The following is a 140,832-nucleotide window of genomic DNA, read 5'->3' on the forward strand; positions in this document are numbered from 1 at the left end:
AACTCAACCACTTGAAACTAATTCCGAGTCGGACGAGTCATCACGAACCTTCCCTAGATGAGGGAGTGCCTCTTCACCAACAGACTTCGAGGCCTCACCATGTAGACCCCCATCAAACACAACCACCTGCAACTCCTCCTCCACCAAACCACCTTGTCAGAGACCAATGAAACTTACTCAAAGCGAACCCCACATCTAACCCTAAAATGCCAGAATCATTTTTTTAAGGGACGTCACTCAGTTCTCCTCCATTTTCCACGACTAAAACATATGTCCCCTGTGTCTCCCCCTGCACCGCATGCACCTGTTCTTGATCTGCCTCATGATTCTTTTCCTTCTCACCCGTATCACCAGAGGATGATGGGATCGATATAGACTCTTTGACAACCTTTTTTTCACCATCAACCATCCCTTCCTCACTAAATTTTGGGACACAAACACGATTCAATTTTGGTATATTCTTCTTTTTCTCATCCTGTACTCCCTTCTTAGAGGCCTTGCAAGTAGATGAATTATGACCTTGCACCTTACAAATAGAACAAAAGGCCAGCAGGGTTTCATAGATCACCTCCTGATGAATACTTGAAGGATTTTTTGAAGTGTCAATCCAAAAATGTTGAACAGGAGACTGAGAAATATTCATCAAAACACACCCAAGCCCCATCAGTTCTTGTAGCACAATGGGTTGCATTGTTTCTTCTCAAATATACCCCAATAGGGGCCGTAACACTCTTATGAAAGACTTCATGATAAAAATTCGATGGCAAACTAGGTAACACTAACCAAACAGGTACCAAAACAGGTTCCTCTTCCTCATTAAAATATGTTGTCCACTGGAATATTCGATATCCAACCCCCTCCACATCACAATTTTCTCGTGCCAAAACTTTAAGAAAATCTTCCTCATTTGAAAGTCTAACAAACACGTTCTGAGGTCGTCTCATGCCAGATACAATAGGTTGCACGTTCCATCCCCAATGTCCATGAATAAAACACCGGATCTTCTCAAGCGAGGGATGTTGTCTCAAAAACTTCTATACTATAGCAAATCTGAATGGTTCTGCTGATTTATCCAATTCCTCCTTAGAGAATTCGACGTAAACTTCTCCATCTATTATTTTAGGCTGTCAAAACTTGACCGAAACCTCTGGTATAGGCTGTGGAGATTGCAAGACCAATTCCACAAATGTTCCATGCCTCACAACCGACGTCAAAGGGCCAGGTGCACCCCCGACGACAGCCATGCATAAAAACTCTCCTTTCTCAAAGGCCTAGCAGAGCAAAAATTCTCCATGCTATGTCACCACGGTCTGACCCAATAGGTATGATCTCCACTTCCCCTCCTCGTTAATGACTTTTATTATAGAATCTTTCAACCATTGCACACTAGCATTTTTCCTTAGTAGTAAAGACGCTACTCTCTTGAATTCTCATGCATCTTTGGACAGAGTTTTCTACCGAAATGACTATTGGTCTAGATAGGCAGCCAGAACCACTTCTAGCTATCAACCATTTATTTTAGAATAATATTTTTAGAATGGAAAATTTTGCATATTTCTATCAAATATATTTATTATTAAATACGATTGGAGAAATGATATAGGAAAATGACTTGATTATCCATTTTTGTTCATATCTCTTCTCTGAGAATCACGTTGGAGACTTTACTGCCAGATTCTTATCAGGAGCTTAGAGGCGAGGTCTATCTTTCTCTCAAGTAAGAAGAGTGAAAGTAGGCATGAAGCAGATCTATAAACAAAGGATTTTAAATTTTAAAGATCCAACTCTAAATGTTTCTCTCAAATCCATTAACCCAAATACATTATTTAAGTGTGCTTGAAATGAGTTCTTTCATCTAGATAGTCACTTAAAGCTATTGTTTTGTTTAGTACTTTCATGCCCCCGCATGATTCGATGATCTGCTCGTTTAAGAGATGATAAATTAGGGGCAAAAAGAATATAAGCCATCACATAATGCAGAATATAAGCTAGTACGTACGATATAATAAAGTGGAAGCCATTCTTTAATCAACAAAATGATCAGAAGCTCAAGGAAGTTTTGTTTGTAGACTTACTATAAACATATATTGAGAGAGATAGATCAGATACCATATGAGTACATATAATAGATCGATCCACCATGAAGGACACAAGCTGGTACCTCTACTCAAACTAAGAGGACCAAAAACAAATAAACCAACCATACAAGAAAGCTAGGGTACCTTTTTACGTACTTTCTTTTTTAGAAAATAAAGGTATTTATTTATATATATGCTATAATATGTGATGTTTTTGTTCACAGTACTTGCTCTTGATCATAAGATTATCATCTATCTCTTTGGTAAGATCAGCTGCAAATTGAAGAATTTGTTTTGGATCAGACAGATTTATCTTTTTTCTTCAAGATCATGAATTTGATAATCGCCAATAATATTGACCCTTGGTAGCATAAGACCGAGGTCGGCATGGATCTAGCAAAATTTATGATACAGGTCGCTCGTGGCATCCAATCGACCTCTTTGGGTATATATTTGAGAGGATCCGATTAGAGGCTCAGTACATTACGACAGATATACTATCATTCGGGATCCTGATCACTCGATTTTTGCTACATTTCAGGGTCATGCCAGAAGTTGATATTCAGACAGATGCACAGCTAGGAGATCCTAGAGTATCGGCTGGTGAGGCATCTACACAGGCCGAGGCATCATGTGCATCTACTCACGAGGAGATGGCCGACATACTGCGTGCTCGACATACACACATCAGCGGTGATCGATGCAATGCATACTGCCATGTCTAAGTTGCTTATATAGATTACTATTAGCATCTCTGAGTTACGTACAGAGATTCATACTAGTAATGCAACTCAGGTTATGCTCAGTACTCGACTGACACAAGTAGAGAGACGATTAGCTGCAGTCGAGGACGTGTGCATAGATCTCGCATCACAATAGTTTTTATTTTTTATTTATATTTTTTTGTTTTAGTTATGGACAATATATATGGTGTTTTGATAATTTGCTTTAGTTATAAATTAAATATTTTGTTTTTTCTAGAGTAATTATATATTTATATTATGTGATGTATGACTAATAATATTTATTTAACTAAAAATCTTATTTAATATAAAAGAAATTAAAATATTTTTAAATTAATTACATAAAATTAATTTATGAATTCGTATATATGATATATATATATTTATCAAACCTTGAGTTACGTACCGAGATTAATATTATACATTCGAATGTATAAATGTAGTGTTTGAATATGTTTGAACTAAATATGTTCCGTTCAAACGATCTAGAAACCTTTCCACCAGGTTTTGCTCCCAAATCTTTTCCATTCAAAAGGTTTTGAACTTTCACCGACATAATAAATTACTTTCCCACCAAGATTTTACTGTTTTTATCCGTTCGAATGGACAAAACTTTTTGAGACGATTTAATTCATCATAGAAAATATTATTCGAATGGATATTTATTTGGTCGAACGGTTTTGTAAAGTCATCAATTTTTTAGGACGAAATTTAAATTTCGTCTAAAAAAATTACTTTTAGGGACGAAATTTAGTTCATCCCTCAAAGTCAAATTTGTTGTATGATAGCGTATATCAGTTTATCTATTTTTTATCTATATCATTTAAATATTCTTATTTATTTATTTATTTAAACATTTTCACTAACTAATTTACACTATTCTCATATCTCTTAATATTTACAATATCTCCCCATCTTCAATATCTCATCAGCCGAAAAGTGATATCAAACATAATATCATCAATGGTAATGGACTCTGAAAATAGTCTTTGTAAAAAGAACACTTGTCGTCTTTTTTGTTTTTTTTTTTCCTCCACCTAAGTGAAATTTTCCAAGACTTTCTCAGCAACCGAACAAAGCCTAAGTAAGACTAGCAAAGCAAATATATACCAAGTTATTCTAATCACAGAACCCAGAAAAAAAAAATAGAGAGAAAGAATACTAAAGCAGACATATTTGACACCCAAAAAGAACAAACTTATTAGATTTTATTTCTCCATGAAATCCCAAGGCCCTGACGCCCTAAACTTTTCTCAATGTTTCAAGGCTTCTGGCCAAGAAAGAATGCCAAATAGAAACCATAAAGAGAGGGCTTTTTGTCTGAACTGAAGCAGCCTGAATTGAGGACCAACAAAGATTGGTAATGATCTTTACTCTACAGGCACAACGGCAACACAAAGGAAAAGATTGTACCAAACAGACAACAGGGGGTAAATGAAATTATACTAAAGTTCAGCAGCAGGGAAAAAAACATTCACAAAAGAGGGAAATGAATTAAAAATAGTTTACATGCGTGAACACTGTCCTCTAGATGTAGCGGAATCACTGTAGCAAAATGGAAAATGAAGATAAAGTACAACATGCATTGTAGTTCATTTTTTAATAAGTTTCTTCATATTTTACAAATAACTGTATTTTACACCATCCATTGGAAATGGTCTTAGAGCACTCCCAATGGCTCTTGTAAAATAGAGTTTTCTTCAAAATATAAAGAAATGTTGTTAAAAGAGGACTCCATCAGATTTTGTATTTTACAAATATTTTACATTTTGATACAGTGATCCCTCTGCATCTACAGAATCCTGTTCATGCATGTAAACTTTTTTAACTAATTTCTCTTCCCTCCTCGTCCTTGTTTCCACATTCCTCCATATTTCTTTTATTCTCTTTTCATACCCTCTATCTCTTTCGCACGCTTTCTCCATTGCTTGGAGCCAAAGACAGAAGCAGAGCCTTCTTCCTTGACTACGCTCGCTGCTTCCATCACCGATCATCCAGCTTGCTTTCATTGTTGAGGTAAATATTGGAATATCTCTCTGTCTCTCACTCTCTCTAAAATGCATGAAAGCTTGAATTTTTTCTTCTTAGAATATGGTTGTAGGAGTTTGCATGGGTATTATACCGATTCACAGAATATATGGGTGAAATCTGTTTGCTTTCTTGGAATCTCTCTCTCTCTCTCATCTCCAAAACGCAAGAAAGCAGAAATTTTTTCGGAGCAGTTTGTTCTCTCAACGATTTGGTTTCATTGCCTTTTCTTAAGGTATGACTCTTGCTATACAAGTTCGAGTACCACAAAAAAACTTCTTCAGATGAAAAAAAATTGTTTCTTTCCCTTGCTATTAATATCATTGGTTGTATTCTCAACATTTGATTGACTTTCTGCAATCTCATAGCCCACTACCACCTCAAGAAATGAAAAAGAACAACTAGCTCTGCTTTTATGTATAAAAAAAAGATTTCATCTTGATCCCTAATGTTCCAAACAGTTACTGACTTACACGATTGAAATAGAAAAAATCTAATGATCTAAAAAGATACAAAATATTAAATTAAAAGTAAATATGTGATGTGGTTTTGAAAATTTTGTTTTACATGGAGAAAGGGGGCACCATTCTCCATGTAAATATGAACGACATAGAATATATGACAAAGGGGGCACCATTCCTATACAATATGATCATGACTAAGTCAATCAATTCTCTATATCGGTCATACGTGCTTCAGAGAAACAACGAAAAGAGTGTTCTAAGAGATTCTAAGACTTAGCTTTTCTTCTCTCTAATTATTTACATTGACCTGGTATTTACAGCTTGATCATGTAATAAACCTCTGATCATTCTAACTCATTAAGAAATATTTGGAAAATAATTTCTCAATTATTTTAAAGGAAATTAAAAGGAGAATTTAATAAAGTTCTAGAGTACTTTTGTATTGTTGTTCATGAGATAGATCGAGAAGCAGTACAAGAAACAAGAATTTGCAGAGCTTAACTCGATCTTTATAATGTTTTAATTCCATCATGTGCATTACACTATCTGCAGTATTTGGTACAAATAGAATAGTTTGCTGTTCCCCTCCTATCTTTTATGCTATTTTATTGATAGAAAATGTCTTCTGGTCATTGATGGTCAGAGTATACCCCATTGCCATTTCGCTAATGTTCTAAACAGCTACTGACTTGCACAATTGGAATAAACAAAATCAAATGATCTTAAAACATACAAAATATTAAATCAAAAGTAAATATGTCAATTGATGTGGTTTTGAAATGGTTGTTTTATGATATGTCTATGATATATTACGTGTCATGTATGAATGTTGTGGAATGTGCATTTCTGATTTTTTTTGCACTCACTCTAGAATTTCTGTGATCATGTTTGTGTGACCCTCAAGAAGTGGCCAGCTCTATACAAAATTTCTACAGATTCTCCCAACCCCATCTATATCATGTATATATATACATACATACATATAGATATATATAAATATATATATTTATATATATATATAGATAGATAGATAGAGGAAATCAAAGATAGATCAAGTTGAATATTTCATTTGGGATTGATGAGGACCATAAATTGCTGCTATTTATGGATTATTTTCTGAAAATTTTTTCTGCTGTTTAGCATGTTCATCTACTCTGTTCTTTGTTAGTTTAGCCTACTATATGTTTTAGTTTAGTATGTTCATCTATTCTGAAATTTGTTTGAGTTTTTATCAAAACAAGTGGTACTTATCAAAATTTAGAATTTCACAAAGATGAATATTGAGTTTGATTGAGTTCCGTGATCCTATTTTTTTTGTTTTTCTTTTTTCCTTTGAATGATGGATTCTCAACTCCATGGAGTTCATTCCTTCACTACCCTCTTACAAGAGGGGGAAGAAAGCTACAATGACTACCTCCTCACATCTTTGAATGACTTAGAATCCCAAGTTACTCCACCCAACCCCAAACTCTGGTGGCATCTTCTACTATGCAAGCTGAATTTGTGGCGTGTTATGGAGCTACCGTCCAAGCTGTTTGGTTAAGAAACTTTATTTCTGAATTGAAAGTTGTTGATTCCATCTCAAGGCCAATTACTATTTATTGTGATAATAGTGCAGCGGTATTCTTTTCAAAGAATAATAAAAGTTCTAGTGGATCCAAGCACATTGACATCAAGTATTTGGTGGTCAGAGATAGAGTTAAAGAAGGGCAGACAAAGATAGAGCATGTTAATACAGAGGCGATGATTGCAGATTCTTTGACTAAGGGACTCGCTCCTAAAGTTTTTAAAACACATGTTACTAATATGGGTATTGTGGAAACTTTTGATGTTTTTGGTTAGTGGGAGTTACTTATGTAAAAAGAACTACGTTTTGGCTTGATCCCTTTACAGGGTACGTAGGTAACCCATTTGTTTTAGGGTGCAGCCCCTTTCCAATAATAATAAATCTCCCCTATTCATACACTAAGTTTTTGAGCATGCATTTGGCTTATGTCTTTTATTATAATATCATTATGATCTCGAGATATATGGGCAAAAGACATAAGATGAGTCTCTTTTAGAGACATGGCTTCATTTTGAAGCATTATGAGGACTGATATGAATTAGCACAGCTTTTGATCACATTGATGCTAAGTTCATACTACATACTACCACATTGGTCGGAGGATGGGGATCCATGTCGATAAGGATATTAGCATTTGTAGCTGTGGAGTAGTCTTACATCGTTTAAGTGGTGTAACGATTTCCATGTTCGATGTTGATATTCTTATTGGACCGGATCGTGTTTTCTAAGGTGCTATCATTTGAGCTATGTATTTGTGTGGCCACCTTTGTAGTCTAACCCGAGAGTCATTTTTATTTTTATTTTTTATTTTTTTTTTAAAAACAAGTTTTATTTTATAGCAATCAATGTTTGCCCAAGTGGGAGAATGTTAGAATATTTTAAATATGGACTTCATTTGATTGCACATTTTATAAAACGGGTTAGACATATATATATAGCTCACAATGATATTTTGTTTTAACCCACTAAGTTGAGTGATCATTTGGGGTTTGTTGCACCTTAGTAATATAGGATTATATCCTATTTATATTGTGGTATAATTACGTATGTAGGCCTGGAAAACCAAGGGTCTTGATTATGGAATTTGTATAGACCCATATTAATTTGAGTCCTTAATGGGTGGACTCCATTAGTTTTCTTTTATAAGAGGCTAGGTCCCTCCTCCTCTCCATATGTCTATTGGCTTGCCCCATTGATAGCTGATATTTTGTGAGGAGCAAGGAGGAGAAGATCTGTCTATATGCATTCTGGAAAGATGGCTTCCGCAGGTATATTTTCACCATTTTCGTTTTCAATATTGCTATTTTAGATTCTGATTTCTAGCATGTATTTTCGTGTATTTTTACACAAATACCTCGGGTCAGCCGTGGAATTTGCTGCTCCAATTTGATGAATGGCTTTGACGGCTACTCCCATTCTACGTCAAATTTGCTGCTCCAATTTGACAATTTCCCATCATGGTGTGATGTACTTGCTGGAAACTGGATAGGAAGGGCCAAGACGACAAGTGACTGGCGCTCCATCAAACGGGTTTGAGCCATTATTTAGGGCTCGTTTGACAGTTAGATTACACTTATCGCGTTGAGTTCAGTTTAAATTTAGACTTTTTTTAATATCTAAATACTTAATTTTTAAATTATTAAATTCATTTCAAGTCAAAATCTTTTTACACGTGAAATTCACAACCTTTTTCAATTTTTTATAAATATATTTAAAATCATCTTAACATCCAAACACATTTAAGCTCATTTTAGGTGGCCCCATAAAACTCACTTCACCATCTCAACTCATTACTACTCATATAAAACTAAACATCTAAACGCTACCTTAGACTCCAAATCCAATTGAGAATTCACCAAATCTTTTGACAATTAATGCTATTAATTTAAAGTGAGTATATTCGGATTTGTATTTAGGGTCTAGAATATGCAAAACCATTTGAGATTAACCCAAATAGCATTTAGCCTTATCCACAGTTAGTGGTGTCTTCTTATGATTTATTGATACAATTAATCTTGTGATCCTAATATTTTTACTCTAAACCAAGTCATTAGGACTTGATGTTTTCCAACAAAGCATTATGTTATTAGATACGTACCTATGATTCATTCACACATCATGAATGATCTTGATTTGTTAGAAACTGTTAAAAATAGAAAGTGAAGATGAGAAGAAACTGAGTTAAGAAGAAATTGATTCTCATTGATTTCTTTTGATTACACGTGAGTCATATATATACATTACAAAAGAAAGCAGAAAAGTAAAAAGAAGGTACCGAAAAGTAACTTTGATTATGTACACAACATCAATTCATAATTCTCTATGGACAGTATGGTAGATGCAGCTTTATGCATCGTGTCCCTCATGCTTCTCTGAATGCAACCCTGCATTTCCTCAGCTGTGGTTCACCTTTTCTGTGCCATCACCTTTGCTGTTGCTGCTACCTTTTTCTTTCCATGTACTGCAACATACTTTATCAACTTTATGCATGTCTTGAATGTTACAATGTATCTCAGCCATACTTTGGTTGTTGTCCTTGTGTAGAACCAGATTACATTGTGTTCTATAAGACTCCCCCTCAAGATGGGCATAGATGTTAACAATTCCCATCTTGGATAGTAGGAACTGAAATGTAGAGGTTGGTAAGGCCTTAGTGAAAATATCTGTCAACTGAAATTTTGAGGACACATGTATAGGTGTGATAATTCCAATGAATATCATAACTTGTAGATGCTAGTGCCCTATATTCTGCCTCAGCTGAAGATCTAGAAATTGTTGCTTGCTTCTTAGATTTCCAGCTTATTAGTGAATCCCCAATGAATATACAGAACCCTGTGACAGATCTTCTTGTCTCGGGGCAGGCAGCCCAATCTGAATCACTATAGGCCCTTAGATGTAAAGCTAATTTGGATGACAAGAAAATGCCTTGACCTATGGATCCCTTAAGGTACTTGAGAATCCTATAGGCTGAGTGCATATGAGATTGTAAGGGTCTGTCCATGAACTGGCTTAGAACACTTACAACATAGGTTATGTCGGGTCTAGTGATGGTTAAGTAAATTAACCTTCCAATGAGTCTTCTATAAGTTGTGGGATCTTGGAAGATTTCTTCTGTGGTGTGACTCAATTTATGGTTCAGTTCAATAGGTGTGGAAACTGTCTTTGTGCCTAGTAGACCTGAATCTTCTAATATCTCGAGGGTGTACTTCCTTTGACAAAAGTTAATTCCAAGTGAGGACCTAGCAACTTCCAATCCTAGGAAATACTTGAGGGGTCCAAGGTCCTTAATTTTGAACTTGCTTTGAAGGTAAGATTTGAGGGAATCAATTTCTCTTTGAGAGTCACTTCCAACTATGATGTCATCCACATAGACTAAGAGAGGTATAAATCCATTGGGACTGACCTTAGTGAACAAAGAATAGTCAAATTTTGATTGGTGAAAACCAATGGCAGTGAGTGAATTTGAAAACTTTGAGAACCATTGCCTAGATGCTTGCTTAAGTCCATAGAGAGACTTATTTAATTTGCATACCAAGTTCTCCCCCTTAATCTGCTCACTCTTGATGTGATAGCCTGGAGGCAATTGCATATAGATGTCTTCATCGAGGTCTCCATGAAGAAAGGCATTGTGAACATCCATTTGAGTGAGGGACCAGTTTTTAATGGCTGCTATGGCAAGGAAAACCCGAACTGTGGTGAGCTTGGCAACTGGACTAAAGGTCTCTTGGAAGTCAAAACCTTCTTTTTGGGTGTAACCTTTGGCCACAAGTCTGGCTTTGTGCCTTTCAAGAGAGCCATCTGATTTTAGCTTGGTCTTATAAACATATATACAACCAATTGCAGTTTTGTTAGGGGGTAAGGTGGTGACAGTCCATGTGTGGTTTTCTTCTAGAGCATGAAGTTCAGCTTTCATGGTATCTTGCCAATGCTTAAACCTGATAGCTTCATTATAGGATTGAGGTTCATGAAGTAATGAAAGGGAAACAGAAAATGACTGATGAGAGGGAGAGAGATTTTTGTAAGTTATGTAATCATGAAGGGGTGATTTGTGGAGGAAGAAAGGAAGGGTTGAGATGCTGCAAGTTGGCAATGATATTGATGAAGATAAGCAGGTTGATTCCTATTTCTAGTGGACCTTCGAAGAGGAAAGGGTCATGATGAGGTGAGGAGGCAGGTGCAGGAAGTGTGGGAGCAATAGGGGAGGGAAGAGTGGAGGTGTCAGCTGGTGAAGAAGGTTCTTCATTAGCTGGTGCAGAAAGTTCTGATGAAGAAGGTTCTTCATCATGGTGTGATTGAGTGAGAGTTTGATAAGTTTGGGGAAAGGAGAAGATGTCATCTGGTGGAGCAGGAGGAAGGACAAGATTATTGGGGAAGGAAGACAGCTCATTGTTTGAAAAAGAATCAGATTTGAAAGGGAAAGTGGATTCATAAAAAATGACATTTCGAGAGATAAAGGTAGAGTGAGATTCAATGTCATACAGCTTATAACCTTTGACATTAGCAAGGTATCCTTAGAAAATGCAAGGTTTAGCTCTATGTTCAAATTTGGTTCTGTTTTGTTTGGGAGTGCTAGCATAAGAGAGACAGCCAAAGACCCTAAGGTGAGAATATGAAGGTGATGATGAGAAAAGCATCTCATATGGGGATTTGCTTGGAGAGGAGAGGTGTGGGGATTCTGTTAATGATATAGGCTGCTGTTAAGATAGCATCTCTCCAAAATTGGATTGGCAATGATGCTTGAAAGAGAAGGGCTCGGGCAACATTCAAGGGATGTTCGTGTTTTCTCTCAACAATACCATTTTGTTGAGGAGTATACACACATGATGTTTGATGAATGATGCCATATTTTTTGTAAAAATCAGTCATAGCAAATTCAAATCCATTGTCAGTTTTGATTTGCTTAATGTTTTTGTTGAATTGGGTTTGTATGAAATGGAAGAAAGATTGCAGGAGAGATCTTGTGTCTGATTTTAGTCTCATTAGGAAAACCCAAGTAACTCTAGAATAATCATCCACAATTGTTAACAAATAATGAAATCCTTGAAGAGAAGCATGGGAGTAGGGGCCCCATATATCACAATGGATTAAATCAAAAGGAAATGAACTACTTGAAACACTTGAAGGGAATGAAAGTTGTTTCTGTTTAGCCAAATGACAAACTGTACAATGAGACTTTTCTTTGGACTTTACATTAGGTACATCAGAATGAATTGAGTTCATTCTTTGAGAGGATAAATGTCCTAATCTGCAGTGCCATAAGTCAAAATCTTGATGTACAGCAGCTTGGTTGGCTGGAGCTAGACTAGATGGGCTTGAAGGTGGAATATTGGTGCTGTCTGGTGGTGAAGACTTTAGCAAGTCCAATCGTTATCCAAGAAGAGAGGACATGAATGAAACAAAGATTATTTAAGAAAAACAGACAAGTGTCTGGCCTTTGAGTAAGTTTACTGACTGAGATGAGATTGAAAGCAAATGAGGGAACACATAGGACATCAGTGAGAAGGAGAGAGTCTGAGACTTTAACAGTGCCTATGTGTGTGACTTGAGCTTTTGTACCATTTGGAAGTTGTACAAAAGCTTGAATGCAGCAAGAAGAATTAGTAAAAAATGAGGTGGAGCACACATTGTGATCAGTGGCTCCTGTGTCCATGATCCATGGTGTGTGATGAAATGTATCATGCTGATCTTGTGAAAGAGCAGTGAATTTATCATGACTTGTGACATTGAAAAGAGAAGGGTTATGAGAGATACTAGGACTGGAAAAACAATGATGATTACCTGCCAGATTGGAGTGAGATGTTGTTGAAGAGGCAGGTTCTGAAACAATTGGTGAGGGATGCACAGGTGGTGGCATGAGAGGTTTATTGTGTCCTGAGGTCAGCTGAGAGAATTGGGCATTGACAAGAGCCACGAGGTGTTGTGCTTGTGCTTGAGAGAGGTTTAAGTGAGAGGTACTTGGTGCAGGAGATGCATGGCTTGCAACAACAGCTTGATCCAGAGTGGAACCATCAAGAGCAACCTGGTTGGTAGAGTGAGCTGCAGGTTTGCGTCTATCTCATCCGAGAACTCATGCGGCAACCAAGTTTCCCCTACCTCCACCCGATCCTCCAGAGTTTTTATGTGGGCTCCAATCCAACCGAACACTTCCTTGTTCTAGCTACGAAGAACCACTTCAAGTCTTTTTAATTTCTCAGCAAGCTTCCATAACCCCGAACCTTTTGTACTACCCTGCCATGATGTTGTAACACAGCTCATAAAATCCTCATGCATGGTCCACAGTTGTTGAAATTTGAACAAGGTCGGACCAAACTTTAAAACTGGGCTCAACAATCCCAGAATCATGGAAGCATGATCTGAGGTATGCCGAGGTAAATACTTCAATGATGCAGATGGAAAGACCTCCAAACATTTAACGTTACATAAGGCTCTATCCAATCTTGCCCAACTTTGCGCCATACCTCCCTGACCATTACACCAAAAAATATGTTTCCACTAAAAGGAACCTCTTCCAATCCCACATTATCAATGAAAGAACAAAAATCCTCCAAAGCGCAAGGAAGTCTCAGAAGCCCACCCCGTCTTTCTCCATCTTCACAAATAACATTAAAATCACCAATAATCACATATGGCAGATTATTCGAAGGACTGTCCTCAATTAAATTCAACCATAACTCCCGTCTCACCAAATACCGACATTTTGCATAAATAGCCGATACCATCACTGAGGAATTAATAGACAAAGTAATATGCTGGCTGGATGTCCCCATGATACTAACATGATACTCCGCAACCCAAAAAACCCAAATTTTACCAGACTAATCAACATTTGAGAAGCATGAATCCAAATGTAATAAAGTCTTCCAACGATCCAATTGACTATCCTCTCGAAAAGGCTTCACTACAATGAGAATCTTTGGCTTGTGAATCTTTAGCAACGACCGAAGTCATTTTTTCGAGGTGCCAAGCCCTCGAACATTCCAAAACATAATTGTACTAATCATAAATTCAGACTCAAGGGCCTACTAGGAGCCCTTAAAGAACTACGAAGAACTCAACCACTTGAAACTAATTCCGAGTCGGACGAGTTATCACAAACCTTCCCTAGATGAGGGAGTGCCTCTTCACCATCAGACTTCGAGGCCTCACCATGTAGACCCCCATCAAACACAACCACCTGCAACTCCTCTTCCACCAAACCACCTTGTCAGAGACCAATGAAACTTACTCAAAGCGAACCCCACATCTGACCCTAAAACGCCAGAATCATTTTTTTAAGGGACGTCACTCAGTTCTCCTCCATTTTCCACGACTAAAACATATGTCCCCTGTGTCTCCCCCTGCACCGCATGCACCTGTTCTTGATCTGCCTAATGATTCTTTTCCTTCTCACTCGTATCACCAGAGGATGATGGGATCGATATAGACTCTTTGACAACCTTTTTTTCACCATGAACCATCCCCTCCTCACTAAATTTTGGGACACAAACACGATTCGATTTTGGTATATTCTTCTTTTTCTCATCCTGTACTCCCTTCTTAGAGGCCTTGCAAGTAGATGAATTATGACCTTGCACCTTGCAAATAGAACAAAAGGCCAACAGGGTTTCATAGATCACTTCCTGATGAATACTTGAAGGATTTTTTGGAGTCCCAATCCAAAAATGTTGAACAGGAGACTGAGAAATATTCATCAAAACACACCCAAGCCCCATCAGTTCTTGTAGCACAATGGGTTGCATTGTTTCTTCTCAAATATACCCCAATAGGGGCCATAACACTCTTAAGAAAGACTTCATGATAAAAATTCGATGGCAAACTAGGTAACACTAACCAAACAAGTACCAAAACAGGTTCCTCTTCCTCATTAAAATTTGTTGTCCACTGGAATATTCGATATCCTACCCCCTCCATATCACAATTTTCTCGTGCCAAAACTTTAAGAAAATCTTCCTCATTTGAAAGTCTAACAAACACGTTCTGAGGTCGTCTCATGCCAGATACAATAGGTTGCACGTTCCATCCCCAATGTCTATGAATAAAACACCGGATCTTCTCAAGCAAGGGACGTTGTCTCAAAAACTTCAATACTATAGCAAATCTGAATGGTTCTGCTGATTTATCCAATTCCTCCTTAGAGAATTGGACGTAAACTTCTCCATCTATTATTTTAGGCTGTCAAAACTTGATCGAAACCTCTGGTATTGGCTGTGGAGATCGCAAGACCAATTCCACAAATGTTCCATGCCTCACAACCGACATCAAAGGGCCAGGTGCACCCCCGACGGCAGCCATGCATAAAAAGTCTCCTTTATCAAAACCCTAGCAGAGCAAAAATTCTCCGTGCTATGTCACCACTGTCTGACCCAATAGGTATGATCTCCACTTCCCCTCCTCGTTTATGACTTCTATTATAGAATCTTTCAACCATTGCACACTAGCATTTTTCCTTAGTAGTAAAGACGCTGCTCTCTTGAATTCTCAAGCATCTATGGACAGAGTTTTCTACCGAAATGACGATTGGTCTAGGTAGGCAGCCAGAACCACTCCTAGCTATCAACCATTTATTTTAGAATAATATTTTTACAATGGAAAATTTTGCGTATTTCTATCAAATATATTTATTATTAAATACGATTGGAGAAATGATATAGGAAAATGACTTGATTATCCATTTTTGTTCATATCTCTTCTCTGAGAATCACGTTGGAGACTTTACTGCCAGATTCTTATCAGGAGCTTAGAGGCGAGGTCCATCTTTCTCTCAAGTAAGAAGAGTCAAAGTAGGCATGAAGCAGATCTATAAACAAAGGATTTTAAATTTTAAAGATCCAACTCTAAACCTTTCTCTCAATTCCATTAACCCAAATACATTATTTGAGTGTGCTTGAAATGAGTTCTTTCATCTAGATAGTCACTTAAAGCTATTGTTTTGTTTAGTACTTTCATGCCCCCGCATGATTCGATGATCTGCTCGTTTAAGAGGTGATAAATTAAGGGCTAAAAGAATATAAGCCATCACATAATGCAGAATGTAAGCTAGTACGTACGATATAATAAAGTGGAAGCCATTATTTAATCAACAAAATGATGGGAAGCACAAGGAAGTTTTGTTTGTAGACTTATTATAAACATATATTGAGAGAGATAGATTAGATACCATATGAGTACATATAATACCGATCCACCATGAAGACACAAGTTGGTACCTCTGCTCAAACTAAGAGGACCGAAAACAAATAAACCAACCAAACAAGAAAGCTAGGGTACCTTTTTACGTACTTTCTTTTTCAGAAAATAAAGGTATTTACTTATATATATGCTATAATATGTGATGTTTTTGTTCACAGTACTTGCTCTTGATCATAAAATTATCATCTATCTCTTTGGCAAGATCAGCTGCAAATTGAAGAATTTGTTTTGGATCAGACATATTTATCTTTTTTCTTCAAGATCTTGAATTTGATGATCGCCAATAATATTGACCCTTGGTAGCATAAGACCGAGGTTGGCATGGATCTAGCGAAATTTATGATACAAGTCGCTCGTGGCATACGATCGACCTCGTTGGGTATATATTTGAGAGGATCCGATTAGAGGCTCAGTACATTACGACAGATACACTATCATTCGGGATCCTGATCACTCGATTTTTGCTACATTTCGGGATCGTGGCAGAAGTTGATATTCAGACAGATGCACAGCTAGGAGATCCTAGAGTATCGGCTGGTGAGGCATCTACATAGGCCGAGGCATCATGTACATCTACTCACGAGGAGATGGCCGACATACTGAGTGCTCAGCATACACACATCAGCGGTGATCGATGCAATGCATACTGCCATGTCTAAGTTGCTTATAGAGATTACTATTAGCATCTTTGAGACGATTAGCTGCAGTCGAGGATGTGTGCAGAGACCTCGCATCACAATAGTTTTTATTTTTTATTTATATTTTTTTGTTTTAGTTATGGACAATATATATGGTGTTTTGATAATTTGTTTTAGTTATAAATTAAATATTTTGTTTTTTCTAGAGTAATTATATATTTATATTATGTGATGTATGACTAATAATATTTATTTAACTAAAAATCTTATTTAATATAAAAGAAATCCTTAAAATATTTTTAAATTAATTGCATAAAATTAATTTATTAATTTGTATATATGATATATATATATATTTATCAAACCTTGAGTTACGTACCGAGATTAATATTATACATTCGAATGTATAAATTTAGTGTTTGAATATGTTCAAACTAAATATGTTCCGTTCAAACGATCTAGAAACCTTTCCACCAGGTTTTGCGCCGAAATCTTTTCCGCTCAAAAGGTTTTGAACTTTCACCAACATAATAAATTACTTTCCCACCAAGATTTTATTGTTTTTATCCGTTCGAACGGACAAAACTTTTTGAGACGATTTAATTCATCACAGAAAATATTATTTGAATGGATATTTATTTGGTCGAACGGTTTTGTAAAGTCATCAATTTTTTAGGACGAAATTTAAATTTCGCCTCAAAAAATTACTTTTAAGGACGAAATTGAGTTCATCCCTCAAAGTCAAATTTGTTGTATGATAGCATATATCAGTTTATCTATTTTTTATCTATATCATTTAAATATTCTTATTTATTTATTTATTTATTGAAATATTTTCACTAACTAATTTACACTATTCTCATATCTCTTAATATTTACAATATCTCCCCATCTTCAATATCTCATCAGCTGAAAAGTGATATCAAACAAAATATCATCAATGGTAATGGACTCTGAAAATAGTCTTTGTAAAAAGAACACTTGTCGTCTTTTTTGTTTTTTTTTTTCTCCACCTAAGTGAAATTTTCCAAGACTTTCTCAGCAACCGAACAAAGCCTAAGTAGCAAAGCAAATATATACCAAGTTATTCTAATCACATAACCTAGAAAAAAAAAATTAGAGAGAAAGAATACTAAAGCAGACATATTTGACACCCAAAAAGAACAAACTTATTAGATTTTATTTCTCCATGAAATCCCAAGGCCCTGATGCCCTAAACTTTTCTCAATGTTTCAAGGCTTCTGGCCAAGAAAGAATGCCAAATAGAAACCATAAAGAGAGGGCTTTTTGTCTGAACTGAAGCAGCCCGAATTGAGGACCAACAAAGATCGGTAATGATCTTTACTCTATAGGCACAACGGCAACACAAAGGAAAAGATTGTACCAAACAGACAACAGGGGCTAAATGAAATTATACTAAAGTTCAGCAGCAGGGAAAAAAACATTCACAAAAAAGGGAAATGAATTAAAAATATTTTACATGCGTGAACACTATCCTCTAGATGGAGTGGAATCACTGTAGCAAAATGGAAAATGAAGATAAAGTACAACATGCATTGTAGTTCATTTTTTAATAAGTTTCTTCATATTTTACAAATAACTGTATTTTACACCATCCATTGGAAATGTTCTAGAGCACTCCCAATGGCTCTTGTAAAATAGAGTTTTCTTCAAAATATAAAGAAATGTTGTTAAAAGAGGACTCCATCAGATTTTGTAGTTTACAAATATTTTACATTTTGATACAGTGATCCCTCTACATCTACAGAATCCTGTTCATGCATGTAAACTTTTTTAATTAATGCCTCTTCCCTCCTCGTCCTTGTTTCCACATTACTCCATGTTTCTTTTATTCTCTTTACATACCCTCTCTCTCTTTCGCACGCTTTCTCCATTGCTTGGAGCCAAAGGCAGAAGCAGAGCCTTCTTCCTCGACTACGCTCGCTGCTTCCATCACCGATCATCCAGGTTGCTTTCATTGTTGAGGTATATATTGGAATCTCTCTCTGTCTCTCACTCTCTCCAAAATGCATGAAAGCTTGAATTCTTTCTTCTTAGAATATGGTTGTAGGAGTTTGCGTGGGTATTATACCGATTCACAGAATATATGGGTGAAATCTGTTTGATTTCTTGGAATCTCTCTCTCTCATCTCCAAAATGCAAGAAAGCAGAAATTTTTTCGGAGCAGTTTTTTTCTCTCAACGATTTGGTTTCATTGCCTTTTCTCAAGGTATGACTCTTGCTATACGAGTTCGAGTACCACAAAAAAACTTCTTCAGATGAAAAAAAATTGTTTCTTTAGCTTGCTATTAATATCATTGATTGTATCCTCAACATTTGATTGACTTTCTGCAATCTCATAGCCCACTACCACCTCAAGAAATGAAAAAGAACAACTAGCTCTGCTTTTATGTATAAAAAAAAAGATTTCATCTTGATCCCTAATGTTCCAAACAGTTACTGACTTACACGATTGAAATAGAAAAAATCTAATGATCTAAAAAGATACAAAATATTAAATTAAAAGTAAATATGTGATGTGGTTTTGAAAATTTTGTTTTACATGGAGAAAGGGGGCACCATTCTTCATGTAAATATGAACGACATAGAATATATGACAAAGGAGGCACCATTCCTATACAATATGATCATGATTGAGTCAATCAATTCTCTATATCGGTCATACGTGCTTTAGAAAAACAACGAAAAGAGTGTTTTAAGAGATTCTAAGACTTAGCTTTTCTTCTCTCTAATTATTTACATTGACCTGGTATTTACAGCTTGATCATGTAATAAACCTCTGATCGTTCTAACTCTCATTAAGAAATATTTGGAAAATAATTTCTCAATTATTTTAAAGGAAATTAAAAGGAGAATTTAATAAAGTTCTAGAGTACTTTTGTATTGTTGTTCATGAGATAGATCGAGAAGTAGTACAAGAAACAATAATTTGCAGAGCTTAACTCGATCTTTATAATGTTTTAATTCCATCATGTGCATTACACTATCTGCAGTATTTGGTACAAATAGAATAGTTTGCTCTTCCTCTCCTATCTGTTGTGTTATTTTATTGATAGAAAATGTCTTCTGGTCATTGATGGTCAGAGTATACCCCATTGCCATTTCCCTAATGTTCTAAACAGCTATTGACTTGCACAACTGGAATAAACAAAATCAAATGATCTAAAAAGATACAAAATATTAAATCAAAAGTAAATATGTCAATTGATGTGATTTTGAAAAGGTTGTTTTATGATATATCTATGATATATTAAGTGTCATGTATGAATGTTGTGGAATGTGCATTTCTGATTTTTTCTGCACTCACTCTAGAATTTCTGTGATCATGTTTGTGTGGCCCTCAGGAAGTGGCCAGCTCTGTACAAAATTTCTACAGATTCTCCCAACCCCATCTATATCGTGTATATATATACATACATACATATATATGTATATATATATATATAGATAGATAGATAGATAGAGGAAATCAAAGATAGATCAAGTTGAATATTTCATTTGGGATTGATGAGGACCATAAATTGCAGCCCCCTTTTGGGTTTGTTGAGGACCATAAATTGCTGCTATTTATGGATTATTTTCTGAAAAAATTTTCTGCTGTTTAGCATGTTCATCTACTCTGTTCTTTGTTAGTTTAGCCTACTATATGTTTTAGTTTAGTATGTTCATCTATTCTGAAATTTGTTTGAGTTTTTATCAAAACAAGTGGTACTTATCAAAATTTAGAATTTCACAAAGATGAATATTGAGTTTGATTGAGTTCCATGATCCCATTTTTTTTCTTTTTCTTTTTTCCTTTGAATGATGGATTCACAACTCCATGGACTTCATTCCTTCACTACCCTCTTACAAGTGGGGGAAGAAAGCTACAATGGCTACCTCCTCACATCTTTGAATGACTTAGAATCCCAAGTTACTCCACCCAACCCCAAACAAGGGATTGCTAGAAAAACTAAATCTAGACAAGGAAACTTTAGTCCAGAAGATGACAACTTACTAGTGTCAGCTTGGCTTAATACTAGTTTGGACCCAATCAATGGGGTTGATCAATCTAAACATTCATTTTGGGCTAGAATTCATGAATATTATGAGAAAAACAAAAAACCCACATCTTGTGAACGTAGTTCCAGCTCTCTCACAAATAGATGGTCTACCATCCAACATGCTACAAATAAGTTTTGTGGGGCCTTGGCTCAAATTGAAGGAAGGTCTCCAAGTGGGGTTACTGAGCAAGATAAGGTGCACAAACAATATCATTTTATTTCATTGTTTATAGAATATTGTATTAGATATATTTCACATCTCATTTACTGATCTTTCAGATTGAGCAAGCAAAGGAGCTCTATCAAAGTAACCAGTCAGCAACATTCAACTTCCTTCATTGTTGGACTATTTTAAGGCACCATCCAAAATGGAAACAAACTGTGGCTGAGGGTAACAGTGTGAAAACTAAGAGAAGATCATTAACCCCAGATGGTCATGTGCCTGAGTTTACATTCCTAGATGAAGACACCATATCTCCATCTATAGATGTAAATCTAGAGAGACCTATTGGAAAAAGGCTGAAAAGAAGCGAAAGAGGCATAATACCTCTTCCAATCTTGCTAATTTGGTAACCGAAATGAGAGTGGAGAATAAGAGAGCAAATGCTGAGAAGGGAGAAGATAGGAAAGAGCTTATCCGCCTTACAAAAGAGAGGCTTGATTTGGATCAACTGAGAGAAGAGAATTAACTTATGAGGATGGACACCTCAAGTTTACCTCCAATGCAGCAAGAGTATTTCCGTAGCCTCCAATTGGAAATACTTGAGAAGCAAAGGCCTAGAAAGCCATGATTGGGTGGTGTATGGGGCCGCTATTTTGGGTTTTTTGAAAGGTAACAATGCAGCAACTTTTGGGAATGCTCCTTTGTTAATTTTTTGTATAGAACATTGCACAAACCTCAAGCCACAAATTTAGCCACATTTGAAAGTTCTAATTTGATAGCTTTTTGTATAGAACTATGCACAAAACTGAAGCCACAATGCAGCCAGTGGATAGTCCAGATTTTATTTTGTATAGAACACAACACAATTTCTACACTAAACTATCTTATTAGTCTAATGTGTTATATTTTGGGGGAATTACGATGGTGGCACACTAAAGTGTTGTTGTGAATGGTTTGAGAGTATTATGTGAATGAATGAGCATGAATGAGTATTATGTGAATGAATATATTTGCTACAGAGTTTATTATATGAATGAGCATGAATGAGTATTGATGGTGGCACACTTTATTATATATTTGAATGAGTATTATGTGAATGAATATAGTAGTGACGTGCTTGGCCCTTGCTTTCTGACTTTATCTATTTCCATCGTGGTTTAAATACCTTTTTTTCCTAATAAATGAAATATCAATAAAAAGGATGCCAGAAAAGGGGCATCTTCCAGGTGCAAGAGGTACACCAAAAGGATGCCATCACTATGCTTTAGTTAAAAGACTTTGCTTAACCTGGCCTTTTTATTTTTATTTTTTATATATTGGTACTATGGCCTCTTTTTTGTGATTTTGTAGTTAGAAATTCACTCAAAAATGTGTTATTTGCTTGTTCATGAAGGACCCATATGACAAAAGGAGAATAACATGTGATGAGAAGCTAAAAGAACTCTTTAACGTTGACTCCTTTACTGGTTTCACAGTATCAAAACTCATGGTTTCTCATTTCATCGAGACAGAACACTTTATTAGTACATATTAGATTCAGGTGGGGGCTGGATTAATGTTTATCGGATGTTCCACTAGGATTAATGTTTGTCGGATGTTCTATATATATTTATAATTATATATATAATTTTTTAATTGGCTTTGACTACGAAACAAGACTAGAGACCCAAAAGTTCGACTTACAAAACAAGACAAGAATATAACATTCGACTCAACATAGTGAAATTAAGGAAATTAAAGTTACATCTTGTACAAAACAAGAATATAACATTAGGCTAAACATAGTGAAATTAAGGAAATTAAGGTTACATCTTGTACAAAACAAGAATATAACATTAGACTAAACATAGTGAAATATAAAATACAAGTACTTAAGATTGACTATATATTTCCCATAAATGTTCGATAAGATCCGATTGGAGTTGAGAATGAAGTCCTCGATCTCGAATGTGATGATGACGTTGAATGAAGTTTACAAATTCATTTGTATGCTCATGGGACACTGGCTCTTGGGATATTTCATCGTTTTGTTCATAAACAAAGTCTTCTATTCGAAGATAAGTATGCCGCTCATCTTCTACGATCATATTATGCAAAATTATGCATGCCATCATAATCTCCTTTAGTGTTTGTCGATCATAAAATCGTGCAGGTCCACGTACAATTACAAATCAAGCTCGAAGCACACCAAAAGCCTGTTCTACATCTTTTCTTGCTGATTCTTGAGTTGTAGCAAAATGTTTTTTTTATGGCCATGTGGAGCATGAATTGTTTTGACAAACGTCGACCACGAAGGATATATACCATCAGCAAGATAATATCCCATTAAGTAGTCATTTCCATTTATTGAATAGTTGACCTTCGGAGCACGTCCTTCAGCGAGCTCTCTAAAAATAGAAGAGTGTTCTAGGACATTAATATCATTATGAGAGCCTGGTAATCCAAAAAGTGCATGCCATATCCAGAGGTCGTATGAAGCTACGGCTTCTAAAATTATCGTTGGTTCATGAATGTGACCACAATACATTCCTTTCCATGCACTTGGACAATTTTTCCATTTCCAATACATGCAATCAATACTTCCTAACATCCTAGGAAACCCACGACTTTCTCCAACTGCAAGCAATCTAGCAATATCGTTGTCGTTTGGTGATCTTAAGTATTCGTTGGAGAATATGGAAATGACAGCCTCAACAAATTTCTTCAAACACTCGGTTGCTGTGTTTTCTGAATCCTTAAGTATTCGTCCACAAAATCACCAGATACTCCATAAGCTAATATTCCCATCGCAGCAGTTATTTTTTGAAGGGAGGAATGCCCAAGTCTTCTAGCAGCATCTCTTCTTTGGACGAAGTATGGATCGTATTCTTCGACTTCAACTTGAATATTCAAAAAAAGATGGCGTTGCATTTGGAACCTCATACGGAATAGATTCGGAGGATATATGGGTGATTCAGCAAAATAATCTTGGAAAAGACGTTGGTGGCCTTCAAACGAATTTCTTCGAATGAATATACGGTGCATAATAGAATTACGACGAGATGTCGAGCCTCTTTCATTATCCAAACGTTCTGCTTCCATAGTAAGAGTTAAATTTAATTCGAACTCCTCGTCCGATGACGAAGAGTCAAATACCTCATAGACGGGATCCATAAGAACTATATAGAAAGAATTAGAACAAGAAGAATTTTGTAAAGAAATGGAAATAAAGATGTTGGTGAAACTTTATGAAGAAATGGTGTTATTTATAGTTGAAGTTTTGAGAAAACCAAAGAAATATTCTTAGTATATACTAGAGAATATACTAAGAATATTCTTTCACAATTATCGAAAATGAATATTCACAAAATATATCGAAGAATATCTTAGGAATATTCTTTCACAATTATCGAAAATTAATATTCATGGAATATACCGAAAAATATCTTAAGAATATTTTTTTACAATTATCGAGAATAGATATTCTCATAATATACTTTGAGAATTATATAATCTCTTACTTTTATTTTTTGAATTAATTTATATTTTGATTTAGCTTATAAATTTGGATTAATTTAAAATAGAACATAATTATATTGCATTGTATATGGGGAGATATTGCAAATATCAAAAGACATGAGGGCATAATTGATAGTTAGAGAAAATATTTGAAATGAATAAAAAATATAATAATTAATTGATATGAATAAAAAATAGATAAGTTGATATATGGTATATTGTAAAAGTAGTATGTAAAATAGAAAAAATGAGTTTTGATAATGTATTTTAAAAGATAAGATGAAGAAGTCATTGGAAGTGCACTTAGATCTTAAAGTTTGAATAATCGACATGTGTGGGAAACTCGTACTAGTCCTGGATACATTTCAAATAACCACGTGCATTCATGACATGATGTCTTGTACCAGCTGGTTTGAACAAGTTTGTTAAATCCTTTGACAATTTGTTTGACAATCCCTTTGAATGATTGTAGCGCAAGAGTACTAGTTTTTACTCTTTTAAATAATAAGTGCTACTAAAAATTATTTCTTATAAGACGTTTTCTTTAAGCAAAGTACTTTGATTTATGACTTCTATTATAGTAGTTTGGTTTTGATGCAAATCAAATTAATCTAGTTGCTGGCTTTTCAACCTTTGCGCGCTTGCGTTTTTTCTTAGTACGTAGTAAAGACGCTGCTCTCTTGAATTATCAAGCATCATCTTTGGACAGCGTTTTCTACGTACCGATATGACGATTGATCTAGGTAGGCAGCCAGAACCTCTCCTAGCTATCAACCATTTATTTTAGAATAATACTTTTAGAATGGACAATTTTGCATATTTCTATCAAATATATTTATTATTAAATAGGACTGGAGAAATGATATAGGAAAATGACTTGATTATCCACTTTTGTTCATATCTCTTCTCTGAGAATGACGTTAGAGACTTTACTGTCAGATTCTGATCAGGAGCTTAGAGGTGAGGTCCATCTTTCTGTCAAGTAAGAAGAGTCAAAGTAGGCATGAAGCAGATCTATAAACAAAGGATTTTAAATTTTAAAGATCCAAATCTAAATCTTTAACCCAAATACATTATATTAAAGTGTGCTTGAAATGAGTTCTTTCAGCTAGATAGTCACTTAAAGCTATTGTTTTGTTTAGTACTTTCATCCTCCCGCATGATTTGATGATCTGCTAGTTTAAGAGATGATAAATTAAGGGCAAAAGGAATATAAGCCATCACATAGTGCAGAATATAAGCTAGTACGTACGATATAATTGATCAGAAGCATAAGGAAGTTTCGTTTGCAGTTTTATTATAAGCAAAAGCATACAGAGAGGGATAGAGAGATAGATCAAATACCATATGAGTACATATAATGGATCGATCCACCATGAAACACACGAGGTACCTTCTCAAACTAAGAGGACCAAAAACAAATAAACAAGCAATACAAGAAAGGGTACCTTTTTAACTTCCTTTTTCAGAAAATAAAGGTATTTATTAATATTATATATACTACAATATGTGATATTTTTGTTCACATCTACTCCTTGCTCTTGATCATAAGATTATCATCTATCTCTTTGATAAGATCAGCTGCAAACTGAAGCATTTGTTTTGGATCTGGAATCTCCGCGTTAAGTTTCTCATATTCAACAGTCCAACGGGCTAAGCATCCCTGTTTCTTTGGAATGACCTGAAAAACGAACTTGAAACTTTTGTATGCCTCTACGAGTAATCCTCCTATCACCTTGAAAGTGACTGACAGTTTTTCGTCATCTATGCTCTCGTATATCTCCTGGGAAATTACAGTTTTCCCCTCTACACAGCCAGACCCAAAAAAGAAGAGAATCGATGAAATATATAAATATTAAACCATGCAACAAACTTGTGATCAACAACAAACTTTTGTGCCCTTACCGTATAAGAGATGCCAGTTAAAGACAGCACCCACTTCTTCCCAATTACCTTCTACTAAATCAACCTTCTGTATATAGGTAGGGCAAAGTTTTGGTGTCTCGTACAATCGTTTCGCGTTAGCCTCATATAAAGCAGGAGCAGATGACTTGGCCTCTACTTCAATACTTAACTTACCAGACAGAGAAGATGACATTTTTCCTTTCAGTTATAAGAAGTTTTCAATATTATAATGCTCTTACCAAATACTGTGTGTCCAGGCCACTAATGCTCTTCGGCTTTTATAGGAAAAAAGGGGCTTAATTGGTTTAGTCGCCAATCTTCTTCTCAGTCAAAATCAAGAAACAGCTAGCCAGCCGACGTTGATCTTTGACTGTTATTTTGATAATTAAGCTTGAACAATCAAAGCCAGGGCACTAGTTGTTTATTCCCTTTCACAATTTCTTTTTCTTTGTAGAAACACAATCCTCCATGCCATTCTGAGTGATCTATTCAATTTCTTTCTTTCTTTTTTTTTTTTGTGGAATATTCTTCATGTAATACCCCGTATTTTAACGTATTTATTTATTTTATGTGGAAGATTATTTTTTTTAATTAATTTAAATATTATTGTTCTTGTTTTAAAATTTATCGAATTTTCTCATTGGATTTATTTTATAATTATTAAGTTGTGAAATTTACTTTGATGTGCTTTGGTGATATTAATTAGTGTTTATTTTTAAATTTTCTTTTTACTTTAATGAATAATTTTATTGTTGGACTTTAATTATTATTGTTTTATTTATTTATTTTTTTCCCACGCACAGCACTACCCCATGCACGTCTATCTCTTTTCTTTCTCTAGGGTTTTTTCTTAGCACCTATATAAATATACACTTTCATCCTAGACCTTCGAAAGCTACCCTATTTCATCGCTGCAACCAGCCTCCAGAACCACCCGGACCCTCCTAGTTCGACGCCAACCTCCACGCACGTAAAACCGACACCCTTACGCTCCACCATTAACGTCCTTCACCACGGCTCAACGCCTCACTGTGCACAATCACCTCCGTCTTGGCCTCAGCTGCAGCAGCATGCCATTACCGTGAGAACGTCCCGCTCATACGTGGAGGTCAGCAACCGCGGGCAATCATTGCACCACGTGAGACGCTGAGCACGCGGATCGCACGGCAAGAGACTCGCCCGCGCAAGGCCAAAGGCCAACCTGCATCTTCACGGTTTTACCCAACCGTCTCATGGAAAACGCAGCCTCCCAAGGATGTCAAGTCGCCACATGCTCCCCCTCAACACTGCCATACGCCACCACCATGACCCAGTCGTGAACCCACCAGTGTAGCCTTCGATAGCCATCCCGCAAGCCTCTGTTTTTCACTCCCGAAACAGAGGATGTTTTTCCTCCTACCTTAAGCCATTACAACCACTAACCACCGAGAGCTCCTTCATGTTGCGGATCCAGAAACCGCCGGTGAGGTTTTCCGTTACCCCAGGTCCACCTCTTGCCACCCCCGCTGCACGGTAATCTCCCTCTCTGTTTTCTCTCTCTCACGTTCGGCTTGCTCTCCTATAAGCTCTCTCTCTCCGCTATCTCTCTCACCGTGCATCTCTCCCTCTCTTTCTCGTCCAGTGCATAGCCACCGAGTGCACCACCTCCCGTCGCACATTGCGCCGTCGCACTTTACCATCTCGGTGAGTCCCTGCCGCCGCTGCAAATTGTTCTATTTTCTTGTGTATGTTATCGTTTGTTTTATGTATAAGGTGTATTTATATATATATATATATATATGTAGGTATATTTATAAGTAAAGTTTTAACTTGGGCACTTACTAGTTTTAACCGAATATATATATATATTTTTTATATATATGTATATATATTAGGAAAGTTCACGGTTTTAGTTTTCGGCTGAGAAGTATTTTTTCCTGTTGAGTTTATATTTAAATAGGATTTTGTTTTAAGTTTCAATAAATATTATATTGTATTTTGATAATATTGTTAGTTAAAGGAAGTAAATCTATTTTTCATAAGAGGTGAGTTTTTCATGAAGTATTTTTAGGAAAAGTTTAGTAACCAATGTATTCTTTTTATTTATAAAATATTGTTGGTATTTTAGATATTTTGAATATTAATTTTTATTGAGTTCTATAATTATCATAATACTCATTCGATAAATTTTCTTCTTCAGTACGAATTCGATTAAGTGGATATTGATGGTCTTAGAAAATGTTAGTATTTTAGGTATTATGAGAATTTTAGGTTTTGAGGTTCTTAAAATAGGTTCTTTTAGCATTTTTAAGTTTTAATATCGAAATACGTGGTTGGTTGGAAATTTATGGAAATTACGCGATTATTTTATAGGTAACGATTAATATTTGTTCGGCATTTTTTAGGAAAATTCTAAAAAGCTAAGAAGTCCAGGAAAGCGGGATTCCTATGCTAGATTTTGCATTAAAATAAAATGAACTGAGGTCCTTTTTGAAAAATGTGCATGTTTTGTTATGAAAAGAAATCTGAAAACAACCTCAGATATTTGTTCTACATTACTCATGAGATTCTGTTTAAGAAAAAAATATTTTCCTGTCATGACTAGTGTAGACATGAGCTTATTTTTGACATTCTGTTTCTAAAGTTTAAAAAAGAGAGCGAATATAAAATTTTGTGTATAAAGTATGCTTTGTGATCTGATTCTATTCTGTTCTGAAGATGATATGTACTCTGTTATGATGTGGCATCTGAAAAACCTTTGGCATGACTTTCTAATTCTGTTCTGACTCTGATTCTGACTCTGATATGGTGATTCTGATTCTATTTTGCTCTGATATGTGGCCCTGTCACGGGATACAATAGTGACCTCTGGCTCTGTCACGCGATACAATAGTGACCTATGGCCCTGTCACGGGAGATAATAGTGACCTCTGGCCCGCCACGGGATATAAAAGTGATTTTTTGTTCTGAGTGCAATCGTTTTGGTAACACGATGATTTATGTTCTGCTTGGCTTTCCGCAGGATGCACAACTCTACCACGGGGGTTAAACATAGTCTTTGTTCTGATATGATATTATGATATGTTATGTTAAGACGAAGATGTTCAGTCATGTTGTGCCAAATGAGTCTTTGAATATGAAAAGTTGGTTTCTGAATATGGAATGTTTGAAAAGTCGCTCTGATTTTCTGATAATATGTATTTTTTTGGATTTGCATATTGATACTGAAATGTTTTGTTTCTGCATTCTGAACTCTGTGAAAATGCTCATATTTACACACTAGTATATGTCCTCTGCTTATTGAGTTGTTGATAACTCACCCCTTATCTCCAATTATTTTTTAGATGATTTTTGAATAGACCAGCTAAGGATCAAGATTATAGAGCATTGGTGAGATGATTATTTAAGTATAGTGGATTACTCATAGAAGATTTATGAGAAGTGACGGATTTTATAATTAAGAAACTTTGTAGTATTTTGATGACGTTATATTTTGGAGTCTATAAATATATTGATGAATTGTGAGTTTTAAGTTATAGGAAGTAACTCTTCGATCCCTACGGGACCGGGGCGTTACACTTCAAGACATTTTTCACGAAGACGGCCCTCCAAGACAATCCAGGTATTTTAAAGAAATATCTAAATTAACCCCATGCCAAACTTTTGAGATACGAAATCTCAGCAAAACAGTATATAAATTAAGACATAACAACGTTATATTAATAATAATGGGACGTTGGGAATGGTAGACGTTGGGAAAAAACTATGGGCTGTAGCAAAATGGAAAATGAAGATGAAATACAACATCCATTAATTGTAGCTCATTTTTAAACCTCGTGCATTCATGACATGATGATGTCTTGTACCAGCTGGTTTGAACAAGTTTGTTAATCCCTTTGACAATTTGATTTTCTTCTGACGCAGGCGAGCATACAATCCTCCATTCAAGAATTTTATAGTTTTTTTCTTTTGAATATTCTTCCAGATCACATTCTCAATAATGTGGGCCGGCCGCTGAGGCAATCCAAATATTCTAAAGAGATGTCTCTATGAATCTCTTTATATGGAAGTTTGTTGGAGGATTAATCTAAATTAATCCTTTGTCAAACTTTAGAGAGAGACTGAATTTTCAGCAAAACCAATAATTAAATATATAAACCACATTAATGAGGGGACAGACGTTGGGAGTGTTAGACGTTGTGTATTTAGAGAAGTCGTCCCACTTCGGTCTTTACTAGTCTCTATTTTTATATAGATCTAGAGTTGGGTTATTCTGCTGTCCAGAGTAGTCCTGTCAACTCAGAGTAATCCATTTAAGTTAACCGCATGTTGTTTTTTATTTTTTTAATTTTTCTTTTTACATTTTTTTAATATATTTAGATATTTTAAAAAAATACTCCAATACACTTAAAATTACTTTTTTAATCACTAAGTATAATAAAACAAAAAATTGTCAAACGGTCAACATGAGCAGTAAATATGGGAGGCAAAGTAGTTTTATTCTTTTATATATATATATATATGTGTGTGTGTGTGTGTGTGTGTGAGCGGTGCTACTCTACAGCTCATAGTGCACCGCCCAACCTTATCGCTACTTCAAAATATTTTTATTTTTTATTTTATTTTTATTTTTTAGTTTTTAATCATTTTTAAATATTTTTAAAAAATATAAAAATATATCAATATATTAATAGTCATTTTCTTAACTATTAAGTAAAAAAAATAAAAATATATAAAATATCAAAATAAAGAGACAAATAAAATGAGTAAAGTAGCATTTTTCTATCACTACAAGAATACTGTTTATTTGCAGTCAATTAAGTCTAGTGAAATGACTATTTATAGCTAAAATGAGTCTGTTTTGATTACAAATAATCTTTTTGTCGCAAACAAATGATCATAAATATCTATTTTTCTTGTAATATATATATTTATATATATATATTTATATACCTGCGGTAATCGGACATCTTATTACATCTTAAATTATTCAGATAATCAGAGATGGCAAGAGAATGTTTTGTTTGAAACCAAAAAGATTATTGAATAAAATAACTTTGTCAACCAGACTCTCCATAAAATAGGTCAACAACTTGATCGTATAGAAGATAAAGTTGAAAAACCTGCTTTCAAAAATCGTGCCTCCTGCACCAGCAACTATTTCAACCATGGCTTCCTCCCCACTGGAGATAGCCAATAGATTTGAACATACCTTCAGCAAGAACTGCTTCCAATATTCCTTGTTTCACCTTACAAACTTGTTTTCTTTTGAATTCTTAAGCTTGTAAGTTTTATCTGTAATTTTGCTTACTTTCATATTTGAAAGTACGACTACATATTTATAAAGACAACTTATACACAATAGTAATTAATGACAAGACAAGTAATTTATGACACATTTATGTAACGACACAGTGGGAAACAGAAATTTTTGTGGTCAATTTTTCTAGTTTATGACCCATTTATTGTAAAATAATAAATAAGAAAACCAAAAAATATTAAAACGTAACTATATATAAAATGTCAAATTTCAATAATTTGCTATATACATGCAAAATAAAATTCTAAAATTATAACTTGACATCTATATATTTCAAATTTGTTACGAAAATATTTTATAGATATATATTCATCCATTATTACTTTTGCAATAGAATATTTAAAATTTATTTTCTTAATAAAAACTATGAAATGATATTTTAGAAATTACTTATCTTTCATTTTAGTATTTAAACAGTTTATAAAGTTTAATGTAAAATCTAGATATTAATTTTGTGTCACATTAAGCATATAATTAATAGTATAATACTACAATTAAGATCTTAAATAAATATTTTTTTGTTCAATAAAGTCTAGGGGATAAAAACTTTTCAATTATTTCTCGTATAGATCATCAAATTTAAAAAACTTCTTGAATTTATTTCAATTCGGGTTCCATATTAAGAAGCATATATAAACCTAACTTTAATTTAATTTTGCAGGGTCATAGAAAATAGATAATATATAAAAATTGTACAAAATGGTGGGACAATAGGAAAAAAATTGTAAAGAGATTTATATGTATGTAGAAATTTTAGAAGATCTTGGAGAGCATATGAATGATGAAAAAGATTTAGTAGGAACCATCAACGTGCGTGGTTCCGCCACTGCAGCCAACCACGGTCCACATTTCGTCACTCCACCCACTCCCATTCTGCGTGCAACTTCGGTGACTGTTTTCCACGTCCAAATATGATCTTGGGTTAGACATGGAATTTACTGCTCCAATTTGGTGCATGGATTCCCATCATGGTGTGATGTATAACTATGGTAACACTCTACCTGCTAGAAATTGGATAGAAGGGGCCGAGACGGCGCAAAGTCATAGGTGTTCCATCAAATCGGTTTGAGCCATAACTTATACCCCAATCCCACTAGAGAATTCACCAGATCCTTTGACAATTAATGCTACTAATTTAAAGTGAGTATATTCAGATTTGTATTGATGGTTTTTGAAGGGTCATCGTTTTAGGACCCTCCTTTTGTTATATGAATGATTTAATTACTTAGTTTTCTAAATGGATTATGTGGTTTTGGCTTATGTTAATATCAATGGGAAAGTTTTCATGTTTTGGGATTAGTATTCTGGTACTTTGTGTACTGCTCAAAAAGAAAAAAAAAAATATCCGTTGCGTTTGTTGCATACTGTTAGATGTATGTTAGGTGCATTACATCATTAACTATCATGAACGGGATATGTGACCTTGCGTTACTTGTCCCGACACTTCAACCTCCGTAAAATCCCAAACAGAGTTTGGGGCATCACTGAACCAATCAACTATCGCTATGTCCCTTTAAATTTTCTCATTCTTTTGCAATTTGGTTTCTTATTGTTTTCATTCCCTCTCAAACTATGATTGCTCTATGTCGTCATGTACTCTCCCTTCAAACCATAATTCTTTATCCTTCGATTCCTTTTCACAATCTCTAATTCGTTTATCCCTGATGGCTCCGTGCAATGTTTCCCATTTTGGTGCCCATGGTTCCCATTGACTTTAAGGGGCATCTCTCAAGCCGACCTAGACTTAGTGAGTATCCGTTATGGGGTTCCAGATTTGGTCATTTTAGACTTACCCGGGACCTACCATGGAGTTGTTGACTCGGAGGTGTTTACCGAAAGAGTTGCTCTATATACGAGCATGTTTTTTTATGCGACTTCGTCCCCCTCTATGACCATGTTTGCTAAGTTTTTTTATTATATTGGAGTGGATGCGTTCGACCAACCTCTCCCACCCTTGACCTTTTGAAGGAGATTATGAACCACGCAGAGGCTAACCTTGTGCTAGTTTTGGATGTTGAGTTCCCCGGGCTAGCCGACTGAGGACAGGCTCATTAGCCCTCGCCTACTCATGGTTGTTCTAATGAGGCTCTTGGCCAAGAAGAGGCGGACATCAACGTGGTTTTGCATTTTGCGTTCTTGTTGTTTACTTTTGAGGTTCCTATGGACACCAATATGCCTTTTGACAACATTGGGGAAATATCCTTCCTGCCGAGTGGTCACGTCGAGGTGCCTAGGGAGGGCAAACACATGTTGCCCTGATTGGGTCTTGAACCCCTTTGCCGTCTATGCCTTCCCCAATCTCTAGTGAGGAAACTTCCAATCTTTTGTTTACTCCTTAGGGATTATCTTCTAATGATCGCTTGGATGCAAATTTTAGAGGAGGACAGTTTCTATCATTTCCTCGCCTTTCAGTACCTCACCTCTTAGGGCTGGATTTTCTTTGCCCTCTTATCTGGATGAGACTTCAGCCAAGGACAATCCTTTGGATCATGTCAAACAACCTATGGGTGGGAGCTTTGTGGCCCAAACTTCCTCCCCATCATAGTTCCCTAAAGCTTCGCTGCCTCGTGGCTTTAGGTAGGTGAGTGCTTTTAGACATTCTTTTACTTGGGGGAGCTTAACGTTTCAGGATTCCTTGGCCCCTTAGGATCCCATTCCTTTGGGCCTACCCAACAGGCCAACAACCACAAGGATGAGTCTATTTGTGATACCACACGTAAAGTTAGGAGTTTTCTATCCTCGATTAGTTCCTTTTATTTCTTCATTCCCATTTCATAATCTTCATTGGTCCTATGCCTCATGGATTCAACCAATTTGCTGCCTTGATTGTTGATGACAGGCCTGCTTGGAAGAAGAGAATTGATCTCTACGTTCCTTCACTGAAAAGTCTTATTCCCACACATTTGAAGATGGTGTTGCCGTCCTTAAGGATGATGTGGCCAATCTTCGATGTGACTTGGAGAAGTCTAGCGGGGAAGAGACATCATGCTACTTTGAGGCTAAAGTCTTGGAGTGTAACACCCCATCAAATCATGCAAAATGACCAAGAAGACATTGGGGCTTGGCAATAGTGGCTATATGGAGAAATATTTTTTTAAGTATTTGGAGTTAGGATTTAGTCAAACTTAGTTATATGATAGATCAAACTTTTGAAGAAACAAACCAAAGAGGGGCACGGGGTGGAGAACCTGTGCTCGAGACCCATTTCGGGTTGCTCGTGTGTGCCTGAGGGAGAAGCTGTCAAGGAACTTCGACGGTGGTGTTTGGTCATCGGCGTGAGGGGAAGCCGGTGAGGAGGTCAGTTATGCCGCAGGGTGGCGCACGGTAGCATTGGGCTGCTTGAGGGAGGAGATCGAGTGAGAGAGAGAGAATACGTGAGGCTTAAGGGGAAGGAGAGAGAGGGAGAAAGGAAAAGTGAGGAGAAAATGCTAGGTCTGGAGTTTTAAATCTCAACCCTTCATCTTGAATCTCCGTATTTAATCTGATGGTGGAGGTTTAAACATTGATTTAAACTAACTTAAAATAGATAATTAAAATATAAATATTATATAATATACATAAAATCAATTTTAATTTATAAAATACTAATCTTTCATCATTAAATAAATGATGAAGTTTTACTAAACAATTTTAAGAGAATAAAACCATCTAATTAATTAGAATTTTCAACATAATTAAATCCCATACTGAATGATGAACATGAATGAACATTAATTTTGTTTGACACTTCATTCTTCCACTTATGTCCCTCTGTACACATAATTAAATGATGAAGTTTTGCTAAATATTTTTAAGAAAGTAAAACCATATAAATAATCAGAGTTTTTAACATAATTTAAATCTCATAATATTCTTAATTAACTAAAATAAAAGGGAGAGCAGGAATAGGAACGGTGGATTTGCTTCATACAAACTCACTACATCTTCTGCATGGTTGGGTAACATGACATGCATGCATTGATCTCTATTATCAAATATGATTAATTTGTAGAGCTAAAAATTCCATGCAGAGGTTTAACACGTGATCGTGATTGATTTTTCACGTACAAATAATCAATCCAAATAAAATGTTTGGAGATACTGTGATTTGAACAAACTCTTTTTATTAAAATAGAGAAATATGAAAATTTATAAATACTTGCTTATATAATTTTATGCTTTTATATATTAGACTATTTTTAATATTTAAAATTACACTTTATTTTTTCTTTTGACTAGTCAAATTTGACAAGCGTGCTTTGGCTAGAGTGTATATATATATATATATATATATATATTGCTATTACATTTTCTTCGTACTTATACACATTCACAATTCTTCTGCACGTCACAAGTACGACTATATATATGGATGACAAGACAAGTCAGAATTACAGCCAAACCACGGTCCACATTTCGTCACTCCACCTACTCCCATGCATTCTGCGTGTAACTTTGGTGACAATTTTCCACGTCCAAATATCTCGGGTTAGCCGTGGAATTTGCTGCTCCAATTTGATGCATGGTTTTGACGGCTACTCCCATTCTACGTCAAATTTGCTGGCTCCAATTTGACAATTTCCCATCATGGTGTGATGTACCTGCTGGAAACTGGATAGGAAGGGCCAAGACGGCAGGTCACTGGCGCTCCATCAAACGAGTTTGAGCCATTATTTAGGGCTCGTTCGACAGTTAGATTACACTTATCTCGTTGAGTTCAGTTTAAATTTAGACATTTTTTAATATCTAAATATTTAATTATTAAATTATTAAATTCATTTCAATTCAAAATCTTTTTATACGGAAAATTTACAACCTTTTTCAATTTTTTATAAATATATTTAAAGTCATATTAACATCCAAACACATTTAAGCTCATCTTAGATGACCCCATAAAACTTACTTCACCATCTCAACTCATTACTATTTATATAAAACTCAACATCTAAACGCTACCTTAGACTCCAAATCGAATTGAGAATTCACCAAATCTTTTGACAATTAATGCTATTAATTTAAAGTGAGTATTTCGGATTTGTATTTAGGGTCTAGAATATGCTAAACCATTTGGGATTAACCCAAATAGCATTTAGCCTGATCCACAGTTAGTGGTGTCTTCTTATGATTTATTGATACAATTAATCTTGTGATCCTAATATTTTTACTCTAAACGAAGTCATTAGGACTTGATGTTTTCCAACAAAGCATTATGTTATTAGATACGTACCTATGATTCATTCACACAGCATGAATGATCTTTTTTTTTTTTTTTATAAAGAGCCGAGAATCACCTGTCCACGAGTGATCCCGTCCCGATTATATTAATAAACCCCTCACTTATGGCGAAGGAAAACCGTGGTTACATACCAATACCTGGTGTTACAATATAAAAAATTCCGAAACCAGATATTTAAAAAACCTAGCATTTCTAGAAAAATAAAACAAAACAAATCCTCACCTGCAAAAAAAACCATTAGCACAACAAAGATATACAATAAGATCTAACCAAACCAACACAACAACCAAATAGAACAAGATTCTTAATTCTGACAACACCTCAAAGAAGGAAACCCAAGTTTATCCAACTGAAGTAAACCTCGAGGATCCTAGGCAATTCTCCAACTCTATTCCATTCCATATTAAGACCAGCTGCCCCACTCCGAGCCAACCAGTCAGCAACTTTATTACCTTCCCTATAAACATGCCTAACTGTGCAAACCATTGAATCCATAAGAACAAGAGTATCCTCCCATAAATCTTCCAAATACCATATGCCACATCTTCGCCTATTCCACCAAGAGATTACCACTTGAGAGTCTAATTCTATTTCCACAAAGATAATCCCTAGATTTTTACAAGTTTTAAGACCCTGCAGCAGTGCTAACAATTCAGCTCTATTATTGGAACCAAAACCAATATAAGAATTAAAAGCATGAACCAAGTGATCCTGATCATTTCTAATAATACCACCCACCCCCGAAGATCCTGGATTTCCTAGGCTACTACCATCCATATTCAATTTAAACCACCCTGGAGCAGGTTTTTGCCAAGCCATAATTTTTATAAACTGCCTCACGGGGCCTTTTGAAATAATTTGCAAAGCATGTAAAATCTGTAGATCATACATAGAACATTTTTTTACCTTTTTCATCTCTTGGCTGCAAGAGCTCATCCAATTTTTGATCATATGCCAAACCACACTAACAGATTGAATCCGCCCCTCCATACGGGTAGTGCATCTTCTACGCCAAAGATGCCAACTAATAATCGACGGAAGTAACCCCACAAGAATCCCCACTTGAGAATCAGTTGACGCACGTCTTAACCAAGCCGTCACTGTCTCCATCCAAGTATGACCAAGAGGTAAACCAAAAATATTAGCACAATAACACCATATATTAAACGCAAACTCTCCTCCAAACAAAACATGATTTTGATCCTCATACTTACCTTCTTGACAGCAATCACACAAAGATACAATTGGGACCCCAATCCTTCTAAGACTATCATCAACACTCAAAGCTATATTCCATGCTCTCCACATAAAAACCAAAATTTTAAGAGGCAACAACCTATGCCATATCCAAATTAGAATCTCTAATTCTAATACAATCTCATGCTGATTTAGTAGAAAAATTTCCACTCTCGTGTTTAGTCCAAATTAGCACGTCCAACCCCTCCTTACAACTAGCCAAAGCTTCAACAATATCATCAACATTATCCTGACCAACTAAAGAAATCAAAAGGTCAATATCCCAACTATTATTCAGCCTACACTCCTTTACTGTAATCCACGGATTCCCCACCATCTGGAATTCCTCCAATAAAGAACCCCTATCTCTCCATTTATCATACCAGAAAAAAATATTCCCCTCCCTCACTTTCCATCTTGAATTATTAAGCACATCGGGAATACTTTTCATAATCATTTTCTAAAATCTCGAACCTTTTTTTGTATCAATGAGAGACCAAGGAGAAGATCCCACATATTTTCCTTTAAAAAAAATTTGCCCATAAGGATTTACCTTGAATTAAATTCCATGCAAGCCGCATATGCAATGCGTTTTGCATGTCCTCTAATTTACGCAAGCCTAGGCCCCCTTCCTTTTCTGGCTTACAAATTTTATCCCACGACACCCACTTTTTTTTACTTTTACCATTAACCTCCCCCCAAAAAGATGTACTCATCATACGATTTAAAACTTTAATAATTGATTGACGAACCTGCAAAACAGCAAATAAATGTAAAGCCATACTAGAAAGTATGTGTTGAAGAAGTATTAGACGGCCACCCGATGAGAGTAGCTTCATTTTCCAACCACTATATTTTTTCCAAACCTTGTTAACCATTTCTTCCAAATGCACATGCTTTAGATGCCCCAATACAATCGGAACCCCTAGATATTTAAAGGGAAAGGAACCTTCGGAGAACCCTGTCAGTCTTTTAAGGGCTCTCTTACGAACAACAGAAATTTTTGAAGAAAAATATATGGCTGTTTTCTCTTTATTAATCATCTGACCCGACCCTGCTTCATACTTTTCAAATACCAATAAAAGTTCCCTAACAGATTTTTTACCCCCATTCAAAAAAATCACAATGTCATCTGCGTACATAAGGTGAGAGATCTGAGGAGTACCTCTAGGTTGGGAGAAATTTCCAATCTTGTGTGATGACACACTCTGCTTCAAAAGACGAGAAAGAACTTCCTTAATAATAATAAAAAGATAAGGCAATAATCGGTCCCCCTGACGTAACCCACGACCACCTTGGAAAAAGCCTCTCATTGTTCCATTAAGCAAAACAGAATACCAAATATTCGAAATACAAGCACGAATTAAATCACAAAAAGAAGGAGAAAATCGAAAACGACGAAGAACCTCCAACAAAAAATTCCAATCTACTCGATCGTATGCTTTGGCCATATCAACTTTTAATCATAATATTTCCTCCATGAGTGTCCTTATTCAGGGAATGAACCATTTCTTGAGTAATACTAATATTCTCAAAAATATTCCTCCCAGGTATAAAAGCTCCTTGCTCAAGGGATATTAATTTAGGAAGAAAATTTGCCAAACGATTTACAATAATTTTTGAACAAATTTTATAAAATACCGAACACAGACTTATAGGCCTAAATTTATCAAAACCAGTAGGCACATCTGTCTTCGGAATTAGCACAATAAAAGAAGCCAAAAAGAACCTCAGAAGCTTTTTGAAAATAAAAAATTCAGAAACGGCTGCGAAGACATCCATCTTAATCACCTCCTAACAAGTTTTAAAAAAACCTGCTCCAAAGCCATCTGTCCCAAGAAAACTATTTTTTGGAATCGAAGAAAGAGCCTACTATACTTCATCCAATGAAGGGATACGACAAAGACATGTACAATCCTCAACATCAATAACTGGCGAAATCAAATCTGATAAATCCGGAAGTTCTCATGACTGATTAGTATTTTTAAGAAAGTCCGTAAAATACTCAACAGCTCCATTATGAATTTCTTCTGGCGAATTAAACTCAACCACATCTGGAGTTCTCATCCCTTTGATTCTTTTACGTCGTTTATTAGCTAACCATAGATGAAAAAATTTTGAATTACGGTCACCATCCATATTCCATTTTATTTTAGCCATTTGAGCTAATCTGATATCTTCCCTACGTCTCCAAGAATACAATTCATCCGAAGCCACCACAAGCTCCCTCTCGGCATTAATATCCCACTCTCTTTGCAAACACCCTTCCAGACCCTCAACCTCGCTTCCAAAGATTCAATATGTGCATTGGTCCTCCCAAACACTCGCTTATTCCATTCACGAAGAGCCACTTTCACATTTTTAAGCTTACAAGCAAGAATGAAAAGCCCTGTTCCAACCACCGGCACAGACCACACCTGCTTTACGAAATCAATAAATTATGGATGTTCAACCCACATTTGCTGAAATCTAAATGGAGGAGGACCATAGGAATAAGGATCCTTAAGAAATTCAACCAGCATAGGGCAATGATCCGAAGTCGTCCTTGGTAAATACGAACAAGAGGTCGTAGGAAACAAAGACAGTAAATTTGCATCTAAATAAACACGATCCAGCTTAGCCCAAGCTCTAGCTAAACCACTCTGTCCATTACACCAAGAAAAATTACTACCTTGTGCACTTAAGTCAATTAAACCACCCTCATGGATCCATTGGTTAAAATCATCCATAGCCGCTATTGGCCTAGGACGACCACCCCGTCTTTCCAAATTCATACAAATAATATTAAAATCGCTAGCAAACAAACAAGGATCCTTATTCATACTATTCCACCTCAATTCCTCCCATAGAACCCGCCTATCCATCATATTACACTTTGCATAAATAAAATTATCCAAAAATTGAAATTGACCCTCAACTATCCTTAAAGACAAAAACTGTGAGGACATCCGCATAATCTGTACATTTAAATCATTCATCCACAAGACCCATATTTTCCCACCAACTTCTTCATTAGAAATTACATTATCAAAATGAAGAGTCCGCATGTAGGATTGAGCTTTAACAAAATTCTGGAAAGGCTCCATTAAGACAATCATCTTACAATTCAACTTTCTTTGCAGTATTTTTAACCGACCCATTGAGGACCCTAGTCCCCTAATATTCCACACCAAAATAGAACCCATCATAGGGACAATTTTGTGGCTCGAGTAATCACTCGATTAGAACTCCTAATTTTCTGAAATTTTTTTTCCTATATTTCCTCTTCCCAGTTTCTTCCTCTATGTCCAAGTGATACTCCTTATCCTGGGAAAAAACTTCCGCATGAATATCAGGTTCCGGATCCGATAATGACCCTTCTTCCAAACAAAAAGCATCATCAGTCCGCTGGGCCTCTTCCGTAAACACTAAATCCACCTCCACCAAATGCTCTATTTTCGTGACCTGCTCTGTTTCTCACCTCACTACATCCGATTGCAAACTAGCATCATTTTGCCTCACCTCAGCAAGACTCTCCCTATTAACAGCCTCTCCAATTTCTGTGTCCAATACTAACTCCTCAATCATCAATGTAGAAACAGAGGCCCCTATAACCACATTAACATCCGCGTACTCTCTTTCCACTCCTTGTTCTGCATTAATTCTTGGAAAATCTAAAACCGTAGACCTAAGAACCAACTTGGATTGGTCTTCCTCCTCCATAACTGGTTCTTTAGGCTCTTCCAATTCTAGTTCTCTAGGCTCTTCCATTTCTGGTTCCTTATCACCATCTTTTGGTTGTTGTCAGACCCAAATTTTCTTTTCTGGTTTTTTTTTTCCAGCCCGACATGTATGCACATTGTGCCCCTGGATTTTGCATATAGAACAGAAAGCTGGCAGTGTTTCATACATAATCTCCTGCTTTCGACTGGAACCCAACCCCGGTATTCCAATCCAAAAATGAGTCATAGGCTCAATGGCCACATCCATCTCCACACAGAGACGCGCACCATCAGTGCGAGTCGCACAACGTGTGGGATTATCACGCCTAATAAATCTACCGATTGGTGCTGTCAAGATTTTAAACAAAGATTCATGATAAAAGTTAGGAGGCAAACCTGGTAAAACAATCCAAACCAGCACAATTGATGGTTCTTCCTCCTCCATAAATTATGGCGTCCAGTGGAAAGCACGATAAGGAATACCGTCCATATCGCACACCTCCCTTGATAAAGCTTTCATGCAGTCCTCCTCAGAAACCATACGAACAAAAACATTTCTTGGATTCCTCATGGTTGAAACGACTGGAGTACCTTCCAGGCCCCATCGATTCCGAATGAAACTTGGGATAGCTTCCAAAGATGGCTGGTTGTGGAGGAACTTCAGAACAATTGAGAACCTGAATGGTTTTGCTGAACGGAATATCTCCTCCTTGGAGAACTGAAAGAAAAGTTCTCCATCCTTGGTTTTTGGCGCACGGTGAGACACAACCAACTCAGGAAGAGGCTGAGGGACCACCGAGACTAAATCTACAAAATGTCTACCAACTTCGTCTTGATTTGATATGTGAATCTGGGAACAAAACAATGCAGAAAATGAAAACTCAAGAATAGTTTTCAAGAAAGCCGCATGAATGATCTTGATTTGTTAGAAACTGTTAAAAACAGAAAGTGAAGATGCGAAGAAACTGAGTTAAAAAGAAACTGATTCTCATTTATTTCTTTTGATTACACGTGAGTCATATATATACATTACAAAGGAAAGCAAAAAAGTAAAAAGAAGGTACTGAAAAGTAAGTTTGATTATGTACACAACATCAATTCAGAATTCTCTATGGACAGTATGGCAGATGCAGCTTTATGCATCGTGTCCCTCCTGCTTCTTTGAATGCAACCCTGCATTTCCTCAGCTGTGGTTCACCTTTTCTGTGCCATCACCTTTGTTGTTGCTGCTACCTTTTTCTTTCCATGTACTGCAACATACTTTATCAACTTTATGCATGTCTTGAGTGTTGCAATGTATCTCAGCCATACTTTGGTTGCTGTCCTTGTGTAGAACCAGATTACATTGTGTTCTGTAAGATGATTTGATACAGAAAATCTATTATCCATCTAGGACTAGACAACCTCATAGACTTCCATTATACAGTATTATATGTGACTTTAATCCTACTTTTAGTCAATTGAAAAACAATCGTATATAAGAGGCTAAACTTAAACACGAAAATAAACCGAGAAAGAGTTGAACTCAAATAGCTCTCTCACTCATGCATTCCTTTACTAAATTTAAATTTTTCCTCCAAGAAGACCAACTCAGTGTGATCAAGATTCAAAGCATAGCCCACTAGAGCTCAAAATTAATGATAACCTAAAACTAATTTCTTGTGGTCAGAAACAATAAGGGCTGGTTTGGATAGTGAGATGCATGAGATAATATGAGATGAGATGGTTTTAGATGAGTTGAATAAAATATTGTTAGAATATTATTTTTAATATTATTATTATTTTAGATGTGCACTAAATTTGTCTTGTTTGTACTATACAGCTAGTAAGGGCACAGATTAAAAAATATGACAAAGAAACTGATCTTACAGAAAATATGCATAAGAAATAGGCAACATAAGAATTGTATTTTTAAATTCTTCAAACCATACTATTTTGAAAACAATTAAACAGTAACATTAAGTTGGTAATAAAAACCTTTTGTTACATAAAGAGCTCTCGTTTCTGTCCTTTTTTCTCACAAATAATACACATAAAAGTTGTCAGATGTATGAAATGCAAATAAATTTTAATCATATTCCAATTGGAAAGCATCCCCACAAAAATAAATTAGTGAGATTTAACAAACATCTAGATCTATTTAATTTTTTTAACCCAAAAAAAAAAGATGCGGAAATTTAAATTTTAATTAAAGCTTAAATTAACAATACAAATATTAATACTAAAATTTCATTAAAAAGTATAAAACGGTGGAATTTATTTAAAATTGAACTTTAACATTACAAAGTAGAAAACGGTGAAATTTATTTCATTAGTGTTTTAAAACTTTTCAGAAAAGGAAAAGATCAAATTTGTTCTGGTATATATTAATTTGTTATAGACCATGGTATTTAGTACTACAAACAATGATTTCATCATTGCACCTCTCCAAAAGATGTTTAACTCTTTAGTTTAAGAATCAAAACCATATCATTTTAATTTACATCCAAATTTTTCATAACCTTAGTTTCAAACATTATTAAAAACACTTTTTAAATTTGTAACTATTCATATGTAAAATAATCAAAAGAAAAAGCTATATAATGTCTAATAGAACGAAAAAAGTGTTTATTAATTTATTCCTTTTCTCAAAGACACTATAAGAAATAAAAAAAAAAATGCAAAACATTGATTTTACATTCTCACACTTCTCAAAGTAAAATATTAATAATGACATATTATATATTTAAATTATAAACAACTTAATAATAATTTATTTCCTTTTGAAAATTTATAATATTATACTACTTCACCAATTAATCTTACTCTTAACAGTTAGAATTGAATGCGTATGTCATATAGTAGTTATTTCTAGAATAAACATGTAACGTGTCAATTTTAATAATCTAAACTATAGTACTAAGTGTTAAATAATTTGACCATATAATTATAATTTAAAGTCTCATCCTTTACAATAAGAAAAAAAATAAAGAAATTGTAATACAATTCAATGTGAATTAGCTTCAAGTTTCCAAATTAATTTGAGGTTAATAAATAAATTTTCACAAAATTCAAATTTAAAGAAAATAAAATGCTGCCCAACATTAAAATTCAATTTTTCAAGAGTTACTCTTTTTTCATAAAACTTTTATGAAGAGTTTGTGTAAATTTCCAAGAACAAAAAAAGGTATAGACTATTTGTGATAAGTTTTTAAAATGGCTGATTTTTGAAATGATATATTTTTCAAGTGTAAAGCCCAAAAAGTAAACAAAAGAAGGAAAACACTATTCCCACATAAGATTTCTAGCGCAATCTTTTACCGAAACTTTTTTTTTTTTAATTTTTTTTAACTTAATGATTAAATAAGTATTTTTAAATGAATATATGATTTTTTTTTTTTAAAAAAAAGAGTTCGTCTACGGATCAGCCACTATTCACGGCTGATCCGTAGCATATCTTAGCTGTCATTTTTTTTTCTTTTCTAAACGCTCGTCCTACGCTGCCTTTCGTTCCTCCTCTGTTGCCCCTTGAATTTACACATCCCACGTCGTCCTAGCACCCGCGTCGCTTCGCCTGCCCAGCGCCACCCCGCAACGGCGATCCCTCGGCCCAGTGACACCCACTGATGACCATCCCCGCAATGGCTGATATATACCAAGAATTTTTCTATTCCTAAACTACAGGTACTGGAGCTTTTATTTATTATTATTTTTCCTTTATTTTGGATGCTAAAATCTTTTGGCTATCCTATATTAAATATTTGTTCGATGACTGTTAGTTTTGTGAAAGGGTCTCTATTTTTCAGTTTTTATTGATTTTTTTTAATGTTTCTTAAGTTCAATAATTTTGTTTAGTTTTTAAAAGCAGTCTGAGTAATGATCTTGACCTTTTCTTTGAAACCGCATACACTGATGGTTCTTAACTCACAAAGCTTTATGTACCCGAAATTGTTGATAATCTCAGATATACCTTATTAAGAGTTTTCAGACATTTGAGTTGCTAGGGATGACATAGGCGAAGCAATTAGGAATGGCTCAACAACTCTATGGTGTTTTCAGGCCTAATTGCTACTTATTTAAAAAAAAAAAAAAAAAAAACTTAACAGTTAAATTTGAATTGAAGGTACAGAGTGAAAGATACCAGTAGTTTTGGGTCCAAAATTGGAACTCATGTAGTAAGGTGTAAAATGAAAAGGAGCGGTAGTTTGTGGTGGGTAAAAGGCATATTTTTCCAAAAAAGTTCTCTATATATATAAACCTATATCATTCGGCATTTGCCATTTTCAAATTTGTATGCAAAATATAATGTGTAGTTGAATGAATGGATTTTTTTTCAATAGCGTGGCCATACTTCATACTTGCCTCTAGGGAACATTTTTTGTATTTTTGTTCAAGTAAAAGCTTTGATTGGGGCCTTATCTAGACTTGTGTCTGGTTAACTTGCCAATAATACACTCATCATCTCTGTTGCTCACTTGTGAATGGTTTAGTTATATTAGACGTGTGACCATCTTGATGCTGTGGTGTAGTTTGTGGATATGTTATGTTTTAAGGATTTTTGTACCTTCCGGAGAGGTTGGGGTGTAGTTTATGGAGAAAGAATGTTTTAAGAATTTTTGAACCTTCTGTTTTCTTTTCTTCCTTAAGATGTTAAAGTTTACTGAATTTACTATATTTTAGTTTTTTTCTTGGACAACTTTGTAATATTTAGTTATGGGATTTGTTTCTAGAGCAATTATGTCTGCTTGTTATGTGCAGATTGGTGTAATGGAGTATTTTGACTATTAAAGTTTCATCATTAGAGTGTTTGTGCTCCTTTTCTGATGATGTTATGATGGTATTCTTCTAACTCCTAGCTATTTTTGCTGGTTTATCTTTAGCCAAATTTTCCTCATTATGGCTTTCAGTAAAAAGGCCTAGTTGGAGGAAGAAAATCGATCTCTGTGCAACTTCACTAAAAAGGCCTGTCGGGGTATTGTCGTGGTGAGGACAGAGAGAGATGAGATGGAAGAGACTCCCTCTCACGTGGAGTCTTACTCCCACACATTGGAAGATGATGTCGCTATCCTTATGGATGATGTGGCTAATTTTCGGTGTGACTTGGAAAAGTCTTGTGGGGAGGAGACATGGTGCTTCTTGGAGGCTAAAGTCTTGGTGGATGAAAGTGAGACAGTTCGGGAGTGTAACACCCCGCCAAATAATGCTAAACGATCAAGAAGACATTGGGGTTTTAGAAATAATGGCTATATGAAGAAATTGTTTTGAGTATTTGTAGTTAAGATTTAGTCAAATGACTTCCACCACGTAAGATAGGATCTTTGGGAACCTCTTGCATCAATGGGCTTAGAAATTGAATATGTGGCTATGGATCTTAGAAGGATATTTAAGACTCAACCTTAGTTATATGATTGATCCAACTTTTGAAGAAAGAGGCCAAAGAGGGGCCCTAGGTAAGGCCTAATAAGAAGTCCAAGATGAGGCCTAATAAGGAAGCCCAAGATAAGGCCCAATGGGAAATCCAAGATAAAGCCGAATAAGGTCAAATGGTGAAACCCAACAAGCTAGACCTAGCGCCCAATATCTAAGCCCAACAAGCTAGACCTAAAGCCTAACAACAAGGCCCAACAACTTGGACCTATGGCCCAATGGGAAGTTCCAAAACAAAGCCTAACCCAACCTACAAACTTGGGGCCAAAGTTGCCCAAACTCTAAGACCAAGCTTAGGAGCCTTGCGCATCACCCTTACCTTGAAATTTCCACCAACAAGTAAATCTAGAATTTGCCTTGACCAAACCACTTATTTGCCTTGACCAAACCATGTGGTGCTCCAAAACTTTTTGGCTTCCAAGTTTCACCTCCCATCACAAGTAAAAAATCAAATTCTGAATTTGTTATGAAACTATAGGACAAGACCAAGACAAGATAGCATAAATGCTATGTATTAGCTATTTAACTTCAAACCTCATTTCCTTTGGAAACGTTTCTAAAACTAAGCTTCTCTCCCCTTGAATTAGATCAAGCATTAGCTAACCTAGACTAAAAGGAAATACTAGCACATGTTATAACCATAGGAGACATGTCACATCTGTGCACTCCACACAAACACCTCATTAAGTGCAATCGAATACCCTTCAATGCATACCATTGGTTTCTTAGTCAAACTTGAAAGCAATTTTTGCAACAAGCACATCCCCATCTCAAGAATCAAATCTGGAAAATCATACCTAGTGTAGGGACAAGAGCTGCACTTTCTTACACATTCACAAGAGTAATAGTGCACCTAAACTTCAACCGGGTATCATCATGCACTTACACCACTCAACCAAACAAAGTCAGCCCTATTTACATGCAATAAGCTTTCTCCCCAAGCAAAGGAGCAGAGTTCCAAGATTTTTAGACTCTAACTTGACCCTCACACATTTTACTTGGTCACAAAGATTAAGATATGGATGCAAGAAGATGGAAGAAGCCAAGTCACCATTCTTGGCCAATAAACAGCTAACTCATCCTTCTTCTCCAATTCTTTCACCATGTTAAGCCAAGTGTCCCTCAACTTCATCTCTCCCATTCACAAGAAGAGAATATATTTGCATCTACTTGGATCCACAGAACTGATTTGGTTGAAAACCAAATTCCTTTTGGGAACTTCAACACTTTTGAAAAATCTGAAGCCTACACCCACCCACACTTAGCTAGGTCTTCATCCATAGGGCGACAAAGAGATTCTCTTCGCTGCACATGAGAAAATAAAATGAAATGCAATCATAACACCCTAGCCGATTGCATCAAGATGAGTTACTTTCTCAATTTCAAACAAGTTGTATGATGCTTAGCTTCTTATATGATTTTCCTCTTCTTATGAGTCCTATAAATAGCACCCTTCATCCCCCACTTCCATCCTTGGCACTTTCAAGAGCATATGAGCTTTGTGTGAGAGAACCTCCATAAACACTAAGTAAGAAAGAAATCGAGCACCTTTGCAAGAAAATTGGTTGTGAGTGACCCCAAAGCTTCGGATTTCGCAAGTGATTCTGCCATGACTTTTTATTAGAGGGCATATTAACATGTTAAGCCTTGGTTCATGATATAAAATTGAGCTTTGATAGGAAACTTAGTAATGATAAACCGATTGGACACATACTTGGTTCAGATTTGATGTTTGACGGAATAAGCTTGTGTTAATCGTTGAATATGATCGTGACATGTTTAGATATGAAGTAATAAGCTTAACTAAGGTCTTGTAATGAATGTTTAGAGTTAATATTTGAAGAAAGATCACATGCCATGTTAGAATTTTGGCGGGAAAGACATTGCCAAGATTTCCGCACTATAAGGCAGATCTGTGCTATTGATTAGCTAGTCGACCAATGAAGATGCACCTATCCTCTGAGCCTTCTCCTCGTAGTTTTCCTTGAGGCTGCACAAAATCATGGTGCATTTTCCTCTTCTATTCTTCACCAAGTGATGGTTTGCCTGGGCTCTATGATTCCACTTCGGCATGCTCTTTATGGCTTGGCATAGTGTCTCCTCCGGAACCGACACTTGTTCATTTTAGGACTATTCTCTCGTTGGAGATTCTCCATCTCCAAGGCCAACTTCCTAAAATTTCTCATCCATGCTTGCCAAAGTGGCTTCCTAATCACGGGTCGCTTGAGAGCATGTTCTTGCAGGCATACGAAAAGCACCTTGAATTTTCTGTCTATCACATACACAGCACTAACTATTATGGATGTGTTTCACACTCTAGCTAACAGCCTCCAATAACCTGTATCAAGCAAATAAGGGGAGCTCGGTATAGTGTGGGACACTTCTAATACCTAAGTTAGTAAAGATTTTTAGAGTATTCCAATTCATGGATGGTTCCAAAGTTACTTCTAATGTGTACTTTGATCCCCATATATATAGACTAAGTGTTTTAATTGATACAAGTTGCCCAACGAGTTGATCCTCCCCAATCCTATTGGTGTTGTTGGTTGTTAGCACATTGAATCTGCTACCGTGCCGAATGGGATTGATATCTTGGGTGAGGATTTCATATAATGATCTCCCATTAGGTCATTCAAATTAATCCTTGTCGTTACACTATTAATTCTCTATTAATGATGGTTAGGTCGGAATTCCATATCAGTACATTTGAACGTCATGCCTTGGTCCTCTATTAGTTGGGCTTGTGATTATACCTCATGGGCCTTTATGATGTGGAGGTCGCCCATTTCATAAGAGAAGATATTTGTCCCTCAAACAACTATATTTAGCTATATGAGAAGTCAGCCGGTGATGTTTCATTATAATACAACATTTTATACAATCACAGAAGAGACTCCTATTCTTCCTAGTATTCATGTAACGCTTTGATCTCGAAGGTCTGGAGAGTTAACTCCTGTTACCTAAAATCATCTCCCATAACATACTTATATACTCCAAATTTCCCACAAAATATGAATTCATTTATTAATTACCCGAAATATATGTTCCTCCACCAAGACTGGAAATACCAAAAAAATACCTCAATGAAATAAATTATAATCTCCACAATGACTCGAAAATATCCATGATTCAAAATACGAAAATAACATAAAATAATTTCTTTACTAAATAAAACTCTCCAATAAATACTTGCACCTTTTGGCACTTATTCCTCTATGACCATCAAATATTGCCAACACTTCCTACTCTTGACTTCCAGCTGCGTTATCAAAATTTTTTGAAAATATTATAAAGATAAAATGTGAGTTATTAACAACTTAGTAAGCAAAGAACATATACTAGCATGTAAACATGAGCATTTACAGAGTTTAGAATGCAGAACAAAATATTTTACTTACAAAATGAAGAATTAGAACGCTTGCTTTCAGAGTAAATATCAAAACATGTTACCAAAAATATCAGAGCGAAAGTTAAAAAATATATATAACCAAAATTTCCTTTGGCATAACAGAACATCATATCATAACATAATTTCATGTTTAACCCACGTGGTAGGGTTGTGCAAACCCCAACGGCCAACCGAGCAGAAACAAAATGTGAATCTTTTCTTTATTATTCTCGGAACCCCGAGTGTGCACACAAGAAAGACCACGCAGAAAACCGCATTGGCTTTCAAAGTGGGTGCACTGGAAACAAAAAGATGATACCAACCCGAACAGAGGCTATAGTTTTACACCAGTGGTAAGGTCAAAATATCATATCAGAGTACAGAACATCTTTAGAACATGACAGAATCAGATCACAAAAATATAATATATGCACAAATTTTCATATTCACTCTATTTTGCACAGTTCAGAAACAAAATGCCAAAATAGCTCATGTTTACACCAGTCATGCCAAAAAATACTTTATTCTTATACAATATTTCATGAGTAATGTCGAAAAAATTACTAAGATTGTTTCAAATTTATTTTTGTAACAAAACATGCATATTTTTTCAAAATTGACCTCAGTTCATTTCTTTCATGCAAAGTCTAGCATAGGAACCCCACTTACATGGACTTTTTAGCTTTTTCTGAAATTTTCCATAACAGTGCTGAACGAATATCAATCGTAACCTATAAAATAAATGCTTAACTTGCTTAAATCTCCACTTAAACATGTATTTTGATATTTAAGCCTAAAATACCAAAATAACCTATTTTCCTAAAAATATCTCTGATTCTCGTAATCTTTAATTATAATCACTTTCCAAATTCATTGATATCTACTTAACCTTCACTTAACATAATTCCAACTCAATTACTAGCCTATTTAAATTCAAGCCCAAACCAACACAAGATATTATAGGTGTTTTGCAACAATTAAAAGAAATCGGACTTAAACGTACCCAGGTGAAGTAACATCACCTGCCATGAGTTACAAATAAAGGGTATGGACGTAATTAAAATTAAAGGAAGCTTGACTCTTTCATTGGAGGCTACGTGTGGTTTAAGGGTATTTATGTAAAAATGCATGACAATGGGTAAAAATCAAAGGGGTAGAAAAAGGAAACCAGTTTCAGAGGCTACATATGGTGAGGGAGGGGACGTGCGAGAAACTCATCGAGAGAAGAGGAGCCGCGAGGAAGCTGGGTGCGGTGGACGGCGATGATCATGACGGCGGGACACTGAAACAAAGAGAGAGAGAGAGAGAGGACAACTGTGAGGGAGAGAGAGATGAAGGGAAACTTGGGCCTACCGAGAGAGAATCGTGCGGCGGATCTGGACTAGTGGGAGGCTTCTGGCGTCGCTTCCGATTGTTGATTCCGACGGGGTAGTGTTTTGTGGCCCACGGTGGGGGAAGCAGGTGCTCTAGTTTGAAGAGCAAAAATAGAGCCTGCTGTGTGGGGTTGGATGCGTGGTGGTTGTTGGAGTGGAGGAAGGGGTTGTGCAATGGAAGTTGGCTTGGCTTTGGGGTGCTAGTACTTGGTTAATGGTGCAAGGTAGTGTTGCGGTGGCTGAGCAGTGGGCTACGGTGCAAGAGATTGCGTGGAGGAGCTTGGCAGGGAGATCTTGTTCGTCGCTTCGAGGCTGAGCTGCTGGGCGCAATGGAGGAGTTTGTTCTTGTTTTCGAGTGGATGAAAACCTGGCTGCGGTGGTGCTGGGACAGCGTGGGTCGTTCATGGTGGTCTTGTTCTAAAGGTGAGGCGTGGAGAAGCTATTGGTCTTGGTAATCCACAGTGCAGCGACGTGGGAAGGGAGGCTTCAGTGGAGGTTTGCGGCAACCCTATACTGGGAGAAAATATGGTTGTTTTATCTAAATTGTGGTGTATATAGTTGCTACTGAAAACCCTAGTGAATTTAGATGTGAATGGCGTGCGAGGATGTTGCGGCTTGGGTAGTTTCTCTATGTGCAGTAGAGGAATACATGTGTGTATGTATATATATATATAGAGAGAGAGAGAGAGGTGATGGTAAAACCCTAGAGAACAAGGAGGGGGAAGAAACTAGGGCTGAAAAACCGACCTGTCGGTTCAGTTTTGGGCCCAAACCGAAACCGAGGTCGGTTTCGTTAGTCTCTCAAAACCGGTCGAAACCGACCGACCATGAGGTGAAAACCGGCCGGTTCACGGTCGGTTCGTAGGTTTTGAGCCGATTTGGGCCAATGTGTTTGGGCCAGTTTGAGCCACTGTTTGGGCCATTTTAAGACCCAATTCAACCTATAGTTAGGCTCATTTTGTTATTCAAGATCATCTACATTTAGACTTTTTTTTGCAAAATTTTTAAAATTAATTTATTTAATCAATTTCATTTTAATTTTAATCGTGCCATGCATATATTATTAGTAACTATTAACTACTACATATATACTACTTATATTTTATAGTCTCATTATCTTATATACTAAATTACTAATTACTAGATAAATAAAAAAAACTCCACTAGATGTTTAATGCACATTACAAACAAAACTAAATTGTCTTAAGCAACAAATAACTATTGTTCTTGAATAAAACCCCAAAAATCTTCATTCTTCAACTGCAATCTTTGACTCTTCAATCATCAATAGTTGTGATGTATTATGCTCCTAACTCTATAAGAAAACACCAAATAATCAATATTAATAAATCAGGATAATGAAAAAAAATTAAATTACATAATAAAAATAAATGAATATGAAAATTGAATGAGAAAAACACATTACCATATTCTACTACAAAGCTCTCAACATTATCCATGGAGTCTCGAGTATCAATTGACGTTGACGGATGTCGCAACCAATTCTAATTACAAATAAGTGCCTCAACAGTTGTTGGAGCCAAGGAACTCCGAAAAGGATCAAGTACCCGACCTCCAGTACTAAATGCGGACTCTGATGCAACCGTGGAAATAGGCATGGCTAACACGTCTCGTGCAATTCTCGCAAGTATAGGATAGTTAGGCTCATTCACTTTCCACCAATTCAACAAATCAAAAGATTAACTGAATGTCTCACAACCATCTGATAAATACCGGTGAATCTCTCTTTTGGTAGATGTAGATCCAGAGGCAGTCGATGCTAGCAACTACTCATAAAAAAGTTGTGACTCATGATTGTCTTCAACATCATCTGGAGGTGCAGATGACGGAGGGGAAACATGTTCTCTGCTACTCAAGGAAGAACCGAACGTAGCATTATACTCCGCATACATGTCTGATAATAATTGTCTCACCCTCGACAACAAATCTTCAGCCCAATTGTGATCATAAATTTTTTTCAAGAGAAAAGTAAGAAGCCCCAACTTACTACGTGGATCAAGGAGAACTGCAATCAACAACAACAAATTCATCCTATCCAATGAACCCCAATACTTATCAAATTTCATTCTCATGCTTATGGCCTTGCTCATCAAACAAGTATTCTAACTCTCACACAGTCTAACCAACTCTTTTTGGAGCCTACAAATCTCCAAAAAACTTGTGTTTGCCGTGACATGTAAAGAACCAGAAAATCAACAAGTGGCATCATAAAACATCTACAAAAATTTCACAAAAATCCGCACTGTCTCCCACTCGTCTGCTCTAGGAGGCCCAATGTTTCCATCCTTAAAGTAAGAAAGAAAATTGTAGTCCTCACTCTCCATTCGCCTAAAAGCCTTTTCAAATTTCTCAACAGCCTCCAACATCATGTAAGTTGAATTCCATCGGGTTTGCACATCAAGGCACAACAACTTTTTACAATCAATTTTTTCCTTTTCTGCACAACTCTTAAACTTGTCTAATCTTGCAGGGGAGGAGCGCACATATCTAATCGCATTTCTAACCATTGTAATGGCATCATCACACTCCTTAAGACCCCCATTCACGACAAGATTTAGAATATGAGCACAACATCTCATGTGCATATACTTCCCTTCCAACATATTCTCCGTCAAAAAATGTCTCAAATATGCAATTGCAGTATCATTTGAGCTAGCATTATCAACAGTAACAGTAAATATCTTATCAATGCCCCAATGAAGGAGGCATGATTCAACATATTTTCCGATGGTATCCCCTCGATGATTAGGGATTAAACAAAAATTAATGATTTTCTTCTGTAATTTCCAATCACTATCAATGAAATGGACAGTTAGACACATATAATTAAGATTTTGTACCGATGTCCACGTATCGGTAGTTAATGAAATCCTCATTCCGCCATCTTTAAATAACTTTTTAAGTTTGGCTTTTTCAGATGCAAATAGTTTCATACAATCTCTTGCAACCGTCACTCGACATGGCACTTTAAATCTAGGTTCAAGCAACCAAACCATCTTCTTAAATCCTTGCCCTTCAACAATTCTAAATGGTAATTTATCAAGAATTACAATCTCCACAAGCACCATCCTCACAGCCTCCTCACTATATTTATGGGTTACAAGATTTCTTAAAGAATTAACACTCTCTCCAAACCCCTCTGAGGATACCTCACCTGCCAATGTTGTTTGGTATTTATCTAAAGGCCCACGCTTATGAGGATTTTTGGGACATGAAGGTAGATGTTTTTGCATGCTTGAAGTTCCATTCCTCTTCGAGTGACAAGCATATATCTTGCCACAATAATTACACTTGGCCTTAGGATCATCGACGGAATAACCTTAACTTTTGTAAAATGATCACAAACAATTGACGGATCCTTCCCCTTCCGTTTCTTAGGAAGTGGACAATTACTACTATTAGGGGCACTTGAAGTCGGGAGTTTTGGTATTTGGGAGTTCGAATCAAGATCAATTAGACTTGGCGAAGAATCCATTTAACATGTAAAACTAAGAAAGAACAACAAATCACCACAATTGTCAATTACACAGTAGCTAGTTTGCAACATGGCAAACATCACAAATCTAAGATTCTAATCTACATTTTAGATCGCTCATAAATCTTACAAATTATTTTACTTTCAATAAACATCACAAATTATTTATAACACATCATAAATTTTACTTTCAATAAACATCACAAATTATTTTATTTTCAACAAAACTACATCCAATCCATGAATGGCAATGCACACTGTCGTGACTACATAGTCCCTAACCCTAGATTGGAATACCATCAATCTTCATTCTTCATCAAATTGATTCACTATTTCAATCATCTCAAACCAGCAAACACAATCCCTAACCCTAGATTGGAATACCAAATCAGAAAACAAAAACCCTAATCCACCGATTGGTCCTCTTAGTCCCTTATCAAAAAATATGTCTCAACGAAAATCACTAATAACTAATCAGTTATCAGACTCATAAATCTCACAAAATACTTATAAAAAAATAAATAAATCTCAAAATCATACCTAGAAACAACAATGGAGGCTCTCAGGTTCTAAATGGTTTGCCGGAGGAAGTGTGGAGACTACGCCGCTGCTGGACGGTGGACCGCTGGGCTTCGGTGAGCCGTGAGTGGTTGGAGTCATTGGAGCCCGAGCCTGGAGTTGCTGGAGTCAGTGGATGGCATCACGGCGCTGTCGAACTCCAAACGAAGAAATGAAATCGTCGAATGAGAGAGGGAGGGGGAAACTAGAAAGGTCCGAAAGGAAATGGAACTGGGGCCTGGGCTCGGGGACAATATGCCCTAGTTGGAACGGCGTCGTTTGGCTTATGCCAAACGGCGTCGTTCCCTTTATTTTTTTTTTCTAACTTTAAGATGCAAACGACGTCGTTTCACTTATTTAAGTGAAACGGCGTCGTTTAATGAATGAATATATTTTAAAATATATATATATATGACGTCGGCCGGTTTTTTGATTTTTGGTTGGTTCAAACCGCGACCAAACCAGCCGACGCTGGTTTTGATGATTTACCACCGACGGCCGACCGGTTTCGGCCGGTTCAGAGCTCCGACGGCCGGTCTGAGTCGATCTCGGTCGGTTTTCCAGGTTTCTGTACAGCCTTAGAAGAAACGTACTGCATCATGCCAGGGAAAACAGATGTGATGAAGCCATGCATGAAGAGGAGTGTGTGGGGCCTGATCCCATATCTCATGGGCTTGGCTTTCGGCTCATAAAGGATTTTTTCATCTGATCCAAAAAAATTCAAGGAAATTATTAAAATAACCAGTCCATTAAAAATAATTCGATATTCATTAAAATACAATTTGAACCTGGAATCCGTATAAAAAATAATACTCGCAAATTAACTATGTTCTTCATGCATATAAATCCCATAAAAAAAATTTTAAAAAGCGGATTGATGTTGGACTTGGTGTTACAATTCATTGTTATCAGCATCCTTTCCTAGCGTAAAGTTAATAGTCCCTAGACTCCCCCTACCATAAAATCTGCAGTTCCAATTAAAAACAGAACAAATTACTTTGAACACAAATTATATTAACAAAGTACCTTGATTACTCGCCTGGCCCAGCTTGATCCATTTCGTTTCCCCACTTTGATTGCTAGCTGTCGACTGTAGCAGCCCTTAACCACAATAGATATAAACCATCAAAACTAGCTTTAATTGAGCTCTCGCTCCTCTTTCGTGGAAAGGTGGAGTTTACTCTCTATTGTTCTCTAAACGTAGAGGCTCTCTCTCTTGGACTTTGTCTGAAGAGAGTTTCTGTCGTGGGATCCCCTGAAGTAAAGCATAGTGTTACGGTATGGCTGAAGATTTGTCTAACCTTTACGAAGTTTTGAGACTTATGGAAGAAGAGAAGGAGGAAGTTCTCATTCCAAATGAGGAAGTTCTTAACTCTATAGCAAAAAGTAGGAATTAATCTGGCTGCTCTCATTGTTCCAGAGAAGGAAATGAATAGAGGAGCGTTTTGAAATACCATGAGCAAAGCTTGGAAAGTAGAAGGTCAAGTTTCCTTCAAACACCTTGGAACCAACAGGTTTTTGATCGAGTTCCAGAATCACATGGAAAAGGAACGTATAATTTCGGGAAGACCCTGGTCATTTGACAGGGCCTTGGTTTGCTTGTTTGATTGTGAAGGCTGTGTGGCTCCAAAAGACATTGAGTTTAAGGAGGAACCATTCTGGATTTAGCTTCACGACCTGCCTTTTGCAGGAATGAACAAAACCATGGGTGAAAAGGTTGGAGTAGTGGCTGGAACTGTTTTATCAGTTGTCGTGGATGCTAGTGGTATGGCCTGGGGCCATTTTCTTAGAGTTAGAGTCTTACTCGATATTTGTAAGCCTCTCATTCGGGGCAAGTTCATTAACATGGGAGGAAAACGCTTTTGGATTCCATTTAAGTATGAGAGACTCCCATTACTCTGCTTTCAGTGTGGTGCCATTAAACATACGGGTTTGTCTTGTCCTAATCCTTCTCTGGGGGATATTGCTAGTGAAGGCTCAATACCTCAGTTTGGCTCCTGGTTGCGAGCTAGCACACATCTGAGGAACTCTCCAATATTCAGTAAGAGAGATGGTGAATGTGAAAACACAGGGAGTTGGCGCCAAAACAAGAGTGAAGGCAGCAGATATGAAGATGATGGGATGGGTCAAAACGTCACCAGCAGTCCCAAAGTAGGCGCTGACCAAGCTGACCTTGGGAGTTCTGACAACCACCAACTTTTGGGACCTCTACACGAAAAGGGCAATTGGGACAATACAAAAGTCCATTTTGTCCCTTCTATCCAGGTAAACTCTGATAGCTTTGAGAATTCCCACTTGGCTAGTATGCTTCCTAAGGACACATTGGCCTTAAAAGGTGTCATACCCATCCTGGATCCCTCCCTGTATCACACTGATCTAGATACATCGTTCCCTACTAGAGACTTGACTCAGGGTAGCTCACATTCTCAGAACTTTACTGTTAAAACTGCTATTGCTATTGATATTAAAAGAAAGTGGAAAAGGAGGGCTAGAGAGATGGGACCTAGAGGTAACCAAAGCCCAATTGATACGGTTATGAGTGAATCTAGTGACCCTATAGTAAGGAAAATGCTTGATGCAGGAACTCAGGGGATTATCATGACAAGAAAGAGAGCTAAACAAGCTCAGTTGGCAATGGCTGGCTTCCAGCCCTGCCAAGCCCCATGAAACACTTAGCATGGAACGGTCGAGGGCTTGGGAACCCTCGGACAGTTCGTGAGCTCCACCTCATGGTGAAGGAAAAGTGCCCCGGATGTTGTATTCCTTTGTGAAACAAAATGTAGAAGAAAAAAAATAGAACGTATCCGAGACAGACTTAGATTCGACCATTGCTTTTCTGTTGACAGTATTGGAAGGAGTGGGGGTATTGCCATTTTTTGGAAAGGAGATATTGAAGCTGAACTATATACATATTCTCATCATCATATCTCTATCTCTTCATCTTCTAACATCCCAAGCAAGAAGTGGACTGTAACAGGCTTTTATGGATAGCCTTCTACTGCTAAAAGAAGTATTAGTGGGGATCTTCTCAGGCTGATCCATTCCAGAATTCATAACCCTTGGTTATGTATGGGGGACTTTAATGAGGTTATGTTCCAAGAGGAGTACTTTGGCTCTAACATACGCCCCTTTAAGCAAATGGAAGATTTTAGACTGGCCTTATCAGACTGTGGACTTATGGATATTGGTTTTGAAGGATTAAAATTTACTTGGAGTAACAAAAGGGAGGGGGCTGAATTCACTAAATATCGATTGGATAGAGCCCTAGCCAATGTTGAATGGCTTAACCTCTTTGGCTCTAATCAGGTCCTAGTTCTTCCAGGACAATGCTCTAACCACAATCCCTTGTTTATTCATTGCTTAAACTCTGCTCAAGATGAGTCCTCTAATCACAGAATATTTAGATATGAAGTGGCATGGGGTAAAAGAGAATGGTGCATTGAACTTATTAAAGCTACCTGGATACAGAAACCACCTCAGGCTTCCAAGCTTGATTTTACTCGAGGTGGATTGAAGGCATGCAGGGATAAGCTCAAGAATTGGAGCAAGGAGGCCTTTAGACAGCAGAAGAGGCTCCTAAACTACAAGAGAGAGCAGCTGGGATTTTTACAAGAGTCCAATTCTGGCCAGTTTAATAGCCAAATCAATGCTCTTCAGAATGAGATAGATGGGTACCTCGAAGAAGAAGATCTGAAATGGAGGCAAAAAGCTAAACAAAGGTGGCTTAAGGATGGAGGCAGGAACACTAAATACTTCCATAAGTGTGCATCTCAAAGAAAACAGGTGAACATATCAAAAATAGTAATGGAAGTGTGACTTTCAATAAGGATGAGATTGCAAGGACCTTTCAAGACTATTACCAAAGCCTTTTCTCTTCCTCTAAACCAAGCAATATCGAGGCAGCCTTGAATAATTTCCCTCCCTCAGTCACTACAGAAATGAATTGCTCCCTTGCTAGCCCTTTCTCTGAACAGGAAGTGGAATTTGCAATTAAGAACATGAATCCCCTCGGATCACCTGGTCCAGATGGATTTCCAGCTGCATTCTACCATCAACACTGGTCCTCAATAGGCAAGGAAGTGACAGCTGCAATCTTAGAAGTGCTACAAACCAGACAAGGCTTTAAAGATATTAATCAAACCTTTATATCTTTGATCACCAAGAAGAAGTGCCCACAATCTGCTTTAGATTACAAACCAATCAGTCTCTGCAATTTCTTCTACAAGATCATGTCTAAAGTAATTGCAAACAGACTCAAACTTATTTTGCCTAATCTCATTTCCCTCACCCAAAGTGCATTTGTGTCAGAAAGATTGATCTCAGATAATGTAATTGTTGCATATGAGCTGCTGCATTCCATGCAATCAAGGCTAAAAGGGAAGCATAATGGCTATATGGCCCTTAAGCTCGATATGAGCAAAGCATATGATCGAGTGGAATGGGACTTTTTGTGTAAAATTATGAGGAAAATGGGCTTTGAGAGTGAATGGGTAGACTTGGTGATGCAGTGTGTTACCACTGTCAACTACTCTATCCTTGTTAATGGTGTACCCCAAGCAAATTTTATTCCTTCCAGAGGCATTAGGCAGGGAGATCCTCTATCTCCCTACCTATTCATCATCTGTTCTGGGTTCCTCAGCCATAGCTTAAATCAAGCTGAGATGCAGGGAATTATTTATGGGATTCCAGCTACTCGAGGCTCCTTTCATGTGAACCACCTTTTCTTTGCAGATGACAGCTTGGTATTTTGCAGATCTAATCCAGATGAATGGTGTAGACTACAACAAGTGTTAAGCAGCTACGAAAAGGTATCAGGTCAGAGGCTTAATCTTGAAAAAACCTCCATCTTTTTCAGCAGGAACACCAAAGTTGAGGTCCAACAAGCCATTCTTCAACAGTCAGGAATCAAAGCTTCAGGATCCTTTGATAAATATTTGGGGTTACCATCATATGTGGGAAGGAACAGAACAAAGGCCTTTCACTCAATACTTGACAGGGTCAAAGCCAAGATGGCTAATTGGAAGAGCAACCTGCTGTCTCAAGCTGGGAAGGAGACCCTCCTTAAATCTGTGCTGCAATCAATCCCAACATATAGTATGGGGATCTTCAAACTTCCTAAAACAATTCTTAGAAGACTCAACCAGCTTCTACAATCCTTCTAGTGGGGTCAAAGCAACCATAGTTCCAAAATACATTGATTGAGCTGGCAGAAACTAGGGAAATCCAAGCAGAAAGGGGGATTTGGGATTTAGGGACTTTGAACATTTTAATTTAGCTTTACTGGCTAAACAAGGTTGGAGGATCATTCAGAACCCTCAATCTCTTGCAGCTCAGGTTCTCAAAGCTAAATATTTCCCTACCTCAGAATTTGTATCAGCCAAATCAAGACCTCAAGATTCCTATGTGTGGAAGAGCTTCCTTCTAGCCAGACCAGTAATTAAGGCAGGTTTGATTTGGAAAGTTGGTGATGGAAGAAAAATAAAAATTTGGCAGTATCAATGGCTGCCATGCCCATCTACTTTTAAAGTGCAATCTCCTGTCCATATTCTAGAGGCTGAAGCCCAAGTTGCTGAGCTCATTAACCCAGTTACCATGCAGTGGGATCTGTCTCTCATTTATAACATATTATCTGTCTCTGAAGCAAAACTAATTAGCTAGATCCCTATTAGCCCTTGTAGGAGTCAAGATATGATGACATGGAGGTGCTCGAGCAATGGGAAATTTTCTGTAAGGAGTGCTTATCACCATCAAGGCTCTTTGATAGAAGATAAAGTGGGGCAATCTTCAACTCAAAGTTCCAGCTCGAGATTTTGGAACAAAGTTTGGGGTATCCAAGCACCTCAAGCAATAAAATCTTTCCTCTGGAGAGCTGCTTGTGAGTCCCTTCTCACTAAGCTGAATTTGCATAAAAGAAAGATAGTAGATTTACCTCTCTGTCCAATCTGCTCTCTGAACCCAGAATCAGTCTCTCATGCTATTTGGTCATGTGGCGCTTCAATGGATGTATGGTCTATGAGCTCAAAAAGAAATCAGAAATCAAGCCTGCATGAAGGATCCTTTAAAGATATTCTAACATCTTTAAAGGATCACTTTTCTCCATTGGAAATCATAGAATTTGCTGTTACTGCAAAAGCCATTTGGTGTAGGAGGAATAATTGGCTCTTTGAACAGCAATTCCAATCCCCTTCTCAGGTGTCAAAGCTTATCCAAGCAGAGCTGAGTTCTATTAAGTTGTGGATTGAGAATGGAACAAAACAGAAAGGAACCCAGGCTGCTAAAGTTAACAGATGGATTGCTCCCCCATTAGATATGTTCAAAGCCAACTGGGATGCTGCCATTGATAAAGTCAATTCAAGGGTGGGGATTGGTGTAACTGTTAGGACTCAGAAGGAGCTGTTATGGCATCCTTATGTTCTTCGATGGACCTGGTCCCGGATCCACTTCTTGGTGAGGCCATAGCAGCTCGAAGAGCCTCTTCCTTCTGTGCAGATCTGGGTCTTCAGCATATAATACTCGAAGGTGATTTCCTTTTGGTGGTGAAGGCAATCCAAAACAAGGAAGATAGTTGGAGTGATTCTGGCCTTGTTATTAGAGATATGAAGATTTTGCTTTCTAAGTTCCTCTCTTGGTCTGTCTTACATGTCCATAGAGAAGTTAATGTAATTGCACATCACTTGGCAAAGTTTGCTCTTAGCTACCAAGAGGATTGCATAATGATTGAGGACTGTCCCCATTGTATCAAGCAACTACTTTGATGAATGAAATAGTTTATTTTCAAAAAAAAAAAAAACTAGCTTTAATTTGATGTCAAATTGACATTCACCGTTCAATATCAAAAGAAGGAGCATAAAAGATGGACTAATATATAAGGCATAAACATGTACAAATCAGCATATAAAACCAAACAAGAGGAGAAATAATAGGCTATCAACTATTAAAACAAAAGATTAAAATTTTCTGGAATCTCCAATTCTCCACAGGTACCTATATATATATATATATATATATATATATATATATGCCATGATTACAAGGTGAGAAATGTTTTGAGGAAAGAAAACCATTTTTAAAAGAAAAACCCACATTGTAATGTTTTAAAGAAAAGAAAACGTTTTATATAAAATATGTATATGAGTGAGAATGCATGAATGAAACTTATGTTCTTATATTTTTACGGTATGAAGTAATGCTTACTCAGTATTTGACTCATTTTATTTTTATGTGTGCCCCACCTAGGAATGAAATGAGGACGAAGCATCAGGACAGGCACGACCCAAGGAAAAGGAAACATTTTGTATAGCATATGAAATCTTATTTTATAAAATAACTTATATTTTAGTTAATGATTTCCGCTGCAAAACTCTCTCCTAGATTTGTAAATGCAAGTTTTAAATTTTAATTGTAGAGTCTTTTATATCCTGGGAAGGGAAGGAACAAGTTTTAAAAAGTTCAGTAATTCCAGTCTTATTTTCTAAAGCTATCGTCTAAAGTCTCAACATGAGGTCGGGCGTTACATTTATGATGTGGAGGTCGGCCCATTTCATAAGAGAAGAAATTTGTCCCTCCAACTAGGCGTGCAACTCGATCAGAAACAATCGGGTTTGTACCCGACCCGAAACACCTCATGTTAGGCGCCAACCCGATCCGATTTGACTTGATCAACATAAAATCGGGTCGAACCCGTATGACCCAACCAAGTCTTACACTGTGGAATAGGAGCCAAATGATGCCTGGTGTTTGGTGAGTCTTTTACGAATGGCCCTGGTCTTCTTGGGACACAGATCGAGGGGACGATATTTCTTCTTCTTATATTATGGAGTTTAGGATGCTGCTTGTACCAAAAAGAAGGCAGTATGCATTAATGTCTAATGCCAAAGCTATATAAAAGCATGGCAGCTCAAGTCAAAACACAAACATAAACTCTTGCTTAATTTATAAAAGTTGTTGCTAAAGAAAGAAAACCTTTGCACTCGAAGAAAATAAATTTAAATGTGAAAAATAAAAGAAACATTCGATGTTGAATATGAAGAATCCAAGTTCTTAGGAGTACCGGCAACCAAATATTTAAGAGAGAACTCTGGAGGTTGAGATTCATGAGATACCTTTATTTTTTGAATTTTGTTTGTGGATTCTATTTTTTACAATAACATATGCTCATTGCTTGTTCTGAACGAGGAAAATTTTAACCAAATCCCTCTCCGGTGTCTTTTAAGTGGCAACGCCCCTCATATCCCAAACTGCTTCGGACACTTCTCGAATAGTGGGTTCGTCACCTTCTCTGTCTTTTTCTTAGCTGGTGCTATGCCACCTCTCTTTGGAGCGATTTGTGCGGCTGCGAGATTGGAAGTACCGCTGGTTTACGCCTGTAGTCTGCAAATGACGATATTTCTTCTTTTTGTAAACTTCTCTCAGACCCTCCTTCTACTTCTGGGAAATCACCGTCAGCACCTGCGCAATCAATAGCCTCACCACATTTATCTTGGAGAGCTTGTTGCAGATCCACCTCAGTTTTCTGACGTAGTTCATGGACCTTGATTCTTGCCATTGTTGTAAGTCTCGAAGCTTCCCTGTGGCGGATCTGTTTCTCTTGAAATGAAACTGTATGGAAGATAAGAATGGTTTTATGGATGGGTTGAAATAAAATATAAACCTGATAACTAGTCAGGTTGCAGATCCGATCATATAATAACCCGTCAAATTTGGGTCAGGTCAGATAGGACCACTTTAAGCGGTTCCATCGGGTTTACGGGTCGTTTGCACAGCCCTACCTCTAACAACTTTATTAAGCTATATGAGAAGTAAACCGGTAATGTTTCGTTACAATTCAACATTTTATACAATCACATAAGAGACTCCTATTCTTCCTACTAGTATTCATTGTTATCAGCATCCTCTCCTAGCGTAAAGTTGATAGTCCCTACCATAAAATCTGTGGTTCAATTTAAAAACAGAAAACATTACTATGAACACAAATTGTATTAACAAAGTACCTTGATTACTCGCTTGGCCCAGCTTGATCCCTTTGGTTTTCCCACTTTGATTGCTAGCTGGCGACTGTAGCAACCCTTACACACAAAAAAAAAAAAATTAGACCATTATAATTATAAAACTTAACCACAATAGATATAAACCATCAAAACTAACTTTAATTTGATGTCAAATTAACAATGACCGTTTAATATCAAAAGTAGGAGCATAAAAGATGGACTAATATATAAGGCATAAACATGTACAAATCAGCATATAAAACCAAACAAGAGGAGAAATAATAGGCTATCAACTATTAAAACAAAAGATTAAAATTTTCCTGGAATCTCCTGTTCTCCACAGGTACCTATATATATATATTATATATATTATAATATATATATATATATATATGCCATGATTACAAACAAGAACGGCTGTTGTTTTTGGGCAGGGTTCAGTCTTAAAAATATGAAGGCAAGTTAATCAGTTTGAAGCAATAAAACAAAATGCTTGAATGTATATATAGTTGTATATTAAGACATAATAACATTTAATAGGGATTAGATTTTGTACAAATACTATCTTCATATCTATTTTTCTCTGTCCAGATTTTTTCCTTCACAAAGCACAGCATGCCATCTACAACTTGAGATGAAATGGTAATAGAATCAATAAGTAGAGTAAATTGTACAGCAAAAGAAGTTTTTAAACGGGCATAACCAATTTAGAGACTAGAATAGTAACAGAAAATATCGAAGGAAAAAAAGGCAACTATATATAAGCTTGGCAAGAGTGAATGGTTGTCTGTAACACCCGAACCCAATGAAGCTCAATTTGTTTTTTTTATTTATTTTGTTTTAGTTTATTCTTTTTATTTTTTTATTTTTTTTCACAAGTTAACTACGTTAACTTCTGCACGTTTCATTTCTTTCCGTCTATTTTTTTTTCCACTTAAGTTTCCCTCTCGCCCACGGCATGCATGATCACACACGTCTCTAATGTTTTCTTTATCCACTCCATGCACACGCACGATTTTTTTTCTTTTCTCATCCGCACACATGTCTCCTACGGCTCTAGGGTTTCTTTCTACGTTCAATCACCTTTATATATATATTTATACTTTCTGCAAAACACAAAGTCGCAACACCCTCAGTTTCTTCCCACCGATCGAAAATCAGCCCAACTCCTCCACCATGCACGTACATTCGCAGCAGGCCTGCACTGCATCTCAACCTCCATCAAACCCTCCACTGAGTTCCAGCCGCTGCTACCGTCTTCAACCACCGCTCCTCTGTCGCAAGCGAGCCAGCCCGAGAAGCAGCTTGGCATTACTGCATCAGAGCCAACGTCGTGTGCACTCAGCAGAACGGAAACCACCCAGTGCAAGTCTTTCCCCTGCACGACAGAAGCCACTAGTCATTGCCCAGCCCCTCGTGCAACCGTAAGCCACCGTATCTGCACCATGCACACGATGCCAACCACTGGCAGCCACGAGTAGTCATCCCCTGTTTTTGATCATCAAAACAGAGCCATTTTTCTCCACTGCGTAAGGCTCCTTTACGGGCTGCCCAACCACTAGGAGGGTTGCTGCGTGTAGCCGTCGCCACCTCTGCCCCGGGCAGCTATCACCTGCTGGAAATCAGTCCTCCACTGCCCAGTGATGTCCAGCGCCACCGTCCGAAGCCTCCATGCATGCCACATGGTGCGTAATCTCCCTCTCGGTCTCTCTGTCTCTCACTCTCCATTTTTTTCCTCTCTCGTGCTTAACCCAGCTTGACAGCATGTCCGCCGAACGCCTGCTCTCCAGCCGCGTCGCCATTGCCTACCCAGTCCAGCCATCGCACGCTGCCACTTGATTTCCCTCCGTGAGTAAGCCCATGCCATGCACATTATTTTGTTTTCCGTAGGTTTTATTGGTTTTCAAATAAATGAAGGAAATTACATTAGTGCCCTCTTACTAAGTGTTATATTAATGTGCTTTAAAATTCTTATTATGTATTGGTACACTCTTATATAATTATGATTACAAAAAATCACTTAAGTATTTTAATATGTTATTTAAGCAAAGATTTATTTTAATAGTAAACAATATTGGTGTAATGTTATTTTTACATTTTAGATATGTTTTACTCTATTTAAAATTGTTATGGGTGTTTTTAAAATATTTTGGAATAATTATATTATCCAGTATTAAACTTTATAGTTGGTTTTCAATAATAAATAGGTCTGACTTTTAAATGTTTTAGTCATAGTATTAAGTTAGCATTGGCGATTTTAGAAAGTGATGATTTGTAATTTTAGGTTTTAAGGAATTAAATAACTTATTTTATAAGCTTAGGATTAAATATCGAAATACGTGATTAATTGGAAATTTATGAGAATTATGTGATTATTTTATAGGTGACGATTAATTATTGTTCAACGTTTTTGAGGAATTCCGAAAAAGCTAAGAAATTCAGGTAAGAGCGGTTCCTATGCTAGACTTTGCATTTAAAATAAAATGAGCTGAGGTTATTTGTGGAAAATATACATATTTGATGTTGAAAAGAAATTTGGACTGCCTCAGTTATTTGTTCTGCATTACTCATGAGATTCTGTTTAAGAAGAAATTATTTTCTGTCATGACTGGTGTAGACATGAGCTTATTTTTGACATTCTGTTTTGGAACTTTGAAAAATAGAGCGAATATGAAATTTTGTGCATAAATTATGTTGTGTTATGATTTTGTTCAGTTCTGAATATTTTCTGTACTCTGATATGATCTGATGTGATTTCTGAAAACCTCTGGCATAACATTCTGTTTCTATTTCTGTTATATTCTGACCTCACCACGGGTGTAAAACTGTGGCCTCTATTCGGGTTGATACCAACTTTTCTGTTTCTGGTGCACCCAATTTGGAAACAAAGTGGTTTTCTGCGTGGTCTTTCCTATGTGCACACTCGGGACTCTGAGAATGAATAAGGGAAAGATTCACATTCTGTTTCTGCTCGGTTAGCTACTGGGGTTTGCACAACCCTACCACGGGGGTTAAACATGGTATTTGTTCTGATATAATATGATAAGATAAGATGTGATATTTCAGTTTATGCTATACCAAATGGATTTTGATTATGAATATTTTCGAACTCTCGCTCTGATATTTTTGATAACATGTTCTGACGCTGTATTTTGAAAACATTATTCTGATTCTACATTCTGAAAGAAAATATTTTTGTTCTGCATTCTGAACTCTGTAAATGCTCATGTTTACACACTAGTATATGTTCTCTGATTACTGAGTTGTTGATAACTCACCCCTTATCTCCATATATTTTTCAGATGATTTTGAATAGTCCAGTTAAGGATCAGGATTATGGAGCATCGGTAAGATGATTATTTAAGCATAGTGGTTTACTCATAAAAGATTTCTGAGAAGTGGCGGATTTTTATTGAGAGATTCTGTAGTCTTCTGATGACTTTATATTTTAGAGTCTATAAATACATTAATGAATTGTGAGTTTTCAGTTATAGGGAGTAACTCTTCGATCCCTGTGGGACTGGGGCGTTACATTGTATGTGATTAACAGGACAATCAATTTCTAGAAAAGTAAGAACAAAGGAATTTTTTTTCTAAACTAAAAGAAGTTTTTAATCCTCCCTTACATATGGCAAGATTCAACTCCATGATTGTGTATATAACAGCTCCAGCATTACACATCCCCATGTGCCTAGATGTTCTTCGTGGGTCCAACAGAGCAATAAAATAGAAAACTATATAAAAATACAGCAATAAAGTAATTGTAGTTTAAGCCAATGTTCTTCTAGGGTCCAACAATGAAAGTAGCAAGTTAGATTCCATTATCAATTAAATTAGATGGGACCAACTCACCGTTTTGACCATTGATATTGCTACAAACTAGGGGTGTTCATCCGGATCCGGATCCGGATATCTGGCCATAACCGGATCTGGATCCAGACGGATTAATCCGGACTTAATCTGGGCGGATATCCGGATTTAATCCGGATCCGGATTATAACCGGATTTAATCTGGGTTATAACCGGATTTAATTCGGCTTTAATTTTTTTTTTTTTTTTAAAAAGACTTTAAAACTTAAAAAAATGTTTTTATAGCACTTAGTTTTTTTTTTTAAAATTCTGATAATAAATTAACAAACAAAATAAATAAAAAAGCAAAATAAATAAAAATGTAAAATAAATAATATTGTTGTTACATCACAATGCAAGACGTAAATTTACAAAAAACAAAAGAAATAATAATACATCACAACTAATTAAACTAAAACATAAATTTACAAAGAACAAAAGAAATAAATTTACAAAGATCAAAATTTATTATTAAATGCAACCCATATTCCCTTGCAAAGACAAATGGTGCAATCCATTGTGGAAGAGCTGCCTCTTAATCCAACAGCAACCGAGGTGGTCATAATCCGGGGCTGCAGGGCCATGAACAAACCTGCAATATTCAGCAATTGGTCATAATCCAAGCACCCTCTTGGTACTTTTCAAGTGGTATAGTGTATTAACATTTACAAGCAATGAAAATAGAGGAAACAAGCTCAATCCATAACAACTTACAGGAAGGGGGATGGGCTGGGGGAAAGGCTTGTTGCTGGTAAGTAGATTCTCATAAGTAGATATATAATTGATGAGCAAGAAAATATAATTCCAACTTTTAATGGACTAATAAATTAAATTAATTAATGTTCTTTTAAGAGAAAAAATGGAATTACCCCATATCTCTGCAGACCAAGGAGTAAGAGAGTGCTTAAACCAGTGAGCAAAACTCCAGCCCACACTGGTATGTGGAACAGTATGTTTAGTCCAAAGGCTGTCCCAATCACTGCCATAAATACAAAATTGATATCAGCCTTTCTCTCTTTCTTTTATTTTGGGTAGATTTCTAGAGATTTGTTTACTTTGTAGCCTTACCTGTGCTTACACCAAGATTTGCAGCCAGGGATTGGATTATGAGTGCAAACACCAATCCAATGAGCACCACCCAGAGTAGCTGAACAATATACATGACCAAATAGCACAACCATGAATGTTGAGTTTTCTTTTCTCTTGAATAAATGATTTTCTCATTATTACTAATTATTAGTTAGTAGGATAGCATTAAGATTCTATGCTTTGAATTAATTATCAAATGCTTTCTTGCATGTACTTAATTAGTTTTCCTGATCTTTCTCAATCTTTGTGTGTATATGCTCCACTGTTTTTTATGTTTTATTTACCTCATATGCATGATTTGCTCCAGCTTGCAGATCAGTCTCCACTGTGACATGATACCATATATCCAAATGATGTCAACTTTTCAAATAAATACATGCACAGAGAGAGAGAGAGAGAGAGAGAGAGAGACTCACAATTGCCTGGGTCAAGATAAGCTAAAGAGACAAGGAATCCAAGACCTACATGTGATAGAAACTTTCTCCATCCAGGTTTCTGGAACATCAAAAACAATCAGAAACTATATTAATGATATTTGTACTCAATTGTTTATCCTCACAAGTTGATAAGCTTTGAAAACATACAATAATGAGAAGCTTGCTAGAAGGTCAAAGACCAAACTGAGAAATTTAGATGAAAAAAAACTAATGCATGCATGGAGGAGATACTTACAATAGATTCATTCATCCCCATTCTGCTTAGCTCATCTATCAGTTTTCTTTCTGATATATGGTTTCCAATCCCTATTGCTTGCAGCCTCATGTCCTGAAGGAATTATTAGGTCAATTCTAATGCTAGAGCCACTCGGTGAAGTTAAATATTGTAAAGGGAACTTAAGAAACATTGCATCTTTAATAAAGTGCAACACCAAATATTTCTTTTGATGCAACAGTGCTCATCTTTAATACATGATTTGAATTGTACGAATACCTGTCTAATTTTGACATAATTGTTCTACAGCAAGTTAGATACCTGCAAACATTGCATACCTCTTCAGCCAACTGCAAAGCAAAATGGCTAATACCTAACTTCTTTCTTTTGGAAAAAAGACACAAATATTAATTCAAAGAACTAAGAAACTCATGATCTATTTAAATTAAAAATGGCATGGTTCCGATAACTTACTGCATAAGGAGAGTTTTCAATGCATAGGGTGGGAGTCCATATGCTTAAGTTGTTGAAGTTGAAGGAAGAGGGTTACCTTAAGCAGAAAAAAAATGTAAGGGTTAAGTTAAATGGATAAATTAATAATAAAAACTCAAACTTAACAAATCAAAGTGTTTACCTTCGGTGTCAACGCGTTCTACATGCTCATCGACCTCCCAAGAACTAAGTGGTTCACAAGTCAACCAATTTTGCATGCAAATTAGTGCTTGGACAGTCTCCGGAGCTAATAAGCTTCGGTATGGATCTATTACACGTCCACCGGTGCTGAATGCGGACTCGGATGTGACGGTGGAAATAGGGATGCCCAATACATCACGTGCGATCTTCGCAAGGATGGGATATCTAAATGAGTTCTTCTTCCACCAATCCAAAATATCAAACTCGGGTATTTTTGATTCAATCACATCTGACAAATACCTATCCATGTCCGAGCTAAGTACTGAACCATTTTGCTTCTCAAGATATTGCTCTATAGCTGTATCAAAATCTTCACAATCCAGGTCATCAACAATAATGCTTGAGGAACTTCCATGGGCCATATTTGATCTTCCACTACCTAGCCCATAAAACTCATGGTATTGCTCAATCAAACGATTCATGAGCAATCTTAGCTCCGGAGATTGCTCAATCAAACTCATGAATTTAGGCATATTTATATGTATGCAGTGTTCGGGGATCCATAGAAGTCTTGGGGTACACATATCGAAGGTTATACAATTTTTTTTTTTTTTTTTGTTTTACTTGTCAATTAATCGTTACTCATTTCCCAATTTATGAGCTTCATACAGTAGGCTAGTTTATGAGCTCATTTCCCAGATCATTTTGATTTGTTTTCCCTAGTTGATAAGCATTAATTTATTGTGTCTCTGCTTTCAAAGAACAGAGCCTTTCTATTTATGAGATATCCATGCCTTAGCCATCAATTTCTGCATAGCAATGGGATAGGATTAAAAGTGCAAATGCTTTAATCACTGTGGTTATCTCTATAAAGTATAGGCTATGTCAAGGTGTATCTGAAAGCATTTGAGTTGATTTGTTGGAATTTGTGGTTTCTATATAAGATTATTTGGCCATGGTGTTTTCAGGTCCAAAGAAATCAACTGAAAGGTGACATATCAGAATTTTTTTGGCATATGCCCACGTTTGGTTTACATCGATTTGAGTCATAACAAGTTGTGTGGTAAGCTGTCGATCAATTGGGGGGCAAATAAACTGAATGAAAATAAACTTTCAGGCAGTATTCCAAGGGAAATTGCAGGACTATCTGAGCTTACTCAACTCAACCTAGCAGCTAACAATTTAAGTGGATCAATACCCAAGCAGTTAGCACAGATCTCAAAACTCTTGTTCTCTTTTTCAGAACTCGTTCATTTACAATCAAATCGTAAAACACCCAAAAATACAATAAAACCCAAAAACACAAAAATCCCAAAACACAAATCGTTTACAAAAAAATCCCAACACTCATAAACTTTACAGAAACATACAAAAATCCCGAAACCCTTCATTTACAGAAACTAACAAAGTAGAGAAAGAGAGATGTGCAAACTGTTGAGAAGGGCTTGAGAAATATACCTTACGTCGAAGAGAGTAGGAGAAGAGAAAGGAGAAGACGTTGCGTCGAAGAGAGTGGGAGAAGGCGTTGCGTCGAAGTGAGTAGGAGAAGAGAAAGGAGAAGACGTTGCGTCGAAGAAGCGAAGGGATTCGGAGAAGGAATTAGGGATTGGGGCGGGTTTTTTCTTTTTAATGACCCGGTTACGGATAACCGGGTCACAGAACCGGATCCGTAACCGGATCCGGATTCTTCTCACCCGCCCGGGTATAATCCGGGCGGATAACTGCCCGGATATACCCGGATTTCAGGGTTTCGGACCGGACCGGAAAAAAAAAAATGGTCCGGATGCACACCCCTACTACAAACCCAAGTTGTTCCAAGTCCTCTTTAGACTCTAGAGAAGAGTCAACAAGCTCTCACTTTCTTTTTAACACTAAAAACAATCTTCTTATTTTTTTATTGGAGTATATATTAATTAAATCTAAAAAACAGAACTTTACAAAAGAAAGTTAATTTGCAACGCCTATAGAGAAAGAAATCTCCCAGAAATTTACAAGATATATTCTACTAGCATGGGCGTGATAATAAAATTTGAATGATGATCTTGTAATGTGCCTGCTAGCAAGAACATGACAACAACCTCAACAGTGGAATGCATAGAATCCATGCAAGAGAAATTCACTCCAGTAAACCGAATTATTCGCAAACGCAAGATTCCATTCGTGAATCTTGACAGGGAATTTTTTAGGAATTCCCAACCTCCAAATTGTATTAAACTCCCAATGATCAATCAATGCCTTTTACACATGCTACCTTTCCACCTCCCTCAAGCAGCAAGCCTTCTCTCCCTACTTAACGTATTATAACCTTCCCTCCTCTTCAAGGACCAATCCCCAAGCACCCGTGACAATCTCCTCCTTTTCAAGGCCTTGCCCCTAAGGCACACGTGAACATCACAATACAATGCCTATCAAATGAGGATAGAAAGACCTCAACTTGTATAACAATTCCCAAGAGTTATCCTCCATATTAGCTCCCACCCATTTAATCATGACCTCAGTAATAGCATGGCCCCCTACCTTCTTCATTCTCCTTTCCAGAATCTTCTCAGGCTCAGGCTGAATAGCACCCTTTCCATCAACAGGAGGCAGTGTAGGCAAAGGAGAAATCGGGTCCCCTAGTTTCTTCTTAAGACAAAAACATGGAAAACTGGATGAATTTTTTATATAAAAGGCAACCTCAACTTGTAAGCAACTGTCCCAATTTTCTGAATGACTTGAAAGGGACCATAATATCGAGGAGCAAGCTTCATGTTATGTCTCATGGCTACTGATTTTTGTCTATAAGGTTGAAGTTTGAGAAAAACCCAATCACTCTCCACAAAAGATCTCTCTAATCTCCCCTTGTCAGCATACAACCTCATTCTGCTATGAGCTTTCCTTAAGTTTTCTTTCAACAAGGATAACACTTGCTCACGATTCCTCAACTGCTGATCTACTGCTTCATTAGCAGTGGTGCCTGCTACATAAGACAACAATCATGGTGGTGGCATCCCATGCAAAGCTTGAAATGGAGAAATACTTGTAAAGGCATGCATAGATGTCTTGTAATGCCACTCAGCCATAGGAAGCCAAGTACTCCAACTCTTTGGTTTAGAACCACTATAAGCTCTTAAGTAAGCTTCAACAGCCTTATTCAAAGCCTTAGCTTGACCATCAGATTAAGTATGGTAAGCTGAGCTCATAGTCAAGGTTGTGCCCTGCATCTTGAAGAGTTCTTGCCAAAACAAACTTGTGAACACAACATCACGATCTGAGACAATTGATTTAGGTAAGCCATGAAGCTTGACAACTCCAGAGAAAAAAATCTCTGCCACCTTAGTTGTAGTATATGGATGAGACAAAGGAAAGAAATGACCAAACTTGGTCAATCTATCCACCACTGTAAAAATAACAGTGCTTCCATTAGAACTTAGAAGTAACCTCAATAAAATCCATGACAATATCAAGCCAAGGGTTCTGAGGAATGGGCAAGGGTTGAAGTAACCTTGCTAGCAGCACATTTTCTGACTTGTTAACTTGGCAGACTTGACACTCCTTAACCAATTTCCTTATGTCTCTCCTCACACCAGGCCAAAAAAAATCCATTCTAGCTCTTTGTAAGGTTTTATGGTAGCCCACATGGCCTGGCACTGGACTGTAATGGATGTATTGTAATACTTTCTTTTGAAATTATGAACCAGGAACAATCATCAGTCTGCTCTTTCTGAGTAAAAGACCTTGCTGCAAGGAGAATTCTCTTGGAACTTGTTCCCTCTTCCCTAGAGCCTCAATTATCTGAACAATGTGAGGGGATTCTGAGTAACTTTGCTTCAATTCAGTAATCCAAACAGGAGTAGGGAATGAAATGAGTGCCAAAACAGCAGAATCCTCTTCCATCTTCCTTGAAAGTGCATCAGCTACTTTGTTATCCTTACCTCTTTTGTACTCAACTCAAAAGTCATATCCCATGAGCTTTGATATCAATTTGTGTTGTGCTTCTGTGGCTATCTTCTGCTCCAACAAATGCTTAAGAGCTTACTGGTCAGTTTTAATCTTAAATGGCTAACCAAGCAAGTAAGGCCTCCATTTCCCAACTACACTCACAAGTGCTAAAAGCTCTTTTTCATAAGTTGACAACAGTAGAGCTTTACCATTGAGAGCTTTACTAAAATAGGCTATGGCTGTTTTGCATCAACACAGCTCCCAAACCTACTCCAGAAGCATCACACTCGATGGAAAATTCCTGAGAAAAATTTGGCAGCTTCAAGACTGGAGGATGAGCAACAACAGGCTTGAGTTGCAAAAAAGCCTTCTCAGCATCTTCAGTCCACACAAAAGAATTCTTCTTCAATAACATGGTCAATGGGGCAGCTACTGAACCATAACCTTTGATAAATTTCCTATAATAACAAGTTAAGCCTAAAAACCCTCTTAAGGCCTTAACTATTTTAGGAAAAGGCCACTCCATCATGGCTGAGATTTTTGTAGGGTCTGCTTTTACACCTTTTCTAGAAATAATATGGCCTAAGTAGTTAACTTCAATAACACCAAATCTGCACTTAGACTTTTTGGCAAACAAAGTATGCTGCTGTAAAACAGATAACATTGTTTTCAAATGTTCCAAATGTTGAAGTAAATCTTAACTGTACACCAAGACATCATCAAAGAAGACCAAGACAAATTTTCGAAGGAAAGGTTTAAAGACATGATTCATTAAACCTTGAAAGGTGGCTGGTACGTTAGTAAGCCCAAAGGGCATTACTAAGAACTCATAATGGCCTTCATGAGTTCTAAATGTTGTCTTACGAATGTCTTCTTCCCTCACTCTTATTTGGTGATAACTTGATCTGAAATCAAGTTTAGAAAAATACCTTGCCCATATAATTCATCCAAGAGCTCATCTATCACAGGGATTGAAAACTTATCCTTAACAGTTTCTTGATTGAGAGCTCTATAGTCCATGCACATTCTCCATGTGCCATCAGCTTTCTTCACCAAGAGAACAGGTGAAGAAAATGGACTTTGGCTTGGTCGAATCACCCCATTCAACAATAAATCTTTAACAATTTTTTCTATTTCTGTTTTTTGGTAGTGGGGGTACCTATAAGGTCTCACAGAATCTGGAGCAGTCCCTTTCTTCAAGATAATTCGATGGTCAAAGTCTCGAGGAGGGGGCGACCCCACTGGTTCCTCAAATACAGCCTGGAACTGATGCAGTACCTCTTCAACTACTGGTAAAGACTATGTTGGCTCCACCTCAGTCTGAACAGCTACAAGTTGCAGAAGCCAACCTTGCTGTCCAATGAAGGAAGATTTCATCATGTGAACCCCAGCATCAACATGAACTTTTTCAGACAACAACCCTTGCAAAAAAAAATTTCTTAACAATAACCTCAAACTGCATAGACATTAGACATATTTGTAAAATCCCACTAAATAGGACCCAATGTTTTAAGCCATTGAACCCCTAAAACAATGTCACACCCTCCAAGAGTCAGAACATGGAAAGGAACTAGAAACTTAGTTCCTTGCACCTTAATCATTTCCTCACATCTGCCTTGGCTGACTATGCTAGTACCATCTGCTACTTTCACCTGAAGACCTCCATCTTCCACCACTCTCAATTTTGCAACTTCTACAACCAAAGGATCCAGGAAGTTGTGAGTACTTCCTAAATCCACAAAGATTTTAACAGAAAATGAGCCTATTTTACCCAAGAGTTTCATGGCATTACTGTTGATGCAACTAGAAATGGCATGAATAGAAACTTCAAGTTCCTCAACCCCCTTCTGAACCAATTCCTTAGAATTCTGCAGAGACTGAGCCTCAACTTCATCCCCATTGTCAACTACCTCTTGCATGTCACTAGTTTCTCCATGCAAGAAATAAACCCTTGGATTTTTTCATACATGATTAGGATTCCACTTTTCCTCATAGTGGAAACATAGACCTTTTTCTTTTTTTTCATCCATGTGAGATGAATTCACTTTTCTCAGAGGAAAAACATTCTTTTGACCATTATTAGCTAGATCAGTCAGCCCCACACTATTAAGAGGCCATTTCTCAGCAAAATGGCTATTTTGTCTCCAAGATTTTCTTGAGGACAACACATGTTCCTCTTGCAGCTTTGCCAAGCTAAAGGCAGCCGCAAGGTTTAGTGGATTAAACATTTTCACAAGTATTCGAATGTCATCTTTAAGTCCACTAATAAAATAGCTCATCTTATGCTTCTCAGACAAACCTTTCACCCTATTGGACAAGGCCTCGAATTGTGATGTATACAAACTAACAGAAGTAATTTGTCTTAATCTGGTTAGAGCCTCCATTGGATCATCAAATGTTGAAGGTCCAAACCTTCCTTGCATTGCTACCACTAAATTCTCCCATGAATTAAACTGTCCAGAGTCAAAGGCACTTTGATACCACACCAATGCCTCACCTTCTATATGGTGCGAAGCCACCATTAGTTTCTGATGGAAAGGTACTTGAAAACAATCAAAGTACTGATTGGCCTTAAAGATCCAACTCGTAGGATCACTGCCACTAAAATGTGGAAAGTCCACCCTCAAATTTCTCTGAAAAACTCCCCTCTCTTCATGATTCCTAGTTTCAGTAGATATTTCTCTATCTCTACGAGACAGAATATTGACAGAATCAACTACAGATCTCAACATATTTGAAACTTGTTCTAACTTTTCAGTTATTCTAGAAATTGCTTGTTGATGCTGTTCCAGCTGCTTCTGCATCATTTCCTACTGCTTTGAGATTCTTCAATCTGACCTTTCAGTGCTCCACGCGTACCTTCCACCATTAGAACTACTACTGCAAGGATCGACTACTACTAATACCACTTGTAATGTGCCTGCTAGCAAGAACACTATAGCAACCTCAACAATGGAATGCAAAAAATCCACACAAGAGAAATTCACTCCAGTAAACCGAATTATTCTCAAATGCAAGATTCCATTCGTGAATCTTGATAGGGAATTTTAGAGGAATTCCCAACCTCCAAACTGTATTAAACTCCCAATGATCAATCAATGCCTTTTACACATGAGTTGCACTGCTTTTATACACGCAGAGCATGAAGATGGCCTTAAAACGACCATGACTAAAACGTAAAACGCACATTACAACCTTTAAAAGCAAAACTCACCGTTTCACTTAAGGCTCAAAACACACAACTATACAAACAAAACGACACTATACCAATTAATACAAAGTGCACCTTTTCACTTAAGCAACAAACTTTCCCCTTTTTATTCTAAAAGTAGTTATAGCCGTTACTCATCTATCCCTTCAGTTAAAACCGTTGCTTTCATTCCCACCTGCTACCTTTCCACTTCCCTCAAGCAGCAAGCCTTCTCTCTACTCAACGCATTATAACCTTCCCACCTTTTCAAGGACCAGCCCCCAAGCAGCCGTGACAAATCTACAATGTGAATCGAGAAAGTGTTGATTAAGGGAAAATCAAAGCAACGGCATTAAAAGTGGAGAAATGGAGAGACGGAGAAGTGAGAGAAAAGATAAGAGGAAAAGTTCCGAAGATTATATTTAGAGAAATACTTTAGTCAATAAAATATTACACAAAATAAAACTCACAAATTGATATGGTTTGATTTAGTATATCAGATTATAGAGTTATTTTTATTGTAAAGTAAATCTAACGAATTACATGAATTCACATTAGTTTGTGAATTTATTTGTGTAGTCTCTTTGTATATGTATCACTTTCCTTATATTTATATCCTATTTTTTGCTGCAATCTATTATCGACACAAAAAGTTAAATTGGTCACAATTCCAGCGAGCTTTTTGCGGCAGAGCGAAACCTGACGGGAATATTACATTTTACAGCCGTCACAATTGTCCACTGTTGACGCCAAGTTTGCTACAATGTATTTTTTGCCGCAAAATCCACTCTTTGCTGATATTTTGAGACTGCCGCAAAACTTGCTGCCATACAACCTGATCATAATTACGTCCCAAAAACTAAAGGGTAGAAAGTAATTTCACGTGTCAAGGAAAATAGTACTATTATATTGCTAGATATATGATTTTAAACAGGGTAGTTTTGGCGTGTGTTCAAGCGTAATTCTTTTCAAAAATTGTAGTGACGGCATCATTAAAAAAATAATTTTTTATACGTTTACTCATTTTTTTTAAGAGTATGCAAAAATTGCACACTCTAAAACTATAAATATCATTTATCTTTTAAACTTGATTATGCTCTTTACCTATATTTGGAAGAAATCAATAAAATTAAGATCATATAATTTCTCAGTTGATGGGCAAAAATACTGATACTTAATTACTAATTTGGGTTATCTTGGGCTTACTATCTTTTGAGAAAATGACTGTTCTTTTGGAGAAAGAAAGTGAAGCTTTGAAATTACAAGCTTTTGAAAGTTGGAACGCCGGAAATTAGGAAAGGATAGAAAAGCATATATCCTTTCCTATCACTTTATAAACCCATTCGAATGTCTAAATATTCGTTCGAATAGGAACTTCTATAACAAATTAGATCATCTCAAAAGGTCAAAGCCGTTTGAACGACAAAAAATCTGTTCGAACAGACAAATTTTGGCGGGGAAGTAATTTCACTACAAGGAGAAATATCTTTACTAGCGATTCATTTTCGCCGGCAAAACCAACAAAATCGCTTCCTATCACCTTTCCCAGGGATTTTATAAATCATTGGAGGTTCACCGGTATTAAAACCCCACTTTTGATCTACTCCAACGGTAGTCAAAAATCGTTGGCCAATAATCGTTGGCCAATAGTTGCCAATCGTTGGCAACTAGTGCCTTTAATCGCCGCAATTTCAAGATATGATTCAGTTGTTAATCTTTGGGAAATATTAATTCTAGCGATTCATTTATGTCACGAAAAGAGGAAAAATTGCTGGAAATATACTTTTCGAACAATTTTTTGAAATCACGCAATAGAATTAATGGTTTATTGCAGCGATAAAAATCCGCCAGTATAGCTAAATGCCAACAATTTTCACATCGTTGCAATTGAGTTATTGCTTTAGGGAACTCAGTTGCAGCGATCATAACATCGCTGTGAATACCTCAATTACGGCGATTATAAAATCGCCGTGAATTCGCGTTTTGTTTAGAAAATTAATTGGCGGCGATTTTTAAATCGTTGGTATTGATCTTTTACCAGTGATGTGAAAATCGCTGGTAATGACTCATCAGGTTTTTAATTTATTTCTCGGTGAAAAATTATCGCCGGTAGAGAGCTGAAAATTGCCGGGAAAAGAGAATTCTGGTAAAAGTTTTTGACCCAGTTTTCTTACAAGGACTGGTTTTTGGTTGTTCCTAAATGCAACATTCAACCAACTTTTGCTTCATTCATTCAAGTTGAACATCGAAAACGCATGAAGCAAATAAAATTCGTCAATTCATCCAAACTCATATGTATTTATATACTGGGGTGGTGCATTATATTCTCATATCAAGTACAAACTGAGCTACATCTAAAATAATAGATAACCATCACGGCCATAACAAATTGTTTAACATTACTATCCACTGAAATAATCACTACCAAGTTCTACAACTCTATTTAAGTGGGATCGTTCATCGGCATTAGCAGCCACAGTTCTACATATTGTCTTTGATCGAGAAAGGTAGCAAATACGAAGATATATATCTCACGTTACTTCTCTTACTCCTCATCTGTGTATTTGACAATATCAACAGACATCACAACATTAAGGAAAACTAAAAAATTCAGTTATGATATTAATCAAGATAGGTTTGATGACATTATGACTAGAAGAAAAACCAATGAACCCAAAAAAAAAAAATCAAAAAATAATATCCGTTTAGCTTATAATGATAAGTACAGTAAATATCCTTTAAAACCGTTGCACAAAGACGAAAGGAGATGTGAAATACTAGTTGCACATTTTCTTTTTGCACTTAGCTTTCAATTCCTCTCTCTCTCTCTCTCTCTCTCTCTCTCTCTCTCTCTTTCCTTCTTCTTGTTATAATACAAAAAGATCCCTCTTTATTGATTCAAATACTGGTTAGCTTATTCATATACCAAATTCCAAATTATACCACGATTTATTTTTGATCAAAAGGAACTTGATAATTTGGTGCTACCATGTATTTAGAAAATAAAAAAGGAACAAGAAGGAAACATAACCTCTGGAAGGGTACTTGGGGCATATATGTCATCATCCTCAGCTATAATAAGGACTTCATCCCCTTCTTTCAAAACATATCTGTCATCTAAATTTAAAATTTTCTTCCCACATCTGTAGCCACCTTAATTCCACAAGGAATTGCATCAGGAAATGAAATATATGCATCTTCAAAATGCAAGCCATCCAACCCTAATATATCCTCCCAAATTTTCCACAAGAAACCAAATAATACAAAATTTAAAGACTAAACAGTGGTAGTTTCAATTTGTGAAATTATCACTCTGGTATGGTATATAGCGCCTTCCATGAATACCTCGAAGCCTCCCTCTGCCTCTTGAACTAGGTTCCGGTTGGTTACCTGCACGAGTACAAGTTAATAACATCGTGATAAATTTGATAAGTCAATTCCACATAATAATCTCAAAGTCACAGACATGTTTGTAAAAAAGATCATTTATCTACTATTTTCAATTACTTGTGGGTAGATTAACCCTTACATTATGAGCATAACATAGACAGAGGAATAACTGAATTGTCAAATTATATACCTTGATAATTGATAGTGTTCCTCATGCGGCCTCCCAGTTTGACCGTCACATGAAGCAAATAAAATCGCATGTTAGACTTCGTTTAAATTAGGTATTAATGTTGTAAAAGCTGAATATTACTTTCGTAATTGTTTGTTATTTGCATGATAAATAGTTCGAGCTAAGAGAAAGCAAATCCTTCATGGTTTTAATAATTATAAAAACATATATTTCATACAATCTCATATTGAACTGTCTATATACACATACCAATTTCAAACAAGAAATCTGATGTGTCAACCTTAAAATCAACAAAGTTTCTGGGTTGTAATTATAAATCTGACACAGACTCATCCTCTGTTGATAGGTTCTCCTCATCTGAATATTCTCCCTCATTGGTTGATAGGTCTTCCTCATCTAAATATTCCCCCTCACTGGCAGCATCTCCAGAACTAGAAGTGATTATGTCATCATTAATAAAGCCTACTAAATCTATGCATTGATCATCTAGATCCATGACTTCTTGTGCATCAATATGGCTAGGTAGTATATCAGGCCTATTCAGTGGAGTTGCCACTGGATCTGTATTATCACACTGCACTGGTTCATAATAATATGATGACTCATTTTCTTGATCGGTATCATGAGTACTTGATTCGCCATCAATATCTTCGAGAACCCTCGGTAATGGCGGAATGTTGTATACGTTCCTATTTGTGTAGTTCTGCACAACACCCCAACTCCATTTCGCCCTTAAATCTCTTATGTAGAAACATTGATCAGCTTGACTCTCCAACACGAATGGTTCATCCTTATACCAAGTCCTATTCATGTTGACACTAATCATCTGGTCATCCACTCGCACCCTTCGTTTCCTCATCCCCGATTACCAACACCCTAGAATTTTGTGTACACTGGCAAAGTTCACACTGCTTTGTACGAAACCTTTTCCCATTTATTATGCAAGTAGCATATGTTGCAACCCAACGGTCAGGCCTGCAAGCTAACGCATACAAATCAGTGGACACATCAAGTGGATGCAAGGTACGATGTTCCTGGATCTATACCAAAATTGTTGAAATTTCACAACGTTTATTTTCGTCATTCCAAAGCATATCAAATGAAAGCTATAACATTTCAACGTAGATAGGGATGGATAAGAACTTACACATTGCTTGAACCAAGTTGGAAACTCAGTTTGATGTGTGCGATCAATGCAATTTGGGTGTTGCAACTTACATTTCTCATAGTGTTCCCTACATTTGGTGCACCGAGGTGAAGCAAAATAGTCAAGTTAGCTGGTATTAGGTTGATAACAACTTGTTAAGATCGAATGGAAGTTGATTTTAAAGTAGACTCATTAATGCTTACTCTATATAAGGTCCAATCTCTGCACAATTGTTGAGCACGTACTAGATGGCTGCCCTAAAGAGTTTATCTTCTAATTGCATGTTAGAAGCTATGCCCAAGGGATGAACTTTCTAGAATTCTGAACCCATCTATAGTTTCCTCTTCATCAGCATCAATGTTGCGGTCCGCTAGACTAAACCTCGTCTCAATGTCTTTGAAGTACATGGAGCAAAATGTCAAGCATTTGGTGTGAATGTAGGCCTTGGCGATTGAACCTTCCTGGCAAGCTTTATTCTTAACATACCGCTTGAATTTGCTGAGATACCTCTCAAATGGGTACATCCACCTATATTGTACCAGACCCCCAAGTATGGCCCACGGGGTAAATGGATAGCTAGGTGGACCATGACATCGAAAAAGGAAGGAGGGAATATCATCTCCAGTTTGCATAGAATGGTGATGATATCAGTTTGGAGTTGCGATAGGTGATTCACATCCAGTGTTCAAGCGCACAACTCTTGAAGCCAAGTCAATGTCACTTCTTAAATACCCCCCAATAGCAATGGGGAGTAGTCTTTGAAGGAAAACGTGATAGTTGTGGCTTTTCAACCTTGAGGTTTTGCAATCACGTAGAGAAACACAGTTCAAGATATTGGAAGCGAACCCATCTGGAAATTTGATATCAGACAGCCACTCACAAAATTTATTCCTTTCATCTCTATGTAATGTGTATAGTGCATGTGGCATTGATACACGATCACCATCATGCCTCAAGTCAAGTGTAATTCTTTTCTATGGTCCAAAATCTCCAAGTCACGCCTTGAATTGATGTTATCCTTAGTTTTTCCTGGACTGTTCATTAAAGTGAATAAAATGTTATCAGCAATATTCTTCTCAATATGCATAACATCTAAATTATGCCGGAGTCGAAGTGTTGACCAATAAGGTAACATGAGGAATATGCTACACTTTGTCCAGTTCAGCTCTTCAGCAGTGCGTTTTTTCATCCTATGAGATTTGCCAAACTGAACATCCCCAAGCATCTGCAATTGAGTTTGAATATCATCTACTCCTATATCCCTTGGTGGCATGTGATGATCTTGTCTACCATTGAACAACCCTTTACTCCTTCTCCATATGTGATCTGGTGGTAAGAAACGTTGATATCCCATGTAACAATGTTTTTGGCCATATTTCAACCAATTGGAGTCTGTGTCGGCATTGCAAGTCGGATAAGCCAATTTTCCCTTTGTTGACCAGCCAGAGAGATTCCCGTAGGCAGGAAAGTTATTGATTGTCCACAATAAGGCAGCATGCAACATAAACGTCTCCTTAATTGAGACATCATATGTAGGTACCCCATCTTCCCAAAATTCTAACAGTTCATCTAGCAATAGCTGCAAGTAACATCGATCTCATTCCTTAGTGACCTTGGGCCAGGGATAATCAGAGATGTCATGAAGAATTGGTCTTTCATGCATGACCACGACGGCATGTTATACGGGACAAGGATCACTGGCCAAATGCTATGAGGTTTAGCCAAGCTGTTGAAGGGAGTGAAGCCATCACTTGCCAGACCAAGCCTAACATTGCAAGGATTCGCAGCAAACCAACTATGATGTTCATCAAATTTCTTCCAGCACTCAGAGTCGGCCGGATGTCTCATACGAGTATCTTCTATCGTCTGTTGCTCTTTGTGCCATCGCATATCACCTGCCATCTTTGCAGACATAAAGAGACGCTGCAATCTCAATTTCAAAGGAAAATGACACAACATTTTTTGAGGTATCACGCATGACCCGTGTGTATTTGGCATCCACCTCGAAGCCTTACATACAAGGCATCCATTAAGAGCGGCATTTTCCTTCCAAAATAAAATGCAGTCGTTGGGGCACGCATGGATTTTGTGGTACTTAAAGCCCAAACCTCACTCCAAAGACCTTAACTCCTCATATGATTGTGGCAAGAGGGCATCATGAAAGGTAGACTGCAACAGATCAAGGAGCATGCCAAATGACTTAATTGACCATTTACTGATTGATTTGATGTGTAACAACTTGACAACAAATAACAGCTTTGAAAATTTTGTACACCTGTCGAAAAGAGGACGTCGGACATCCTCCAGTAGCTGGTCAAAAGATGATGCTGGTGAATCCTTAGGTATTGGTGGCCTGTTTGGTGCAGGAGTGCTATCTTGGGGCACATCAACAAAGGTGTCTGCCCGGATGTCATCCAACATATGTTGCATGTCATCTATGTAATCGTCTTCTTGGATGATATCGTCATAAATATCATCATCACTGACGTACAGTGTTGTCTCCTCCTCCCCATGAAATATCCACTGGGTGTAATCTGGGTTGATCCCTTTGATAAACAAATGGGTTTCCACCTCAAATATAGGCAGCCACAGATTGTTAAGGCATGCACGACATGGACACCGAATGTGATCCCTTCCCATTGCATGGTTTCGTGTTTGTGTGAGGAAATATTTATCCCCTTCGGCATATGCAGGTGATAAAAACCTATCGGGCTCATTCATCCAACTTTTGTCCATCTAAACAAAGATATGGTGGGAAAGGAAGTTAGATAAGCAAAGACCATAATTATATAAGTTCGATGAAAAACTCACCATAGGCCAAATGTTGGGACAGGTGAATAAATGTTTAACTTGAAGAGAATTTATGAATATGGCTAGCTAGGTATCTCAGAAGGTTTTTAGTTAGAATGGGGTTCAAGGAGAATTGGCTGACTAAACATAAATGTACCCGATAAAGATCATCGGGCAATTGAAAATATACAAATCTAAATGTCTTGTTTATGACATTATGTGACTCCATATTCTCCAAAAATTGGTCTCGAATAAATTGTCGTCTGAATTAATGTGATCAAAGTTCAATGATGACGCTAGCTATGTAGTCCCTAGTTGTCCATATAGTAATTTATCATAAATAAATAAAAACCCCTATATAGTAATTAGTAATACATAATTTAGCACTAACAAATGACAACTCAGATCGAGATGCTGAATTAAGATAATTCATCACATGTCAAGTAAAGGGAGAATACTTGATATGACCATACAGTCATCCCTTGTACAAAATATTGATGTGTATTGATATATATATATATATATATATATATGTATTTATCAATACTGGATAAATAATGTTGGATTGTGATAGTATTAACTGTCGATGGCCAACTACATGTCCACCACCTTCACTCTCATATATATATAAATATATCCATATGTGTATGTGTGTGTGTGTGTGTGTGTGTGTGTATGTATATATATACACATGATATATATAGACATACAAACGAACAACATCACCCAAAACAAAAAACCAACTCCAAGAGAATTTGGTAAGTAGAATACACTTGAGTTAGAGTGATTATCAAATAATAATCCATATTTCTTTCCAAACTCAGAAGGTCTATCATATATAATAACACTAACAACAAAACATCCATCTATGTTTTGAGAATTCTTGAAATGGAAAAAAGGATTTGTAGCTATGTATGGGTATTCGTTACCTTCAATCCCCAACTAAAAGAGTTTTAGCTCACCCCTGGGTGAAATGACTCACCAACAAGCCCATCAGGCACAGTCAAGTGCTTTTCAATCAAAAGCACTCGATGTCCGTCCTACAATCTGCACCCAACAGTCCAAGTAATTTTCAGATTAAATCTCAATACTAGATTATAACACAAACTAAATCAATAAAAAAAAAATAATAAAAGCAAAAAATTATAGGAGTAATGATTTTAATCACAATGTTAACTGCATAAACCAACTCGGGAAAATCAACAACAAAGCACTTTCCTTAGATCCTCTTCACTTAGGGAAAATCAGCTACAAAGCACAACATCAAACTATTTAACTTCTCTCCATACTTAGCACTAAGCCAAACTTTAAAACTCCTCATTTCAAGCATTCTAAATGAATAACTGAACATGACAAATTGCATGTTTGCTGTCCAATAAAGGCCATTAAGTTTTCTACATGAAAGATATATGGATGGAAGCGACAATTGGGTTGAGTTCCTCCCTTTCATTAAATTTGATGTAGTATTGTATTGAATGATTTATGTAGTGTTGTTTCATTTCAAATAATAATAATAATAATAATCAAGAATTCCCAACAAACCATTGATCCCAAAACTATACTAGTGTGGGGGAAAAATTCTATACAAACTTGATTTTGGTTACAACATGGCATAAACCAGAGACTTGAAAGAAAATGAAAGTATACCCAAGCACAAAGTATACTAGTGTTGAAGAAAAATTCTAACGAAAACTAGCAAGGTTACAACTTGGCATAAAATAGAAATTTGAAAGAAAATGAAAGTATACTAGTGCACAAAGTATGCTAGCTAGTTATAAGCTTGAGCTCGGCTCAGAATCAAATACAAATAGCAAGGCCTAAACATCAACCAATACTAGGCCTGTGCAAAAAATGAGCGAACCGGCCCATCCGTGAGCACCGACCCGACCTGAATTGAAAAATACAGGTTTAACTCTTGATCGGGTTCGACCCGTACAACCCGCTTACAAAATCTACAGATGAAACCCTAGCCCCCCTCCCAAAATCAGTTTTAACCCTTCTCGAAGTACCGAAAATTACTTCAGGATAGTGAAAGCTGCCGTTGAAGGTATAGAGTCTCGAGGTCTTCCTTGGTTTTGTAGTGGCTGTGGAACGCATGGGTGAAGTTGAGAGACGAAGACTAGTTATGGAGGACGGGACTAGAGGTGAGGTGGAGGACTTCGTCGATGGAGACCAGGTTGTTGAGCTTAATGAGTTGGGAGTGTGACTGTGAGAGAACCAAGACCATGGCGATTTGAGTTTTCTGAGTTAATCTTCACATTTTATCAAACACTTCACAAGCTTTTCACTCTTCTCACGCAGTGCACCATTTTCTCTTTAATTCATTTTCCTGATTACATCCATTTCACAATAGTACATCCATTTCTATTTCCTCAGTCATTCTATTTTACATTTTTACTTCACTTTACATTGAGAACCATAACGGCGGGGTAGAGATCCAGAGGCACTCGACGGGGTAGAGATGGACGACGTTTGCACGGCGGGGTAGAGATCCATAGGCAACCGAAGCAAGTTGGTAACTGGCTAGCAGTAGAGGGAGCAGGGACCTTGGGTTTACAATTCGTGAAGTGAGAAGTGAAATTGAGAGCACCAACTGCGGGAGTATGGCTTGAAGGAAGAGGAGGGTTGAAGATGAGGCAGGGAAAAAAAAAACACATGTTGAATATGCGGGTAGGGTCGATTCTGCCCAACTGATCAAGAAGTACGGGTACGGGTCGGGTCGGGTCCAAATGCATTTTAATACTTAGTATTAAAATGGATCGGGCCCAAACACAGGTTGAACGGTTTGCTCGGGTTGTAGCCCTAATCAATACTTAGTATGATCTAAAAGTTCCCAAAATAAATAACTTTTACCAAATCTCAACTACAAATAATGTTGATCAAGAAATTGCAAGTAACTGCTTTCAATTTAGCATGCATTATACACTTTGTTGGTATTAGAAACATTAATAGCATATATACACAAATGCATTTTAATTTTTGTGTCTATTCTACTGAGCTGCATGACTTCTCTCTTCCTTGTCATCTAATTTAACTTTGTAAAGTAGTATTTCTATTATCTTTGTTTATTTTATCTAAATTTCTCTAATCTAAATCCCACAAGTTCATATATACCAGAAAAGTTCGGAGAATTAAGTTGTTGAGTGGAAATGGAACTAGCGCACACCTCTAACCTCACCTTCCACTCATTTACTAGCAACCATACCAATGAGTTTGTGTTATATGGAGTACCAGTACTAGACAACACACTAATTTAGTATGTACCTTCCAGGTATAGAGCCATATTTATAATAAAATCCTGTCATGTACAATAAATACAAAACACTCTCCTTACCTCCTCTTTCACTTAGCGAAAATCAACTACAAAGCACAACCTCAACCCATTTAACTTCTCTCCATACTTAGCACTAAGCCAAAACTTTAAAACTCCTCATTTCAAGCATTCTAAAGGAATTCATGAAAATGACTAATAGCATGCTTGCTGTCCAATAAAGGCCATTGAGTTTTCTACATGAAATATATATGAAGATCGTGGGTTAAGAATGTACAAATTATAGGAATTGACTTAGAAATGGAAGAGAACAAGGAAGTATCAAAAGTCTGGAAATTTCACCATTAAATTGGCATTTGACAGCTTGATAGTAACTTGTTGGAACCAAATTAAATGAAGAGCTAAAGCTCACAAGATGGCTAGTTTTTGTCCCTTGTTTTCAATCTTTGGATGCAAACAAATAACTTTGGTTGAACGAAAGATGCAAATAAAAAATGGGGATGAAATGGACTGGTTGAAGAAGCTAAACAGAGTGCATAGCTGAATTTTCTGCACTACCATGGACAGCTAGCATCTTTGGTACATTCATGCTCTTAAACATCCCTCATTTAACCACAATCTCAACTACATAACCCAAGCATACTAGATTTGAAGAAAACCTGAGAATTCACATCATTTTTGTGTGAAAGCATAGCATAAACAGCAAGAGTAGCTCTCAACAAACCAGAAAATGCTAATCGAACCTACTAGTTTGAATAAAATCCTTGGTTGCTTACATAGGCTATTATTTTGAAGAGAAGTGTTAAAAATAATACATTCTCATCTCCACTAGTTTAACACATAGTCATAAAGGGTTAAACATAGTCAAAACATGATTCAAACTCAATATTTAAAACAGAAGATCTTCTCAATATTAAAAAGAGTAGAAATAAATATCAATATTCAATAAGCCTACATTTAACATGACAGCATGAGTAAAAGATGACACTGTTTTGAGAAGCCCTAGTCCATTAGCTAGGTATTATATTCCTCATTAATTACCTTTAACAATAAACTGCATTAAATAAATCAATGCAGGTTGTGTACGTACGTTATTTGTTCTTTAAATGGAGGAAACTAATGGACTACAACCATATGGAGCCTAGCTAGCTAGCTAGATAAGTAGTTCATTATACTTAAAAGGCCTCAACCAATATATATAATTCTGTCTAAGATGCCTATATATATAAGATCATGTTCATGCTTGCATGATCCACATTCTATTTTTAATCCTTTAAATCCTGAAACCACATGGGCCATAAGCACCAGGGAACCATACACAAATAGTATAAGGAAGGATACTAAAAGGGACCAAACTCATTGGACAAAGTCTACAATGCTGCATGCCCAAATCGATCTAAGGTCTATATATAAAGCTGAGAGCATCAGAAAAAAGCAAAATAATTATGGGCCTGATTATAATGCCTTGGTCTGTATATAGGAGGAAGATGTTTTTAATGCCTTGGTTGAGAATATATATATCAAGCAGAACCTTAGAGAAGAAACTAATATATATAATATGTATATATATATTCGTGTAAATCTTCTAGCTTTCTATTTCTAGTTGTGGTGCTGAAATCGTGCATGCAGTTATTATTCCAACATTTATAACGTGGATGTCTATTTTTCATATATTAGTACTGTTTAGACTGATGCAATTATAATATATATATATATATAAACTATATAAAGTGGGCACAAACCTCTCACCAAACGAGCATTTAGATCGAGAGGCGATTCATTTTCGAAACTTCAGCACTTTTGGATGCAAATTTTGAGTAAGACAAAAGTAGATGTGAAACACAGTCCAAATGACTTGCCATCACAGATGACAGATCAAGACAGTAATAGAAAAGTGGACTGTTCAGAAAACGATTGTTTATGCATTAACGATCGAAGGGGTAAATTCATGAGAAGATCACATCCAAATGAAGGACCAGATTTTCACTTGTAAATTTCATTCAGAATAGAGTCTGGTATGGTGTACACTACAAGGAGAAAGCTGACTTTCCTTGTAGTGATCTTACCCTCCTAATTGATTTTCCATATATGGTATTGTTTGGGGTATTATAATCCTGGCCCTGCTGCACCTGCATACAATGTTTCTTATAATGGTATACATATATAGTATTCTTACTTGTCTAGAAATGTCCAAGTTGTTAAATTATTGTTTAATTCCAAAGGCTCAAATTATATTCTTATAATGATATATATATATATAAACTTTATAAGTACATATTTATGGAAGTCTTTCTAATAGATCATCATCATGCATAATTTTAAGTGTCCAAAACTTCAGGGCTGTGAGATAGCCAATTAATGAAACCCTAATAACCATTTGACTTTCTAACACTAGCAGCCTAACTAGAGGGTGTAATTATTAGACCAACAAATCAATTTAATTTCTTGCCAATTGTTGGATATGTATATAATATATATATATATATATGTATGAACGAACTAGCTAGCTAGCTATATGAAGATCATACAAACATATTGTTAATGCATGCCAAGTACTTGAAATAAAGCTAATCGAAGGCATAGTAGTACTGTCGTGTTAAAGACCGGATCGATCGTTGCTAATTGTATTAACTCCTCTTATGATTAGATCATACGTACGTACATTTATACCAAGAAAACATCATGAGTACTTACCTGTAACCGAATTTGGCCCAAACAAACATGAGTTCCTTTTCTACAACTCCAAACTAGTTCTTTCTCTCTCTTTCTCTATAAGCTACAAAACATAAATTTGGTGAAAATTGTAAGATATTTTGTAAGGTAACCAAGCTACAAACCTTGGTTACCATTGGAATTCTTGGTTACCGAAACACAGAACATTAATATCCAAAATTGTGTTATCATAACAGGTACACTGTAACGCCCCGACCCCGAGGGTTCAGAGAGTTAACTCATATAACTTGATAATCAACTCCAATAATCCTAATGTATTTCCAAATCTAAGAATATATACTTCCAAAACTTCAAATTAAACATAAATACTTCAAATTAATAAACCATACATACTCACATATCAAATCCTCAATCCAACAACCCAAAATTAAATATCAACTTTTCTTCAGGTCTCAAATAACAAATTAGAATAAAATAAAACTGACATAAGTCTCCATAAACCATCTAAATCCATTGAAATCAACTTAATAAATAAATAACATCCAACAGCAGCACTAATACCGCGAGATACCCAATAACTATTCACAGATAATCTTGTCCACAAACTCTAATACTGATCCTCAGCTGAACCATCAATGTCATCTGAAAATATTATGAAGATTAAGGGGTGAGTTATCAACAACTCAGCAAGCAGAGAACATATACTAACATATAAACATGAGCATTTATAACGTTCAGTATGCAAACAAAATATTTACTTTCAGAATGTAGAAACAACATATTTACTTTTGAAATGCATAAACAAAACTTGGTACAAAGACACTAGAGCGAAATTTCCAAAAAGACAAACTTATTTCCCAAAACGAAAAATCCATTGGCATATCCAAATTGAAACATTATAATCATATCATCTCTTAGCATCACATCGGGACAAATATCATGTTTAACCCCCATGGTAGGGTTATAAACCACCATTATACTCATGGCTGGGCCTTAATAGAAACAGATCAGAACACCATCGGAAACAGATCACATTCATATACAGAATCAGAACTTCATACCAAGGTTTTCAGATGACACATCATATCAAAACAAAATACTGAATAGCTTCAGATCATTTCATATGTTCGAAATAAACAGAATTGAAATATTTTCATTTACTCATAACAAAAACTTGTAGATTTTTCGTATTCGCTCTTTTGCATGGTTCAGAAACAAAATGTACAAAATTGGCTCATGTCTACAGGCGTCATTACAGAAAATATTTTCTCTTATATAGAATTTATGCATATGCAGAATAAACATCTGAGGTCGTTTTCAGATTTCTTTTCAAAAGTACACATGCTTATTTCAAAGACAATCTCATTTCATTTCTTTTATGCAAAACTAGTATATGAATCTCGCTTACTTGACTTCTGTGTACAAGATATGCCTTGGATCCGTCCTCTAACAATATCACAACCTAAAACAATAAATGTATGCCACGTAATTAATAATACAAACAGGTATACCACTAAGCTCAATTAATAAAAACTTAAATCAGCCCCTTTTTAATCTAAACTTCTCCATAAGGTAAATCTGGACAGCCCACTTCAAACGTCAATATTTCCACTCTAGCACCACCAAGTAATCTCCACCCAACCACCACTTAACCCAACTCGAACAGCCTAAAATAACCCAAAAATTAATACTAAACAATCCCAATTACTAGCCCAAAACAGTCTCACAATACCGTCCAAATAATCATACTCCTCAACTCCAAGACTTCTAACATAAGCAACCCCAATCCAACAGATAAAACACCAAAACACCATAAATTGACATAGGTAATAAATTGTAACAAGCTTACTGCAGTAGTGTAATTCTGATCAACGCTACAACCATATCAACAACACTTTACCACATTTCACAATCCAACCATATAATATCCAAATACTTCCAAAAGCTTTGGAAAGGCTTACCTAAAAGATTCACAAAATTTCGAACCACTTCAAATGGATGCAACCCACTGAAGTCTACGCCCAAGGTTCACAGAAATCTCTAGTGAAAGAGAAAAGTGTTTCTGCACAAAGGGGAAAAATTGAGTGATCTGAAAGTGTACACGATGAGTTCAAACGGAGAGGAGATGTGCGTGAAAGTTAAACAAAGGGTAAGATAAAAATGATGAGACTGAAATCCGATGGTGGGAGAAGATATTTTACCACGGCTAGCACTTCCGATGTGAGGCTCCGCAGCAACACTAGGATCTAGAGACCCATAAGCCGGCTGTACAGAACAATCAACCCACGAACAGTCACGAAGCAGTCAGAGAGACAAAGATACACAGAGGAAGGGAGAGAGAGATGATTCACAATCGTGGAACCCAATCAGCGGCAACGAGTTTCTGAGGACACATGGAGAGAAGAAAAGAAAACACAGCTCCCACAAGGATGAACCAATAAATGAGTAAGAGGGAGAGAATCGAGTGATTCATGAGTGGTGAGGGAAATCTTCAAATGAGGAACCAAGAATAACTGCAGGAACGTGGGGGAGAAGTTGGAAACAGAAGAGAGAAGAAATTGGGAGTGAACTGGGATGGCAAAACTGTCTGGGAAGAGAAGAGAAAAGAAAATCACAAAGGGAAGAAGAAGACTCACCAAAACGATATCGCCTCGTCTGGGGGTCTTTCGGGCTGGGTTTCAACTGGTCAGGCCGGGCTTCAACAAGTCGGGCTGGGTTTGGCCCAGGCGTTACATACACCCAAAAACAATTAGGTTGAGAATTTTTATAAGATAAACAAAGGGATCATCGGAATTGAAAATAAGTTAAAGAGCAGTTCAAACATCAAAGAAAATAGAATAGGGAGAGATCAGTACTAGGCGTATAGCTTTAATTAATTTATGCCATAAAAGTAGACATATATAATAATTATTACTCGATCAATCCGCCAATTAACAAAAAGTTAGCTAGCTCACTTTCTAGGCTGTGATAATGACATAGTTAACCACCTACTAGCTGGCTAAATGACTCCCCTTGTAGTGCTCTCTCTCTCTCTCTCTCTCTCTGTGTATAATATTGCAGCATATACCTTATAGTTGTAGCATTTCCTTCCTATCAAAAACCGGCGATTCATTCTCAATTAACCTGCGTATATATGACAAACAACTATTTTTAGGCCAGTTAATTGTCTTATTAGGGTAAATAGAAGTCAGATACCACCTGCTGCATGCTGTGTCTCTACACCTAATTCCAATTTAAGGGAATTTGAAGAATAGGTATTTATTACATTGTTGCACCTCCAATATTCATATGAACTGTTTCATCTTATTTACCTGCGAACTTCTACTTCTTTACACCAATTATCAATTAAACAGCTTGCATTAATTAATCATGGTTGAGCACAAAGATCTAGTAGCTAGTTCTAATGTAAGACCCAGCTCACTGCCAGGCCAGGCACGTGGAAAACGTCTTCAGAATCCGTCGCACGGGTTCACTCCATCCGTCGCACAGGTTGACGTCCATTTTTTTTTTTTCCATTTTCATGCATGTTCGTTCATCCTTTTTCCTCTAGGTTTTATCTCTCTACTATTTTTATCTTATATATATGTTAAACATCCTCAACCCTAGGATATGTGCCGCTCTTTCCCTTCTTCACAGAAGGCCATTGTTTCTCTGTAAAACACCAAACCGAAGGGCTCGGTTTGCAACCAGTAAACTGCCACCCGCAAAGCCGATTCACGTCCCTCAACTCCACCAAACACAGTCTGTGCCGGTACCTCAGCCACTCTGAGTTCATCACCCCAGCCGTGCGCCACCGCCCCTCCGAGTATCCCGTTCGGTTCTCAGCTATCGGTAACAACCCCCCCTACCCCTGTTTTTACACCAAGAAACAGAGGAGTGTCTCCTCCACTGTGTGCCATCAACCTGCCAACCCACGCTGCCAACTGTTGTCCCGTCACCCTCAGTTTGCCGCTCGCCACCTCTGTCCCTGAGTAGGCCACCGAAACTCCCTCGTCGTATCTCCCCATTTTGGTTTTGCTCTCCCTCTCTGTCTCTTCTCTCACACTATCTCCCTCTCCCTCATTTTCAACTCTCTTTCTTTCTCTCCCTCCGTGCGATGCCGCCAGGGAAGTCACCACCACCTCAGCCCATCATTCGTTGCGCTCCAACGGTGCCACTGCCTCAGTTTTTCATGGGTAGGTCCTTGCTGCCGCTCACGTTTTGCCACTACGTTTTTTTATTTTGTTGTTGTTAACAGTTACTTGAAAAGGAAACTATTGTTTTGTGTCCGGGTAACCTAGTAGATGAAGGGTGTGATTACCCTTTTGCCCTCTTTTTTGTCTGAATACATCAACTGACTGTGTATTTGTGTGTGAAACGTTGGTTGCATGTGTATTTTTTTTTTTTTTTTTTATTTCGACTTAGGCGCATGTGTTTTATTCTGTTAAGTTGGCATTTTAAGAGACTGATAAATTTATCGGACTATTTATTAAGTAAATATTGATTAATTTTTGGAATGATCTGTAAGTGCAAAATATTATTTTGAATCATTTTAAAAGAATTTTTTTTTGTTATTTAAACAAAAGTAGGAGTTTCTACTTATAATGATGTCGATATAGTTATGTATTTAGTATTATAAATTATAGTAGGATCTCAATCGTAAATATGTTAGAATTTAATGTTTTAGTCGAAGTTACTAAATTGGATATTGATGAGTTTAGACAGTGATGTTGATATTTTAAGAATAATGAAAATTTTGGGTTTGAAGGAATTAAAAATAGGTTATTTTAGAAGTTTAGGCTTGAATATCAAAATACAGGATTGATTGGAAATTTATATGATTATCTTATAGGTGACGACTAATTTTGTTCGGCATTGTCGAGGAAATTTTTTAAAAGTTAAAAAGTCCAGGTAAGCGAGGTTACTATGCTAGATTTGCAGAAAAAGAAATGAACTGAGATTGGTTTGTAAAAATGTACATTTTTTTAAAAAAAGAAAGGTGAAAAACAACCTCATTATATGTTTTGCATTCACTCATGAGATCGTATGAAAGAGAAAATAAATGTTTTTGACATGAATTGTGTAGACATGAGCAATATTTGACATGTTTCTGAAAAGTGCAAAAGAGCGAATACGATATCTGTAAATTTTTGTACATATGATATAAAAATGATTTGGTTTGTTTATGATTAAATGGAAATGATATGAATATGTTCAGCACATGGTTTGATATGATATGGATATGAAAAACCTTTGGCATACTTATCTGTTTTTATTCTGATTTTGAATATGGTTCTGATATGATGATACTGGTCCACGTGATATGTTTGGTACCAACATGATATGATATGAGTGCAGCCACTTTGGAAACAAAGTGTTCTTATATGTGTTCTTTCTTGTGTGTACACTCGGGGCTCTGAGATTGAAAAATGAGAAGTTTCACAACATGATACTATCTGGTTTGGCCACCGGGGATAACACAACCCTACCACAGGGGTTAAACATGGTATATGACATGATACGATACGATACGATATGGCATAATAAGATGAAGATGTGCAGTTATGTTATGCCAAAGCGTTTTTGAATATGAAAATGGTCTTCGAATATGAAAAGTGTTTTTAAATATGAATAATTAATTTTTGAGTATGAAAAGATTGGAAAGTCGCTCTAATTTTCTAGTAACACATTTATGAGATCTGCATATAAAAATAAAATAAAATGTTTTGTTTTTGCATACTGAACTTTCTGAAAAGGCTCATGTTTACATACTAGTATATGTTCTCTGCTTACTGAGTTGTTGATAACTCACCCCATATCTCCACAATATTTTTCGGATGATTTGAATATTCCAGTTGAGGATCAAGAATATGGAGCATGGGTGAGAGGAGTTAAGAATGATGGCTTAAGCCTAGAAGATTTATATGAGTATTGAGGATTTTTATTCAGTAAGCTTGTTGCTGATGTTGTGATTTTTCTGGAGGTTGATGTTTATATTAAGATTTTCTATTGTCTTAGAATAATTATACTAGAGTATTTGATGTGAATTAATGAGTATTTTGTGCGATAGAGAAAAATTAGAGTATGTACTATGTCGATGGAAAATGATTTTTAGGTGACATGAGTTAACTCTCCGGACCCTCGAGAATGGGGCGTTACATCTAAACCTAATTAATTAACTCTTGAATATTTTATCTAGTATAGTCTCCTTTCAGCATGCTTTCCATTGAGTTTTCACCATTTCCATATATCAGCTACGTGTATATATATAATATATATATATATATATTCATTTATATATAATAGCTAATTATAGCATACACCCATTAATGATCTTCCACCTTGATCCATCACTTTGATATTTCACTGATGATGACAAATCACATTATTGTATGAGAACGATTCTTTTGTTCTCGCTTACCAAGCGAATCAAATTTGTTATTTAGATGATCCAAAGTACAAGAACCCATGGCGGGTAGTGGAGAAGTTTGCACCAAGAAATGCATATGATTACATTCTAGAGGCTGACGAACTACATGAAGAAGTTGATAGTCCAACAAATGAAGAAGATATCAAGAAAACGAATCACACATCAATCTCTTTGTTGTTCTAAGCCAATATGACATAGTCTCATTGTGTAGAGAAGATGTTCAACCTGAAGTAATTGAGGATGAAATGTCGGAAGAACATGAATCAACTGAAGTGTCTAGTAAGGATGAGGGCGATTGGTCTAGCTGCATTGATAATGAATAATTTCAAACATATATTTTTGTAAGTATCATTCTTATAAATATCCGTAATGTTTGTTCGAACAATAATTTATTACAATTTCAAACAGATATACCTCCCAAACACAAAACAACACATGTGCCATCCTGATCCATTACCGACTCCCCGTATGGTTCTTCTGTCATTAATAATGGGCAACATCACCAAATCTAGAATAAAGTATTTTATCAAATTAAATACCACATTTAATGCTGGATTTAAGTAATATATATCTATAAAATAAAAATAATTTAATTAAAATATATGCTTTAATTACTGTATATATAGTTGTTGTAAGCCAGCACTGAGGTTGAGGCACTACGAAGGGTGTCTACATAGAGAAAGTAAGGAAAATTGGTAAAATTAAAGTCGATATTCTTAATGATCACACTGGTGGCTCCGAGGATATGGCAACTTGGCTTGATTCGTATATTAGTACTCTTACTCGCACGTATACATCGATGGCTACATCCTCCTGGGCTAAAGTTCCCTAAGATGTGAAGGACCACATCAAAAATCGTTGTCTGGTAATAAGCTACATTCCAAGAAACTAAGTATAACATGTTAATTTAAAGTTACTGTGTATTTATACTAATTGTTTATAATTTTTGAAATGACGAGTTTGAATTTAATTTTAGCCGACGAAAGGATCAACTAACGCTTGAGGAACTGATGTCGAATGCATTCCAAAGGTACAAGGGTCGATGTCTGCTCAGTATCAAAAGTTCAGTACTACAACAGATGTGCGCCAAAATCCATTCCAAGCAATGCCACTAAACGAATGGGAGAAGGTTTGTGATATGTTTGAAAATCCTGTTTATCAGGTAATTTTGCTGCTATCTTTCTTTAATAGAATATGATAGATGTATTAAACATATAAACATAATATTTTTTTAGCAACTGAGTACTGTAAACAAAGCACATAGATCAAATTTAACGATACACCATCATTTGGGTTATCATTTTTTCATCGTTTGTCTAAAACAATAGAAAGTTATTCTAGTCCCTGTTAAATATTAACATATAATACATTTTTTTTTATTTAATTTCTAATATAGATTTTCCTTTTGCAAGAAAAAGAAAGTACTGTTGACTACACTACAACACAATTACTTTTTAGTGACGGTTGGAAAATTGTGAGTCCCAAACCATCACTAAAAAGCCTTTTCTATGACGGTTTCTGGAAGCAGTCACTAAAGATGGATGAGACTTTTTTTTACGTTCCAACATATGACAAATTTAAGTTCGAACGTCACATATACGTTCGAACATTGTGGCTACTTACGTGCGAACGTGAAATGTTTTGGTGCCAACTTTCGAACGTTAGTAATTAATGTTCGAATGTAAAATGTTTTACGCCAACATTCGAATGTCAATTACTAACATTCGAATATTAATTATAAATTTAAATTAAATATGACTGTAATTTTAAAATTATGTGGTTTTTATAGTGCATAATTTGTGAACAAGTCTAAAAAATTGACTTGTATATAATTATATATACACAATTTGTAATATATATGTAACGCCCCGACCCCGAGGGTCCGGAGAGTTAACTCATAAAACCTGATAATCAACTCTAACAAGGCTAGAGTACTTCCAAATTCAAGAATTTATCCATTTTCCCAAACCTCAAATCGAACGTATATACTTCAATTAAATAAATCAAATAAACTCATCTATCCAATATTCAATCCAACAACCCAAATAAAAACAACTCTTCTTCATGTCTCAAATAACAACTAGAAATAATATAACATTAACATAAGTATCCATAAACCGTCTAAATCCATTGAAGCAAACTTAAGAAAGATAATTAACCTCCAACACCAACACTAATATCATGAGATACCCAACAACAAAATCAATGCTAATCTTCTCCATAGACTCTAATACTGATCTTCAGCTGAGCCATCGATGTCATCTGAAATATTATGAAGATTAACGGGGTGAGTTATCAACAACTCAGCAAGCAGAGAGCATATACTAGCATGTAAACATGAGCATTTATAACATTTGATAAGCCGAACAAAACATTTACTTTCAGAATGTAGAAACAAAACTTATACAAAAACATTAGAGCGAAATTTTCAGAAAAATAAACTTATTCCAAAAATAGAATCCGTTGGCATTTCTAAACTGAAACATTATAATCTTATCTTCATTTAATATCACATCGGGACAATACCATGTTTAACCCCCGTGGTAGGGTTATAAACCACCATTATACCCGTGGCTGGGCCATATTCCATGTTTCACCCCCGTGGTAGGGTTATAAACCACCATTATACCCGTGGCTGGGCCATTTTCCATGTTTCACCCCCGTGGTAGGGTTATAAACCACCATTATACCCGTGGCTGGGCCGTATACCATGTTTCACCCCCGTGGTAGGGTTATAAACCACCATTATACCCGTGGCTGGGCCTTAACAGAAACAGAACGGATTTCATCGAAAATCCGATTACAACCATATACAGAATTAGAACTTCATGCCAAGGTTTTCAGATGACACATCATATCAAAACAAAACACTGAAAGGCTTCAGATCATTTCACATGTTCGAGATAAACATAAACAAAATATTCTCATTTGTTCATAACAAAACTTTTAGAATTCCTTATTCGCTCTTTTACATAGTTCAGAAACAAAGTGCACAAAACTAGCTCATGTCTACACCAGTCATGACAGAAAACACTTCCTCTTATATTGAATTTATGCATATGCAGAATAAACATCTGAGGTTGTTTTCAGCTCATTTCTTTTCAAAAACAAACACGTTTATTTTCAAAGTCAACCTCATTTTATTTCTTTTATGCAAAACTAGTATATGAACCCCGCTTACCTGGGCAACTTAGCTTTTCAGAATTTTCCTCAAAAATGTCGAGTCGAAAATAAATCGTCACCTAGAAAAATAATCACATAATTTCCGTAAGTTTTCAATCAATCATGGATTTCGATAGTTAATCCTAAACTTCTAAAATAACCTATTTTAATATCTCAAAACTTAAAACCCTCGTAATCCCAAAATATATCATCACTTCCTAAAAATCTCCAATATTCACCATGACCATCGTCAAACTTAAAACACCAATATTCAAACCCAAAACAGCCAAGAAATTTCATAGCATAAACCAATCTCACACAAACAACTCCATCAAATCCAACTGACCCCCTTCTTCCTCGGACTCAGTCCGGCACAACCAACAAATTCACAGTAAATATGAATTAGCGCAGAAATACATTTAAATCTCAAAAATTCTTTGGGAAAAATACTTACAATGCTATAATATAATTTTTGAAAGATCACGGAGGTGCTGGAAGCGGCAACGTAGCAACAAAACAGTGCGAAATGCACTGTGGCCGTGGGTCTCAGAAACCCACTTTTGAACGGGTGTAAACGAAGACCCGAGATTGATAGGGTAGGGCTTAGAGATGTCGGTGAGGCTAGTGGTGGTGGTGGTTGGCCGTGGGTGGCGGCACAGAAGGCGGTAGAAGTGCAAAAACACCCAAAACAGAAATGTTGATGGTGGGGCTTCACCGGTGACAGATCGGAGATGGGGTTGGGTCCATTGGGTTGCTAGGAGGTCGAGGATGATGTGGTGAGGAGATGGTGGCCGGAGGTGGCGCGACGGCGGCGCAGCGGCGCAAGGAATGCCGCGGCTTCGTGTGGTGCGTGGAGGCTAACGGCGGCGCGGCTGGGGCTGGAAATCGGAGAGGGAGGTCGCCGGCCGGTGGGGAGCACGATGGGGTGGGCGGTGTCGCGCACGACAGTGCGACGGCGGCGGGCTGGGTGAGGAACGGTTGCACGGCGTGAGAGAGAGAGAGAGAGAGACGTCCGCGCGGGAAGCAGGGGGGAGAAAAAAAAAAGAAAGAAAGGAGAAAAAGAAAAGAGGAAAAAGAAAAGAGGGAAAGAGAAAATGTAGGGAAAGAAATAAGGTCCAATCCTCAAATCTTGGGTCACAAAAAAGATCCAACGGAAACGATTTTAAAACAACAAGTAAAATAAAATAATTCAAACGTAATGATTAAAATGAAAATAAATAATTAAACCCCACAACAAGTTAATTTAATTTGAGAAGAAATTTAAACGCATAAAAATAATTAATTTAGAGAAAGCACTTCAAAAATAATTTTCACAAAATTATAATCATAAAAATAACACAACTAAAAAAAATCCAACAATTTTAAAACAAGAGAATAAATTTTAAATTAATAACAAATAATCTTTCAATTAAAAAAAAATACACTAAAATACGGGGTGTTACAATATAAATATATATATTTATGTTTATATATATTTGAAGTGCAGTGATTTAGAATTAAAGATAGAAAATATAACATTAAAGAAGATTGAAAATTGAAATTAAAAAACCAAATAAATATTAAATAATATTTTTCTTTACATATAATAAAAGCAAAATCTTAAATATTATCGAATTTCTTAAACAACACTCAGATGATAGCGTTGTTAGCGAAATTCGAACTCTGTACCTCCTCAGTTAAGGTATCAACCTTGTCGTTGAGGATACCTACACGATGGGCGATCTCTGAGACATACGCCTCTATAGCCACTAGCGATCAATCGATATGCGTAGTCAGCTGTTAGATCACCGCATCAACCCAAGCAGGCCGTGCATCTCCCCCAGATGTACTCGGCGGCTGTTGACTACTACTTCCCACATGACCTGGCCAGGCTGCGTCGAAGGAACTAGATCCTCTACAGGGGTGGCTGACATCCCCTCGCCTGTCCAATGCTACGTATATGCGTGGTCATGTCGAGGGGGCTCATCTGATCTTTGACCCGCTCCTCTAGCTGGGTTGGCACTCCTCGTGCAAGTAATAACCGGCTGATCAAGACACCGTATGGGAGATTATCCATGGAGACGATGCTCGCCTCATAACAGATCCTCTCAAAGATGTGCAGTGGCAAAACTATAGGATCTCCACACGCCACTCGTATCGAAAACTATGCCCGAAGCTGACTAAATGTGGTTTTATGTGCTACAGGATCCACGTTTGTTGCAACAATAAGGTGCAACATGCGAAAGAAATGTAGTAGATGATTCTAGTTGAAGGCGTTCTTCCTCTCGATCTGCATGCAGTCCCTCCTGGTGAGGGTGTATAAATCCTCATCTCGGTCATCATCCCGAGCCTTGAGGCCAGTATCATCGGCCTTTAACCGGTCTACATTCTGGCTAATGTTGGCTCAAATGGGTGACCAGTAGATGATGCATAAGTGCCTACATCCTCACGGGGTGTAGCGTGTGGAGATGTCTCAACTCCTCGACAAATCCTGAGGTGCTTGGCGATGACATCTGGTGAATCTTAATGGAAACAACGCGTACAATCACGGTGTGAGAAGATGCATCCTGAGGCATGTCACACATCCCCTTATAGAACTCTTGAACCATTGAGGGGTATACCTTCTCCCTCAATGTGTAGATATTTCCCTAGTCTCTACTGACGAAAACATCTATCAAGTTCGTCTGCTCCCATATGAGTTCGTCGATCTCATTAATCAGGACCTCTCACTCTATTATAACAGTACGAGCTCCGATACGAGCAGTGTCCTTAGTGGCTCCTTCCCTCCCTCGTTTTCTTGTATGCAGATGACGAGCCATATCCTAAAAATAGAAAAGGAAAAAAAATTATTTACATTGATGCATTGTTTGTGTTAATTTTAAGCTGCTCTGCATTAACGTTCGAACATAGTAAAATAAACGTTCGAACGTTAAAATAAAACATTCGGACGTGCATCATTTACGTTCGCACGTAAAACACATACGTGCGAACGTATAACATACACGTTCCAACATATGAAGTAAATAAATTTAAATGACGTTTATGTTATACATTCGAACGTATGAGCTTTACGTGCGAACGTAAAGGATGAACGTCTAAATGTTAAAGCATAAATAAATTTAAAAAGTAGTACGTTCGGACTTTATAATTAAATGTTTGGACGAAAATTTTACAAAAAATAATTTCCAAATGTAAAACAATACACGTTTGAACGTAGAAGCCTTAACGGCTATGTAATTGAAACATCGTTTCTTCGAACGTCTTGGTGAAACGTTCGAACATTACGACACAGAATGACTGAGTCGACTCAGCCATTACTGAAATCTTAAAAATCAATCTACAAGGTTCTAAATGCCAGAATGCCACGTAGAAAGGAAGTATACACTTCAAGAAACTTTTCTACGGTGACTATTTGGCCAATGGCAAGTCGTGGTGGCCGGAAAATGGAGTTGAAAATTCGGCCACCACTTGGCCCATTTTAAACAAAACCGAACCCAAATCTCAAATAAAATACATGTTATTTGAATAAAAGATGAATGCCTACCTTTTAGTGGGAGGATTGATCCCTTTTGTTTTTAAAGTAATGTTCAAACATCCTCCATGATTGTGTTACAAGTAATAAATATATAGAGAACTGACTAGCTAGCTAGCTTGGTGATCACGTTGTAGTTGCGTGCCTTCATTTGTTGCGTTTGTGGCTATGAAGTGGGTCGTACGTATCTTTAGACATCGATATAGGTGTCCACTAAGTGAGTCCCAGCCATACGGGCCTCTACTGATATTCGTGGTTACATTAAGTATCCATGTCGATGGTGTAAAAATTTGTGTGCGGTAGGGTTGAATGAAGTTGAAAATCATATATTTATGAATGATATGGATCTGGGTTGGATGAAGTTGAAAGTCATATTTTTGGATGAAGTTGAAAGTCATATAAATTATTACCCTCAGATGATGTGGTTCCAGAAAATCATTACTATACAGTATATATAGTGCATTATATATATTGAATAAAAGTTAATAACTATTATATTAACAAATACTAACTATTGAATAAAAGTAACAATCGAACATGAATTTTTAATGTTTGAACTTTAATCATGTATTCCCACTAGATTTTTTTATATCTGTGATGATCTTTCCCCGTTCGAACGTTAATGGGGGTGAATGAGAGTTCATTTTCATGTTCGAACGTACAATTATATTATGTTTGAACACAAGAAGAAAAATGTGGGACGTTGAAATTTCTCGCTTGATTTAGGTATCTCTGTTATGATCTGAATGTTCGAACATTGAAATTTTACTTTCAAACGTTAGTCAATGAAAATCACTGGGAACGTATAAACGTTCGAATGCCAAATTTCTAATCGTTTGAACATGAAAATAAAAGTGCGGGAAAAATCTCGCTCGATTTAGGTATCTCTGTGATGATTTGAACATTCGGACGTTGAAATTTTACGTTCAAACGTTAGTAGATGAAAATTACTAGGAATTTATAAACGTTCGAATGCTAAATTTCTTAACATTTAAACATGAAAATAAAAGTATGGAAAATTCCCAGCTCGATTTCGGGCGCTGTCATAGGAAGATACATTCAAATGTGTATAGAAAACGTCCGAACGCTTTTTGCAGAAAATCTATCCGAGTTTTTTAACGTTCAAACGTTATCTAAAAATTAGGCGGGATAATATAACGTTCAAACGTTTTATTTAAAAATTTTATGATTGAATGAATACACGCACGGAAGGCAGCAAACTCATTTCTGCTGCTTCTCCCGTGCGCACAACAGAGAGAGACGTGAGAGAGAGTCTTCGTGGGTTAGAAAGAGAGAGGGTTAGAGTGAGAGAGGGACGTGGGTTAGAGAGAGAGAGTTAGAGAGAGAGAGAGTGTTAGAGTGAGAGTTGAGTTGAGCTTTGGTAAGAAAACAATATTTTTCTTTTGTATTTTCCTGAACTTTATGCTATTTTTCTTGTGTTTTTGTTATATATATTTCTTATAAGTTAGTGTTATATTTTTTTGAATGGTTGGTTATTTTGGCAATTTGGAAGCTTTTAATTTGTAAGAGGATAATGTGAGTGTTAGGTATATTTATAAACTTTAGCAATTTGTTTATACATTTTATGCTTACTCTTGAAATATTGTAATTATTATTTGTATAGTTTTTGAATAGTGTGTGAGTTTATGGTATTCATTGATGAATTAATATGTGTATAAATATTGTTGTGGGAATATTGTGAATATGTTGTGATATGGATTTGAAATATTGTAATTATTGTTTGTGAATTTTGTTTGATTATGTTTACATGGTTAGAAATATATTGTCTTAGGTTTTGGATTTATGTAAAAATTTTGATATAATATTTTTTGGTTTTGAAGAATTTGTGAGTGCTAGTTATATTTCTCAAGTTTAGGAATATGTTAATATATGTACATGTGATTTTATGCTTACTCTTGAAATAATTGTAATTATTGTTTGTGAATTTTGTAAATAGTTTGTGAGTTTATGGTGTTCATTGATGAATTAATCTGTGTAGAAATATATTAATGAGAATATTGTTGTTGTCGTTGTGATATGGATTTGAAATATCGTGATTATTGTTTGTGAATTTTTATTGAATATGTTTATATGGTTAGAAATATATTGTGTTTAGTTTTCAGTATTTATGTGAATTTTTTTGTGTTTTTTGAATTTGTTCCTTAACAAGAAAATTATAAGTTTAGACTCTTAATTTAAGTAAAGATTAAAAACATTTAATATACATTTAATATGAAACTTAATATTTAACATTTAATAAGTATATATAATATATTCATACTAATTTAGTTAGAATATGATTATTATTCAAGTTATATCTATAGTATAAATTTTAATTTAAAAAAAAAAAGTGTATAACTTAACTATATATAAAATATAATATATACATATAATAACTATAATTAATCATTACTTATTAAATATTCTTACCATTGTGAGGTTCCAAACCATTATATTATTAAATATATATATATATAAATAAATAAAGTAAAATACTCTTCAAGAAAAAAGTGTTGAACCTACCAAATAAGTAGAGAGTTGGAATAAATAAATATACTTATTTATAATAAACTAGAGAGTAAATAAATAAGGATCAAATAAATACTTATATAGAAATTATATACTTATTGTCTATATAAATAAATAACTCACTCAATTAAGTATAACAATTAAAATTATATTTTAGGAATAACAATAATTAAAATTATATAATAATCTTTGAAATTATATATAACAATTATAATAACAATTATATAATAAGAATTAAAATTACATAGGTATCAATTAACACTGTCCTAAGATATATAATAACAATTAAAATTATAATTTAGGAATAATAATCCGAGATCAATCATTATAGTATTTCGTATAGGATAGCCACAGCCAATCCAAAATCACTATAAAAACTTTGTTGCCTGTTGAAAACTCTGAAGTTTCGATTCCATAACTATTAATTTTTATTTTTTTTTATAAATTAACAATGTCACTTTCGTATTATGTTATATTGTTAAACTAGAGAGAGATAAAATAATATGTGAACAAGTTTCGTGTCTTGTACACCCCGAGAAAGAATGATCTTGAAGAAATGTTTGTCAAATTGCTTGACTCTCAAAGTCTTTTTGGCCTTGAGAGTTGTCTAGGGTGGACAGTTTGTGACGGTTAAGTAATTAGACTAAAATTTAGACATTTCTTCAATATCATTCTCTCTCGTTGTGTACTGATAGGAAACTTGTTCACATAATGTTCTATCTCTCTCTAGTTTAACAAAATAATACTACTAGAATGTGACATTGTTAATTCAAGCAACATGGAGATATTGTTTGTAGTATTTTTTCATAGATATGTTGTGACATTGCATAAATAACCTTAGACCCGTTTGGGAATTAGTGTACATTTATGTATCCACTAATTCCTGAATTGTCCAGTGTGGATAGTTTGGGATTATATTATCTTTATTGCACATTTTTGTTACTCCTACTTTCCACATTTAATGTGAAGTTTCGATATCTTCCACTACTATTCTTCGAGTATATTGTTGGGAGGGTCACAATCCCTCTATTTAAACATATATACTTGGAGAACTATGGGGAGGTGCTTCCGAAATTTTTACTAACTTGGAAAATAGTAGAGTGACGAGATTTATCCAATATGAATAATATAATCTCGAATGGTATAGGACCAACTACCTTATCAAAAAAGCAATGAGAATTGAAGCATACATGCATGTGAATTTTCTATGTACTTGTTATTAATAGATAGTAGAAATTGACAAAAATTGGATACGTCTGGGCGATAGACTTGGAAAGGATTATGTATACTATGCGCATGGAGTAAGAACCTTTATTGATTTTGCACGGGCCTCTACTGATAGAATTGCTACATTAAGTGTCCATGTCGAAGGTGTAAAAATTTGTGTGCGATAGAGTTGGATGAAGTAAAAAGTCATATATTTGTGAACGGTATGGATCTGGGGTATACCCAATGGGTACTGCATGGTGAGCTGTATGAACAGTCAACAGATGTATTGGTCGATCATCACAATTATTTGTGGCACATGGATGATGATTATGAGCAAGATGAGATGGAGGAGATGTTGGGTGACATTGGAGCGGGGATGTTTATGGATGAGGTTGACGACAATGCCTCAAGTGGCAGAGGGATTAATTGTGAAAATTTCGCTTCAATGTGAGAAGATGCAAAGTGCGAGCTTTGTCCAGGCTGTACAAAACATTCCAAAATGTCGTTTATTGTGTGATTACTTCACATTAAGTCATTGTGTGACATATCAACGAAAGCAATAAACATGGTATTGGACTTATTTAATGAGGTGCTTCCCGAAGGGTCTGCATTGTCCAAGAACTTTTATGAAGCGAAATAGTTGAGAAAGGGATTAGGATTTGAGTACAAGTCCATACATGCATGCAAGAATGATTGTGTTTTGTTCTGGAAGGAGAACAAGGAGAAACAAGCATGTCCTCTATGTGGAGAGTCGAGGTGGAAGGATAAGAAAAACGTGCCGGTTAAGGTGTTGCAGTATTTTCCCTTGAGACCTAGGTTGCGAAGACTATATATGTGTAAGAAAATAACTCACAATATGAGGTGGCACGAGGAGAAAAGTGTGAAGGATGACGCATATATGAGGCACCCAGCTGACTCACTTGCATGACAGTCTTTCGGTAATCAACATCCAGAGTTTGGGATAGAAGTTCAGAACTTGCGCCTGTGACTCACAACCAATGGATTCAACCCTTTTGGGAATATGAGTACAAGTTATAGCATTTGGCCCGTAGTGTTGATTCTGTACAATCTTCCACCATGGAGGTGCATGAAAGCACCCAACTTTTTGTTAACTTTACTTATCCCTGGCCCGAGATCACCTGGGAATGACATTGACGTATTCATGCAGCCGTTGATTGAAGAGCTGAAAGAGTTATGGGAAACATATATTAGAACTTATGGTGCATCCACGTCGACATCTTTTTAAATGCATATTGCGGTAATGTGGACCATAAATGACGTCCCGACATATAGAATCTTTCCGACTGGAGTACGAAAGGGAAGTTAGCTTGTCCAACGTGTAATAAAGAAACTTCTAGTGAGTGGTTAAAATATTCTCAAAAGTTATGTTTCATGGGTCATCGACATTATCCACTAACAAATCATGCATGGAGAAGAGAATGTGTTAAGTTTGATGGGAGAGTAAAAGATAGAATTGCACCAAAAGAGCTGTCTGGGGAAGAGATAGTGGAACAACTGGTACATGTTAGAGCGAACACTTTTTTCAAGGTCGGGGAAAGAACAAGAGAAAACGAGGTGCAACAGAATTGAATTGGACAAAGCATAGTATTTTTTTTGTCTTACCATATTGGTCGTCCTGCATGTTGCGACATAGTTTGAATGTAATGCACACAGAGAAGAATATTTGTGATAATATACTGGATACATTGATGAGCATTAACAAAAAGATGAAGGACACAATCAAGACGAGAAAAGATCTTGATAGAATGGGAATTAAACATAATCTACATTTGTGGAAGGCAATAGGGTGGTCATGCCGCATGCATGTTTTACGATGACGAGGGAGGAGAGGATGGCCTTCTGCAAATGGTTGCAAGGTGTTAAGTTGCCTGATGGTTATGCTTCAAATATTGGTAGATGCGTGAGTCCTGATGACTGGAAAATCAATGGATTGAAAAGTTATGACTGTCACGTATTTTTGCAGAAGTTATTACCTGTGGGAATTCGTGGGAAGCTGACATCTAATGTACGTGTCACAATATCCGAACTATGTATGTTTTTTAAGGATTTATGCTCTCGGGTACTAAATCGAGATGTGTTGCAGAAATTGGAAGAAGATATTGCTACTATACTATGTAAATTCGAGCAGATATTTCCACCATCATTTTTTGATGTTATGGTCCATTTAGCAATACATTTACTGCGAGAGGTACTGTTGGGTGGACCGGTGCAGTTCCGTTAGATGTATCCAGTTGAAAGATATTTGGATCGACTGAAGCGCACTGTTGGGAATAAAGCCAGAGCTAAGGGTTCAATAGCAGAAGCCTATATACACGATGAATGGTTAACATTTTGCTCTCTATATCTTCGTGGTGTTGAGACACGATTTAATCGTCAAGAGCGAAATATTGATCTTGCTGCTCCACCTCCTCGTGAGCTATCAGTGTTTTCCCAGAATGTACGACCCTTAGGTGCACAAACGAGTTACGATTTAATTGATGGAGAGTTGGGTAAAGTTCGGTGGTATGTGCTAAATAATTGCTAGGAGATTGATGATTATCTTAGGTATGTCGTTCCATGCTTCGAATAATTCTAATGTTCTTCAAGTTTAACTATAACTGTTGTGCTCAAAATAAACTTCTTCTGCATTTATCTATAACAGTGAGTACATTGACAAACTTAGGACGGAAGACGTAGAAAACATAGAGGCAAGACATGAGGAAGAATTTCCAGGATGGTTTGAAGAACTTGTATGAACTAAAATTATATATATGTTATATTTTGAAACTTTTAACTCTGGATAATGAAATAATAAATATATATTATTTCAATTTTTAGATTTTAGAACAACGTGCTTGTGATCCCGAATCAATTTCTTCTGAATTGTATGCATTGGCCTGTGGTCCCTCAAATAGAGCACTTCGATACACTGCATGCACGGTTCGAGGATATAGATTTCATACTCTGTACCGTGAACGTAATAGAAAGACTCAAAATTCTGGTGTATTGGTCGATAGGAATCATAGAACAGATGATATTGACTATTATGGTGTCATACGTGATATTATCGGATTAAAATATCTGGGTGGGTCTATAACATATGTCTTTAAATGTGATTGGTGGGATCTAGGCGGTGGTCGTGTTTCGATACATAGAGTTAATCACTTTACGAGTGTCAATACTGCATCTAAATGGTACGAAGATGATCCATTCGTATTGGCATGTCAAGCTACCAAAGTCTATTATTTGATTGATCCAATGAAAAGTGCTGATGAAGATAGTGGAGAGATAACTTGGCGAGTCGTACAAAAATTTGTCCCTCGAAATATATATGAAGCAGGAACGAGTGCAAATTACGAAAATAGTGAAGATGAAGATGACACTCCAATTGTAGAGGCATACCAGGAAGATGGAGAGGGTATTAACTTGTTTGTTGACCTCGGTGCACTCTTTGTAGAGATGATGTCCCACCCGTCCATCTTGACCAGTCCATATTAAATGATCATTCAATTCAAGTGAGGAGGAAGAAGAAGAAGAAGAGTCAGAAGATAAAGACGAACCAAAATCCAGCCAAGAGGTGGATAAGGAGGATGAAGAAGAAGTGCATGATGATGATGAATATATTATTGAGGGAGAGTCTGAAATAAGCATGGAAAATACATATGAAGATGAAGAATAAAAATACTAAATATTTTATTCATATAAGTGACAATAAAATATCTTGAATTTTCATAATTTCTTCTAATTATTTTTTTTGATATAATTAGTTATTTTTAAGAATACCTCCAAAACGACAACGAAGAAATGTGCCTCCGCCAAGTCCAAGTCCCGAACCCATTGAGGACTCCCCACTTGAGAAATCCGCTTCTAAAGATTAAGTTAACACGCAAGAGAACAACAGCCAGCCGACACCTACTAGTAAGGAAATATTGTCGTTCAAAATTAATTATATAGTTAATATTTTTGTCTCAATAACTATATAACTCTAATTATATTATCTATTATTATGTAATTGATGCATCTGCATGTTGCGGTCGTGGCTATACACGCGGCATCTCTCTTGAGAAAAATAAAAGGCATGGAAAACTCAAGATCACCATTCCTGATAATTCCACTAGAGGAGTTGATGATAGTGCAGCAACGCTTTCCTCCTATATTGGCACAGTAGTTCAAGCTTATGCTCCATTTATTGTGCGCTCATGGTGAGATGTTCCGAATAAGATTAAGGAGCTCATTCGAAATCGTGTGCTGGTGAGTTTACTTTGAAAGTACATTTTTTCACCTAGATTAGTATATCATATTTTTGACCTGATTCACTTGTTAGGATGAATTCGATCTCGACTTTGGCCGTAGCAAGGATTTGAGAACTGTGAATGAGTTGATGGCTACACTATTCCGATGTCACAAAGGATGATATCATGACCACTTCAAGAAATTTGAGACATTAAAAGAGGTTGTGCAGTCTCCTTTCCAGTAGATGAAGTTAGATTATTGGAGAAAGTATTGTGATATTTTCACATCTCTAGATTATCAGGTATTTTACATTTATATGTTTTAATTATTTACATTCATATTTGTTCTATATATTATATGTATACATATTATAATTAACATTCTTAATATATTTTGTAGTACTTGAGTTCTACAAATGTACAGAATAGATCCACTCTGACTGTCCACCATCGTGCCAGTTCAAGATCATTTCACCGTGTTGCTAAAAAAATGGTAATTAAAAATTGTAGAATTCATTTATTTTTCTGATATTTTTTTATTTAAGTACTAACATTATCTTTTTAAAATTGCTAATGTCGTTTTGTTAGAAATGTGATGATCCTGAAAACTTTTCCCTCATTCATGTCTATGCTGCTGCTCACACTAACATAGTGAGTGGATGGATCCTGTCGCTGTAGATAATTATGTAAGCAATGTTAATTTTGTTAAATAAATTATGTAATATGTGAATAATTTATTTTTTATTTCTATTTCTTTTAATTACCTATCAAATTACAGGAAAACATTATGGAGATGCAATCGGCTTCTGGGGAATCATCTCCTAGTGACATAGATATATTCACACAAGTGCTCGAGCCACAGTCTAGTGTGGCAAGAGGTTTAGGACGATCTATCAAGCATAGATGTTCGTCCTCCTCAACCTCATAGACTTCACAAATTAATAATCTTACTAAAGATTTAGAAGCTGCACGGCATGAGAATAAGTATATGAGGTTGAGATAGCAAGAGTTAGAGTCTCTCTTAGAACGACAGTCTCATTTAGAGACGCATTTGCAGGTCCAACAAAGAGACCAGGAGAAAAGAATAGGCAGTGAAGTTCATGAGCAAGTGCAATGGGAGATGATGGTGCAAATGGAGCGTGTAATGTCGTTGCAACAGAATCATGATGGGCGAGGAAAAAAAAAGAAATAAATTTTATCAGTAGTGGTGGCTAGTTTTAATATCTAATTTTAAAATTTTATAAGACATTTTTATTTGTTAATTGATTGTATGTAATATGATAAAATTGGAATGCTTTTAAATTTTATGAAATTAGTATTTCTGATATGTACATTCGAATGTAAAGTAAAAACGTTCGAACGTGAATACATAAAATAGTATAGTAATATTCGAACGTAGGCCCCTACGTTCGAACGTACTGACCCTCAAACTAACAAAACATTCGAATGATTAAACAATTAACGTTCGAACAAACCTCCAAACGTACCACTTGCATTCGAACTCTCATTCGTTTATATTCAAAATAACGTCCGAACATTGGTCCGTTAACATTCAAACGTAAATTCGAACATTTATTAAAATTAACGTTCGGACGCCTAAACGTTCGAACGTAAATATGATACGTTCGAACTATAATCAACGAACGCCAACTTCTCTCATTTGAACGCCAATCGGTCGGGTTGCCGTTTGAATGTTCAATTGGACGTCTAAACGTTAATTTTTGTGACAGTTCTCAACCGTCACAAAAAATGTAACGTTCGAACGTTCAACCAAACGGAACACCTCCAACCATCACTAAAAATATTTTTATTGACGATTCAATAGTAAACTGTCACCAATTATTTTCTGTGACGCACATTAGGTGACGGTCATGGTGACGGTTTCAAACCATCACCAAATATCTTTAGTGACGTTTTGGCAATTTTTGGTGACAGTTTCCTCTGTCACAAAAGACAAATTCTGTTATAGTGCTATGATCTGGCCCAATTATGCTAAAGCACATAAAAATCATGATGGTATTTAGACCAATCCTGAAATAGAGGCAAATTACATAAGTTTAAGTTTATTTAATTCCATTGTATAATAATATTTTTGTTAATTATACTAACTTTAATATTTGTTTTTTGTAGGACAAAATGATAGCTATTAAGGAAATTGTTGCGGATTCATATGATGAATCATCTGTCAATGATGCTTAGATCATTTCTCATGTCAATGATGCTCAAATCATTTCTCAAGTTCTTGGATCACGTTCTAGATATTTGAGGGACTTAAGACGTTGCGTGAAGTCATCCTCAACATCATCATCCTCTTCTAAAGTCAAATCAAATGACAACAAGATTAAGGAATTAAAGGAAGCAACACTTGAGATAGAAAGATTGGAAAATTTTATGTATTTCTATCAAATATATATATTATTAAATACGACTGGAGAAACGATATAGAAAAATGACTTTGTTATCCACTTTTGTTCATATCTCTTCTTATAATGACGTTAGAGACTTTACTGGCAGATTCTGATCAGGAGCTTAGAGGCGAGGTCCATCTTTCTCTCAAGTAAGAAGAGTCAAAGTAGGCATGAAGAAGATCTATAAACAAATTTTAAAGATCCAAATCTACATCTTTCTCTCAAATCCATCAACCCAAATACATTATTAAAGTGTGCTTGAAATGAGTTCTTTCATCTAGATAGTCACTTAAAGCTATTGTTTTGTTTAGTACTTTCATCCCCCCGCATGATTTGATGATCTGCTAGTTTAAGAGATGATAAATTAAGGGCAAAAAGCATATAAGCCATCACATAGTGCAGAATATAAGCTAGTATTTAATCAACAAAATGATCGGAAGCGCAAGGAAGTTTCGTTTGCAGGTTTACTATAAGCATACAGAGAGGGATAGAGAGATAGATCAAATACCATATGAGTACATATAAGCATACCACCATGAAAGACACGAGGTACGTGCTCAAACTAAGAGGACCAAAAACAAAGAAACCAACAATACAAGAAAGGGTACCTTTTTACATACTTTCTTTTTTAGATAATAAAGGTATTTATTTATATATATGCTATAATATGTGATATTTTTGTTCACAGGTACTCCTTGCTCTTGATCAAAAGATTATCATCTATCTCTTTGATAAGATCAGCTGCGAACTGAAGCATTTGTTTTGGATCTGGAATCTCCGCGTTAAGTTTCTCATATTCAACAGTCCAACGGGCTAAGCATCCCTGTTTCTTTGGAATGGCCTGAAAAACGAACTTGAAACTTTTGTATGCCTCTACGAGTAATCCTCCTATCACCTTGAAAGTGACTGATAGTTTTTCGTCATCTATGCTCTCGTATATCTCCTGGGAAATTACAGGTTTTCCCTCTACACATGAGCCAGACCCAAAAAAGAAGAGAATCGATGAAATATATAAATATTAAACCATGCAAGCACGTAAACTATCAATTTCAAGATTCACCTTCAAAGTAAAAAAAAAAGAAAATCAATATATTCCATGATTTTCCGCATTTTGAATGTCGAAATTATCCCCAACAATTATTAAGAAGGCAATATAATCATTGTAAATTAAAAATTTTAAAAATAAGAAATTATGAAATAGAAAATGGCCAAAGAGAGAAAATCATCAAAGGGTATTGCTATATATCAAACTTGTTACATAGGGCGTATATTAAAAGTTTGTAGTAGTTAATTTGTGGCCGTGTGATCATCGAAATTGATAATTTACGGCAAAACATCAGGTGACATGTGAGAGAGTTCATATATAAATACTTGTGATCAACAACATACTTTTGTGCCCTTACCGAATAAGAAATGCCAGTTCACGACAGCACCCACTTCTTCCCATTTACCTTCTACTAAATCTACCTTCTGTAAATAGGTAGGGCAAAGTTTTGGTGTCTCGTACAATCGTTTCGAGTTAGCCTCATATAAAGCAGGAGCAGATGACTTGGCCTCTACTTCAATACTTAACTTACCAGACAGAGAAGACGACATTTTTCCTTTGAGTTATAAGAAGTTTTCTGTATTCTCGTAATGGCACGAGATAGCAATTAGAAGCAGTTAGTAGTAGGAATGAAAGATTGTGTGTCCAGGCCACCAATGCTCTCCGGCTTTTATAGGAAAAATGGACTGGGTTTAGCCGACAAGTTCTTCTAGATGTAGCAAGATCACTGTCGCAAAATGGAAAAATGGCATTAATTGTAGCTCATTTTTAAACCAGTTTCTTCGTATTTTACAAATAACTGTATTTTACATCATCCATTGAAAATGCTCTCCGATCGTGAAATTTGAATAATCAACATGTCTGTCTGAAACTGGTACTAGTCCTGGATACATTTGAGAGAACCACGTGACATGATGTCTTGTACCAGCTGGTTTGAACAAGTTTGTTAATAATCCCTTTGACAATTTCTTTTTTTCTGACGCAGCCAAGCATACGAGCAAGTCGAAGCAATTAGTCGTAGGAATTAGAGACTCTGTGTCCAGGCCACTAATTCTCGTCTGATACCATGGGCTTAAATACTGGAAGATTCTTACCTGATTTTATTTTATTTTATTTTATTCTCAAATATAATTTAAATACATATAAAATTTTTAAATTAAAATAAAAAATAAAAAATAATTTCAATTTTTAAAAATTTTTAAATTAAAGTTATAGTATAAAAATATTATTATAATATTTTAATTTTATATTATTTTTTTTAATTTTCTTTTCTTTTTATTTTTTAAATTTAAAAATATTTAATTTAAAATATCTCGTTATTATTTACAAAATTTTCATATTGGTCAGTCCCAGACAAGTCTTAAAGTCACAAAATTAAGATTCCGTTTTACCATTCAAAGTCAGAATGATTAGATCGTGAAGTTTGAATATATATTACATGTGTCTGGGAAACTCGTGCTAGTCCTGGATACATTTCAAAGAACCACGGGACACATTTCAAAGAACCACGCGCGTGACGTGATGTCTTGTACCAGCTGGTTTGAACAAGTTTGTTAATCCCTTTGACAATTTATTTTTTTCTGACGCAGACAAGCATACAATCCTCCATTCAAGAATTTTATTTTTTCTTTCTTTTGAATATTCTTCCAGACATTTTCAATGTAGGCCCCCTGCTGAGGCAATTCAAATATTCTAATTAATTAAAGAGATGTCTCTATAAATCTTTTATATGGAAGTTTGTTGGAGGATTAATCTAAATTAATCCTTTGCAAACTTTAGAGAGAGACTGAATTTTCAGCGAAACCATATAGTTAAAGATATAACCACGTTAATGAGGGGACAGACGTTGTGAATCACTATAAGAAAATAGGTCATTTCTAACGATTTTAAGATCGCCGCAAAAAAAATATCACACAATGTCATTATTTAAGGCGATTTCTAAGCCGCTGCTGAATTCCATCACAAAAGTGGGAAATGCTGAGGGAGATTTACTGTTCATCTTTTTGCAGTGACTTTTATACCTATTGCGGCGATTGTTTTTGTCACAAGAAAATATTGTAACTGTAGCGGCTTCTTATTTCTATCGAATTTTAGAATTGCCGCAATATATACTTTTCGCAATGAATATTATCTCTGTAAAAGTCATATTTGGCCAAATACTTATTAGCGGGCAATCAAAATCGTCGAAAAAACTGATAAAATTTAAATCTCCCACGTTTTCCCTTAGTTCCTTTAATTCCTTCCAGTTGTCTCCTCCTCCCCTCCCGTCTCTCCCCAGTCCCTCTTCTCCCCCGATCCCCACTCTTCTTGCCTCCACGCAGCAGCCACTGCAAGCCGCCGTCGACACACCGTTACCGTCCACCTTCATCGTCGCCGGCCAGCCCAGCCAAGCCCCTCCCTCGCGGCTTCTCTTTCTCCTGCAAATCTCTCTCTCTTCTCTCTCGGATTCTTAGTGCCACAACGTCCATAGTTGCCGCACCACCTCCAGCTAGTGACTTAGCTACCCCCCAAAGGGTCCCCAGCCCCTCCACGAAAGCTCTCCCTGTCTCCCACCATTGATTTGCTCTCCCCCTCACGGATCTCGCTCAAGGTCCTATACCCATCACGCGCCACCTTCCTCCATGACACAGCATCGCAGAAACCGCAACCCATTGTATTTCAGAATCTAGAGGGTTAGTAAGTAAATTTAGTTTTGTTGCTGTTGCTGCGAATCAGAGAATTTTGAAATATGGAAATAGAAGGTTTTGTTCATATATGCTTTTGGGTTGTAGTAATAATGGCTAAAAACAGACCCAACTGGGAGGGATTGCTTAAATGGTGAGGGATCTCATGCTTAAGTGTACGGGAGAAAGTAAATTTAAAGCTTTTCTTGAGTTGGATTCTTCGTAGTTATTTGGTCTGGAGAATTTGACTTCTGGGCAATGCCTTTCCTCATGCTTGTCAACTTTGTTCTTCTTTCATAGACATATAATTTAGATCTGCAAAATACTTGCATAGGTTTTGTGAAATGAATCATTTCTCTCTTATTTTCTATTGTTTACTGCATATGCACCTTTAGGTAAACAGTGGAATTTAAGTAATCACAATTGAAATTATCTAAGTACCCCTAATTATCCACGTTAATGATCAATCAGAAATTGTTAGCACGAATTAGCAACCAAAATATAATATTAAGAACATTAACACAATAATTTGGTTACGAAGGAAAATCCTTTGAAGAACTCCTCAAAGGTAAAACCCCACGGGGCAACCAAACTCAGGAAAGCCAATTTTATCGATTGAGATTTTTACAAGTAAAATGTTTACAAAACATTTGTAACTCGACACATTTACCCAAGACATGTGACCCACTTGTCTTCTATCGCAGTAGGTAGTTAGATCCTCTAACACTCTCCAATCTTTGTCTTTCCTACTGGAACCTCCAATGGTTGAACTTGAACACAACAACTCTCATTTGGAATATGTTCTCACTCAATCTCACGGATTTAGTCTCTTCGGAAAATCCTTCTCTTGAGAATTTTCCCTCGCACAATCTCTTTGATTTCTACCCAGATCTTCAAGTTCTCAAATACATGTGAATACGTGCAGTTTGAGTGTTACATAAACCCTCAGCCGACTTCTTTATAAATAGACAATGCATTCATTGATTTGGAGAAGGATTCTGCTAACAGGTTCATCCAGAATCCCAGTCAGATTCGTTGCTAACTATTTGCGAACTTCTCGGACTGGATCACTTCTTCTGAATTATCTTGAGATCAAGTCTGTTTCAGTTTCTTCAATAAAGCTTGCATACTGACTCTTAGACTCGAAGCACACAAATGACTCTTGTTGACTCTTATTTTATAATACAAACAAGATTTGATAAGAGCTACAATTCAAATACTTATCGGTATCGGATTACTGCAGTCCTAGAGTTCAATTAAGATTACATTTATTCCTAACAACATATCAAATTACATTAAGAGCTACAATATTGTTATACATTTATAACAATATAGATTTCTATTATCTTGGTAATGTTTAGAAGGTGTTGTTAATAGTTCAATCTATTTTGGTATTTTGAATTCCTTATTTTGAAGGGAGTGGTTACACTTGCATTGAATTGTGCTTTAGTAATCACTCAGAAATCAATAAATTGCAAGTGTGTATGGTTAAGCGGCAAGTACCTACTCACTGTCTAGATATTGGTTATTGGGTTCTCTTCAAATGCAAAAACCAGACTGTCGCTTTCAAAATAATTCATAAAGGATAAACTCCAAAGGACATTGCCAAGAGAGAAGCACAATTTGCAAAATTCCTGGGCTGTTATGTTGTTGGAAGTGCTGGAAGTAAAGAAAAGGTACCTTACTATTTTTGCGAGTAATTTTATGTTCTCTAGTCCTTTATTTGGTGGCTGCCATCTAGATTTATTCAAAATCGTTGATGTAGATATGTGACAACAGTATTGCTTAAGGCAGAATGATAATTTCACTAAAATTGCTTCCTTCTATGGCAAAGTTATAATGAAAGATTGTGAAGTATCTTCAACAAGTATAAGGAAATTCATATGTTCGCTTATGGATATATAGATTTTTAATGGTGAAAGTGCTCTTGATTTTACCTTCTTTAACTACTTGAACTATCATAAGAAATTTTTTATGTACTATCATTTGCCTCTGTTTTTTAGAATTTTAAAATATTTGCCAAATAAATTCTTATCAAACATGGAATTTTACCATTCCCTAGTTTTTGTAGTTGTTGCCTGCTGCATGGCTTTGCTTGTGTGGACACAACATTGCTGCCACGTGTCCTTCAATTCTCTTTGTAAAAGCAGGAAGATGAAATATAAGGGCTAGGGCTGTGCAAAATTCTGAAATTTCTGACTCCGCCTGACATCCGCTCCGATTCCGACTCCAACGGAGTCAGAGTCGTCAGAATTCGGAGTCATAGATAGTCAGAGTCGGAGCTCCAAGCAGCTTCGACTCTGACACCAACTTCGATTTTTTTTAAACACAAAAACCCAGCTGTAAAACGAAAAAAAAAAATTAAACGACACCGTTCCACTTAATATGGAACGGCGTTGTTTCATCACACTAGGGGGTCCAAAACACAGGACCCCCCTTCTTCCTTATTCGATATTCCACTCTTCCTTCTCCCTTCTCTCTCGCGTCTCACGAAGTCCGTCTGAACTAGTGAAGCCGTCTCTCGTCTCACATCTCGGGCTTTGGTTTTATGACTATATCATACATGTTATTTACGTTTTAAACTATTGTATTTAAGATTTTTTTTTTTATCTTTTCAGTATTTTTTTTTTTACAGATTTGGACTTAGGCTTTGGTGATCATATTTATGTAGTTACATTTATATAGTTATATCCTGATCAAAGACGTGGGATAAGTACTCTTTAATTAGCTCGAAGTACTACCTTTGACATTAACAAGTAATTTATTATATATTCCCCACCATATAATTTTGCCTTCCAAATACATTTTGATCTGTTAGAAATGTAGAGAAATAAACGGTCCAACTCCGAACGGAGATCGGAGCTTCCATTCGGAAGTTGAAGTTCAAACTTCCGTTCGGAGTTCCGCTCGAAAGTTGGAGTTCCGATCGAAGGTCGGAGCTCCGACCTCCGATCGGAGTCCGACTCCGACTCCAGTTCGGAGTCGGAGTCGGAGGGACAATTTGGCTCCGACTCTAGTCGGAGTAGGAGCTCGGAAACGACAACTCTGACTCCGTCGGAGTCGGAGCTCAGCCCTAATAAGGGCATGTTAGCAAATATTTATTTTTATTCCCTGAAAAAGCTTTTCCAGCGATTACCATGAAAGCAAGGAGTTCTTCGTTTGTTTCATTCTTGTTTTCTTATTTAAAGTAAGTTTATTCCCCAATTATTCTATCCATTCAAGCCACAAGAGTTATAATGTTTTGAAGTAGGGAGTCACCTCTTTACTTGTTTTGTTTACTTCCATCATGCTTTGTGTGTTTATGGGGGTGTATTACTATTTTGTCCTTGTCCTTCTCAATTGATGTTTATACTTCTTAATTTTGATTCTCTGGTTGCTAGTGCCATTTTCCAGTGATGGTTTTGTCATGCAATTTATTGCACTTGATGATTATGTACAGGGGTGGGATTTGCTTCATTTTGGTGGTTGAAAAGTGGAATCATTATCTTGCACGAACACAGCTTGTGATTTTCTTGGATCTTATATCTATTACTTCTCGTAACTTCTTCAATATGTTCTACATGTAATTTTTACTAGGACAACATTATCTAAGAATCCAGGGTCATAAGTGATAAGTTATATGATAAAATATTTTATAAAATCCATTTTTTTCAAAAATAAAAAAATGATCCACCCTCTGCTTTTTTTATAATTATTTCTTCTTAATACATCTTTAAGTGAATATGCATTTTGTGCTCCCAGAGCCACATGGAGTTATTAAACTAGCTCTTATACCATTTGTCATGAGCTGAGGATGTGTTTAACCATATTTGTGGAATCTCTCAAAAGAATTAGTTGAAATGGGAACAGAGGCTAAAAGATGTGTCAGTAAGATGATAACAAATGTTGCACGTAACTTTCTGTGCTAGCTTCATATTGGGAGAATGACACTAATATATTTTCAGTTTTTTTAATATGATAACTGATGTCTTGTAGATTGGGCAAGAAACAGACTTTGCCCTAGTTTCATGCACAGGATTAGGAATAGAACCTACTAGAAGGGAGAAAGTTCTTAAAGCTAAGAGGGTTAGTTCATTTTTTTTCTTTAGCTTCTTTCGCTACTTTAACATATTCTTTTAATTTTTATCTTTGTTCGCATGATTACCCCAGGCTGGAGAAGAGTCATTGGTTATTAGAATATTTGTAAGTCTGGTTTTGTGCTTCCCTCTTGTGTAATTATTTTTTTGAGCAAGAACACATAATTTGGATGTGTTTATATTTTTCTGTATTATGTTTCGTGCATTTTTTTTTTATTATTTTCTAAAACACATTTTCCCATCTCAGAAACATATTTGCGGCGATATTATATTGCTGCAAAAGATTTTTTGCAGCAAAACTTACCTGCTGGAAATATATAATGGCGACGATAATTCAAAATCGCTGAAAAAAAATTGAGTTATTTGTGGCGTTTTCTTTTAACATTTTGCGACGAACTATATCGCCACAATTGACTTTTCTCAACGATTTTAATAGTAAATGGAAAGGCCATTCCCGTTGATTTTTTGGACAGTTGTGATGAAAAAAAATTGCTGGAAATCGTATTTGTTGTGACGATTTTTTTTAATCGCTGAAATTGATCAAAGTCGCTCTTTCATTTCGTCCAGTAATTTATAAATCGCCAAAAATGACCAAATGCAGCGATTATTAGAAGTATTTGCAATAATTTTAAATGCTGAAAAATGTATGATTTCTTATAGTGAATGTTAGACGTTGTGTATTTAGAGAAGTCGTCCCACTTCGATCATTACTAGTCGTTATTTATGTATATACAACTATTACATGGACTTCGTACTTACACATTCACACTTCTTCTACACGTCACAAGTACAACAACATATTTCTAAAGACAACTTATATATACACATTAGTAATGACAAGACAAGTAATTTATGACAAATTTATGCAATGACACAGTGGGAAACAGAAAATCTTGGGGTCAATTTTTAATTTATGAGACATTAATGTAAAATAAAATAAAATAAAAACAAACCTTAATCTCAATTTCACCAAAAAACATAAAAACGTAACTATATATAAAAAGTCAGATTTCAATAATAGATTTGTGACGCCCCAACTCCAACGTACGAAAATGCGGGAATCGTGATGTCGCGATTATGACAACATAGGTCACGCATCCCAATGATAAGTGTTCAAGTGTGTGCAACATGCAAAAAGTGCATAACAAAAGTTGTAGTGGTTAATTAAAAGTTAGACAACCAAGTACCAGAAATTTAAATATAGATTTTCAAAATAAAATGCCTTTAAAAAGTTATACAGTTATCCAATATAAATATAATACAAATCAAATACATAGCCAAAAAGTCAGAGACAAATCCCAATACACGAGCAAGTGATCCGCAATCACTTATCCGGCAGAGCCGAATCCTCAAGCTCTACATCAATATTATCTGTATTAAAATCTACGATACCATAAAACGGTACCGCAAGGTAAGGAATACCACATGAGATATTAATCTCAGTAAGTAACATCCCAAGAGATAAAAGTGCATCAATGCAACCAACAAATATGTGTGCATATGATGGAATATGCATTAGACCCAAAACATTATTTTCTCCAAAAATGAATATTTTCTAACGCATGCTAAAATCCCATTTTGGCCCAAAAATATATCTATTAAAACATATCCCACCATTTTCCCAGAAAATGGTCCAAAACTCATTCCATTAAAATAAACCGCAATTTTCCCAGAAAATGGCCCACGAAGAAATCTACCATTTTCCCAGAAAATGGTCCATATATCCATTTATAAAAAACTGCCATTTTCCCATAAATGGCCCAATATCCAGTTATCGTATGCACCATGATCTCTCCTCCTAGGGATCATCCGCACACCCTGGCTCCCTTCGTCACACCATGGGTAACGATCGTGAGAGTGACTGGGGCCATGGAGTCAACACAAGAGCGTCACTATCCCGTCCGATCCCGTTGTTGCCCAGTGACAACCTAAGGGACGTTACTCAGTATATTTTGCTCCCGAGTGACCAGAGGAGCTCCACCAAGATAATACCCCATCTTGGCTTCGGGTCGTGATACATACGCACCCAAAAACCATTTCTCACATGAAAACCCAGTCTTCATTTACATACATGGATATGCATGCGATTATGCAATGTATATGGCACCACACAAATATTCAACAGCCAACAAATTCCAACATAATTCAATCATACAAACAACTCCGTCCTCCAATCCAACTGACCCCTTACTCCTCGGACTCAATCCGGTACAACCAATCAATTCACAGTAAATATGAGTTAGCGTAAAAATATATTTAAATCTCAAAAGTTCTTTGGGAAAATACTTGCAACGCTATAATATACTTTTTGGAGGATCAAAGAGGTGCTAGAAGTGGCGGCACAACAATGCAACATTGCAAAATGGGCAAGGGCCGTGGGTCTCAAAAATCCAACTTTTGAACGGGGACAAACGAAGACTTGGGATGGCTAGGGAAGTGCTTTGGGGTGTTGGTGAAGCTACTGGTGGTGGTGGTTGGCCGTGGGTGACGGCGTGGGCAAGGGTTGGAGGCTAAAATACCCAAATTAGAAATGGAGATGGAGGGGCTTCAACGGTGGCAAATCGGAGTTGAGGAAGGGTAGTTTGGGTGGTTGCAAGGCCAATTGTGGTGTGATGAAGAGATGGTGGCCAATGGCAGTGCAACGGCGACACTGGAACTAAAAGGGGTCGCGGCTTGGATTCCCTCGTGGCGGTTAACGGCGGCACAAGAGGGGCTGAGATTGGAAGGGGAGGATACCGGCCAGAGGGGAAGAAAATGGGAGGGGCGGTGGAGGCCACAGATGGTGCACGATGGCGCACTAGGACGATGAAGAAACGAACGGGGAGAGGGGAGGGGGTTGTCACGTGCGGGTGGAGAAAGAAGCAGAGGAAAGAAGGAGAAAAAGGAAAAAGAGAAGAGGAAAAAGAAAAAGTAAGGGAAATAAATGAGATCCAGCCTTTTCATCTTGGGTCTCCAACTGATCCAATGAAAATGATTTCAAAACGGCAATTTAAATAAAACTAATTTAAACACAGTAACTAAGTAAAATAAAATAAAAAAAGTCCAATAATAAACTAATTTAAAATAAAGAGCATTGCAAATAATGATCAATAATTAACAATAACACACATTGAATTAAATTTCACAGTTAAAAGTAGTAAAATAATACCACATAAATCATCTAAAATTTAAAACAAGAAAGTCCATGCTCCTAATAAATGCAATAATTACTTAGTTGAAATACAAGTAAATTTGGGGTATCATAGATTTCTGACGACAATGTTTCATAGATATATATTCATCAATTGTTTCTTTTCCAATGAAATATTTAGAATTTGTTTTCTTAATAAAAAATATCAAGTGATTTTTTAGAAATTTATCTTTCATTCTAGTATGTAACTAGTTTATCAAGTTTAATATAAAATCTAGATATTATTTTTGTGTCACATTAAGCATATAATACTACAATTAATTTTCTTGCTTGATAAAGTCTAGGGGATAAAAACTTCGCAATTATTTTTCCTATAGATCATCAAATTTAAATAACTTCTTCAATTTATTTCACTTGGGGTTCCATATTAAGAAGCATAATATTTATAATAAAAAATTTTGGGATACAAATTAATAAGTTTATTATTTCTCATAAACCTAACTTTAATTTAATTTTGGAGGGACCATATCATAGAAACTAGATAATATATAAAAATTGTACAAAATGTTAGGGCTATAGGAAAAAAATTGTAAAGAGATTTATATGTATGTAGAAATTTTAGAAGACCTTGGAGAGTTTTTTTTTTTTTTTTTGGGGGGGGGGCATCAACGTGCGTTGTTCCGCCACTGCAGCCAATCACGGTCCACATTTCGTCACTCCACCTACTCCCATTCTGTGTGTAACTTTGGTGACTGTTTTCCACGTCCAAATATCTCATGTTAGACGTGGAATTTACTGCTCCAATTTTATGCATTGCTTTCCCATTTTGGTGTGATGTATGACTATGGTAAGACTCTATCTGCTGGAAATTGGATAGGAGGAGCCACTACAACAGAATGTGTATTTTGTGACAGAGGAAACTGTCACAAAAAAATGGCAAACCGTCACTAAACATATTTGGTGACGGTTTGAAACCGTCACCATGACCGTCACGTAAAGTGCGTCACAGAAAACATTTGGTGACGGTTTACTGTTCAACCGTCACAAAAAATATTTTTAGTGACGGTTGGAAGTGTTCCGTTCGGTACAACGTTCGAACGTTCCTTTTTTATGACGGTTATGAACTGTCACAGAAAATCACGTTCGGACGTACAATTAAACGTTCGGACGTTATACCCGACCCGATTGGCGTTCGAATGAGAGAAGTTGACGTTTGTTGTATATCGTTCGAACGTATCATATTTACGTTCGCATGTTAATGCGTCCGAACGTTAATTACAATAAACGTTCGAATATTTGTTCGAACGTAAACGTAAATGTTCAAACGTAGCGCGTTTAATGTTCGGACGTTATTTCGAATGTAAACGAAGGAGCGTCCGAATGCAAGTTCTTTGTTCGAACGTTAGTCGGTTTAACGTTCGAACGATTCAATTGTATTTACGTTCGAACGTTTGGTACAGTGTGAACCAACGTTCGAACGATTTTTATTTACATTCGAACGTACAGATCAGAAATACTAATTTCATAAAATTTAAAAACAAAATACCAATAGTATCATATTACATACCCAATTAAGAAGTAACAATGTCTTATAAAAGTACAAAATTAGATATTAAAACTAGTCAGAAATATTGATAAAATTTATTTCTTCTTTTTCCCTCGCCCACGGGGATTCTGTTGCAACGACATAACACGCTCCATTTGCACCATCATCTCTCGTTGCACTTGCTCTTGCACTTCACTGCGTATTCTTTCCTCCTGGTCTCTCTGTTGGTCCTGCAAACGCGTCTCTAAATGAGACTGTCGTTCTAAGAGAGACTCTAACTCTTGCTGTCTCGACCTCATATACTCATTCTCACGCCGTGCAGCTTCTAAATCTGCTGTAAGATTATTAATTTGTGAAGCCGATGAGGTTGAGGAGGATGAACATTTATGCTTGATAGATCGTCCCAAACCTCTTGCCATACTAGACTGCGGCCCGAGCACTTGGGTGAATATGTCTATGTCACTAGGAGAGGATTCCGCAGAAGTCGACTGCATCTCCAACATTTTGTTCTGCAATTTAAAAGGTAATGATCGTAAATAATTAGTAACGTATTAAAAGAAATAGAAATAAGAAATAAACTATTAAAATGTTCTATAAAAAATTTATTTAACAAAATTAACACTGCTTACATAATTATCTGCAGCGACAGGATCCATCCACTCACTATGCTCATTAGTGTGAGCAGCAGCATAGACATGAACGAGGGAAAAGTTTTCAGGATCATCACGTTTCTAACAAAGCGACAATATTAGCAATTTTAAAAAGATAATGTTAGTACTTATCAGAAAGAATATCAGGAAAATAAATGAATTCTATAATTTTTTAATTACCATTTTTTCAGCAAGACGGTGGAATGACCTTGAACCGGCACGATGGTGGACAGTCAGAACGGATCTATTCTGTGCATTTGTAGAACTCAAGTGCTACAAAATATATTAAAAATGTTAATTGTAATATGTATACATATAATGTATAAAACGAATATGAATGTAAATAATTTAAAGATATAAATGTAAAATACCTGATAATCTGGAGATGCGAAAAGATCACAACACTTTCTCCAATCATCTAACTTCATCTGCTGAAAAGGAGACTGCGCAGCCTCTTCCAACGTCTCAAACTTCTTGAAGTGGTCATGACATCGTCCTTTGTGACGTCGGAATAGTGTAGCCATCAACTCATTCACGGTTCTCAAATCCTCGCTACGGCTAAAGTCGAGGTCGAATTCATCCTAACAAGGGAATCAGGTAAAAAATATAATAGATTAATCTAAGTGAAAAAAATGTACTGAAAAGTAAACTCACCAGCACACGACTTCGAATGTGCTCCTTAATCTCATTCGGAACATCTCGCCATGAGCGCACATAAAATGGAGCATAAGCTCGAACTACTGTGCCAATATAGGAGGAAAGCGCTGCTGCACTATCATCCACTCCTCCAGTGGAATTATCAGGAATTGTGACCTTCAGTTTACCGTGCCTTCTATTTTTTTCAAGAGAGATTCCACGTGTATAGCCACGACCGCGACGTGCAGATGCATCAACTACATGATAATAATAGATATACTATAATTATAATTATATAGTTATTGAGAAAAAATTATTAACTATATATATAATTATTCCTTACTGGTAGGTGTCGACTGGCTGTTGTTCTCTTCTGTGTTAGCTTGATCTTCAGGAACGGATTCCTCGAGTGGGGAGTCCTCAATGGATTCAGGACTTGGACTTGGCGGAGGCACATTTCTTCGTTGTCGTTTTGGCGGCATTCTTTAAAATAATTAATTATATCAAAGAAAATTAATTAGAAGAAATTATGAAAATTTAAGATATTTTATAGTCACCTATATAAATAAAATATTTAGTACTTTTACTCTTCAGATGAATTTTCCATAGTTGTTTCAGAATCTCCATCAATAACATCTTCATCATCATTATCCACCTCATGCCCGGATTCTGATTCGTATTCATCTTCTGACTCGTCTTCTTCATCTTCCTCCAAACTGACTTGAATTGAATGATCATTTAATACAGACGGGTCGAGATGTACGGGTGGGACATCATCTCTACACAAGGGGAGCAACTCGAGTGCACCGAGGTCAACAAACAAGTTAATACCCTCTCCATCTTCCTGGTATGCCTCAACAATCGGATTGTCATCTTCATCTCCACTATTCTCGTAATCTGCACTCGTTCCTGCTTCATATATATTTCGAGGAACAAATTTTTGTACAACTCGCCAAGTTATCTCCCCACTATCTTCATCAGCACTTTTCATTGGATCAATCAAGTAATAGACTTGGGTAGCTTGACAAGCCAATACGAATGGATCATCTTCGTACCATTTAGATGCAGTATTGACACTCGTAAAGTGATTATCCCTATGTATCGAAACCCGACCACCGCCTAGATCCCACCAATCACATTTGAAGACATATGTTACAGACCCACCCAGATATTTCAATCCGATAATATCACGTATGACACCATAATAGTCAATATCATCTGTTCCATGACTCCCCTCGACCAACACACCACAGTTTTGAGTCTTTCTATTACGTTCACGGTCCAAAGTATGGAATCTATAACCTCGAACCGTGCATGCAGTATATCGAAGTGCTCTATTTGAGGGACCACGGGCCAATGCATACAATTCAGAAGAAATTGATCCGGGATCACGAGCACGTTGTTCCAAAATCTAAAAATTGAAATAGTATATATTTATTATTTTATTATCCAGAGTTAAAAATTTCACAATATAACATATATATAATTTTAGTTCATACACGTTCTTCAAACGATCCGGGAAATTCTTCCTCGTGTCTTGCCTCTATATTTTCTACGCCTTCCGTTCTAAGTTTGTCCATGTGGTCACTGTTATAACATAATGCAAAAGAAGTATATTTTGAGCACAACAATTCTAATTAATTTAAAGAAAACTATAATTATTCAAATAAATTAAATGACATACCTAAGATAATCATCAATCTCTCGGCAGTTATTTAGCACATACCACCGAACCTTACCCAACTCTCCATCAATTAAATCGTAACCTGTTTGTGCACCCAAGGGTCGTACATTCTGGGAAAACACTGATAGCTCACGAGGAGGCGGAGTAGCAAGATCAGCATTTCGCTCTTGACGACTAGATCGTGTCTCAACACCACGAAGATATAGAGAGCAAAATGTTAACCATTCATCGTGTATATAAGCCTCTACTATTGAACCCTCAGCTTTGGCTTTATTCCCAACAGTGCGCTTTAATCGACCCAAATATCTTTCAACTGGATACATCCAACGGAACTGCACCGGTCCACCCAGAAGTACCTCTCGCGGTAAATGTATTGCTAAATGGACCATGACATCAAAAAATGATGGTGGAAAGATCTGCTCGAATTTACATAGTATAGTAGCAATGTCTTCTTCCAATTTCGACAACACATCTCGATTTACTACCCGAGCGCACAAATCCTTGAAAAACATACATAGTTCAGATATGGCGACACGTACATTAGATGTCAGCTTCCCACGAATTCCCACAGGTAATAACTTCTGCAAAAATACGTGACAATCATGACTTTTCAATCCATTGATTTTCCAATCATCAGGACTCACGCATCTACCAATATTTGAAGCATAACCATCTGGCAACTTCACACCTTGCAACCATTTACAGAAATCAATCCTCTCCTCCCTCGTCATCGTAAAACATGCATGCGGCATGACCACCCTGTTGCCTTCCACCCGCAAATGCAGATTATGTTTAATTCCCATTCTCTCAAGATCTTTCCTCGTCTTGATCGTGTCTTTCGTCTTTTTGTTAATACTCATCAATGTACCCAGTATATTATCACAAATATTCTTCTCTATGTGCATTACATCCAAACTATGTCGCAACTTGCATGACGACCAATACGGCAAATCAAAAAAAATACTACGTTTTGTCCAATTCAATTCTGATACGGCTCGTTTTCTCTTGTTCTTTCCCCGACCTTTGCCAAAATTGTTCGCTCTAACATGTTGCAGTTGTTCCACTATCTCTTCTCCAGACAACTCTTTTGGTGCAATCCTATCCTCTACTCTCCCATCAAACTTGGCACATTCTCTTCTCCATGCATGATTTGCTGGTAAATAACGTCGATGACACATGAAACACAACTTCTGAGAAAATTTTAGCCACTCACTAGCAGTTTCTTTATTACACGTCGGACACGCTAACTTCCCTTTCGTACTCCAGCCGGAAAGATTCCCATACGCCGGAAAATCATTTATGGTCCACATTACCGCAGCATGCATCTGAAAAGATGTCGACTTAGATGCATCATAAGTTCTAACCCCTGTTTCCCATAACTCTTTTAGCTCTTCAATCAACGGCTGCATGAATACGTCAATATCATTCCCAGGTGATCTAGGGCCAGGGATGAGTAAAGTTAACAAAAAGTTTGGCGCCTTCATGCACCTCCATGGTGGAAGATTGTACGGAATCAATACAACGGGCCAAGTGCTATAACTTGTACTCATATTCCCAAAAGGGTTGAATCCATCGGTTGTGAGTCCCAGGCGCACGTTCCGAGCTTCTAACCCGAACTCTGGATACTGATTATCGAAAGACTGCCACGCAAGTGAATCAGCCGGATGCCTCATATACCCGTCATTCTTAACTCTTTTCTCCTCGTGCCACCTCATATCATGAGCTGTTTTCTTACACATATATAGTCTTTGCAACCTAGGTTTCAAGGGAAAATACCGCAACACCTTAACCGGCACGTTTTTCTTACCTTTCCACCTCGACTCTCCACATACAGGACATGCTTGTATCTCCTCGTTCTCCTTCCAAAACAATACACAATCATTCTTGCATGCATGTATGGACTTGTACTCAAATCCTAATCCCTTTCTCAACTGTTTCGCTTCATAAAAGTTCTTAGGCAATGCAGACCCTTCGGGAAGCACCTCGTTAAATAAGTCCAATACCATGTTTATTGCTTTCGTCGACATCCCACACAATGATTTTATGTGAAGCAACCGCACAATAAACGACATTTTGGAATGTTTTGTACAACCTGGGTAAAGCTCGCGCTTTGCATCTTCCCACAGTGAAGGAAAATTTTCACAATCAGTCCCTGATCCACCACTTGAGGCATTGTCGTTAACCTCATCCATAAACATCCCAGCTCCAATGTCACCCAACATCTCCTCCATCTCATCATGCTCATAATCATCATCCATGTGCCGTAAATAATTGTGATGATCGACCAATACATCTGCTGACCCTTCATACGGCTCACCATGCAGTACCCATCGCGTATACCCCAGATCCATACCGTTCACAAATATATGACGCTCTACTTCATCCAATCCTATCGCACACAAATTTTTACACCCTCGACATGGACACTTAATGTAACCACGACTATCAGCAGAGGCCCGTGCAAAATCAATGAAAGTTCTTACTCCACATGCATAGGGTACGTAATCCTTTCCAAGTCTATCGTCCAGACGCATCCAATTTTTGTCCATTTCTAAAAACATCCAGATATTAATAACACGTACATTGAAAATTCACATGCATGTCTTGCCTCCAATTCTCATTACTTTTTTGATAAGGTAGTTGGTCCTATCCCATTCGAGATTATATTCTCCATATTACACAAATCTCGTCACTCTACTAATTTCCACGTTAGTAGAAATTCCGGCAGCACCTCCCCATAATTCTCCAAGTATACATGTTCAAATATCGGGATTGTGACCCTACGAACAGTATACCCGAAGAACAATAGAAGAAGATACCGAAACTTCATATTAAACGTGGAAAGTAGTGAGTAACAAAAATGTGTAATACAGATAATATAATCTCAAACTGTCCACACTGGACAATTCAGGAATCAGTGGACACATAAATGTACACTGATTCCCAAACGGGTCTAAGGGTATTTATGCAATGTCACACGCATCTAGCAAAAAATCATACAACAATATCTCCATGTTGTTTAAATTAACAATGTCACCTTCAAGTAGTGTTATATTGTTAAACTAAAGAGGGATGGAAGATTATGTGACCCTACGTTTCGTGTCTTGTACACAACGAGGGAGAATAATCTTGAAGAAATGTTTAAATTTTAGTCTAATTACTTAACCGTCACAAACTGTCCGACCTTGACAACTCTCAAGGCCGAAGAGACTATGACAGTCAAGCAATTAAATTGAAATTTCAACATTTCTTCAAGATTATATTCCCTCGTTGTGTACAAGATCATTATTCTTAAAGTATAATTTTAATTGTTATACTTAATTTCAAAGGTTATACTATAATTTTAATTATTATAATTCTTAAAGAGTTACTTTTATGCTTGTTATTACTTATATATTAATTATTATTATAAATATTTAATTATCATACTTAAATTTCAATGGTTATACAATAATTTTAATTATTATAATTCTTAAAGAGTTACTTTTATGCTTGTTATTACTTATATATTAATTATTATTATAAATATTTAATTATCATACTTAAATTTCAATGGTTATACAATAATTTTAATTATTATAATTCTTAAAGAGTTACTTTTATGCTTGTTATTACTTATATATTAATTATTATTATAAATATTTAATTATCATACTTAAATATTATTATCACAATATATCAAATCCATATCACAACATATAAAAGTGATAACTCACAATATATTCACAAAATAACATGCCACATGTATTAACATATTTCTAAACTTGAATAAGCAATAAACATGTATTAACAAAGCCTAATGACAATATATTTTTAATAATAAACACAATATTTCAAATTTATATCACAACATATTTAGAATAACTCACAAACTATTTACAAACTATACAAACAATAATCACAATATGATAAAAAGTAAGCATCAAATCACAACAACATATTGATAAAGTTTAGAAATATACCTAGCACTCACAATATCCTCTTACAAATCAAAATCTTCAAACTTCCCAAAACAAGCAATCCTTCAAAAAAATACAACACAAACTTATTAGAAATATTCTATAACAAAAACACATTCTATAAATATCATAAAATTTAAATAAAGACAAGAAATAAAAATATTATCTTACCAAAACTCAACTCTCTCTCACTCTCTAACTCAACTCTCTCTCACTCTAACTCTCTCTCTCTCTCTAACTCTCTCTCTCTCTCGTCGAAATCTCTCTCTCTCTCTCTCTCTTTCTCTTTCTGTTGCGCGCACGGGAGAAAAGAAATAATGGGCATCCTCCCGTGCGCGTACTGATTAAGTTCTAAAATTATTAGTTTAAACGTTCGAACGTTAACTTTAAACGTCCGAACGTTAATTCTAAAATTATTCCCGCCCAGAACGTTCGGACGTTTAAAATACACGTTCGAACGTACCCTTCTTATGATATAACATGAAATCTAGCGGGAAAGTTCCCGCACTTTCCTCATATATGTTCGAATGTATCACAATTTCTCGTTCGAACGTTTGTAGATTTATAGATAAACGTTCGAACATACTACTTAAACGTCCGAACGTACATTTCATGAAAGTGTTACCATATTTGAGCGGGAAATCTCCCGCACTAATTTGACTAACGTTCGAACGTTGACGGATTTGATGTTCGAACGTATAGTATAAACGTCCTTACGTCTAAATAATCACACAGATATTAAACATCGAGCGGGAAAATTCCCGCCTCTTAGTTTAACGTTCGAACGTTAACTTCAAACGTTCGAACGTAAGATTCCTACTATACTTAACTTATAATATAATATATATACTACATTGTATAGTATTTTGTGCATAATATAATTTATATATTATGCACAAAATATGTGTTTTTCTAAATTACTTATATTTATACTAGTTAAATAATATATTTATACTATAATATTAAGACTAAATTTACTAATAATAGTTTAGTATATGACTATATGTAAATATCATACTACTAAAAATTTACAATATTACTACCATGTTGTTCTAAATTACTAATGTATAAATATAATAGCATGTAATACTAATGTATATATAATATACTATAAACACTAAGATGCATAATAACATCAACATGTAATATTGTAATACATATACTAATGGATAAACACTAATCTATAAATTTATAATAACATATAATACTAATGTATAATAACTAAAGTATTATTCATATCAATTTTATATAACAATATCTTGTATTAATTATATTTTTTGACCTAATAAATTCTCAACATATTCATTTTGATAAATATATTAGTAATTCTAATATACATTAGTATAATAATTAGATTTATGGCCTAATACTAATACTATTAGTAAACCACTTTAAGCCTATATATAAATTACTATATAAAGCACTATAGTATTAATTACTAATACTATATTACTATGTGATACTATTAACTATAGTGATATATTAGTATTAGACATTAGTATACTAATACTATCAGTGATATAGCTAGTGTAATATAATAATATTTATACTAATACTATTATATAGTTATACTAAATTAAAATCACTATAGCAAATATTAATATATAGTTATGCTAATCGCTATAACTAATACTAATACTAATATAGACTACAGTTATAACTTATAGTATTATAACTTATACTAATATATTATATAGTTATACTAAATCACTATAACTAATACTAATATAGTTATACTAATCACTATAATAGTGATATAGTATTAATATCACTATTAGTATAATACTATAATATATAGTATTAATAATAACTAATACTAATATAATTATTAGTATAACTAATATTTATATAATATATATATCAAGTATAAGAGATTAGAGATTTAATATATATATATATCAAGTATATTAGTTTATTATTAATATTTCGGTGCTTTTTTTTTAATATTCATATATAATAATATATATCATATATTTTTTTTTATAAATTTTCATATATATATAATATATAAAATAGATTTATATTAGTTAGTATACTACTATACAATACGGCGTCGTACTAATACTAATACTAATATAGACTACAGTTATAACTTATAGTATTATAACTTATACTAATATATTATATAGTTATACTAAATCACTATAACTAATACTAATATAGTTATACTAATCACTATAATAGTGATATAGTATTAATATCACTATTAGTATAATACTATAATATATAGTATTAATAATAACTAATACTAATATAATTATTAGTATAACTAATATTTATATAATATATATATCAAGTATAAGAGATTAGAGATTTAATATATATATATATATATCAAGTATATTAGTTTATTATTAATATTTCGGTGCTTTTTTTTTAATATTCATATATAATAATATATATCATATATTTTTTTTATAAATTTTCATATATATATAATATATAAAATAGATTTATATTAGTTAGTATACTACTATACAATACGGCGTCGTTTCTATTGCAATAGGACTTTCTTTTTAATTTTTGAATGCATGTTATTATGTTACTTGTTTTATTTAGTTGTATTTCTTGTTATAATCAAAAGTTTAATTAATTTAGATTGTAATGTTGAGAAAATTGAAATTTAAAAGCTCACAAATTTTTTTTTAAAAAAAAAGTGGGTCAAATATGAAGTTAAAAAAGATAAAAAAAAATAATAAAAAAATCCGACTCCGCTCCGACAAGTCGGAGTCGGAGTCGGAGCGGATTTTATATATTGCTAAACTTTATAAATATAAGAAGCACTCACAAAAAAACCAATAATCTAATTGTCAATAATATTATATAACAGCCTAATATATAACTTAAACATTTATAATATAATATATTATATTGACAAACGTTCGAACGTAATAATAAGTACGTTCGAACGTTCTATGTATATAAGGCCAAAACCGAATGTCGAAACGCATTTCCCTGCCCGTATCCATCGTCTTCTCCGTTATTTGCCGCCACGCCGCCGTCACCGCCGCCGTCAACTCCGCCACAACCGTCACTAAAAGGTAGGTATTCATCTTTTATGCAAATAACATGTATTTTATTGAGATTTAGATTGACATTTGGATTGAGTTTGGTTTAAAACCGGATAAATATTACCGGATTTTCAACTTCATTTTCCGGCCACCACGACCAGTCATTGGCCGAATAGTCACCGTAAAAATGTTTCTTGAAGTGTATACTTCATTTACATGGTGACATTTCGGCATTTAGACCCTTGTAGAGAAATTTTCGAGATTTCAATAATGGCTGAGTCGACTCAGCCATTCTGTGTCGAAACGTTCGAACGTTTCACCGAGACAATTGAACGTACGACGTTTAAATTACCGAGCCGTTACGGCTTCCACATTCGAACGTTAATCGTCTTACATTCGGACGTGAATATTATTAAACGACATACGTTCGAACGTGAATATTTACTTTCGCACGTAAATCACATACGGTCGGACGTTTAATTATAACATCCGAACGTAGTGATTTTCTACATTATTCATGCTTCGACGTTCGGACGCTCATATTTACGTTCACACGTAAAACAAATACGTTCGAACTTAAATTCGAACGTATTTGTTTACTGCTTATGTTCGAACGTACATCTGTACATTCGAACGTATTTGTTTTACGTTTGAACGTAAATTTATTTACATTATTTTACGTGCGAACGTATAAGTTAACGTCCGAACGTTTTTATCTTTAACGTTCGAACGTTAATCCAGAGCATCTTAAAATTAATACAAAAAAATGCATTATTCTAAATAATTTTTTTTTCCTTTTCTATTTTCAGGATATGGCTCTTCCACTGCATACACGAAAACGAGGGAGGGAAGGAGCCACGTCGGACACTGCCCATATCGGAGCTCGTACTGTTATGGTAGAGAGAGAGGTCTTAATTAATGAGTTCGACGAACTCTGTTGGCAGCAGACGAACCTAAGAGATGTTTTCCTCAGTAGAGGCTGGGGAAATATCTGCACATTGAGGGGGAAGGGATACCCCTCAATGGTTCAAGAATTCTATATGGGGATGTGTGACATGCCTCCGGATGCATCCTCTCACACCGTGACTGTACGCGGTGTTTCCATTGATGTATCGGCAGATGTCATCGGCGAGCACATCGGGATTCATCGAGGTGCTCAGACATTTACACACTCAACACCCCGTGAGGATGTAGGCACTTCTGCATCATCTACTGGCCGGGGATGTGAGCCAGCATCAGCCGATGATGCAGGCCAGTCAGAGGTTGAGGATACTGGCGTCGAGGCTCGGGATGATGACCGAGACGAAGATTTCTACATCCTCACCGGGAGGGATCGCATGCAGATCGAGCGGAAGAACGCCTTCAACCAGAACCATCTGCTGCATTTCTTCCGCATGTTGCACCTTATTGTTGCAACAAATGTTGATCCTGTGGCTCATAAAACCACATTTAGTCGGCTTCGGCCACAATTTTTGATACGAGTGGCACGTGGAGATCCTATAGATTTGCCACTGCACATTTTTGAGAGGATCCGTTACGAGGCGAGCATCGTCTCCACGGATAATCTCCCATATGGTGTCCTCATCAGCCGACTATTACTTGCACGGGGAGTGCCGTCCCAGCCAGAGGAGCGGGTCAAAGATCAGATGAGCCCCCTCGACATGACCACGCATCGGCGTAGCATTGGACAGGCGAGGGGACGTCAGCCACCCCCTGTAGAGGATCTAGTTCATCCGACGCAGCCTGAGCCAGGTCATGTCGGGAGTAGTAGTCGCATACGCCGAGTACATCTGCAGGAGATGTGCGGCCTGCTTGGGTTGATGCGGTCATCTCACAGCTGACTGCGCATATTGATCATAAGATCGATCGATCGCTCGAGGCTATATCGGCGTCTGTTGCCGAACTCACCCATCGTGTAACTATCCTCAACGACAAGGTGGATACCTTGACTGAGGAAGTACGGAGTTCGACTTTTGCGGATAACGTTATCATCTGACTGTTGTTTACTACGTTCTATCAATTTTTGTATTTTATTTTTAATATTTGTAACGAAAAATATTATGGAATATTTTTATCGTTTTTTTATTTCAAGTTTTAATGTTATAGTTTTCAACTTTAATACTAAATCACTGCATTTCAAATATATATAAATCAATAATATATATTTATATATTACAAAGTGTGTATATATAAATATATACAATTCAATTTTTTAGACTTGTTCACAAATTATGCACAATAAAAATACATAATTTTTAAATTAAAGTCATTTAATTTAAATTTACAATGAACGTTCGAACGTTAGTAATTAACGTTCGCATGTTGGCGGAAAACATTTTACGTTGGAACGTAAAATTAATAACATTCGAACGGTTGCGCCAAAACATTTTACGTTCCAACGTAAACAGACATAACGTTCGAACGTATATGTGACGTTCGAACGCATATTTCCCATACGTTCGAATGTAAAAAAATCTCATTCTATCTTTAGTGACAGTTTCCAAAAACTGTCACAGAAAATGCCTTTTAGTGACGGTCTAGGGACTGTCACAATTTCCCAACCGTCACTAAAAAGCAATTGTGTTGTAGTGAGAGATATTAATAGATGGCTATCTTATAGACTTGATGGAGTTGAGATGTGTTGGACTTGATCTGGGTTGGTTATGATCCTTGGCATGAAGAAATTTTCTGCTTTTAAGGAGATTTGGTTTAATATCTGGTTGTTCTTAAGAAATTTTATTGGTTAAGAATTTAGATGCTTAATTGAAATATGAGATAGATGGATATTCAAGTTGGTTTAGACTTGAGTTTGGCCGCATATAAACATTGTCATACCGAGTATTTTGACCCGATCATTTTTCGGCCAACCACCGGAAAGTAATTCCGCCACCTAGATAAATTGATCTAGATGTTCGAGGTTCATCGATCCTCAACATGAATGTGCATGGCAACACATGAATCATATTCCGTACGTAAGAGGTACAATTTCAAGATTTTTAGGCTGATGCGCTGGCTTTAGAGGAAGAATTATCTTGACGGTGCTAAATTAATGGTACGTACCGTTATGTTTTAAAAGAGATAAAATTAAGCAAGAATCACATTGCAGCATTTAAAGGCAGAAGTTGATCATTGTAATTATGAAGATGTAGATCAGTGCATCTCTCGCACTATTTTTTTATCCA

At 36.2% G+C, this 140,832-nt stretch overlaps 2 protein-coding genes across 4 annotated transcripts; both read right to left on the reverse strand.

Annotated features, from left to right (window-relative positions):
- Positions 1-9,530: 9,530 nt before the first annotated feature.
- Positions 9,531-10,793, reverse strand: LOC108994005 (uncharacterized mitochondrial protein AtMg00810-like). The gene has a single exon (XM_018969074.2). It carries the CDS (start codon positions 10,791-10,793, stop codon positions 9,531-9,533), a length of 1,263 nt encoding a protein of 420 aa, XP_018824619.2.
- A 14,911-nt stretch (positions 10,794-25,704) lies between these two features.
- LOC108993983 (MLP-like protein 43) lies at positions 25,705-116,938 on the reverse strand. 3 transcript variants are annotated; one of them, XM_035684101.1, is made up of 2 exons: positions 116,654-116,916; positions 25,705-26,238 (listed from the first exon to the last, which is right to left on the reverse strand). In XM_035684101.1, exons 1-2 carry the CDS (start codon positions 116,844-116,846, stop codon positions 25,961-25,963), a joined length of 471 nt encoding a protein of 156 aa, XP_035539994.1. In that variant the 5' UTR covers positions 116,847-116,916; the 3' UTR covers positions 25,705-25,960. The 3 variants fall into 3 exon arrangements, with proteins under 3 accessions (XP_035539994.1, XP_018824602.1, XP_018824642.1); XM_018969057.2 differs by lacking the exon at positions 116,654-116,916 and adding an exon at positions 26,338-26,590; XM_018969097.2 differs by lacking the exon at positions 25,705-26,238 and adding an exon at positions 115,696-116,216 and having other exon boundaries at positions 116,654-116,938.
- Between the last annotated feature and the right edge of the window lie 23,894 nt (positions 116,939-140,832).

The sequence above is a fragment of the Juglans regia genome, chromosome 13 (genome assembly GCF_001411555.2).
Source record: "Juglans regia cultivar Chandler chromosome 13, Walnut 2.0, whole genome shotgun sequence".
NCBI lineage: Eukaryota > Viridiplantae > Streptophyta > Magnoliopsida > Fagales > Juglandaceae > Juglans > Juglans regia.

Excerpts from the sequence above, each read along its gene's own strand:
- LOC108994005 (XM_018969074.2), bottom strand. The coding sequence starts at position 10,793 with ATGAAAGCTGAACTTCATGCTCTAGAAGAAAACCACACATGGACTGTC.
- LOC108993983 (XM_018969097.2), bottom strand. The coding sequence starts at position 116,846 with ATGTCGTCTTCTCTGTCTGGTAAGTTAAGTATTGAAGTAGAGGCCAAG. Across the intron at positions 116,217-116,653 it reads GAACTGGCATTTCTTATTCG|AGGGAAAACCTGTAATTTCC; the intron begins GTAAGGGCACAA and ends GCTCATGTGTAG.